This window comes from Triturus cristatus, chromosome 1_1 (assembly GCF_964204655.1).
Source record: "Triturus cristatus chromosome 1_1, aTriCri1.1, whole genome shotgun sequence".
NCBI lineage: Eukaryota > Metazoa > Chordata > Amphibia > Caudata > Salamandridae > Triturus > Triturus cristatus.
This window is the reverse complement of record NC_140579.1, coordinates 220,943,614-221,087,792: the sequence shown is the minus strand read 5'-3', so window position 1 is coordinate 221,087,792 and position 144,179 is coordinate 220,943,614. Positions and strand designations below refer to the sequence as shown.

The 144,179-nt window shown below is 49.2% G+C and overlaps 1 long non-coding RNA gene across 1 annotated transcript; it reads right to left on the bottom strand.

Annotated features, from left to right (window-relative positions):
* Positions 1–102,034: 102,034 nt before the first annotated feature.
* LOC146870017 (uncharacterized) lies at positions 102,035–102,951 on the bottom strand. Its single transcript, XR_014981721.1, has 2 exons — positions 102,874–102,951; positions 102,035–102,547 (listed from the first exon to the last, which is right to left on the bottom strand). It is a non-coding gene; the product is annotated as an uncharacterized LOC146870017 (long non-coding RNA).
* Between the last annotated feature and the right edge of the window lie 41,228 nt (positions 102,952–144,179).

The following is a 144,179-nucleotide window of genomic DNA, read 5'->3' as shown; positions in this document are numbered from 1 at the left end:
AAGACACTAGATGGCAGGTTGACTGGAAGCAAAGTGCAAGATTATGATGGTCTTTATAATTTGGTTATGTAAGAACACATATTAAGTAATTGCATTGATGAAAAGTTGCATCAGTATCTGGTAGACCTAGGTCTAATTTCTCTTCAAGAATTGGGAAAGAAGGCAGACCACTGGGTCAAGACAAGGGTAACTAGGACGTCCACTGGGGGTGACCAAAAGAAAGAGGTTACAAAACCTCCCCGGAGGAAAGACAGTGAACCTCTTAAAGATAAAAGTAAGGAGTCCCAGGTAGCCCCAAAAAAACCTGTCCAGGAGGCTGGGCCCAAAGACACCTCACAAACCAAAACTGGGTACCAAGGTAAGAAATGGGATCCCAACAAGGGAGTGTTTCACAACTGTCAAAAGGCAGGACACCACAACAAAGGACCCTAGCTGTCCTCAAAACAAAGCCCCCAGTGTAGCTCCAGGGGTTGCCAGTGTAGCTTTGGAGGGTAATACCTCAGATGAGGAAGTCCTCCTAGCCTTCAACTGGAAACTGGGCCCAAAAGGTGAGTTGCAGATTCCAGAGGGGAGCAGGCGCTTCTATCACCTACTGGTGGATGGAATCCCAGCCACTGCCCTGAGAGATACCTGTGCCAGTCACACTGTGGTCTATGACAGGTTGCTTCTCTCAAACCAGTATGTCCCAGGGGAAACAAAAAGAGTAAGGGCTGTCCCAGGGGGTGTCACTGTTAGGCCTGTGGCTGTAGTGCTCCTAGAAAAAGCTTGGTCCCTTAGATGGAGAAAGGTGGTAGTCAGTAAAGACCTCCACCTTGATTGCCTTCTTGGGAATAACCACCCCCACCCATAGGTTGGTCTAAGCCACGGTTACTCATAGTACGGCCCGCGGGCCGCCAGCGGCCCGGCAAGCCTTCCTTGGCGGCCCGCGGACCTCACAGACATCCTACCTGTGTGTAAAAAAAAAAAAAATAGTGTTAGGAAACACTGCCGGGTGCAGAAGCCCGGACTCTGAGACTCTGCTCTGTGGGGGCCTGGGGGATTATAGTGCTTGTCAAAGTGGAGATGCAGGGGCCTAAGAGGTGAAATCCAACAAAGCTTATTAGCATGTCAATGGTCTTTTAAAGACCTGTGAAGTACTCGGGTGCGGCTGTGTGTGCGCGCTGGGAAGCTGTCTCAGCCCGGGCTGAAGACTGACACACACACACAGGGTGAGATGACAGAGGGTGATGGAGGGAGGGAGAGGGAGACAGAGGGAGAGGGAGGGAACCAGAGGTTGACAGAGGTGACAGGGAGACAGAGAGGCGCAGTCTGGGGGAGACAGAGGGAGGGAGACAGTGGGAGAGGGAGGGAGGCATAGGGAGGGAGAGGAAGGGAGAGGGAGGCAGAGAGGGAGACAGAGGGAGGGAGATGGAGGGAGGGAGATGGAGGATGACAGAGGGAGGGAGGGAGAGGGAGACAGAGGGAGAGAGACAGAGGGAGGGAGACAGAGGGAGACAGAGGGAGGGAGACAGAGAGAGAGACGGAGGGAGGGAGACAGGGAGGGAGGGAGACTATGGGAGAGGGAGGCAGAGGGAGGGAGAGGAAGGGAGACAGAGAGGGAGAGGGAGGCAGAGAGGGAGACGACGGTGACAGAGGGAGGGAGGGAGAGGGAGACAGAGGGAGAGAGACAGAGGGAGAGAGACAGAGGGAGGGAGAGAGACAGGGAGAGATAGAGGGAGGGAGACAGAGAGAGAGAGATGGGGGGAGGGAGACAGGGAGGGAGGGAGACAGGGAGAGATAGAGGGAGGGAGACAGAGAGAGAGACAGCGGGAGGGACACAGACAGAGAGAGATGGAGGGAGGGAGATGGAGGGAGGGAGACAGAGGGAGGGAGACGGAGGGAGGGAGACAGAGGGAGATGGATGGAGAGGGAGGGAGAGGGAGGGAGAGGGAGGGAGAGAGACAGAGGGAGAGGGAGGGAGAGGGAGGGAGGGAGACAGGGAGGGAGACGGAGGGGGACAGAGGGAGGGAGGGAGACAGAGGGAGGGAGAGGGAGACAGGGAGAGAGAGAGAGACAGGGAGAGAGTCAGGGAGAGATAGAGGGGGGAGACAGAGAGAGAGAGAGATGGAGGGAGGGAGACAGGGAGGGAGGGAGACAGGGAGAGATAGAGGGAGGGAGACAGAGGGAGAGAGAGGGAGGGAGAGAGAGGGAGGGAGAGAGAGGGAGGGAGACAGAGGGAGGGAGTCAGAGGGAGAGAGACAGAGGGAGAGAGAGGGAGGGAGACAGAGGGAGGGAGACAGAGGGAGGGAGACAGAGGGGGAGACAGAGGGGGGGAAGAGAGGGAGACAAATAGAGAGACAGAGAGGGAGACAGAGGGAGAGCGACAGAGGGAGGGCGACAGAGGGGGAGACAGAGAGGGAGGAGGGAGACAGAGAGGGAGGAGGGAGACAGAGGGAGGAGGGAGACAGAGGGAGGAGGGAGACAGAGGGAGGAGGGAGACAGAGGGAGGGAGAGGGAGACAGAGAGAGGGAGACAGAGTGAGAGAGACAGAGGGAGACAGAGGGAGGGAGAGAGACAGGGAGAGAGACAGAGAGAGACGGAGGGAGGGAGATGGAGGGAGACAGAGGGAGGGAGGGAGATGGAGGGAGACAGAAGGAGGGAGAGGGAGGGAGGGAGACAGAGGGAGGAAGGGAGAGGGAGGGAGACAGAGGGAGGGAGATGGAGGGAGGGAGGGAGACAGAGGGAGGGAGATGGAGGGAGGGAGGGAGACAGAGGGGGACAGAGGGAGGGAGAGAGACAGGGAGAGAGACAGAGAGAGAGAGACGAAGGGAGGGAGATGGAGGGAGACAGAGGGAGGGAGGGAGGGAGATGGAGGGAGACGGAAGGAGGGAGAGGGAGGGAGGGAGACGGAGGGAGACAGAGGGAGGGAGGGAGAGAGAGGGAGAGGGAGGGAGAGGGAGGGAGGGAGACGGAGGGAGGGAGGAAGACGGAGGGAGACAGAGGGAGGGAGGTAGACGGAGGAAGAGGGAGGAAGACGGAGGGAGAGAGACAGAGGGAGAGGGAGGGAGACGGAGGGTGACAGGGAGGGAGGGAGGGAGACAGAGGGAGGGAGAGGGAGACAGGGAGGGAGAAAGAGGGAGAGAGAGGGAGGAAGACAGAGGGAGGGAGACAGAGAGAGAGAGATGGAGGGAGAGAGACGGAGGGAGAGAGACGGAGGGAGGGAGACGGAGGGAGACAGAGGGAGATGGAGGGAGAGGGAGGGAGAGGGAGGGAGAGAGACAGAGGGTGAGGGAGGGAGAGGGAGGGAGGGAGACAGGGAGGGAGACGGAGGATGACAGAGGGAGGGAGGGAGGCAGAGGGAGGGAGAGGGAGGGAGGGAGACGGAGGGAGGGAGGGAGATGGAGGGGGACAGAGGGAGGGAGGTAGACGGAGGAAGAGGGAGGAAGACGGAGGGAGAGAGACAGAGGGAGAGGGAGGGAGACGGAGGGTGACAGGGAGGGAGGGAGAGAGACAGAGGGAGGGAGAGGGAGACAGGGAGGGAAACAGAGGGAGAGAGAGGGAGGAAGACAGAGGGAGGGAGACAGAGAGAGAGAGATGGAGGGAGGGAGACGGAGGGAGACAGAGGGAGATGGAGGGAGAGGGAGGGAGAGAGACAGAGGGAGAGGGAGGGAGAGGGAGGGAGGGAGACAGGGAGGGAGACGGAGGGTGACAGAGGGAGGGAGGGAGGGAGACAGAGGGAGTGAGAGGGAGATAGGGAGGGAGAGAGACAGGGAGAGAGTCAGGGAGAGATAGAGGGGGGGAGACAGAGAGAGAGAGAGATGGAGGGAGGGAGACAGGGAGGGAGGGAGACAGGGAGAGATAGAGGAAGGGAGAGAGAGGGAGGGAGACAGAGGGAGGGAGACAGAGGGAGAGAGAGAGGGAGGGAGACAGAGGGAGGGAGACAGAGGGAGGGAGACAGAGGGGGAGACAGAGGGGGGACAGAGAGTGAGACAGATAGAGAGACAGAGAGGGAGACAGAGGGAGGGAGGTAGACGGAGGAAGATGGAGGAAGACGGAGGGAGAGAGACAGAGGGAGGGAGACGGAAGGTGACAGGGAGGGAGGGAGGGAGACAGAGGGAGGGAGAGGGAGACAGGGAGGGAGACAGAGGGAGAGAGAGGGAGGAAGACAGAGGGAGGGAGACAGAGAGAGAGAGACGGAGGGAGAGAGACGGAGGGAGAGAGACGGAGGGAGAGAGTCGGAGGGAGGGAGACGGAGGGAGACAGAGGGAGATGGAGGGAGAGGGAGGGAGAGAGACAGAGGGAGAGGGAGGGAGAGGGAGGGAGGGAGACAGGGAGGGAGACGGAGGGTGACAGAGGGAGGGAGGGAGGGAGACAGAGGGAGGGAGAGGGAGACAGGGAGGGAGAGAGACAGGGAGAGAGTCAGGGAGAGATAGAGGGGGAGACAGAGAGAGAGAGAGATGGAGGGAGGGAGACAGGGAGGGAGGGAGGGAGACAGGGAGAGATAGAGGGAGGGAGACAGAGGGAGAGAGAGGGAGGGAGAGAGAGGGATGGAGAGAGAGGAAGGGAGACAGAGGGAGAGAGACAGAGGGAGAGAGAGGGAGGGTGACAGAGGGAGGGAGACAGAGGGAGGGAGACAGAGGGGGAGACAGAGGGGGGGACAGAGAGGGAGACAGATAGAGAGACAGAGAGGGAGACAGAGGGAGAGCGACAGAGGGAGGGTGACAGAGGGGGAGACAGAGAGGGAGGAGGGAGACAGAGAGGGAGAGATGGAGGGAGGGAGACGGAGGGAGACAGAGGGAGATGGAGGGAGAGGGAGGGAGAGAGACAGAGGGAGAGGGAGGGAGAGGGAGGGAGGGAGACAGGGAGGGAGACGGAGGGTGACAGAGGGAGGGAGGGAGGGAGGGAGACAGAGGGAGTGAGAGGGAGACAGGGAGGGAGAGAGACAGGGAGAGAGTCAGGGAGAGATAGAGGGGGGGAGACAGAGAGAGAGAGATGGAGGGAGGGAGACAGGGAGGGAGGGAGACAGGGAGAGATAGAGGAAGGGAGAGAGAGGGAGGGAGACAGAGGGAGGGAGACAGAGGGAGAGAGAGGGAGGGAGACAGAGGGAGGGAGACAGAGGGAGGGAGACAGAGGGGGAGACAGAGGGGGGACAGAGAGTGAGACAGATAGAGAGACAGAGAGGGAGACAGAGGGAGGGAGGTAGACGGAGGAAGACAGAGGAAGACGGAGGGAGAGAGACAGAGGGAGGGAGACGGAGGGTGACAGGGAGGGAGGGAGGGAGACAGAGGGAGGGAGAGGGAGACAGGGAGGGAGACAGAGGGAGAGAGAGGGAGGAAGACAGAGGGAGGGAGACAGAGAGAGAGAGACGGAGGGAGAGAGACGGAGGGAGAGAGACGGTGGGAGAGAGTCGGAGGGAGGGAGACGGAGGGAGACAGAGGGAGATGGAGGGAGAGGGAGGGAGAGAGACAGAGGGAGAGGGAGGGAGAGGGAGGGAGGGAGACAGGGAGGGAGACGGAGGGTGACAGAGGGAGGGAGGGAGGGAGACAGAGGGAGGGAGAGGGAGACAGGGAGGGAGAGAGACAGGGAGAGAGTCAGGGAGAGATAGAGGGGGAGACAGAGAGAGAGAGAGATGGAGGGAGGGAGACAGGGAGAGAGGGAGGGAGACAGGGAGAGATAGAGGGAGGGAGACAGAGGGAGAGAGAGGGAGGGAGAGAGAGGGATGGAGAGAGAGGAAGGGAGACAGAGGGAGAGAGACAGAGGGAGAGAGAGGGAGGGAGACAGAGGGAGGGAGACAGAGGGAGGGAGACAGAGGGGGAGACAGAGGGGGGGACAGAGAGGGAGACAGATAGAGAGACAGAGAGGGAGACAGAGGGAGAGCGACAGAGGGAGGGTGACAGAGGGGGAGACAGAGAGGGAGGAGGGAGACAGAGAGGGAGGAGGGAGACAGAGGGAGGGAGAGGGAGACAGGGAGGGAGACAGAGGGAGAGAGATGAAGGGAGACAGAGAGAGAGAGATGGAGGGAGGGAGTCCGAGGGAGGGAGACGGAGGGAGGGAGACGGAGGGAGACAGAGGGAGATGGAGGGAGAGGGAGGGAGAGGGAGGGAGATAGACAGAGGGAGAGGGAGGGAGAGGGAGGGAGACGGAGGGTGACAGAGGGAGAGAGGGAGGGAGACAGAGGGAGGGAGACAGAGGGAGAGAGACAGAGGGAGGGAGACAGAGGGAGACAGAGGGAGGGAGAGAGACAGGGAGAGATAGAGGGAGGGAGACAGAGAGAGAGAGATGGAGGGAGGGAGACAGGGAGGGAGGGAGACAGGGAGAGATAGAGGGAGGGAGACAGAGAGAGAGACAGCGGGAGGGAGACAGACAGAGAGAGATGGAGGGAGGGAGATGGAGGGAGGGAGACGGAGGGAGGGAGACGGAGGGAGGAAGACAGAGGGAGATGGATGGAGAGGGAGGGAGAGGGAGGGAGAGAGACAGAGGGAGAGGGAGGGGAGGGAGGGAGGGAGGGAGACAGGGAGGGCGACGGAGGGTGACAGAGGGAGGGAGGGAGGGAGACAGAGGGAGGGAGACGGAGGGAGAGAGACAGGGAGCGAGTCAGGGAGAGATAGAGGGGGAGACAGAGAGAGAGAGAGATGGAGGGAGGGAGACAGGGAGGGAGGGAGACAGGGAGAGATAGAGGGAGGGAGACAGAGGGAGATAGAGGGAGGGAGAGAGAGGGAGGGATTGAGAGGGAGGGAGACAGAGGGAGGGAGACAGAGGGAGAGAGACAGAGGGAGAGAGAGGGAGAGAGACAGAGGGAGGGAGACAGAGGGAGGGAGACAGAGGGGGAGACAGAGGGGGGACAGAGAGGGAGACAAATAGAGAGACAGAGAGGGAGACAGAGGGAGAGTGACAGAGGGAGGGCGACAGAGGGGGAGACAGAGAGGGAGGAGGGAGACAGAGAGGGAGGAGGGAGAGAGAGGGAGGAGGGAGACAGAGGGAGGACGGAGACAGAGGGAGGAGGGAGACAGAGGGAGGGAGAGGGAGACAGAGAGAGGGAGACAGAGTGAGAGAGACAGAGGGAGACAGAGGGAGGGAGAGAGACAGGGAGAGAGACAGAGAGAGAGACGGAGGGAGGGAGATGGAGGGAGACAGAGGGAGGGAGGGAGATGGAGGGAGACAGAAGGAGGGAGAGAGAGGGAGGGAGACGGAGGGAGACAGAGGGAGGAAGGGAGAGGGAGGGAGACAGAGGGAGGGAGACGGAGGGAGGGAGACGGATGGGGACAGAGGGAGGGAGAGAGACAGGGAGAGAGACAGAGAGAGAGAGACGAAGGGAGGGAGATGGAGGGAGACAGAGGGAGGGAGGGAGGGAGATGGAGGGAGACGGAAGGAGGGAGAGGGAGGGAGGGAGACGGAGGGAGACAGAGGGAGGGAGGGAGAGGGAGGGAGTCCGAGGGAGGGAGACGGAGGGAGGGAGACGGAGGGAGATAGAGGGAGATGGAGGGAGAGGGAGGGAGAGGGAGGGAGAGAGACAGAGGGAGAGGGAGTGAGAGGGAGGGAGGGAGACGGAGGGTGACAGAGGGAGGGAGGGAGGGAGGGAGACAGAGGGAGGGAGACAGAGGGAGAGAGACAGAGGGAGGGAGACAGAGGGAGACAGAGGGAGGGAGAGAGACAGGGAGAGATAGAGGGAGGGAGACAGAGAGAGAAAGATGGAGGGAGGGAGACAGGGAGGGAGGGAGACAGGGAGAGATAGAGGGAGGGAGACAGAGAGAGAGACAGCGGGAGGGAGACAGACAGAGAGAGATGGAGGGAGGGAGATGGAGGGAGGGAGACGGAGGGAGGGAGACAGAGGGAGGGAGACAGAGGGAGATGGATGGAGAGGGAGGGAGAGGGAGGGAGAGAGACAGAGGGAGAGGGAGGGAGAGGGAGGGAGGGAGGGAGACAGGGAGGGCGACGGAGGGTGACAGAGGGAGGGAGGGAGGGAGACAGATGGAGGGAGAGGGAGACGGAGGGAGAGAGACAGGGAGCGAGTCAGGGAGAGATAGAGGGGGAGACAGAGAGAGAGAGAGATGGAGGGAGGGAGACAGGGAGGGAGACAGGGAGACAGGGAGAGATAGAGGGAGGGAGACAGAGGGAGATAGAGGGAGGGAGAGAGAGGGAGGGAGAGAGAGGGAGGGAGACAGAGGGAGGGAGACAGAGGGAGAGAGACAGAGGGAGAGAGAGGGAGAGAGACAGAGGGAGGGAGACAGAGGGAGGGAGACAGAGGGGGAGACAGAGGGGGGACAGAGAGGGAGACAAATAGAGAGACAGAGAGGGAGACAGAGGGAGAGCGACAGAGGGTGGGCGACAGAGGGGGAGACAGAGAGGGAGGAGGGAGACAGAGAGGGAGGAGGGAGACAGAGGGAGGAGGGAGACAGAGGGAGGACGGAGACAGAGGGAGGAGGGAGACAGAGGGAGGGAGAGGGAGACAGAGAGAGGGAGACAGAGTGAGAGAGACAGAGGGAGACAGAGGGAGGGAGAGAGACAGGGAGAGAGAGACAGAGAGAGAGACGGAGGGAGGGAGATGGAAGGAGACAGAGGGAGGGAGGGAGAGGGAGGGAGGGAGATGGAGGGAGACAGAAGGAGGGAGAGGGAGGGAGGGAGACGGAGGGAGACGGAGGGAGGAAGGGAGAGGGAGGGAGACAGAGGGAGGGAGACGGAGGGAGGGAGACGGAGGGGGACAGAGGGAGGGAGAGAGACAGGGAGAGAGACAGAGAGAGAGAGACGAAGGGAGGGAGATGGAGGGAGACAGAGGGAGGGAGGGAGGGAGATGGAGGGAGACGGAAGGAGGGAGAGGGAGGGAGGGAGACGGAGGGAGACAGAGGGAGGGAGGGAGAGGGAGGGAGAGGGAGGGAGAGGGAGGGAGGGAGACGGAGGGGGACAGAGGGAGGAAGGTAGACGGAGGAAGAGGGAGGAAGACGGAGGGAGAGAGACAGAGGGAGAGGGAGGGAGACGGAGGGTGACAGGGAGGGAGGGAGGGAGACAGAGGGAGGGAGAGGGACACAGGGAGGGAGACAGAGGGAGAGAGAGGGAGGAAGACAGAGGGAGGGAGACAGAGAGAGAGAGACGGAGGGAGAGAGACGGAGGGAGAGAGACGGAGGGAGGGAGAGGAAGGGAGACAGAGGGAGATGGAGGGAGAGGGAGGGAGAGGGAGGGAGAGAGACAGAGGGAGAGGGAGGGAGAGGGAGGGAGGGAGACAGGGTGGGAGACGGAGGGTGACAGAGGGAGGGAGGGAGGGAGGGAGATGGAGGGAGGGAGGGAGGGAGACGGAGGGGGACAGAGGGAGGGAGGTAGACGGAGGAAGAGGGAGGAAGACGGAGGGAGAGAGACAGAGGGAGAGGGAGGGAGACGGAGGGTGACAGGGAGGGAGGGAGGGAGGGAGACAGAGGGAGGGAGAGGGAGACAGGGAGGGAGACAGAGGGAGAGAGAGGGAGGAAGACAGAGGGAGGGAGACAGAGAGAGAGAGACGGAGGGAGGGAGACAGAGGGAGACAGAGGGAGATGGAGGGAGAGGGAGGGAGAGAGACAGAGGGAGAGGGAGGGAGAGGGAGGGAGGGGGAGGGAGGGAGATGGAGGGTGACAGAGGGAGGGAGGGAGACAGAGGGAGGGAGAGGGAGACAGGGAGGGAGAGGGAGACAGGGAGGGAGAGAGACAGGGAGAGAGTCAGGGAGAGATAGAGGGGGGAGACAGAGAGAGAGAGAGATGGAGGGAGGGAGACAGGGAGGGAGGGAGACAGGGAGAGATAGAGGGAGCGAGACAGAGGGAGAGAGAGGGAGGGAGAGAGAGGGAGGGAGACAGAGGGAGGGAGACAGAGGGAGAGAGACAGAGGGAGAGAGAGGGAGGGAGACAGAGGGAGGGAGACAGAGGGAGGGAGACAGAGGGGGAGACAGAGGGGGGACAGAGAGTGAGACAGATAGAGAGACAGAGAGGGAGACAGAGGGAGAGCGACAGAGGGAGGGCGACAGAGGGGGAGACAGAGAAGGAGGAGGGAGACAGAGAGGGAGGAGGGAGACAGAGGGAGGGAGAGGGAGACAGGGAGGGAGACAGAGGGAGAGAGAGGGAGGAAGACAGAGGGAGGGAGACAGAGAGAGAGATGGAGGGAGGGAGACGGAGGGAGGGAGACGCAGGGAGGGAGACGGAGGGAGACAGAGGGAGATGGAGGGAGAGGGAGGGAGAGGGAGGGAGAGAGACAGAGCGAGAGGGAGGGAGAGGGAGGGAGGGAGACAGGGAGGGAGACGGAGGGTGACAGAGGGAGGGAGGGAGGGAGACAGAGGGAGGGAGAGGGAGACAGGGAGGGAGAGAGACAGGGAGCGAGTCAGGGAGAGATAGAGGGGGGAGACAGAGAGGGAGACGGAGGGAGACAGAGGGAGGGTGAGGGAGACAGCGAGGGAGAGACAGGGAGGGAGAGAGACAGGGAGAGAGTCAGGGAGAGATAGACGGGGAGACAGAGAGAGAGAGAGATGGAGGGAGGGAGACAGGGAGGGAGGGAGACTTGGAGAGATAGAGGGAGGGAGACAGAGGGAGAGAGAGGGAGGGAGAGAGAGGGAGGGAGACAGAGGGAGGGAGACAGAGGGAGAGAGACAGAGGGAGAGAGAGGGAGGGAGACAGAGGGAGGGAGACAGAGGGGGAGACAGAGAGGGGGACAGAGAGGGAGACAGATAGAGAGACAGAGAGGGAGACAGAGGGAGAGCGACAGAGGGAGGGCGACAGAGGGGGAGACATAGATGGAGGAGGGAGACAGAGAGGGAGTAGGGAGACAGAGGGAGGAGGGAGACAGAGGGAGGAGGGAGACAGAGGGAGGAGGGAGACAGAGGGAGGGAGAGGGAGACAGAGGGAGGGAGACAGAGGGAGAGAGACAGAGGGAGACAGAGGGAGGGAGAGAGACAGGGAGAGAGACAGAGAGAGAGACAGAGGGAGGGAGGGAGATGGAGGGAGACAGAAGGAGGGAGAGGGAGGGAGACAGAGGGAGACAGAGGGAGGAAGGGAGAGGGAGGGAGAGGGAGGGAGACGGAGGGAGGGAGGGAGACAGAGGGGGACAGAGGGAGGGAGAGAGACAGAAAGAGAGACACGAAGGGAGGGAGATGGAGGGAGACAAAGGGAGGGAGGGAGGGAGATGGAGGGAGGGAGACGGAGGGAGACAGAGGGATGGAGGGAGAGGGAGGGAGAGGGAGGAAGAGGGAGGGAGGGAGACGGAGGGTGGGAGGGAGACGGAGGGGGACAGAGGGAGGGAGGTAGACGGAGGAAGAGGGAGGAAGACGGAGGGAGAGAGACAGAGGGAGAGGGAGGGAGACGGAGGGTGACAGGGAGGGAGGGAGGGAGAGGGAGACAGGGAGGGAGACAGAGGGAGAGAGAGGGAAGAAGACAGAGGGAGGGAGACAGAGAGAGAGAGACGGAGGGAGAGAGACGGAGGGAGAGAGACGGAGGGAGAGAGATGGAGGGAGGGAGACGGAGGGAGACAGAGGGAGATGGAGGGAGAGGGAGGGAGAGAGACAGAGGGAGAGGGAGGGAGAGGGAGGGAGGGAGACAGGGAGGGAGACGGAGGGTGACAGAGGGAGGGAGGGAGGGAGACAGAGGGAGGGAGAGGGAGACAGGGAGGGAGAGAGACAGGGAGAGAGTCAGGGAGAGATAGAGGGGGGAGACAGAGAGAGAGAGAGATGGAGGGAGGGAGGGAGACAGGGAGAGATAGAGGGAGGGAGACAGAGGGAGAGAGAGGGAGGGAGAGAGAGGGAGGGAGAGAGAGGAAGGGAGACAGAGGGAGAGAGACAGAGGGAGAGAGAGGGAGGGAGAGAGAGGGAGGGAGACAGAGGGAGGGAGACAGAGGGGGAGACAGAGGGGGGGACAGAGAGGGAGACAGATAGAGAGACAGAGAGGGAGACAGAGGGAGAGCGACAGAGGGAGGGTGACAGAGGGGGAGACAGAGAGGGAGGAGGGAGACAGAGAGGGAGGAGGGAGACAGAGGGAGGGAGAGGGAGACAGGGAGGGAGACAGAGGGAGAGAGATGAAGGGAGACAGAGAGAGAGAGATGGAGGGAGGGAGACCGAGGGAGGGAGACGGAGGGAGGGAGACGGAGGGAGACAGAGGGAGATGGAAGGAGAGGGAGGGAGAGGGAGGGAGAGAGACAGAGGGAGAGGGAGGGAGAGGGAGGGAGGGAGACAGGGAGGGAGACGGAGGGTGACAGAGGGAGGGAGGGAGGGAGACAGAGGGAGGGAGAGGGAGACAGGGAGGGAGAGAGACATGGAGAGAGTCAGGGAGAGATTGAGGGGGGGAGACAGAGAGAGAGAGAAATGGAGGGAGGGAGATAGGGAGGGAGGGAGACAGGGAGAGATAGAGGGAGTGAGACAGAGGGAGAGAGAGGGAGGGAGAGAGAGGGAGGGAGAGAGAGGGAGGGAGACAGAGGGAGAGAGACAGAGGGAGAGAGAGGGAGGGAGAGAGAGGGAGGGAGACAGAGGGAGGGAGACAGAGGGAGGGAGACAGAGGGGGAGACAGAGAGGGGGACAGAGAGGGAGACAGATAGAGAGACAGAGAGGGAGACAGAGGGAGAGCGACAGAGGGAGGGCGACAGAGGGGGAGACATAGATGGAGGAGGGAGACAGAGAGGGAGTAGGGAGACAGAGGGAGGAGGGAGACAGAGGGAGGAGGGAGACAGAGGGAGGAGGGAGACAGAGGGAGGGAGAGGGAGACAGAGGGAGGGAGACAGAGGGAGAGAGACAGAGGGAGACAGAGGGAGGGAGAGAGACAGGGAGAGAGACAGAGAGAGAGACAGAGGGAGGGAGGGAGATGGAGGGAGACAGAAGGAGGGAGAGGGAGGGAGACAGAGGGAGACAGAGGGAGGAAGGGAGAGGGAGGGAGAGGGAGGGAGACGGAGGGAGGGAGGGAGACAGAGGGGGACAGAGGGAGGGAGAGAGACAGAAAGAGAGACACGAAGGGAGGGAGATGGAGGGAGACAGAGGGAGGGAGGGAGGGAGATGGAGGGAGGGAGACGGAGGGAGACAGAGGGAGGGAGGGAGAGGGAGGGAGAGGGAGGAAGAGGGAGGGAGGGAGACGGAGGGTGGGAGGGAGACGGAGGGGGACAGAGGGAGGGAGGTAGACGGAGGAAGAGGGAGGAAGACGGAGGGAGAGAGACAGAGGGAGAGGGAGGGAGACGGAGGGTGACAGGGAGGGAGGGAGGGAGAGGGAGACAGGGAGGGAGACAGAGGGAGAGAGAGGGAAGAAGACAGAGGGAGGGAGACAGAGAGAGAGAGACGGAGGGAGAGAGACGGAGGGAGAGAGACGGAGGGAGAGAGATGGAGGGAGGGAGACGGAGGGAGACAGAGGGAGATGGAGGGAGAGGGAGGGAGAGAGACAGAGGGAGAGGGAGGGAGAGGGAGGGAGGGAGACAGGGAGGGAGACGGAGGGTGACAGAGGGAGGGAGGGAGGGAGACAGAGGGAGGGAGAGGGAGACAGGGAGGGAGAGAGACAGGGAGAGAGTCAGGGAGAGATAGAGGGGGGAGACAGAGAGAGAGAGAGATGGAGGGAGGGAGGGAGACAGGGAGAGATAGAGGGAGGGAGACAGAGGGAGAGAGAGGGAGGGAGAGAGAGGGAGGGAGAGAGAGGAAGGGAGACAGAGGGAGAGAGACAGAGGGAGAGAGAGGGAGGGAGAGAGAGGGAGGGAGACAGAGGGAGGGAGACAGAGGGGGAGACAGAGGGGGGGACAGAGAGGGAGACAGATAGAGAGACAGAGAGGGAGACAGAGGGAGAGCGACAGAGGGAGGGTGACAGAGGGGGAGACAGAGAGGGAGGAGGGAGACAGAGAGGGAGGAGGGAGACAGAGGGAGGGAGAGGGAGACAGGGAGGGAGACAGAGGGAGAGAGATGAAGGGAGACAGAGAGAGAGAGATGGAGGGAGGGAGACCGAGGGAGGGAGACGGAGGGAGGGAGACGGAGGGAGACAGAGGGAGATGGAAGGAGAGGGAGGGAGAGGGAGGGAGAGAGACAGAGGGAGAGGGAGGGAGAGGGAGGGAGGGAGACAGGGAGGGAGACGGAGGGTGACAGAGGGAGGGAGGGAGGGAGACAGAGGGAGGGAGGGAGAGGGAGACAGGGAGGGAGAGAGACATGGAGAGAGTCAGGGAGAGATTGAGGGGGGGAGACAGAGAGAGAGAGAAATGGAGGGAGGGAGATAGGGAGGGAGGGAGACAGGGAGAGATAGAGGGAGTGAGACAGAGGGAGAGAGAGGGAGGGAGAGAGAGGGAGGGAGAGAGAGGGAGGGAGACAGAGGGAGAGAGACAGAGGGAGAGAGAGGGAGGGAGACAGAGGGAGGGAGACAGAGGGAGGGAGACAGAGGGGCAGACAGAGGGGGGACAGAGAGGGAGGCAGATAGAGAGACAGAGAGGGAGACAGAGGGAGAGCGACAGAGGGAGGGCAACAGAGGGGGAGACAGAGAGGGAGGAGGGAGACAGAGAGGGAGGAGGGAGACAGAGGGAGGATGGAGACAGAGGGAGGAGGGAGGGAGAGGGAGGGAGAGGGAGACAGAGGGAAGGATACCGAGGGAGAGAGACAGGGAGAGAGACAGAGAGAGAGACGGAGGGAGGGAGATGGAGGGAGACAGATGGAGGGAGGGAGATGGAGGGAGACAGAAGGAGGGAGAGGGAGGGAGGGAGATGGAGGGAGACAGAGGGAGGAAGGGAGAGGGAGGGAGACGGAGGGAGGGAGACGGAGGGGGACAGAGGGAGGGAGAGAGACAGGGAGAGAGACAGAGAGACAGAGACGAAGGGAGGGAGATGGAGGGAGACAGAGGGAGGTAGGGAGGGAGATGGAGGGAGACGGAAGGAGGGAGAGGGAGGGAGGGAGACGGAGGGAGACAGAGGGAGGGAGGGAGAGGGAGGGAGAGGGAGGGAGAGGGAGGGAAGGAGACGGAGGGAGGGAGACGGAGGGGGACAGAGGGAGGGAGGTAGGCGGAGGAAGAGGGAGGAAGACGGAGGAAGACGGAGGGAGAGAGACAGAGGGAGAGGGACGGAGACAGAGGGTGACAGGTAGGGAGGGAGGGAGAGAGAGGGAGGGAGAGGGAGACAGGGAGGGAGACAGAGGGAGAGAGAGGGAGGGAGGAAGACAGAGGGAGGGAGACAGAGAGAGAGAGACGGAGGGAGAGAGATGGAGGAAGAGAGACGGAGGGAGAGAGAGGGAGGGAGACAGAGTGAGGGAGACAGAGGGAGGGAGACAGAGGGGGAGACAGAGGGGGAGACAGAGGGGGAGACAGTGGGGGAGACAGAGGGAGGGAGACAGAGGGAGGGCGACAGAGGGAGGGCGACAGAGGGGGAGACAGAGAGGGAGGAGGGAGACAGAGAGGGAGGAGGGAGGCAGAGGGAGGAGGGAGACAGAGGGAGGAGGGAGACAGAGGGAGGAGGGCGATGGAGGGAGGGAGACAGGGGGAGAGAGACAGGGGAGAGAGACAGGGAGAGAGAGACAGGGAGAGAGAGACGGGGAGAGAGAGACAGGGGGAGAGAGAGACAGGGGGAGAGAGAGAGTGAGGGAGAGGGAGGTGGAGGGAGGGTGGGGGAGAGAGGGAGAGGGAGAGGGAGGGGGAGGGAGGGGGAGGGAGAGGGGAGGGAGGGGGTAAGGGAGAGAGAGAGAGAGATTTGTGTATGCCGGGTCTGGTGGCTCAGTGGACAAAGGCGTCTGCTGCAGGGACCTGTGTTCAACCTCATGGTCACAATTATTTTTTGCTTTAGCCCCTCCCCTCCCCTCCCCCTCTGAACCCACCCCCACCGGTGCAGCCCTCGGCCACAAACCACACTGTAAATTTGGCCCCCGAGTGAAAGTTGGTGAGTACCCATGGTCTAAGCCAAAGAGAGGCACTGGTCCATTGCCAGATCTCACCCAAGAAACCTGAGGGGGGCTCAACCTGCAGTTAGTGCAGCTAAGCTCCAAAAGAAAAAGTAGAGACAGTATAGGAAAGCTGGACAACTGTTAGCCACAGTTCAAGTGGGCATGGGAGATTCTATCCCAGTAAGGGAGAACTCCAAAATTGCCACTGATGAAGTCCCCCCTAGCCAACAAAAAGGCCTGACTAGTCAGGTCACTGTCGAACGTGAGTTGGTGGCTCCTCAGCTGGCAAAACATAGGATGGAAGAAGGGTGTTCACTATCAAGTGCAGGGACCCCCTACCCTAAAACAGCAGATAGGCCCCCAGAATCCAAAGAAGCCTGTAAGTTAGCCCCTTTACCTGCCAGGGAAGAGCTAAAGGTGTGGTTCTGGGCACTGACAGCTGTTAGTAGCCTCTGCTGGGTGTTTGCCTTCATGGCGGCACTGACCTTGGCGTGATGGCCTAGCCCCCTGCCAAATAGCAAGTTAGGCCCCCTGGCCCTCTTGGTAATGGTGGGGTTGCTCAAGCTGTGGGTAACCTCTGTGGGTAAGCTGGGCTTTGCCCAAGCTAAGTTAGAATTTGCAGAGGTAGGCACCTCTGAACCCAAACTAAAAAGATGGGGTGAAGACACTAAAGAGCTAGGAAAAGAGCATTGAGAATTAGGTCCTGAGACTGTTGAGGTAGGCCAGCTCCCCAAAGAAACTGACCTGGACAGAAGGATGTAAGGCAGAGTAGGCCCTGCAACTTTCAACCCACTTCCTCTACCCTTCCTCGCCTGAAAGACTAGGAAGACTCTTTTTGCCAGACTACTGATGCCCTTTTGACTTGATGTACCCTGGGTTTCCCCAAAACTAACCCAAACCCAATTGGCATCTCTGGCCACAGGTCAGCCCTTGGTAAATGGTACCACGGGTACCCAGGGCACTGTGACCAGAGAAGGCCTCTTAGGGCTGCAGAACTTATTGTGCCACCCTTAGAGGTCCTATACCTTTACACTCACACACTGCCTTTGCAACCTGCTGGTTTTGGTGCAGATCAAAGTGAAAAGTTGACATGGCACACATCCCTGTGTGACATGCATACAACCCACTACCCTGGCATAGGTCAGTCACCCCTCTAGCTGGGTGCACTATACCAGTGGTGAGGGTACAGGTGCATGAGCCCTGTATCCCTACAGTGTCTAAGTCCATTCTTAGACATTGTAAGTGCAGTGCTGTCATTAATAGTATATGGTGCTGAGAGTGTCATTGCGAACTCCCCAGCACAATAATGGCTACACTGAATTCTCGGCACATTAAAGTGTGGGATTTAATGAAAAATGCACACAGAGGGCATCTCAGAGATGCCCCCCAAAAACTAACCTACCACTAGTGTCCAGGCTGAGTGGCTGCATTCAGCTGCCACCACAAGACATGTTTCTAGACCACTGGGTCGAGAACCTGCTGCTCTTGGGGACCTGAAACAATGCACCTCCTGGGATGAGGTGCCAAGCCTCCTTCCCCAGGATGGGCTGGGTTCACGAAGGGGAAGATTCAAAGGCTTGCTGCCTTTGTGAGATTCCCCACGCCACTTGATGCTTTTAGCAACTGGTCCCCACTGGTTCTGACACCCACTTTGGGCAGTAGAATAGGCGGGAAAACCAAGTGAGGAAGGGTGGTGTGCCCACCTTTGCCAACCCCACCCCTCAGATGAGGGAGGTGAGGAAGCACAACTCTCATTCCCCACCATCTTGCAGATGGGGGACTCAGCCAACCCCAGTGAGGCATATGCCCACCTCCCACTGGAGGGTAGCATAATAGGGGGTGTACCCACCCCAAGGAAGGGACCCATTGGTCCCCACCTTGAACCTGCTCCAGCGAAATCCCGGTGTGTGCCGCAGCCAGCAACCTCAAGAACCCCGAGGACCTGTCCTGCCTTTCAAGCCAAAGACTTTGTCTCCAGTGAGCACCGGATTTGCTCACCTACAGACTCAGGCCCCAGCCAAAACCACGAGTCTGCATCGCTCTGCACCAGACGCCAACAGCCCGAGTTCGAGTGGCCCAATACCACGAGGAAGTCTCCACGGCCATTGTGACCTGAGATCTGGTGATCTCTGACCTGCCTCGAATCTCCAAGCGAAGACTGCAGTCCCTTTCTGGAGGATCCCTGCCACCTGAGCTGGTAAGGAAAACCAACGCCTAAAGACACCCATGCACCGGACGTCCCACGGCCTTGGGTGGCCCAACCGATGGTGTCCCAGCATCCCCAAGCATCCCAAATTACCTCTCCAACCAGTGATCACCTCCAGAAGATCTTCGGCCCAAAGCCTGCAGTCCTTGTTGCAACCGGAGAATCCTCATTGAAAACAACGGGGCATCCGACACCAAAACATCACCCTGCACCCAGCCGCCCCTGCGGGTGTACTTCGGGTGCTAACTCGGATCCCCCTTTTCCCTGAGCCTAACACCAGCAGCTTTGCTCCCACAACCTTGTGGCCTGCTCGTGAGCAGCCACCAACCGGAGGTCTCCTATCCCCATTGGATAACATTGTGCCTCAGCACTCTGCACCTGGCTGCCCTAGTGCTGCTGAGGGTGTTCTGAGAGTGCCTCCTTGACCCTGGGGGAACACTGATTCTAACCCCAGACTACCAACTCCCACAAACCAGTACTTACCTGCAAACCGTTAACTTCATTTTTCTCTATAGGTGTATATTGACTGTTTTTCCTTGAAAATTGTTCTAAGTGTGGAGTTGGCACGTATGGAACATTTTAAAAATGCATGTGTTCTAAAAGTGAATTTTCTTACTTTTTATCTAAGATGTCTCAGTGTGATATCTATATATATATTCACTGAAAAAACCATAGGTTTCACACACGTTATAGTTAGGAATTAGCATTTAAAAAACCTTGCAAATTCACTGAAAAAACCATAGGTTTCAGACATGTTATAGTTAGCGGAAATTTTACTGATAAAAAACCAATGAAATTCCCCCGTTATAGTTAGTGCAGGCAACTATAACTCACGCGACCGCAATCCTCTGCTGATGCTAATACTGTATTTAGACACTTATTTGCCCATGTCTTCTTCCATAAATTTTTAGCTATACATATATTACAAATATTTTTTTTTCATAAAGACACATATGTCATCAGCAGAAGATTGCGGTCGCGTGAGTTATAGTTGCCTGCACTAACTATAACGGGGGAATTTCATTGGTTTTTTATCAGTAAAATTTCCGCTAACTATAACATGTCTGAAACCTATGGTTTTTTCAGTGAATTTGCAAGGTTTTTTAAATGCTAATTCCTAACTATAACGTGTGTGAAACCTATGGTTTTTTCAGTGAATTTGTACGGTTTTTTAAATGCTAAGTTACTTTACGCCATTCGTGGCGTGCACGCCCACTTAACGCAGTTCGTTCCGTGCGCGCACGGTGCGCTTCGCGCACCGTGCGCGCACAGTGAGCACGCGGTGCGCTTCGCGCACCGCTCGCCCACTTTACGCAGTTAGTGCCGTACACGCAAGGTGGGCACGCAGTGCGCTACGCGCACCGCGTGCCCACATTACGCACCGTGCGCACATGGAGGACATATTATGCGCTTCCTTGTGATAGGTAATCTGTTAAATTTAATTTGTAAGTGATGACAATAATATGCCATGCACAGAGAGTGGTTTTTTTTTTTTATTAAAATGTTTAGCGTAAGCGCACCGTACGCGTACGGTAAGCGTAATCGGTGAAATTTTCAAAAAATAAAAATTTACCGTTTTTGGCCTTGGGGGATCTTTGAGGACTCAACTAACATGGCTATGTGCATGGGCGCTGTCTAAACAGCCCCTTTATATGTTTTTTGCCTTTGTTTACAGCCCCCCCCTCAGCGTGCGAGAGAGAAAATGGCGGCCGCCGCTTCCTGGTTTCGACCGATTCGAATGTTTACTTAGATGTAACAGCCATTCAGAATCGCGCTCGCGCACGCCACCGTACGCGTACGGTAAGCTTACGGTAAGCGTACCGTAAGCTGGCTCAGATATATATATTGATTTAAAGGCTATTTTCTCAGAATCTACTGAACAGATTTACACCAAACCTACAAAAGGCACTTCCCTGACCTGAGGACTACCTCTCTGCCAAATTTCTAGTAATTCTGTTCAGCCGTTCGGGCTGTAGCCCTGTCTAAAGGTCCTATGGAAAAATGCATGGGAAAAACGCGTTTTGGGACCCCCCTTTTATCTCAGCCCCCGCTTGACGAATCCCCCCGAGACTTTCAGGGTAGGAGCAGAGCGTAGCGCCCCACCTATTTTGAGAAATTCGCGAGGATTCGTCGACCGGCGCCAAAGTTATTCAAAATAGAATGTTGCGGATTTCCTATGGAAACAGGGTCCTAACTATAACTACCTACTGGCGACCGCCAGTAGGTAATATATGAGGTGGCCAAGTCCCCTATGTAACTTGGACTCGAGCGTGCACTGCTGTGTTTGAAATACCTCAAAATAATCTAAGAGTAACAATTCATTTCAAATTCTTTTAAAAAGTTTTTACTTTTCCATTTTTAAACATTTTATAACAAAACAATTCAAATTATTCAACATAGTACATAAACATAAATGTATTTTACATGCATTGATACAATCAATTGAGGCTGTAAGCAAATTCAGAAGAACAGCGCCCAATGCATTTCGGGACAAACTGTCCGTTCGTCAGGGGCAAACCTGTTAATTGAAAGGGAAACTCATCAGCTGATGAGCAAAAAAATTATGATCTGTAATGTAAGAACTCAATGTCAAGAGAATGTGATTATGTGATGCTACAAGCCTATTAGCATGCATCATGCCACCATTGCACCCAAGTGATGCCCCCTACGTGACAATCATCGAGATGACACTTACATCCATCCGGAAGAAAGACCAAGCATTCTAGATAACCCTTCAGATGACCTGTAAACACAATAACACAGCACTATATCCTATTGCGTATTCACTCATTCATTGGAATATTTTAATTGTTTGGATGACTACATACCTTCCCAATCTGAGTGAAAACCTTCAGGATAACCTGTACCAATAGTCACGTGCTATCTAGGCATATCACACTGATTAGCAAAAGTAATCTAAAAAGTAACATGCATAGTAATCTGAACAGTAATTTAGAAACATTGACTTACCTGTAATTCAATCAACTGCATTTGAACCTGCATTAAATTCTAAAACATTGCATACAATTTTGCAAAGCATTTATTTCACTTACCTGAACCAGGCTTAGCTTGGATCTAAAAATAAAATAACTAAATAATATTTTTTGTACAAACAAATTGGTCTGAGTTCAGTCTTTGAGTGTGTGACATAATTTGCTGCCTAAGTGTGTACAATAAATGCTTAACACTACTGATTAATCCTTACTGCTCGCCCACGCTATAACAAATGGAGAGAAAGGTGCTATCCACTTTTACCTCTGCCGACCTTTGGGGTTACACTGGACTCTGAACACTATACCCCATTTTGCTATAGTATATACAGAGCAAGCTTCCTACAACCTTACCCTCTACAAGGTCCTTGTCCAAGTGGTAGATCTGTACACCCAAGTACTTGGGCATGTCAACACGCCATTCCAGACAATACCACAGCAGGGTCCTCCTGTTATCCTCAGGAACCGGACACATGGCGTACAGGCAAGACTTAGACCAATTTACTCTTAGGCCTGACACGATTCTAAATTCCTCCAGTGTGTCCTTCAGGGTTGGAAGTGTGACAGTGGCATCACACAGATACATAAGGACATTGTCTGCTTATAAAGAGATGATATGGTGTTCAATATATGTTCTAGGAGACTCCAAAGCTGCACTTGCAAGTGCAGGCAATAGGCCAGGGGCTCCATTGCCAGAGTACAAATCAACAGGGACAGGGGACAACCCTCCCTGGTGCCTCTATGTATGTTAAAGCTGTCAGATATCAACTGTCCCATCTTGACTCTTGCTGTTGGGTTCTTATAGAGGGTGTGAATCTAACTAAGGTGGCCTGGCCCAATGCCCATTTCCTCTAGCGTTGCCAGTAGGTAATCTCACCCCAGTATGTCAAATGCCTTTTCTGTGTCAAGCGAAACCGGCAACTGTTCACTCATCTCATTCGAGTCAGCTTTCATCAGATGAAGTAGTCGTGGTATGTTGAGGATGGTATTGCATTCAGGAATAAAGCCACATTGATCTATGTGCTCTATGGTGTTAGCCACAGGGAGCAGCCTATTGGCCAGGGCCTTTTCAACTATCTTATAGTCTACAGTTAAGAGGGAGATCAGCTAATATGAGGGTACTTCAGGGGATTCCGGCCTGGTTTTCACACCTCTATCAGGGCCTCATGGACCAAGTCTTGAAGCTGACCCTTCTTAATTAAAAACTTCCAAGAGATTCTGGGAAATGTGTGCATTGAAAGTGGCATAATATTCTATTGTGAGTCCATCCGTAGCCAGAGTTTTATTTCAGGCAAATTGGGTGATAGCCACCCATATAACATCCATTTGAAGGGACTCATCCACTTCGGCACATTGGAGCGGAATCAATCAGGGTAATGGTAGCCCATGAAGAATCCCCTTGAACCTGTCAACGGGGAGGGGGGCTGTGTATGTCTGCATACAGGGAGCAATAGTACTCTGCAAAAGCAGCATTAATGGCCACTTGCATTGTAACCACTGTATCACCTCCCAACTTGATTGCTCCTATCCATAACCTGCCATGCCAATAACCTGCCTGAGCGATCCCTCTCTGCAATGAGAAGGGCAAGGCAGTGCCTATAGTCATGTTTCCCTGACTGCGCCACTAGATCCGTGTGACTCTTTCTTAGCTGCTTGTGTCGTTCAGTCCCGTCAGCCCACAATGACACCTCAGTCTCAAGTAGTCTCAACTCCTGCTCCATGTCAAGAAGCTCCCCGTGCAGGGCCTTATGAACCCCCCCATGTAGTAGCAATTCATTGCCATCTGATGACCACCTTCTGGGCATTCCACTCCAGTGCCTGGAGAGGGTGGTGCCTGTGTTAAGTTCAAAATATTGGGTAATATGTATTGATAGGGCTTCCCTAAAGGGAGGGTTCTGAAGGGCCTCGGTCTATAACCTCAAGGTCTGTAATGTCATCAGCAGTGGGCAGTGATCTGAGAGGCTTCGCGCCAAGAACTCCGTCATAATTATCTGCGTGCCCAATGGTTCATTGCAGAGAAAAAGATCAAGCTTGGTTTGGAGGTCATGGACCCGGCAATAAAACAAGAAGTCACTGGTGTCTGAATGGTGCGAGTGCCACATATCGAACCCGCTCTTGTTAACCATCCAGTCCCGAAAGTATTGTGACACCCTGACACACATAGCGTCGTTCAGTGGAGGGGTGGAGCAGTCCCGGACAACATACAGAACACAATTAAAGTCTCTGCCAGCTATGCTGTGATTGTGTGAGTTCCAGAAAAGAGCTCGGGTGAAGAGACTTTAAAAAAGCAGCATGATTACTGCTGGGGCATAAACAACCACCAGCATGAGGGGGGCACAGTCCAAGTGTCCTTACACCATCATGCACCTACCCCTCAGTGTCAACTCTGTGTATGTCTTTCACAAATGGGACCCCCAGGGCAATCCATATCATGACCCCCTTGCATACGTCAGTGTCTTAGTGCCATACACTTGTCCCCTCCAATTTGCATGTACTTTTTGTAACTCTGCCTGTGTCAAATGCATCTCTTGCAAAAAAGCTATGTGTTTACAGTGGCGCTTAAGATATGTATGAACTCAGTGCCTCTTTGTGGTTGTGGCCATGTACTTCCCGTTCCACATCAGCAATTTATAGTGTCGGGTAGTGTGGCTCGTAGGTGTGTCCATTGGGTATGGTAGTAAGTAGTGCTGCATCGTATTCCATGATTCCCATTTCCCACAACTCCAGTGTTCGGGTTCCAACAAAAGCCCTATTGGTTGGACAAACCAACTCTGTTGTCCTCAGCATTGCTGTGGCTCAGTCAGAGCTACCACTTCAGTGTACCCAAGCTAGAAGCCTCTTCATTCACCTTTTGCTTTCTTGAACTCAAGTGGCCTTCTTCCGTGCCTCCTGGATGTCCTGGTGTGGCCTAGACTCTGCCCCCTCTGCTTTCAGGTACTCTTCGTCTCGAACTAACTTCTGAGTTCCAACAGACTCTTTTGTCCTTCTGTGGTAAGACTGCAACCGCGACGTACCCGCTGATCAGTATAGAGTGTATGGTCAAGTATTCCTTCTTACCTGACCATTGTGGGGGTTCCTCAACTCTCACTAGGGGTGGTTCCTTGGGTCCCTGACTCTTCTACGTCTCTTGGGTCCGGTCTCACCTTAGGTCGTGGTTCACTTCCCATTAATTTGATATATGGTTTGTCTCCCTTCGGGGGCCCTCTGTGTGTTGGTGCCAACTGCTATTCTATGTCCAAAGTATTGTGTGCATTGTGAAATTCTCTGGGTGGGAGATAGTGTAACATGTTAGTGAATGATTTAATAAATATCTATTTTTATAAGTACACGGTGTGGTTCTTTTTCATTTAGCCTATACTAAACTGTTAGATACTAGTGAGCCAGGCTGCGTTGCACTCCTCTTAGATTAAGCCTGAAGGCTGCTCTCCACACCTACCACTTAGAGAGCTTTATATGGTTACCTCAACCCGTAAAATCACCATAAGGGTCACCCAGGTTAGTGCAGGGTGCTACACTTACTGACCCGGCTTCTCACAACTTTAGTTGGTCAATGGCTAAAGAGTAACTCTTGAAAAGTAGGGGATACGATATATTACAGCCCATGCAAAAGCCGTAATATTTGGTATGCCCATACTAACATATGTTACAAAATTCAAGGAAGGGTGCTAGTTGGCAGAAAAATACTGTACTCACCAGGCCAACATAAAACCCATGCCCAATTGAATCCTGGTAAGTTATAACCCTAAAAACCTAGGGGATAACAAATATTATAGTCAGTATGGGCCATTATATCTAGTATCCCCAAAGGAACCGGATGTCAAAGTTTGTTGAATGAAAACAAAAATATGAAAAGAGATTGCAATCTGTATCACCCAAAAGGCAACTCCAGTTGGTCAATAGCTAAAAGGTAACCCTTGAATAGTAGGGGATACGAGATACTACAGCAAAGTATGAGCTTTAATATGCTGTATCCCCATAGCAACAGGTAGTTAGAAAACTCAAGGAAGGGTGCCAGTTGCCGGAAAAAAACTGTGCTCACCCAGCCAACATAAAACCATGTCAAAATGAATCCTGATAAGTTCTAACCAGAGAAACATAGGGGATACCAAATCCTATAGTCCGTATAGGTCATTATAGTTGGTATCCCCAAAGGAAACTAATGTGAAGATTGTGGAATGAAATCAAAAATGCGAAAAGATGCTGTAATTGGCTATCAAATATAAGGCAATCTCAGTTATTCAATAGCTAAAGGGTAACCCATAAAAAGTAGGGCATACAAATATTACAGCCTTGCATAAGCCGTAATATTCAGTATCCCCATAGTAAGAGATGTTGGAAAACTCAAAGAAAAATGCCAGTTGGCAGAAAAATACTGTACTCACACAGCCAACATAAGACCATGTCAAAATGAATCTTGATATGTTCTAACCAAAGAAACATAGGGGATACCAAATACTGTAGTCTGGATAGGCCATCATATTTGGTATCAGCAAAGGAGACAAATTTGAAAGATTGTGAAATGAATTCAAAATTGCGAAAAGCAAATGCAATCTGGTATCAAATAAAAGGCAACTCCAGTTGGTCAAAGGCTAAAAGGTAACCCTTGATAAGTATGGGGATACAAGATAATACAGCAATGCATATGCCATAATCTGTATATCCCAGAAGTAAAAGGTGTTGGAAAACCCAAAGAAGGGTGTCAGTTGTCAGAACAATACTGTGCTCACTCAACCAACATCAGGCCATATCAAATTGAATCCTGGTAAGTCCGAACCTGAGAAATATAAGGGATGTCAAATATCATAGCCAGTATGGACCATTATATTTGGTATCCTCCAACATAAACAGATGAGAAAGATTGTGGAATGAAATCAAAATTGCAAAAAGAGATGGCAATCTTGTATCAAATAAAAGGCAACTCCAGTTGCTTAATGACTAAAAGCTAAGTAGGGGATACAAGATATTACAGGAATGCATGAGCTGTAATATCAGTATTCCCATAGTAAAAGGTGTTGGAAAACTCAAGGAAGGGTGCCAGTTGGAAGAACGATACTGTGCTCACACATCCAACATCAGATTATGTCAAATTGAATCCTGGTGACTTCTAACTCCAGAAACACAGGGAATACAAAATATTATAGGTGGTAGAGGACATTAAATATGGTATTCCCTAAGGCTACCGGATGTAAAATCTTGTGCAATGATTTAAAAATGTTAAAACATACTGTAGTCTGCTATCAAATAAAAGGCAAATTCAACTGGTCCATGGCTAAAGGCTAACCCATGAAACGTAGGGGATACAAGATATTACACCAGTACGTGAACCATAATATTTGGTATCCCCAGTAAACTATGTTGGAAAAGGAAGAGTGATAGTTGACAGAAAAATACTGTCCTCACCCAAGCCAAAATAAAACCCATGCCCAATTGAATCCTGGTAAGTTATAACCCTAGAAACCTAGGGGATACCAAATATTATAGGCCATATAGGCAATTATATTTGGTATCCCCTAAGGTTACCGGATGCAGAATCTTGTGGAATGATCTACAAAATGTGAAAAGATGCTGTAGTCTGCTATCAAACAATAGGCAAATTCAACTGGTCAATGGCTAAAGGGTAAGCCATGACACATAAGTGATGTGAGATATTACAGCAATGTGTGAGCCATAATATTTGGTAACCCCATACTTAATGATTTTGGAAAGCAAAAGGAAGGGTGCAATTTGGTATAGAAATACTGTGCTCTCCCATCCAACATAAGGCGATGTCAAATTGAATCCTTGTAACTTCTAACCTGAGAAACACGGAGGATACCAAATATTGCAGCCGGTAAAGGCGATAATATAAGATATCCTCCAAAGGAACCGAATGTAAAATCTTGTGCAATGATTTAAAAAATTTGAAAAGATACTGTAGTCGGTAATCGAATAAAAAGGCAACTTCAACTGATCAATGGCTAAAGGGCAACCTGTGAAACGTAGGGGATACAAGAAATTACAGCAAAGCATGAGCCATAATATTTGGTGTCCCTATAGTAAACGATGCTGGAAAGCAAAAGGAAGGGTGCTTTTTGGGATAGAAACACTGTGCTCACCCATCCAACATAAGACCATGTCAAATTAAACCCTGGTAAGTTCCAATCCAAGTAATACATGCGATACCAAATATTATAGGCCGTATAGGCTATAATATTTGGTATCCCCTAAGGGTACCAGATGCAGAATCTTGTGGAATGATATCCAAAATGGGAAACAACACTGTAGTCTGCTATCAAACAAAAGACAATTTCAACTAGTCAATGGGTAAAGGGTAACCCATGAAACATAGTGGATACGAGATATTACAGCAATGCGTGAGCCACAATATTTGGTATCCCCATTGTAAATGATGTTTGAAAGCAAACAGAACGGTGCTATTTGGTATAGAAATACTGTGCTCCCGCATCTAACATAAGGCGAAGTCAAACTGAATCCTGGTAACTTCTAACCCGAGAAACACTGGGGATACCAAATATTATACGCCGTATAGGCTATTATAGTTGATATCCCCTAAGAGTACTGATGCAAAATCTTGTGGAATGATGTATAAAATATGAAAAGATACTGTAGTCTGCTATCAAACAAAAGGCAATTTCAACTATTCAATGGCTCATGGGTAACCCATGAAAAATAGGGGAAACAAGATATTATGGCAATGTGTGAGCCATATTATTTGGTATCCCCTTAGTAAATGATGTTGGAAAGCAAACGGAACGGTGCTATTTGGTATAGAAATACTGTGCTCCTGCATCTAACATAAGGCGAAGTCAAACTGAATCCTGGTAACTTCTAACCCGAGAAACACTGGGGATACCAAATATTATACGCCGTATAGGCTATTATAGTTGATATCCCCTAAGAGTACTGATGCAAAATCTTGTGGAATGATGTATAAAATATGAAAAGATACTGCAGTCTGCTATCAAACAAAAGGCAATTTCAACTATTCAATGGCTCATGGTTAACCCATGAAAAATAGGGGAAACGAGATATTATGGCAATGTGTGAGCCATATTATTTGGTATCCCCTTAGTAAATGATGTTGGAAAGCAAAAGGAAGGGTGGTATTTGGTATGCAAGTAATGTGCTCCTCCATCCAACATAATGCAATGTCAAATTGAATCCTGGTAACTTCTAACCCGAGAAACACCGGGGATACCAAATATTATAGGCTGTATAAGCTATTTAATTTGGTATCCCCTGAGGGTACAGATGCAAAATCTTTTGGAATGATGTACAAATGTAAAAAGATACTGTAGTCTGCTATCACATAAAAGGCAAATTCAATTGGTCAATGGCTAAAGGGTAACCCATGAAACATAGGGGTTACGATATACTACAACAATGGGTGAGCCATAATATCCCCATAGAAAATTATGTTGGAAAGCAAAAGGAAGGGTGCTATTTGGTATAGGAATACTGTGCTCCCCCATCCAACATAAGGCGAAGTCAAATTGAATCCTGGTAACTTCTAACCCGGGAAACACTGGGGATACCAAATATTATAGGCCGTATAGGCTATTATAGTTGGTATCCCCTAAGGGTACGAATGAAAAATCTTGTGGAATGATGTACAAAATGTGAAAACATACTGTAGTCTGCTATCAAACAGAAGGGAATTTCAACCTTTCAATGGCTCAAAAGGTAACCCATGAAACATAGGGGATACGAGATAGTACAACAATGCATGAGCCATAATATTTGGTATCCCCATAGTAAATGATGTTGGAAAGCAAAAGGAAGGGTGCTGTTTGGTATAGAAATACTGTGCTCATCCATCCAACATAAGTCAATGTCAAATTGAATCCTGGTAACTTCTAACCCGAGAAACACTGGGGCTACCAAATCTTATAGGCTGTATAGGCTATTAAATTTGGTATCCCCTGAGGGTACGGATGCAAAATCTTGTGGAATGATGTACAAATGTAAAAAGATACTGTAGTCTGCTATCACATAAAAGGCGAATTCAATTGGCCAATGGCTAAAGGGTAACCCACGAAACATAGGGGATAGGAGATATTATGTCAATGCATGAGCCATAATATTTGGTATTCCCACAGTAAATGATGTTGGAAAGCAAAAGAAGGGTGGTATTTGGTATACAAATACTGTGCTCCTCCATCCAACATAAGGCGATGTCAAATTGAATCCTGGTAACTTCTAACCCGAGAAACGTTGGGGATACCAAATATTATAGGCCGTATATGCCATTATAATTGGTATCCCCCTAAGGGTACCGGTGACAAAAATCTTGTGGAATGATGTACAAAATGTGAAAAGATACTGTAGTCTTCTATCAAATGAAAGACAATGTCAACTTTTCAATGGCTCAAGGGTAACCCATGAAACATAGGGGATACGAGATATTATAGCAATGAGTGAGCCATAATATTTGGTATCCCCATATTAAATGATGTTGGAAAGCAAAAGGAAGGGTGATTTTTGGTATAGAAATACTGTGCTCCCCCATGCAACATATGGTGATATCATATTGAATCCTGGTAATTTCTAACCCGCGAAACACTGGGGATACCAAATATTGATAGCCTGTAAAGGCCATTATATTTGGTATCCCCTAAGGGAACCGGATGTAAAATCTTGTGAAATGATGTAAAAATGTGAGAAGGTATTGTAGTCTGTTATCAAACGAAAGGCAACTTCAACTGGTCAATGGCTAAAGGGTAACCCATGAAACATCGGGGATACAAGATATTACAGCAATACGTGGGTCATACTATTTGGTATCCTTATAGTAAACGATGTTTTAAAGCACAAAAAAAAGGATGCTCCTTGGCATAGCTGACCCATCCAACATAAGACTATATCAAATTAAACCCTGGTAATTTCCAACTTGAGAAGCACAGGGGATACTTAATATTATAGCCCATATAGGCTATTATATTTGGTATCCCCTAAGCGCACTGGATGTAACTTCCTATGGAATGATGTACAAAATGTGAAAATATACTGTAATCTGCTATCAAATAAAAGGCAACTTCTAGTGGTCAATGTCTAATGGATAACCCATGGAACGTAGGGGATACTAGATATTACAGCAATGCGTGAGCCTAAATATTTGGTATCCCCATAGTAAATTATGTTGTAAAGCAAAAGGAAGGGTGCTTATTGGCAAACGAATGCTGTGCTAAGCCATCCAACATTAGACCACATCAAATTGAATCTTTGTAAGTTCTTACCCGAGAAACACAAGGGATACCAATTTTATAGGCGGTAGAGTCCATTATATATGGTACCAGATATTACAGCAATGCAGAAGCTGTAATATGTGGTATCCCCATAGTACAATATTATGGAAAACAGAGGGAAGGGTGTCATTTGGGAGGAAAATACTTTGTTCAATCATACAACAGAATGTCATGTCCAATTGAATCTTGGTAAGGTCTATCCCGAGAAACATAGGGGATGCCAAATATTATAGCCCTTATGAGACATTACATTTGGTATCCTCCAAAGGAACTAGATGTAAAAGCTTGCGCAATGAAATCAAAAATGTGAAAAGATTTAGCTGTCTGCTAGCAAATAAAAGGCAACTTAAGTTGATATGTGGCTAAAAGGTTACGCTTGAAAAGTTGGGGATTTTAGATATTACAGCACTACAGAAAGCGTAATATGTGGTATCCCCACAGTAAAATATTATGGAAAACACAAGGAAGGGTGCTATTTGGCAGGAAAATACTTTGTCCACAGAATGCCATGTCAAATTGAATCCTGCTAAGCTCTAACCCAAGAAATATAAGAGATACCAAATATTATAGCCCAAACAAGGCGTTATATTTGGTATCCCCGAAAGGAACCAGATGTGAAAGCTTGTGGAAGGGTGCTATTTGGCAGGAATATACTGTGTTCATCTAGCCCAAAGTATGCCATGTCAAATTGAATCCTGGTAAGCTCTAACCCGAGAAACATAGGGAACACCAAATATTACAGCCCTTGTAAAGCATATTTAATATCCCCAGAAGGACCCGGATGTGAAAGCTTGTGGAATGAAATCACAAATATGAAATGATACTGCAGTCTGCTATCAAATAAAAGGCAACTTGGGTTGAAAAGTAGGGGAAATCAGATTTTACAGAAATGCATGAGCTGTAATATGTGGTATCACTTTAGGAAAAGATGTTGGAAAACTCAAGCAAGGATTCTATCTGGTATCAAAAGTAATGTGTTCGTAGAGCCAACATAAGGCCATGTCAAATTGTATCCTGGCAAGTTCAATCTTCAGAAAAATAGGTGCTACCAAATATTATAGGCTGTAAAGGCCATTATATTTGGTACACTCCTAAGGAACCAGATGTGAAAGCTGTGAAATTATATCAAAAATACAAAACAAGACTGTAGGCATCTAACAAATAAAAGGCCATTTAAACTGGCCAGTGGCTAAAAGGAAACCTTTGAAAAGTGGGGCCATATATATTAATGGTTGAGCAATTTTGTTTGCTACCCCCATACAAAAAGATATTGGAAAATACAAAGATTGGTACACATGGTTAGAAAAAAATATTGTGTTCACTTAACCAATATGGAAATGTCTCGTTACTTACCCATTTCAAATGTTTTCTAAATGTGAAATACAAAATGCTATAGAGCAAAGGGAGAATGTGCTGTACCCGGTAGCTCCCAAGATTGGATGCTAGTCACTAACCAGACCAAATAGAGGGAGTATCCACCACCTAAAACCAAATAACATATTGAGGCTAAGAATATTTTTTAGCTTTCAGTTTTTTTTTAATTTGCAATGTTTCCCCTTGAATTTGGCATGCCTTTCACTTTGCACCTGAAGCAACAGCCTAGTACACCTATAAAGTCTGACCGTAACTTTTATGTGTTAAATTGAAGCTTGCGCTGCAGGTATTTGAATGTCTGGATTCTCTTTCGGTTGTTGACCATTACACTGTTCATTGACACACAGCACTTTTAGTGTTCCCAAGCCAGTCAGTGTTCTCTTTTAAACTATAAGAGCGCTTTGCATGCTGCACTTTTTCAGCCATACTGTCAATCTTAAAAGAGAAACTAAAAGTCCCAGAATGCTCACTGTAGACTAAAAAGTGAAGATTTAAATCTCTCATAATAAAGAGAGACTTGACACTGGGGCTGCACCAGAAACAAATATCATTTGGTTATGTTTACTATTCTGAAATAGCCAAGTGTTGGCACATGAAAAGGTATTTATGTAAAATGCCCTATATTCATTTGTAACAATTATGCTTCCTTTTAATAATCATTGTAGGAAATGACCATATTTTGTGTGGCGTCCCTCAAGATTTTTCCCATATCTGCTTTGCTGGCTTTACAACTCTGTGCAATTTACCCCTGCTAGTAGAGTGCCTGTGCCCCCTCTTGGATATGGCTAATTTGGTTTATTCCTCATTGGAATATTTAACTTGCTTGGATGTCCCTACTATATGATGTAAAAAGTGAACACATGGTCTGGAAATGTAATGGCACTAGAGGACTGCAGTGCCTATAGTGCCATCAACTACAGCGGCAGGGCAAACAGGACTTCAGGCCTACCCTGTGCATTTCTGACTGCTGCACTGTAAAAATCTACTGTGCATTCATTCAACAAAACGTTTTTGTTAGGTAAAATCATTTCTTTTAAATATCGAAAAGTCACTCCTGTGTAGGTCGTATAGCCCACAAGGCAGTGTGCATGGTCTATGAAAGTAGAACAGTAGAAATATACAGTTAACATACCCTAATGGTGACTAGCACCCAAAAGCTATTTTTACTGTGAGAAGGCTCTTGCTATCCCAAAGGGAAATACTGGAGATTGTAAAAATAAATGTTGGTATCTCCAGTTAGGGTCCAGCTACAATATGATGAAACAACTATTTTCTATTAGTTATTAAAATCCCAACTCAATGGTGTGAAGTTTTTTTTTTAATATTAGGGAAAGGTATATTTTAGAAAGTAACATTTTCCCTGCTTGAAGCTGCTCAGGCTAATTTGCATTCTCTCATAAGAAGTGGCACAGCCAGGAATAAGCTGTGATGAATGGTATAAAAAATGATCATAGGGCAGGTACAATGGCTTGGGAATCAGGAGTTGTTTTTCTCTTCCCCTTGCAGAAAGACCAGTGGGGCTGGCCCAGGAACTTAATTACTTCGAAGGGGTGTCCCCTGTAACAGGCAAATGTTTGGTAACACCTGGAGAGGTCCGGGCTTATGTCCTTCTGTTGGAAAGTGGGTTATTGGTAGGGTCAAATGTACGTCTGCCACTGGCAATAAGACCACTAACACATGCAGGACTCAGCATAGGTCTTTGAAAATTATTCCTATGCTCAACCCTTGGTAACGTGGCTGCGAGCAGACAGGCTTAACTTTAAAGACAGGTATGTAAAGCATTTAAAAACACCAATTCAGTAAATAATTAAGACACAACACATAATCAAAATCCAACACCAATTTATACAAATAGGACATATTTTTTTCTTTAAAATGACACCATAATGACAAAAGTCCAATGTAGGGAACTGGAGATATGAATTTTCAAAGATTTAATAAAGTATAGCGCTTAGAAGATTATAGCACCATATTGTGATACCTGCTCGCGATAGACCGAGGCAAAGTCAAAGTTTCAGGACGGGCGCGATGGAGCCCTGAGCGGCTACAGCTCACGACAGGTCCCGATCTCAGTTTCTACCTTCACACTTGGAAACGTTTGTGGAGCTTTTCTTCCAGAGGGCCCTCAAAGCTCCCAGCCAGTCCAGATCCGGTGAGGGTTTTCCGGCTTGCCTTTCGCCGAGCTCTCGGTCAACTTCCCTGGAGCGGACTTGGAACATTTTCCTTTAACGCTTCAGCGGGGCAACCCAGGAATCCAGGCCGACACGCGATGGAAGGTAGGCGGGTTGGCTCTCGCGGTTGCTCCCGGTCACCATTTCTACAAGTGGACTTAGAAACTTTTCTGGAGCTTTTTCTCGCTGGGTCTCTCGATGCTCCTCATGTAGCCGGATCCGGTGATGGTTTGCCAGCTTCAGTATTCTTCTAGTCCTGGTGAAACTCTGGAAGTTGGACCTATGGAGCTCAATTTTAATTCTACTTACACTCACAACTGGAGCTGTGTTCAATGCTCCTTGCACTGGCTATCACGGTGTAGGTCACCGTTCTAGTTGTTATCTGAACGCGCCTGAGCCCCCCCACGTGATCTCGCGCACTCGGACTCATTAGGAGACGATGACGCGACTGCGCAGCGGACGCGCGAAGCGGGTGCGCCGCGGGCGCGCCTAAGGCAAGCCCGTCTGTGCTCGTCCGTGCCTGGCCGGGACCAGGGGCCAAGACCCCTGCCGGTTTTACTGGCGTTAACCTTGCCTATTCACGTGACCAACTGATGGGTCTCATAACCGAACTTAATCATAATTGTAAAAACTCTATTTGATGTGAACATTCTCCCCTACAATGTACTTGCTGTGGCTTTGGAATTAGTTTCCCTTTAGGTAGGCCTGAACCCTTAGGGGAGGAAAAGGAACTTAAAATGTTCCTTCTTAATTGTCGCTCCCTCTCTAAACACGCTGTGGAGATTCACATTCTACCGGAAGATGAAAAACCGGATATTTTATTTCTCACAGAGACCTGGCTAGATAAAGATATGGACTATGCCATCACTCAAACTCTTCCACCTCACTACATGATACAGAGGCAAGATTTTAACATACACTTTGATAAGGCACAACATCCTCAAATAGGAGAGCTTATTGAGGAGTCAGTGGCCTTTCAGTTTATTCAAAAAGTCCCTGGACCTACACATAATAAAAACCACTTACTAGGCCCTATTTTTTCTAATATCCAATCCTTGATCGCTTCTCAACCCATTCCTCTACCCTGGTCCAACCATTTCCTGCTCCCTTTTTCATGGGTCAGGCAGGAAATAAATCCTTTAGTTAAGAATACAAAGAAGCTCATTCGGACCTGGTCCACTCTACCGTGGAATATGTGGGAAAATGAACTGGAAACCACTAAGACCCACATTTCATCCTAGCCCTATAATTGCCAATGACTCCTTTAATAGCTGGCTAGAGTCCTCGTTAGATATCATTCTTCCTAAAAAGGAGATACAGATGAAAACTGGTTCTAAGAAAAATCCCTGGTACTCTCCGGAGCTCCGGAAGCTTAAACAAGAGTGTAAAGTACTCGAAAGGAAATGGAGAAAAGATTTTTCATCCATCAATAGAGTCAAATATAGGGAAGCTATTAGACGCTACAAAGCAGAGATAAAATCCACACAAGGCAATTATTACCAGGAGAAAATAACATCTGCAGTGAATTCTCCGTGTGAAATTTTCTTGATTGCCAAATCACTTTTGACATCTATTGCTCCTTTATTGATCATAGACAATGTTCAATCTTGGTGTAATCAGCTAGCAGAATTTTTCTCAGCAAAAATTCAAACCATCTATAAATCCTTCCCTACGGAAAGAGATATGCAGCTGTTTCATCAAATTGATCCGATCCAGGAGCAAGCTTCATTGGAAGAATTTCCTCTCCTTGACGAGGCCTCCTTAGCCGAAATTCTAACTCACCTCAAATCTGGCTCTCCCTCTGACCCAGCTCCACCCACTGTTCTTTTTAAGATTAGGATGACCATCTCCTCAGTTTTGGTTGACCTGATCAATGCTTCTTTCCTTACAGGCATTGTACCTCCTCTGTGGAAGAGGGCTATGGTCAAGGCTTTGTTGAAGAAGCCTATTCTGGACCTGGTAGACTGGGCGAACTATCGACCTATATCCCTGCTCCCTGGTATCAGTAAAATTGCCGAGAAACATGTAAACTCTGTTTTGTCAAGTTTTCTCGAAAATAATGATCTGCTGCATCCCTCTCAAACAGGTTTTAGATCGCAACAGGGCACTGAGACCGCCCTTCTGTCGGTTGTGGATGAATCTAGGAAGATTTTAGACAACGGCTGCAATTATCTCATTAGATCTCAGCGCAGCCTTCGATACCGTCAACCACTCGCTCCTGATCAGAAGACTGCGAGGTATTGGGGTTGGGGGTGCTGCATTGAAGTGGTTGCGGTCTTTTCTGGAAGACCGAGTTTTCTCTGTCTTTGAGGAAGGCTACACCTCTGATCCAGTACCCCTCACCTGCGGAGTCCCTCAGGGCTTTGCATTAAGCCCCACTCTGTTCAACGTCTACCTGAGTTCGCTGGCACATACTGTCACCCCATTTGGGGTGCAGATTGTCACCTACGCAAATGACACTCAGTTAGCCGTTTCCTTGAATAAAAATGACAACTCAGGAGGGGCTCTTACGTTCTGTTTGGAAAAAGTAGCCAGTTGGATGGATGCCTCCTATCTGAAGCTAAATGGAGCTAAAACAGAAATTATGCTTCTTAGTAAGGTAAACCCTCTGAATATAGACTGTTGGTGGCCTATCAGCCTTGGACCCCCCCACTTCAAAAAAGTCCATAAAAAGTCTAGGAGTCGTCTTAGATGCCAACCTAGACTTTAAGGAACAGGCGTGGAAAGTCGCAGGCACCTGCTACGGCCTTCTGCGGATGATCAGGAAAATTCTCCCCATTCTTCCTTTCCTGGCCAGAAGACTGTAAGTACAAGCACTTATCCTGTCAAGGTTGGACTATGCAAATGCTATATGTCTTGGAGCTCCGATGTCCACCACTAAAGTACAACAGACTGTGCAAAATTGTGCAGCACGGCTTCTATTGAATGTCCCGAAATGTATCTCAGCCAAATCTGCCTTATCCTCCTTGCATTGGCTCCCCATCCAGGAAAGGATTCAATTTAAGGCCATGTGCATCGCACATAAATCATTGACAGGAAAAGGATCTCGGCTGATTCAGGCTATGGTTCACCCTTATCAGCCTAAAAGAGCTTTAAGATCAGAGGGCAAACATCTGCTAATAGTTCCAGAAGTGAAACGAACCAGATGTGGAGGCCGTATGTTCTCATTCTGTGTTGCCAAACTCTGAAATAAGGTCCCTCTCCATGTTCGTTCTCAACCTAACCACTGTCACTTTCGTAAACAGCTAAAAACCTTTCTTTTCCCGTGATATGTTATGAGTTGGATCTAGTGTTTTCTTAGCGCGGGGATGTCTTCGGGTACAAATGCTTCTTCATTCATTCTAGCGGGACGAACCTGGATGGGTTGGCCGGCTGGCGGTTGAAGGCAGGCGGCCTGGCTGGCCAGGTTGAGTCGGTCCCTCTATGGAGATTTTTTTCAAAGTTGCTACAAAGTTCTCCAAACTTCTTGAACTTCTTCCTGAAGTTCCTCAAGGGGCCCCAAAGTGTCTCAAACTCACTCCAAGGGTCTGGAAGCTCCAAGAAGGTCATTGAGAGTTGAGGACTTTAGTTCCCACAATCTACTAGTACAAAACCCTTACAAATCCACTGGTAGTTCTTAAATGTGTAGATTTAGTTGGTGATGTTCCAGATGAGCTCTTTTAACCTGTAGCTTTCAGAGGTCCACTCGTTAGTTCTTTTTCAGCAAGATAATCCACAGGGCTGTAGTTTCAGATGGTGCAGTCTTCAGAGGTCAGGCCTTAAAAATCTTTGCACAGCAAAATTTGTCAACAGGGCACTTCTTGCTTCAGTAAGTTTCAAGCAGCAGATCTGGAGGGCTCTGCCCTTCTCAGATACTTATTCCAAGTTCTCTGGGTCAAGCAGGAGGTCCCTTCTGACCAATGGGAGCAGGGTAACTCCTCCAAGATATGACCACATCCTGTCGAGTGTGGCATTATATTGTCCCAGAGTGCATTAAATCTTCCAACTCCATAATGACTGATTTTCCAGCAAGGAGGTTAGAGCTGGATCAACACAACCCTATGATGGCTAATTTACTTAGACTCTTCCCCCTGCATCTGCTCATACATTCCTTAATCCTACCATCTGCCTAAGGTAGAAAGTTCAGAGTTGTAAATGACACTGTTCTCTGCTCTCCTCTTTGAAGAACATAATTTACGACTCCTCCCCCTGGCCTGGCATTCCTATGGAACAATACACTACCCTGCCAGCAGAGCTGGTTAACCCCAGGGGCTCTTTATCACCTCTACAAGGCAGCCTGAGTAATCCACTTAACTCTAAACAATCAGGGCAGACCACTGGAAGGCTGAATTTGGACTTACAAACAAGAAAGCCTTATAATGTCTTTCATGTACACTTTAGGAGAAATTCAACAATATGATATTGTTGGATTTATTAATACCATTCTGGGAAGTCTCTGAATGGCATTTCTAGCCCTCTCCTATCAAGAGTTATTAATCAATAACTTCCTACCATGTTAACCTATGTAACAGGGGATTTGCAATGGGAAAAATGACTTGGGCCATTTTTCCAGCACCAGAACTTGCAAAAACATATTTTATAAGTACTTGTCTTATATCTACAGGAACCCCAACCCATGTGCAACTAGGGGAGACTTTAGGGATTCTGAATCTGTAGAAATATTGCAGAACCTCCCTCCACAGTGCTCCTAACATCAAAGTCGAATTTGAGCAGCACTTTACCACAATGTGGGGAGTGAAATATGAAATTTCACTTAACCCACGGTATATAAAACTCATTTTATAAGGGTGTACCTTATAAATATCTGACCCCCCCCCACCCTGGGACACCTAGGGGAGACCCTGGGGGTTCCCGATATGCCAAAACATTGTAGGTTATCCATTTTTAAGTGCCCCAAACCCCAAAGTCGAATTTGGGCACAATTTACATTTTAAAAGCAGTCCTGGCACCCAGAACTGCTTTTAAACTGACCTCAGGCTTCAGCAGTGCATATATGCAAGTGAGCTGCTGGCCTCTAAACTGCCATGCCTTAGGCTACTAGGGACTTCTAGGTAGTTTCAATCCCCCTGCCCTAGTATATGCTATCTGCCTATAGGGTTGGTCATGCCAATCACAGGGGTACCCCACCATACCATTGTGTACCCTAGTGTATGCAGGTGTTTAACTATATTCTAATGTGTCTCTTTCAACATAGCACCGGCCCTGTGCCTGGTTAGTCAGAGCCCAGGGTCAGTCAGAGTCAGTTGCCACCAGTACTATTCAGCAAAAAGTTGGGGGGGTGCTCAGGGCACAGGATGACTTTGTAACACCTTCTTATTATGCTGGCCCCAAATGCTACCTCCGGAACTGGTGTAGGGTGACCTCAGAGAAGGAGAGTGTTGATTTCCCTGGTCATACATCTGGGAGGGCAGTGCACACAGGCTCTGCATAAAGAGAAAAGGATTTCTCCATCTTGTATTTTGAGAGTGAGGGTTCACTGTGGGATTGTTTACAGAAGGGCAAACAGGAACAGTTTCAAAAGCGGGTAGGGTTACCCCTAGGAACTTTTACCCATTCGCTTTGGGCGCCATTAGGAGCAATACACTAGTTGGTACCAAGCATTATTATGTAACCTCAAGACACCCTTTTTAATCACACTTTATGGACCTGTGCAAGAAGAGAAGAGGACTGGACCTGATTTCTGTAACTAGAGCAGAGCCTTGAAGGATTGGACTTGCTTCCCCTTGTAACCGGGACAAAAAAGTAGACGCCTATTGACCTGTCAAGCTATAGGGCCACAACAAGCTGCAAGAGGACTTTTCCATGAAGTGCCCAGCTGACCAATAACAACTGGACCTGACTTGGAACCTGCTGATGGCCTCTCCTAGAGTAAGACTTAACTCCCAACTGTTGTTTCTCAGGTCCTGGAAACCTGAGCAGTGTCTAACTGCACATGTCATACCACCTCTGAAAAAGTATGGACCTACAAATTTTAGATTTCCAGTTCTCATGAGGACCAGAACACACAAACCCATTCTATCCACCCACGGCATAGCCACACTGGTTTGAAGAAAGTGGTTTCTCTCACTTGGAGCTTCGCCACAGCAGCAAATCAGTGGGCCCTGATCGATAAGGTACCCGGCCTCATGGAACTCACCGTCGTATACAGCCTGGCGACTTGACCCACTGAAGGATTTTGACTTCAATTTCAGAGACTGATTCCCAAGGAAAAACTCTACTGTGGCCATTGACTGTCAATGGTGTGTAATCCTTTTCAGTGCTATTATCACTTTAATCTTATCTTTAAAATTCATATCTGTTGTATCCCTTAATAGATTAGTCTTGTTTTGGTGTCATTTTGCTTATTACATTTTACTCTTTTTATAATTCGGTTAGGTATTTTAATTGCTTGGTGTTTTTTACTTTATTACTGTTCTGACAGTGGATAAATAAGTCACACATTGCCCTAAATTGAGCCTGTCTTATCTACACCATTCCTGTCAGCGGGTGGAGCTTAGGTTAATTAGAAACTTTGAAGGTCCACGCTGTCTCGAGTTGTGATTATTTCTTGAGATGTATAGTTGTGCACCCCAAATATGAATCCAATTTCTTGCAATCATAGAAGAAATGCATATTTTTAAAAGACTGATTTGTGTGCTTCTTGTTTTAGGTGTAAATGTCAAAAGGAAAAAAAAATACATAGTTGTATTGCTTTTAAGGTTGATCCTAGAGAACGCACATGTGCTGTCTGGAAGACCTGTTATATTGATAAAGGAGTTTGTTCCTGCCTGCTGCTTACCATTGGTTTAGTCCAGTGTCGCTCTTCTTTGTTGCCTCCTCAGTGGTTCATGCAGCGATACCTCACTTCAGTTTTTCGCAAAGGAATACCACCTAAATAAAGTTTCTTTCCGCTTGCATTCTTCATCTGTTGTTGGGGAGAACTACTTTTTCTTATTGTTGCAGCACGGCACTGTGCAACAAATGTAAAGCCCAGCTCGTATGTACAGCCGCCCACCCCTGCATTTCTCTCATTCCCAGCCCACAACCCCACATTTCTCTCATCAGTCAATGGTGAGAATAAAATAGTGGAGGCTAGCCTGGATGCTGTGAACCTACATGCATGAAGTCTGCCCTCTGTGTGACAGTGCCTCTGCTAAAAGCCGTCTCGCTTCTTTCGCTAGTACTTGTTTTGTGTTGCTGCCTCTGTATTAGGTTTGCGAGCCCTCAACCATGATTACGCAGTTTGCGATCCCTTAACCAAGCTGGCGCAACCTAAGCTGATTACCTTCAGCGTTGATAGTACCTTAACTAATAAGGTGCCCTTAGGGTGCTGCGCTGGTCAAAATAATCCAGTTTTTGCCTTCCTTCTGCCTCAGGTGCTGGCTGAGCTGCTGGAGGCCCTGGAAGGCAGCAACAAGTCCATGGGTTCCATGCTGCTGCAGCAGCAGCAGGTGAAACTGGGCCTGGCGAAGCTGGAGCAGGCAACGCGCACGGCCTTGGAGCTCCATTTGTTAAGGTAGGGCAGGGGTGGTGGGTTGTCCGGGCAGGTACAGCATCACAAGTTCGGCAGGAGTGCTTTTTAATACAATACATTCTTAACACCTGAAACTGATATCTGCATCTTTGCAAGGCATACAAAATGTTTCTGGATCGTGCATTGGGTATAGTTATACTTCTGATTTGTGAGGCTAGACTATTGTTTTTTCAGAGCGCAGGGCAGCCTTATTTCTTCTTCGTAGTGCTTCAGTGAATGTATGGGTCAGGTGTTTGGTGAGAGAATAAGGACTTTCACCGAGCCCATCAACTAAAGCAGTACATTAAACATTCTGGGGCCGTACTACAGATGAGTACGCCATCGCTAATTGTCGCTGTGCGCCAGAGTATGTCTGTGCTTATGTGCATTTGTGTGTGTGCGCCAATACAATCTGAGCTAATGCTTATAAACACAGAGTTCAAAGTCTTCACCAACATCACGGCGCATTGCAGACTGATCCTCTGAAATGCCATTGGGCGCATAATCTGGCGCACAGTACAATTAGCGCTGGCGCAGTCATCTGTAATACGGCCCCAGAATATGATATATTTTGTTTGGTCTTCCAATCGAATAAGCAACAGAGATACTGGGAAGCTGCTGCTGTGAAGGCTCACTCGGAAATGTTGCAGTCCTCAGAACAAAAAGACGGTAATGCTGCCCCTACTGTGCCAGCCATGCCATCCCTTCCTTGCCCTCACATGGTTACAATTTGCAAGGCTCCGGAAACAGGAAGCATGCCTTTTGAATGCATGACATGCACCAGAGAGTTTACAAATAGGCCTAGATTTGGCAGTCTCAATGCCACAGAGTGGCATAATTGTGTTCATCAACAGGGCATTGTCAACATGTCCTTGCAACGTGCAGAACACCACATGCAAGTGCTATAAATGGGACCAGTCATCAGACTTTTCCTTCATCAGTCATAATTAGTAACTGTATCTTGTAAGGTTTGATGGAACACAGCATTTAAGATTTGAGTGGGTTAAACCGTCGACCAAGTGTAATACTGTGTTGGAAGATTGCAGATTAGGCAGGCATCCAAGCAGCTGACAATGAAGCATAGTTTCGGGGTAAGGGCACAAAACCACCACCAACTTCTGAATTGTAAATGGGATTTTATGTTTATTGAGATCTGGGCCACCATGTAGCCTGATATATCATCCAGTCTTGACCAAAGGTCCAATAAAGTACAAAACTTTCTTTTTTATAAATATTTTCTCTATGTATCCATATTTTTCTTTCCATAGACCCATCTGTAACTTTCCTACCCATGCATCACCTACCATCTTTTCTTCCAACTGATCACCCAGACATCCATGCATGTACTCATACAGCTATCCATCCATTCAAGCATTCATACAAATAGCTATCATTCCACCAACCCATCCATCCTAACTGCACCTCTGCTTCTTAAATGCTCACATTATCTGGATGGTAGCCACATAATTCCACTACACAATAGATACACTGACTCTACTCTATAACACATTAATATTTACATTTACAATACCAATAGCTTTAACTCTCGTTTTCTAACTGATCACTCCACTGGAAACAAAAACAAGCATTTGCAATGCAATAGGTCTCGTATTTGAAATAGTTTAAGCTATCAGCATTGTAAATGTCAATGCCTTTTATTTATCTGTTTTGTAATTAACACATAAAAGAAAACATTGTCATTTACAATGCTAATAGCTCAAACTCCTGTAAATATGAGACCTATTTCCTTGCAAAGAAGCAGCCTCCATTGTCCCGGGCTGCTTGGAAAGTGGAAGTGCCCATGGCGCAGTGAATGTTGCAGGAAAGCCTGTTCTGCCTGCAGTAGGAGAAACTCATTTGAAAACCAGCATTAGATTGTGCTGTGCAGCATGAGGCATAAATGTGCACCAGGTTCCATGCGTGAAAACCAGCCATGTGGGAAACAAGCATTAAAGTGTGCTGTGCAGCGTGAGACACAAGTGTGCACAAGGACCTTTGCCTTAAAAACAGCATTATGGAAAACCAGCATTAGAGTGTGCTGTGCCGCATGAGACACGAGCGAGCACCAGGGTCCATGTATGAAAACTATCATTAGTGTGTCCTTTGCAGAGTGAGGCATGAGCGGGCACCAGGATCAGTGTGCGAAAACCAGCCGTGTGGGAAACCAGCATTAGAGTGTGCTGTGCAGTGTGAGGCATGAGGGTGCACCAGGATCCGTGCACGAAAACCAGCTGTGTGGGAAACTAGCATTAGAATTTGCTGTGCAGCACGAGACCTAAGCGTTCACCAGGACCCGTGCATTAAAACCTGCTCTGTGAAAAATCAGCATTAGTGTGTGCTGTGCCTCGTGAGACACAAGCGTGCACCAGGATCTGTGCGCGAAAGCCAGCCATGTGGGAAACCAGCATTAGAATGTGATGTGATGCGTGAGACACAAGTGTGCACCAGGATCCGTGTATGAAAACCAGCATCAAAATGTGTGCAGTGCTACGTGAGACACGAGCATGCACCAGGATAAGTGCATGAAAAATACCCCTGTGGAAAACCAGCATTAGTGTGTACTGTGCAGCATGAGACATGAGCATGCACCAGAATCTGCGAATAAAAACCAGACAAGTGGAAAAGTAGCATTAGAGTGTGCTGTGCAGCATGCGACACAAGCGCCCACCAGGATTTGTGTAGGAAAACCTGCCCTGCTATGTGGAAAACCAGCATTAGTGTGTGCTATGCAGTGAGTGACATGAGCGTGAACCAGAATTCCTGTACAAAAACCTGCCACGTAGGAAGCTGGCACCAGAATGTATGACGTGAGCCACCAGCGTGTACCAGGATCCGTGTATGAACAAAGGCAGTAAGGGAACTAGTCCCAGAATGTATGCTGTGTAGCCTGAGACACGAGCGTGCACCAGTATCTTCGTACGAAAACCAGCAATGTAAGAAACAAACATCAGAATGTGTGCCACCAGTGTGCACCAGGAACCATGTATGACAAGCCTTTGCAATGCAATAGGTTTCACATTTGCCAGAGTTTAAGCTATTGGCATTGTAAATGACAATGACTTTTATTTATCTGTTTTGCTAATTAACACATAAATAAAAGGCATAGTCATATACAATGCCAATAATTCAAACTCTTGTAAATGCGAGACCTATACAAAGAAGCGGCCGCCATTATCCCTGGCTGCTCGGAAAGTGAAACCACGCATGGCGCATTGAATGTTGCAGGAAAGCATGTTGTGCCTGCAGTAGGAGAAACTCATTAAAGAAAATAGTGCTTACAGATTAAAAAAGACGTACCGTGTAACAACTGAAGTAAAAGGGCCAGTCCTCATGGGAGGTTACAAATGAAGACAAGGCGGTACTAAGGAGGGACTTACAAGCCTATTAACGAATCAGAAGCCAGCATTTACAAAGCACAATGACAAACCAATGGCAAATATGGGAGGAGAGTGGGCAGGGCTTCTATTCCATGCTCCAATACATCATGCCACAAAGTAGCGCATGCGCTGCCCAGGCTCGACCTAAAAAATAAGTAAAAAACATTGCAATTTACAACGCCAATAGCTCTAACTATCACAAAAGTATGAGACCGATTGAGTTGCCAATGCTTATTTAATTAGCATGGACACAAAAAGATAGGGCAGCTGGTAAAATGCCAAGTATGTTGTAGGAGTCAAACTAAACATGTACTGTTATTCAACTTATTGTGCAACTTATATGTTTGTTATTAACACCTTGTAACATATTCATTATATGAAATCAAAACACTTTCCCCATTTTAATACTTTCTTTTTTATTGCCTTTTTATTTACCTTTACCCTTTAATCTTTCGCTCGTTTTGATGTTATTTTTCCCGTTATTTGAACCCCTGCCGTTGTTTCTATTCTCTTCCCCTCATGTTATTTCGTTACGATTCGATATGGTTCAGCAATAGTTTCTATGCTTTCACAATATTTATTAACTTAATTGCTATTTCCATTACGATTCATTATCTCCATTTATTTCTGTCTGTCTCTCTTCGTGCAAAGGTTTCAAGTGATTTATCGCCAGAGCCGAGTTTGGCATCCTGTTGAATCGTGTATCCCCTAACTCAGCCCGAGCAGTGATCAGCTGCTTCTGTCTGAACCTGCCTGGGCTGAGTTTCGTTTCCGAAAAGTCCCGAAGTGCAGGGGATGCACGATACCGTGGGGATACCAGATATTACACAACACCGGCAACCACACAACTTTTTTTGACCAGAAGTTTAATTCGACTTTGGATTTATGAACAAAGCTTTCATTTTTTCTCAAATCAGTAAAGCACAGTTCATAAATTTAATATATTACCAGGCCCTTATCTTGGAGCACATTTTAATTTGAATAACTGAAATGGACAACCTTTCTCTGCCACTACAGAGTTTGTGTTTTCATAACAATCAAGAATGGTGGTAATTGAACACAATTAAGGTATCTAGTATTTGGCAATAGTAACACTTGTGTAGTCATAACGGATTTATGTAATGATATTTCAGAAATTCCTAGCATTGTAAATTATTATCATGAATAACGTGTGTTTTTTAACAAACGTTGTTCAAAGTGGATTCACTAAAACAGACAACTGCCGAGCCATGAGGGCTTGAGATTTCGTGTCTCACCAGATTAACATCATGGGAATAAATACACCTATAATGCATTAAAGAGAGGTTTGATATTATGTTCAGTTTTTATTCGGGCTGTAAAACAGACTCCAGATTGTGTGAGTGCCATACAAAAACAAGAAAAGTCAGATATGATCAAACATAGAACTATGAAAAGAAACTTTTAGCTAATTTACTGTAATGTCGGTTGTATCTTTTCCCTATGTTTAGGGAACACGTTCATTTTTTAAGTGACATTTTAAAACAAAAGGGAGATATGGACTGCTGGTATACTTAAAAGGGTTGTTTCTAATGTTTTGAGCATATTTGCTTACAGTGCTAATAGATCAATTGGAGAGAACTGTCAATTGTTGACATATGTGTCGCTCCTTCAGACTATTAACAAGTTTACCCACCAACACCTTTCCAAGTTCATGCAATGAAAGCATAAGGCGGGTAGCAAGTCTAAGCATAGCCAGGAAATGAGAGAGATTACCTTTTGTCATGATGAACAGTTTCATCCTTCTCTGGCTGCCTCCTCTTTGGAACACACACCTGGGCCATCATACCCTCACAACTTTATCAGCCACTTTCCCCCAGGTAGACAGTAAGGTGACCAACCGTCCGTAAATTTCACAAACCGTCCATAATTTGGACCTCACGTCCGTTGTCCGTGAAGATCCCTTTTACGGACGCCTTTTGTCCGTAAATATGGCCATTACAGGGGGCAGCACTCCTCGCCTGCCAGAAGCCTCAGCTCCCTGATGGGGCCGCCTCGCACTCCTCCGAGCACAAGAGCAGCCGCACACCGCCCATTGTCATTCTGTATGAAGCCTGATGATTGCCACATACAGAATGACAATGGGCCAGTCTGGGCTGCAAAGCATGTGGTGGGCCTCTCTCTAGGGCAGGGCATTCTGTCAGACAGGAGAAATGTGCAAAAACGAAAATGCTGCTACACGAGAATCCAGTTCAAGAAAAGAAGCTGGAGAAAGAAGTTAAAAAGAAGGAGCTAGAGTTCTTTCACAGTCTCGTCATTTTAGAACTGATGCATTTTTAATATTATACTCAAGGAAGCCATGATTGCTGCTTTTTTATTTTATGCAACTAACAACCATTGACAAAGCCAATAGTTCAGGCGTGTTGCAGATGTAACGTTACTTGTTGTGTTATATATCTGGATACAATAACAGAAGAGGCAAAATACCAGTCGGGCGGTACAATATACTAAGCACAGATTTTTAGCTTAGGTGTTTTAAGCCACGCGTTAATGACATCGAACACCCCCTTTGGAGAGACCCTCCCGTTTTTTCATCCCACTTAAAGCCCTGGAAACAACACCATGTCACAGTCATCTCATGGCCTGGCACTGTGCATCATGCGTGACTCATGACTTCCACTTTTTCAGATTGCCTATGTGCAGGGGCATAGTGAACCCTACCCCCAACCCTTGCTTTAGGAGCTACAGCAAGGGTGAAATTCTTGTTGGGCCTCTTCTGTCTGCAACTCTGCAGACAAAGGCTCAGCTCATAATTAATATGAAAAGGTGGGCGAGTGTGTAAGTGAAGGGATGGGTGGATGGCTGGATAGATTAGTGAAAGGGTGAATGGATGAATGAAAGGGTAAATGGATGGATAATGAGAGGAAGGATGGATGGATGAGTGAGTGGAAGGATGGATGAGAGAAAAGGTAAATACATGGATGTATGGGTGGAAGCGTGGAAGGGTAGATTGATGGGTAAAAGGGTGGATGGATGTGTGAAAGGATGGCTGGATTGATGAATTGGTAAGTGAAAGGGTGAATGGATGGACGGATGAGTGAAAGGGTGGATGTAAGGATGGATGAGTGAGTAAAAGGGAGGGTAGATGGACAAAAGGATGGATAGATGAGTGAAGGAGTGAAAGGGTGGATGGATGAGAGAAAGGATGGATGATTGATAGGGTCATTGGATGGATTCCTGAGTGGATGAGTAGATGGATGGGTGGAAGGAAGGATGGCTAAGTGAAAGGGTCGATGGAGAGAGAGAAAGGGAGGATGGATGGCTGAAAGGCTGAATGGGTGGAAGGATGAGTGACTGGGTGGATGGATGAGTAAGTGAAAGGATGGCTGGATGGGTCAAAGGCTGGAAGAGAGATAGGGTCAATGGATGGATTCATGAGTGGATGAGTAGATGGATGGGTGGAAGGAAGGATGGCTAAGTAAAAGGGTCGATGGAGAGAGAAAGGGAGGCTGGATCGATGACTGAAAGGGTAAATGGGTGGAAGGATGAGTGACTGGGTGGATAGATGAGTAAGTGATAGGATGACTGGATGGGTGAAAGGCTAAAAGGCTGGATGAATGGGTGGGTGGGAGAGTGGATGGATGAGTGTACCGATGGATAGGGTGGAAGGCAGGATGGATGGATGAGTGAAAGGGTGGATGGAAGGATGAGTGAAATGATGGATGGAAGGATACAGAATGGATAGGTTTGCAAATGGTTGAATATGTTTAGATATGGATGGGCTTAATTATATACTATTGCTCGACCTCCTCTGAGGTGTCTGTAAAATGTACCTTTCGTCCCGAAGTTTTGTCCTGAATTTTGACCGCCTGTCCTGAATTTTCACCCTTTGTCCTGAATTTTTACACTTACCATCCTGAATTTGCACCCATGCCATTTTGTCACCCCAGTAGCCAGCCACCTGCCTTTCTGCACCAATTGAAACCTTTTCATAGGATCCATAACCTCTCATTTATTTCTAGGTTCCACCCCTCTCAACGCTGAATTGAATGTAAAAAAGAAATACAACTACTATGGTTCAAAAGATCTCTTTGGCATTAATACCTTAAACTGTATTATTGGACTGCCCAGGCTGTTTTCGTGCTCTACTAGGATCTTTCTCAGCCACTTTCACATTTGATTGCTGGGTCTGATCGAATGAAACTTAGCACAATTCACAGGTGCCTTTTTACCAAGACACCTTATCTCGAAGAAGGCACTGACACTGTTGCAGGCACAAATAACACTCGGCACAAAAAGTGCAGCCTGTTGAGAATATCCCAATTCTACTCACCTTAAGCTCCCCTGATTGAAAATCCAGTACTGCCTCTAACACTTGAGAAGGTAGTGAAAGATTCATTGGGTAAACACCAATTGTCGGAGATGGGACACTTACGATAACAGACTATGTGTTGCTGGAATGTTTTAAGAGTGGGGGCTCAACCAGTGCCTTTGAGGAGTTGATGAGTTGATATACTATAGGCTTAAAGATGCGGTGAGTGCTTGATACTCCGTATTCCCACAGGAACCGAAGAAGGATGCTCCACTCACGAAGCTCTGTAATCTAGAACTGCATAGGGGCTGAGTTTCAAATTTATCTAAGCTACAGATTGAGATTCGTGCGACTGAACACATATCGGCAGTGTTTATGTAAGCATATGGAGTGTGATAACCCGAATTGTGGACTGGAGTTTTACTCGATGACCTGTTGTTGCCTTATTGCAATATGTTGTAGACATACCTAAAAAAACTAAGAGCCTGACCAAGTTACAGTTACTGCTTGTCGAAAAGGGAGACAGCCTTGCACTGGGTGGAAGAATATTACCCACAGGGGATAAGTGGAATTGTACTTTGTTCTGCAACCCCTGATGTCGAGGATATGGTTACCACTGTGTATGTACTTTGCTAGACAGTGAGATTATGTCCTCTACCGCCTACTATAAGAAATAAAGATATGCTCAGTGAGAATATCGTGCTAACACAGCCTTAGGGTTGACTAGCTTAAAATGGTGAATTAATGGTTATGTACATCACAGCTTAATAGCTGCATTTAATTATGACTGCTGACTCTTCTCAACGGGAACTGTGAATCAACAAGCATGCAAATACCAATGTGAATTATGCTTTTCCTGCTGGTGGTGTGTACATCGACTGCAAAATAATAAATAAAAACATATTTAAAAATATGTTTAGATGCCACATCATGAAAGTGCTTAAAGTGACAAAGGGAAATATCAGGTGAGTACGTATTACGTTGTTTCAAATGATGTTGTCAGCAGTACACCACTGTCAACAGTGCCCGGGTGTGTGATGTATTCATTTTCACTCCACAAAACAACAAACCATGTGGGATATATTTCCCTAATGATGCTTGTAGCTCTCCTCCTTTCAGTTCACCCCAGGTCCCAGAAATTGCAACAGCCACTTCAATCGGGGTACCGAATATTAACTTTCAAAATTTGGAAAACCACCCTCTCCCTCATGCAGTGGCCTGATTGCCTTCCCTAATGCAAATCTGTTTCTCCCTCGCCCCCATCTTAAACCAGACAATAAGTGTTCAAGTCTTTAAAGGAGGCCATATGGCGCGCAACAGGTATGCAGCAAAGTGCTAAAGAAATCAGGATAATTTTTTGCTATCACTATTCAACCCAAAGGTCGAAATTAGGATTTTTAAGGCCTTCATTCCCGTGATATACCTCTCGTTCAAATATCAAAAAGTCTCCGCTTCAGTATTATTGCCAGCAGAAGTTGACATCGGCTTCAGAGGACACAGAGAAGATTTATTCAGATTGAGTCGGAATCCACCCAGGTACTCGAACTTTGTTAGATTGGACATTATATCTGGCAGTATGCCAATGGAATCTTTCAGATAAAACAGCTCATCATCAGCATACAGGGATATCGCATTGTTGGAAATCTGCCCTTTCTGCAGGGTTACACCAAATGTTAAGCCTTTTTTGATAAACCTGATTTTTTGCTGGCTACACAAATCTCTTCATTTCACCCTTGCTATCCAGTGGCAAAGTGCTTGTGCTCTTTCTTTCAACAAGATAAAATTGGCAGATCCCGGATTGGCATATTTGACATACATATATGGGCCAAATATATGGTACCCACAGGGTACCCAGGGCCTGTAAGTTAAATGCAACCGCAGGCTGCAGTTATCATTATGCCACCCACTGCAAAAACACAGCAAACATGACTGCAAGCCTGCCACCACCAGCCTGGCTGTGCAGGTTTAAACTGCAAATTCAATCTGTCAAAATAACCCCTTTTCACAAGCCTAATACTCATAAACATTAATGTCACCCCCAAGTAAGCCCTACTTGCAGGGTGCATGGAATTTGACAGTCGGACAGGTAAAAGTTTAATTTTAAACATGTCCCAACAGTGAAAAGGCCGAAAAGGATATAGGGCCTGGCTAAGCTTTTCCTTAGGAAAGCTTTGGTAGACAATATTATGTTTAATAAATGTTATCTGCACTCAGGAAACAGAAATACTTCTATGATTTTATGAGTTAAATTTCAATTTAATGGTAAAATCAAATGTTGTCTATTAGAGAAAAAAATACTTCATAAAAAATTACCTTTTGCCTCCCAAAACTTTTAAAACCATTCACTGCCTTTCAACTGTCACGTGGCAGCTTATGCAACCCTTTACCTCAGTAGTTCTTACCTCCGTAATAACTGCTCCTATGAGCAAATAATAGGTTCACATGGGTAATCTCTACCCATTCAGATTATGAGTAGAGGATGTTAAAATATGCAGGGAAGGCTAGGCGGTTCCTTTTTCACATCAAAGTGTAAGGTCCTGCTTGAATTTCACATCCTGCTCGACAGGTCTGCTGAGGTTTTTCATAAGACATTTGGGGGGTACTACAAAGAGGCCTTCACAGAACAACGTTAGCAGACACTTGGACAGGGCCCTTCTGTTGTCTTCGCAGCCAGTAAGACCCTGATTCCAGTGTCACAGCATGTTTGACAAGCCTACACAATTTACACATAATGTTTGGGGCACACTTCAAAGGAAAGAAGCAGAAGGCCACAAGAAGTTGTGTGTATTCCGTCTGGTTACTGAAAGCTCAGGTTTGTTAGACCAGATTTCTGTGCTGATGTCACTGTGGGTACAGGGGTCTGCATCAAACTGGATTTTGCTATTTGATGTGGGAGCACACTGTGAATATCATAGTTACACTCCCCACACATGCACCCAGCCATCAGAGCCCAAACTTAATGTGGCTAAAGACTTTGGCCATCATGAAAATGCCCAAAAGTGGGAAGGATTAGCCCAGGGAAACTTTACTCTATTGGTTAGGACATCTACAGCGATAATTCAAACCCATAACTCATGCCAGGCATGTGTGTGGGACATCCAGCCACCCACTTCAGAAAACTCCTGGACCCGAGAAAGATCAGAAGAGGACTGAACCTGCTGCCTGCAACCTGAGAAGAACCCAGGAGGGTTGGACCTCCTCCCCTTTTTGTACCCAGGACAAAGAAGTGTCATAAGGCTGACCTCCTGTTGAAGCAAGAAGTACACAAAAGGCTACGAGAGGCCTTTTCCTGCACCTGCCCAGCTGACTAGTGGCAACTGGCCCCTGCTGTGGCCTCTGCCTGTCAAGTGTACTCCTGTGGTGGATAGGGACTTAAAGGACTATGGTCAGAAGGTAAAATCTTTGGCAGAGTACACAGTACCCATCGATTGCCCCCTCCATCCCTTCTATCTTTTTGAGTTTGAGTTCAGTCTTAGTGAGAGGTGTTTTTTGGAGTGCTATGTGCATTTTCCTGTGCTTCAGAAATGTATGTAGCCTTTACTTTTTAATTGGAGTGCCCATTGATCTAATACTCCATGTGATAAATTCTATTTATGTTTCATATTCAAATAAGATGGGCAGTGAAGCTAGGGGCTGCACCAATCCCCTCAGATTATTATTCTGAGGCCTGGGTTAAGAAGCCCTGCTTCCTATTAATGGAGTGACGCAGGGTATATTCTTTATTACAGAGGCACGTTATCATTGCTGTCCTATCCAACCCCCCTCCTTTACCTTCACAAATCAGCCTTGGTCAGGTAAATGTTGTTCTCTCGTCTCTGGCTGAGGTAGACCCCTCACCTCTGCCAAAATAACTAACAGTAACTTTCATAACATCAATCTCTGAAAAGTCTATTTGGAATTAAAACATCCAGGGTACCTAGGGCATTGTAGTCATTCTGATTTGCTACTCCTAAGGGCACCCTTGATCTTCACGTTAGCACTTCTGTCTAAGTGGCCTTTCTACCAAGAAAAAGGAAGGGAGATAACCAGCATATATATTTTTGATCATCATTCAGTCTTCTCCAGAACCCCCACAAAACAGATATTACTGCTTCTCGGCCACCCTTCAGTGTCTTAAACATTTTCTTGTAGGTCTTTCACTGTCTGTGATACACTGCCCAACAGGGGCTTTGAGCCAGCTCTTTAAATCCATTGGTTGGGTATATTTTTTGTTTCTTCGTGCTCTATAGCATACAGCTTGGGCCATTGGATCAGCACCTGAAGCCACCAGCCAACTTTGCTGTGAGTTCTATTATTCTGCTCTTTTACAAGAACATCCACATACAAAGTAGTTCCCTACAGTGCCAGGGACTTATTTGGCAACATGTGCTTTTGAGAACTAAGTAAACAATGTGGACGTACCCAGAAGCGGAGTAGAGAAATATCGGACTCACTGTAGGTACATGCAGTGCCAAAAAACCAATAGGTTTTTATAAAAGACCTATTGGTTTTTTGGCACTGCAAGTACCTACAGTGAGTCCGATATTTCTCTACTCAGCTTCTTGGTACGTCCACATTGTTCACTGATTCTACTTGGGGATAGGGACGTCCCTCATCTCTTCCTCGCTCTCCCCCCATTACTGTTTGATACTGTTGAGAACTAAACCTTTTTTTTTCTCTGAGCTTACCGCTGCCAAGGCATGTTGGTCACCAGTCCAGCAACCACCACCTTTACTCGATGCTGCACCTCGAGGGAACTCTGCAAAAACCTTGTCTGACATCAGCAGTGGCTTTGTTGTTTTTTTGCACCCCGTTGCCCACCAGCACATGTAACTGATAAAACCAGCTCCTCTGCAGCTCTTGCTTCAGCACCAAGAACAGCCAGGACAAGACTGCACCCGGGTTTCTCGAGCCAGGCAAAAGCAAACCGACTGTTGTGGCTTGATCCTGGGACCCGTATCACATTTACCCTCCTTGGGTTCTGCGCAACTCGACCTGCAAGTGACTGGTAGTCACTTTTTCCCATTGACCGCAATGATAACGTTTTGCTTCTAAAATCCATAACTCCAGTTATACTTATCCAATTGACTTCGTTTTGGTGTCTAAATGTATATAAACATCTGCTTTATTGTTATAAATTGGTATTGAATTTCTTTTGAGTCGTGTCAACTACTTATCGTCCAGTAAAGCCTGACTGCTCTTTGCCACTCTACCAGGACTAAGCTAAGGACTTATTATTCTGAATACAAGGACCATCTTTGAAGTATTGCAAGTATTGCATGGTGAAGCCTAACCAGCATCACTGCATAATACTCCACCTTCTAACAGCAGGGCACAGTGTATTTAAAAGAGTTAAACATGTACTTTTAAGTTTTGCATGTCCTGCTGGTGAAAACCTCCTACGTTTGTTTTTCACTAATGAAAGGTGTACCTCTTCCACAGGATAACATTGGAGTTGCCCAATTGCATTTAATAAGCTGTAACTTCCAAATGGGAACAGGTAACCAGTTCATGGTTGGTGTCTGTGGAACTGAAATGAAAAATCCTCCTTTATGGTGGAGTTGGATTTTAAATTACAGTTTTGAAAGTGCAACTTTTAGAAAGTTTCCTATTTCCTGCCTTAGCCATTTAATACCAGTAGCCTGTCCCTGGGTCACATGACTGGGTGTAGCTTACAATTGGGCTTTGTGTATTCCTGATAGAAAGCGAGGCACAACAGACAGCTTAGGTGTGCCTGGATGGGCCATCACTGGCAGGATGGGATGGCAGAAGTGGACACAGCCCTACTCACACCAGAATAGACTGTGTCCTGCCTCCACACAAAGCGCTGCATACCCCCTGTAGTTAGTCTGGAGCCAGGGCAAGGAAGGCAGGACACCTAAGCACTTCAAAAAGGAAACCTCTAGAATCTCCCCCCACTTCAAAGAAAGGCCCAGGTATAAATATTGGACCTCGGCCCCCAACTTTTCAGTACACTTCTGGACCTGTGGATACACTGCCGGGAAGGAGGACTGAAGTTCTGCAGAAAGGACATCAATTCTGTTGGACTCCTGCTCTGAAGGACTGCTGCCCTGCTGTTGTGACCTGCTGCCCTCTTGCCTAGGTAAGAAGTACTAGACTAGCACCTGTTGAACCCAGGACCCCAGAGGGCCTCCAAGGGCTTGTTGACTGGCCTCCTGACTAGATGCTCAGCGACAGAAGGCTCCCAACAACCCTGAACCCAATGCGTGAATGTCATCTGTAAGTCCTACCCTGCCAAGTGGTGCCACTCCAGTCCTGGACCCTTGGAGGTGGGTCTGAAGGTGTTATGCCAGGTCATCTGTGGGCCCAGCATAACAGACACATCGCCTCTGCTGTAAGCAGCCCGCATTTGAACCACCACTGAGCGAAGCTTCCCCAACGCAGGCCGTGCATCATAAATCTCTAGTCAACGGCAGCCTCGACGATGAAGCAGGTTTTCGCATCACAGCCTCACAGCTCAAGGGAACCAAGGCATTGGCTTGACTGTGCAACGCATCCCCTAGGCCAGACTTCACATCGCAAGCCCTCATTAATAAGATCCTTGATGATGGTGTAGGACTTCGCATCAACTTTGCAGCTCTTAGGAAACAACGCATCACATCAGCTTTGCAACGCATCCCTGACGCGGGACCTCGCAACGCTCTGCAACCGGAATTTAAGGTACTCTTGTTGAGTGGGCCTAACTAGGTCCCTGTCACCAGCCCATTCTCCAACGTGGACAGCCTGAACTTGTGACTTTATTCCAGTACGGAGCTACCAGATATCCACAGTTGGAGCTTGGTGTTTTCTGGTGCTATTTTCACTGAAATCTTTCAATTGGCATATCTTTGGTTCTATGGATTGGAGTTTTGTCGTTTTGGACTGGTTTTATTTAATAAAGTTTAATCTATTTTCCTAAATCTGGTGTGAAATGCTTTTGTGGTGTTTTCACTGTGTTACTGTTTGAACTGTATGCAGAATTCGGCTGTTATAGTTAGTAGAGCTAACTATAACTCGCGCCCCCGCAATGCACTGCTGATGACGTCACATATTACATCACTCATGACATGCTCAGTGACATCACTGATAACATCACTAATGACATCTCAATTGTCATCAGTGCATCAAAGCAGTGTTTGCTATGACAGGGCGGGAGCCATGCTCCCGCCCTGCTTAGCAAACAGCAATGTCCCAGGGGTGGGCACCCCGGGACATTGCAGGAGCCGGCCCTGGGGGGGAGTGGTGGTCCCCAGGGCCATCTAGTGCTCCAGGAGGGAGGCCGCGCGGCCCCCCCTCCCAAGTGTTTAAGGCCCTGGGGAGGTGGTGGTCCCAAGGGCCAGAGGGTCCATAACGGACCCCCGCATTGAATAAACAGTGCCCTGGGGAGGTGGTGGTCAGAGGCAGTATGGTGGGGCTCAAGCTTCCACACACATTATTTATTTTAGCCCCGAAAGGGGCAGTACCCGGGGCTTGGGGGGCCCGTGAGGCCCCTCGATCGTATTTTAATAAAGCCCCGGTGAGGTGGCGGTCGCTGGTGCTGCCGGGGGGCCTCGTGCCCCCACGCATAAATTATAAAGCCCCGGGGAGGTGGCGATCCCCGGGGCTGCGGGGGCCCCTGCTTCAGAATTCAGGATTGCCACTGGGACCTGGCCCAAATGGGGGCTTTACAAAATGGAGCGCTTCGTTTTTTTTCTCCATTTTCGACGGGGTTCGCGCATCCAGCGCGACCCGGGCGAAAATGTCAACAACAAAAATTATGCTTTTTTTGGGCCCTGAGCAGGCCGGGGGTGGGGGGGGTCAGGGTGTTCCTACCCTGCCCCCTTTTTTTGTTTTTTAATATTTGTCACCTTTTTCCCTCTCCCTCAGTCTGAAGCACAAGATGGCTGCCAACACTTCCTGGTTTGAAGTGGTGGCAGTCAATCAGAGGCAAGCTCGTGCTCGGGAGGGCTCAGCCAATCAGATCTCGCAATTCTCAAATATCGATATCTGTAAAACTTTAAATATCTCAAAAACTACTGAACGGAATTACACCATTTATTTAAAAAAATTGCTTTCTGGACCAAGAGCTATCACTCTGCCAAATATGGTCTAATTCCATTCAGCAGTTCAGGCTGTAGCCATGTTTAAAGTTTCCTAAGGAAATTACCATGGAGAAAACACGTTTTGGGACACCCCTTTTTTCTCTGCCCCCCCTTAACGAGTCACCCCGAAACTTTCAAGACAGGAGCTGACCTGAGTGAACAATTAGTTTTGAAAATTTCATGAAGATTCGTCATCCGACGCCAAAGTTTTTGGCAAATCAAAAAACTCTTTTCCTATGAAAACTAGTCTCTAACTATAACTACCTACTGGCGACCGTGACACAGACCCCCTCCTCTCTTCATCTATTTGGCCAAATTGTGACCATCCTGCAGCCGTGCCTGGGCTTTTTCGTGGACGGAATCCTTCTGGTCATTGCCCCCTGCCTTCAACAAAGAAATGCTAGCCACTTTGGTCGATCAGTTGGGAATACAGCGCGAGACAGAGGACTCGTGTGGCATTTTACAGCCTGTCGGTGAGCGGGGACACTATTGTTGTTTGTGGCAGGTTGAGGAGGTATTTAGAGTTGGATCGACAGCCTGCATGGTCTTCCGCTGTCCTTCCTTCTGCAAATTAGAACAAGTAAAAGTAAATTAACATGTCCATAGACGCGCTACGTGAGCATGAGGCAGCTGTTAATGCGCTGTTCGAAAACTTGCCTGACATTCATAACCCAGCCGGGACAACTGGTTCATACAGAGAAACCAGCAACCATGACTACAAAACTTTACTCAAACAACTGGAGAAACACATGAAGACTGAGCTAACCAAATGGTGGGAAGGCAAATCGTTACCAAAGTATAATGATATGGGGCGGGTTCCGCGAAGGCTGAGGATCATGCTGGCACCTAGCTTTGAAAATCCCAATCCCCTCATGCTTAAAAAGTGGGCCGAGAGCAACCTGGACGCATCAATGAGATTAATAATCTTACTCAGCAAATATGCGGAAATCGACTGCATGACAACTATGAAAGAAATTGATCGTATTAACACAGTTTAGACCTGGCCATATGCAGATCAGTCTTGACCCTGTGCCTCATTGGAACAGTCCAGCCCGAACTGCCAAACCAGGTCCTCCCTGGACCGGAAACAAGCATCCTAGGACCGGTTTCGGGGTTTCACCCCTCTTCAGCCAGGATAGCTTGATTCCAGTGGCACAGTGAGCCCAGGACCCACGTTTGGGCAGACCTGGCGCACTTCGGTCAAGAAAGCAAAAGACACACAATTGATGGACAGAATGCAAAACAAATCAAAACATTCACCCCCAGTCAAGAGATCTGGGTTAAATCCATAATTCTTTTGCTCACCATGCCACCCCAGTTTAGACCTGGCCATATGCAAATCAGTCTTGACCCTGTGCCTCATGGGAACAGTCCAGTCCGAACTGCCAAGCCAGGTCCTCCCTAGACCGGAAACAAGCATCCTAGGACCGGTTTCGGGGTTTCACCCCTCTTCAGCCAGGATAGCTTGATTCCAGTGGCACAGTGAGCCCAGGAGCCACGTCCTGGGCACAGGGTCAAGATTGATTTGCATATGACTGGGTCCAAACTGGGGTGGTGTAGTGGGCAAAAGAATGATGTATTTAACCCAGATCTTTTGACTGGGGAAGAATGTTTGCATTGTCAGCATTCCGTCCGTCATTTGTTTACTGTAATACGTTTGTTCTTCTTGGCTGACTTACACAACGGGATTGCTTGGAAATATATATATGTATATATATATATATATATATATATATATATATATATATATATATATTTTTTTTTTGCTCCTCCACGCTCGAGTAACTGCCGCCACACACCAGACCAGAGGGTGCGTCGTCTACCGCGGGCTACCCCAGCAAAGCCCGCATCATATTACCCAGTCCTCTGCAAGAATTCAAAGGATGACGATGCCGTGTCCAGGCTCAGAAAAGCTTATTGTTCAATCAAACCGGCTATATATATATATATATGTATATATATATATAATGGCGGCATTGGTGTTGGGCACTAAATAAACGCTGGCACGAATTTACTTTGGGTTTGCTTTGTCTTTTCCAAGGATTGGTTACCTGTAGGCGATTTGCTTCATATATATATATATATATATATATATATATATATATATATATATACATATACATGTATATATATATATATATATATATATATATATATATATATATATATATATATATATATATATGTAATGACCCTGAAGATTTCAGATATATAATGGATTACAATGTGTCCAATTATGAGACATGGAAGTTGCTGAAGCAGAACTGGACACTCCTTAGAATGGACAAAAATCTTAAGGAGCACTTGCCTGAATATCAGAGTGTAACACACAAAGAAACACCATCTTTAGTGGACTCGTTGACTAGAAGTTACATGGTTTCAGACAACCCTGGAAAGTCCGGGATTGCGAATTGGCTTTCCAGCAGGAAGAGAGGGTTTTGAAAATGTCTTCAGTGCAAAGCTTATACTTATGGTCAAAATACACCCACAAAACGATACATGGAATGGGACCGCTCTTCATCAGGAATAAAATCACCAAACACATTCAACAAAGGAACCCCGGCTCTAAAGTGTCACCTCGGTTCAAAAACTATGGAACTCTTTACCCCCAACATAAGATCCACGGGTAACCGTCTTATCTTCAGAGTACTACTCAAGAATTGTCTCTTCCCCACATAACCACCATACGCAAACAGAAATATACAGCATATCCCTCTGTATATACGCATTTATTTGTACTATAGATGTGTACCTATATATGTGTATTGCTTTTAATAAACATGTAGAATCATTTTATTTTTAATAAATATACAGATATTCATTAGTTCTGCATAAAAAATTTACATATAACCGATAATTACATTATTCTGTTTTTAACATGCATATAAGTGACTGCATAAATAAGTAAATCTTTTATCGCAACTATTTATCTACAATTGCTTCACTACTGAATTGCACAAATATATATATATATATTACCTACTGGCGGTCGCCAGTAGGTAGTTATAGTTAGGACCACGTTTCCATAGGAAAACCTCAACATTCTATTTTGAATAACTTTGGCGCCGGTCGACGAATCCTCGCGAATTTCTCAAAATAGGTGGGGCGCTACGCTCCGCTCCTACCCTGAAAGTCTCGGGGGGATTCGTCAAGCGGGGGCTGAGATAAAAGGGGGGTCCCAAAACGCGTTTTTCCCATGCATTTTTCCATAGGACCTTTAGAACGAGCTACAGCCCGAACGGCTGAACAGAATTACTAGAAATTTGGCAGAGAGGTAGTCCCTAGGTCAAGGAAGTGCCTTTTGTAGGTTTGGTGTAAATCTGTTCAGTAGATTCTGAGAAAATAGCCTTTAAATCAATATATATATCTGAGCCCGCTTACGGTACGCTTACGGTACGCTTACCGTACGCTTACCGTAAGCTTACGGTGGCGTGCGCGAGCGCGATTCTGATTGGCTCTTAGATCTTAGTAAACATTCGAATCGGCCGAAACCAGGAAGCGGCGTCCGCCATTTTGTCTCTCGCACTGAGTGTTGTTTATCAAACATGATGGCCAAAAACATGTTACGGGGCTGTTTTGACAACTCCCTCCCACATAGTCATGTTGAGGGAGTCCCCAAACATCCCCCAAGAGCAAAAACGGTTTTATTTTTTTTTCGGCAATTTCGCGGGGTACGCTTACCGTACGCTTACCGTACGCTTACCGTAAGCTTACCGTACGCTTACGGTAAAAAAATAAAAATAAAAAAAACACTATCCACACTTACCCCACCCCCTGTGCTTTTGGTGGCCGCAGGCCACCAAATGTGCAGGGCTTATTAATAGAGAAAAAAAACGTAATTTTGGCAACATGAAATTATAAAATCGAAATAAAAAAAACACTATCCACATTGACCTCACCCCCTGTGCTTTTGGTGGCCGAAGTCCACCAAATGTACAGGGCTTATTAAAGTTGATAAAAACCGTGCACGGAACGAACTGCGTTAAGTGGGCGCGCACGCCACAAATGGCGTAAAGTAACTTAGCATTTAAAAAACCGTACAAATTCACTGAAAAAACCATAGGTTTCACACACGTTATAGTTAGGAAATAGCATTTAAAAAACCTTGCTAATTCACTGAAAAAACCATAGGTTTCACACATGTTATAGTTAGCTGGACATTTTACTGATAAAAAACCAATGAAATTCCCCCGTTATAGTTACTGTAGGCAACTATAACTCACGCGACCGTAATCCTCTGCTGATGACATATGTGTCTTTATGAAAAAAAAATATTTGTAATATATGTATAGCTAAAATTTAATGGAAGAAGATATGGGCAAATAAGTGTCTAAATACAGTAGTAGCATCAGCAGAGGATTACGGTCGCGTGAGTTATAGTTGCCTACAGTAACTATAACGGGGGAATTTCATTGGTTTTTTATCAGTAAAATGTCCAGCTAACTATAACATGTGTGAAACCTATGGTTTTTTCAGTGAATATATATATATACACACACACACACATATTATCTACTGGCGGTCGCCAGTAGATAGTTATAGTTAGGACCGTGTTTCTATAGGAAATCTGAAAATTCTATTTTGAATAACTTTGGCGCCGGTTGACGAATCCTCGCGAAATTTTCAAAACTAATGGGGCGCTCCGCTCAGCTCCTACCCTGAAAGTCTCGGGGGGATTCGTCAAGCGGGGGCCGAGAAAAAAGGGGGGTCCCAAAACACGTTTTCCCCATGCATTTTCCCATAGGACCTTTAGTCGAAGGTACAGCCCGAACGGCTGAACAGAATTACTTGAAATTTGGCAGAGAGGTAGTCCTCAGGTCAGGGATGTGCCTTTTGCATATATGGAGTCAATCTGTTCAGTAGTTCCTGAGAAAATTGCAGTTAAAAGCACATACATATCTATAGCCGCGCACCGTGCGCGCACCGTGCGTGCACCGTGCGAGCACCCTAACGTGCGCGAGCGTAATTCTGATTGGTGGTTACATGCTAGTCAACGTTCGAATCGGTCGAAATCGGGAAGTGTCGGCCGCCATTTTGGTTGTTTTCAATGCAAGAGTGAAAAAGGAAGGTGGCGAACGTGAAAAGGGGGCAGGGTAGAGAGTTCCTGACCCCCTAGCCTTTGTAAGGGGGTCCCTGAAGGACCCTGAAGGCAGAAAATGTAAAAAAAAAAAAAAAAAATTAAATCGTTGGGGAAAAACCAAAAATTAAAATAGTTTATTGTAAAATAAATATATAAAAAAATAATAATACATACATAACTTAGCATTTAAAAAACCGTACAAATTCACTGAAAAAACCATAGGTTTCACACACGTTATAGTTAGGAATTAGCATTTAAAAAACCTTGCAAATTCACTTAAAAAACCATAGGTTTCACACATGTTATTGTTAGGTGGATATTTCACTCGTAAAAAACCGATGAAATTCCCCCGTTATAGTTACTTCAGATAACTATAACTCGCGCGCCCGCAATCCTGTGCTCATGACGTCACATATTACATCACTCATGACATGGTCAGTGGCATCACCCTTGACATCACTGATGACATCCTCCTTGTGATAGAGTGGCGGTCGCGCGAGTTATAGTTATCTGAAGTAACTATAATGGGGGAATTTCATTGGTTTTTTTACGAGTGAAATATCCACCTAACTATAACATGTGTGAAACCTATGGTTTTTTAAGTGAATATATATATACACACACACATACATATACATACAATTCATTTTAAGTACAACAGCACTTGAAAGCTGGATTTTATTTAATGCATCTTTAATCTACATATACTACCTTTCTTTAAGCATCTATTTACCTTCCATGTACTTATAGATCTAAATATTTATTACTTTTCTTCTAATTCAGCATATCCAATGCACTACCCTATTTCTCACCCTATACCTCCACTCCCTAATTCATCTCAAGTCCCATACCACTACTATGATCCCCAAAATAACCCTTTCTAGACTCTTCCCTACTCCACCTAGTCTTACATCATCTTCTACCTATTTTTACTATTCCTATCCCCAAAACAAGCCATTCTAAGCCCTTCCCTCTGACTCTTCTACCTCCCTTTTACTCATCCCAAGCCTCCTCCTACTGCTATGAGCTCCAAAACAAAACAAAAAACAAAAAGATTACTAAACCTTCCCTCTTCTATCCCTCCACTATCCTTCCCTATCGAAATAACTGACAAACATATCCACCACTCAAATTACTTTCATATTTCACTACACTAATTCACCACTAATCCTTTATGGGTTCCAGAGTAGCGCGCTATTCGCCGAAAAAGCGCTTCTGCGCCTCATAAATGCAATTACAATACAATATAAATGAATTTGTAACTCTGCAAGGAAATGTCAACAAGGTGAAGGAATGGATACCTTGTGAAACGACGTTTGTAATGTGCGTTCTCAAGTGTACATGTAGGGAAAAGTCCGTGTGAAGCACTGAGAATAGACTGAAGCTTCACATTCTGAAACATCTACGTGCAATTAAAAACAAAGACTTCTCGTATACCTTGGCCAAACACATTTGGGAAGTGCATGGAGGCAATGTCTAACATGAAATTCTACGGCATACAAAATGTTGCAAAAAATCCCTGAGGTGGCAGTAGAGAAATGGATTTACAGAGAGCCGATTCCAGATGTATAATTCTGGTGGGAACAGACCACCAATGGGGTCTGAATTTGAATGATGAGCTTCATGTTCATTTATAATTGTGCTTCCAGCATGGAATTCATGAACAATAAAAGCAATTCACGAAAGGGATAGAATGTGATCTCAAAACATGTACTGAAAGCAGCAGTGAAGATGGTGCTGCTGCCTCAAATTCTCTACCTCTTCCACACTTTTCCGCTGACGCCCCCTACTGGAGTTTTACGTGCCATGCAGAGGGACATAGAGCGCTTTATTTGGCAGGACCAAAGAGCTCGGATGCGTTGCGACCTCACATACAGGGACCCGGCAGACGGAGGACTGGGGGCTCCTGATCTGTTGGCCTACTGGCAGGCGGCTCAGATGAGAGCACTAGTGGGGTGGTCACGTCCCGAAACCGAGAAACACTGGCTATTTCTGGACAGATCTCATGCAGCCAGGCCACCCTGGGGGGTCGGCCTTGCAACTTGTACTTATCAGAGGTAACTCTTCCCATCATGTTCGCCTGGGATAGAACTGCGACCACTAGGGGGCTCACGACTTTCCCATCTCCCATTACGCCCATTGTACAGAACCCAGATTTCTCACCTGGCCTAGACTATGGGGAATTCCATCACTAGACGACAGAAGCTACCCGCTCCATAGGACATTTCTTTGACCTTTCCGGACCACGCCCTTTCATAGAATTCCGTACAGACCACAGGTTTACCGAAACGGAGCGCTACCGGTATCTACAGATACGACACTGGGTACTACAGCGGGAGGTGAGGGAGGGGGCGGAGAGACTGCTCACACCGTTTGAGCAATGGTTAATTACAAGACATAGCGACGCACGTTTGACATCAGATCTGTAGAAATTCACTCAAAATTCCTCAGAGACCGGGATATCCCCTGGCCAATTGCGTTGGGAGGGGGAGCTGGGTAGGGAACTCTCACCGAAAGAATGGAAGGATATCTACTACCGGGCCCGCCGCACGGCCCGCAATGTTACATCTATTGAAACTGCTACTAAACTGGCCACCTATGGTATTTGACTCCCGTAAGGCTCCACAGGGGTAACCCTTAACGTAGCCCGTTGGGCTGCAGGGCTTGCGGCATGCCGGGCACTCTTACCCACTTACTTTGGGATTGCCCTAGCCTGGGGACATATTGGCCGCAAATCCTAGATGAGATCGACTCCCACTGACAGACAGATCCCGAGATTCCTAGAGTACTTGCTCCTTGGCCTCCCCAATGCCATCATCTTCCCACTTACTTCTAGGAGAGGCGAACAAATAGCCCTAACCCTAGGTGCGGCAGTTCAGAATGTCCTAACACATTGGGGTTCCACTACGGTTCCTACACGACTAGAATGGCTTCACAAACTATGGTCCATTCTGGGGATGGAGAAGATCTCCCTCTGTTTATCCAACCCCGGGGCTTCATTTCATGAACTTTGGACTCCCCTTTTGGCGCTTTTGACATCCGAATTTACAGAGCTTGCCTGTCCCAAATATCTTAGACTGTTAAGACTGACGGACCCCCCACCAACGTCTACCCCTGCCGCATCTGCTACTTAGTCGATTTTGGAGGTCTGTCTACTCGACCGATACACTTCCTTTGTACCAAGCTAGCCTTTTGTTTGAGAAGGAGGAGGAAGGTGGGGGTTTTTGTCTTATCATTTGTTGTTGTTTCTGCCTGAACTATACGGTAGTGACATGCCGGGTTGGAACCCGATGATTGTGGAGCACAATGGCTCATTTGTTCCTTTTGTGGATAAAACCAATAAAAGAAATTTAAACCAAAAAACATGTACTGTAAATTAATATCACCTGCACCTTTTAATAATTTACGTGGCTTGCACAATGACAAAGAAGATGTCTGATACATGGATTAAAAATGCATTTGCACTTTATAATGTAATATTAGGATTTTACATTTACCAAAAGGTTATGTCAGATTAGAAGGAACCTCGATTTGAGTCAACTATGTGATGCATCTGCAGGTGAACAACCTTTACAACGCAACTATTACAACGCACTACACTTACAACGAAATTTTTACAACGCAACATCCACTACAACGCATTCCATTACATAGCATGACACTACAACGCATGTTTAAAAACTACCTTTACAACGCATTCCATTACATCGCATACTACCTTTACAACGCATACCATTACAACACAATCCAACACTTACCCTACTGTTGCACCCCCTGGAGTTAGAATAGTAATTTTTACCCCTATACTATCCAATACTTACCTTAAATGCAATTTAATATTATGCGTTGTAATGGTATGCGCTGTAAAGGTAGTATGCGATGTAATGGAATGCGTTGTAAAGGTAGTTTTTAAACATGCGTTGTAGTGTCATGCTATGTAATGGAATGCGTTGTAGTGGATGTTGCGTTGTAAAAAATGCGTTGTAAGTGCATGCGTTGTAAAAGTGTGCGTTGTAACGACATACATCCGCATCTGCAATTTACAAGGACTTGCAGGTTTTGCACAATGACTGAGACAACACCTGATGAATAGGGTTGAGGATGTTTACAATTGAGTATTGTTTGCGGAATTAACTGCAGAGTAATACTACACATTTACTTTACAATCATAGCATTTGCACTTTAAAAGAATTTGGAGTACTACTTATTTACACAATGATACTTTTATTTGCACTTTAAGAAAACTGGAATACTAATTGTTGGCCCGATTATATTTCAGTACTAGTAATTGACAAATAGATATACCTGTTTAGAGTATGTTACATCTACATCATTTGCACTTTAGTTTAACTTGGAGTACTTGCATCTATTGCACAATAACAATGATGAATTCTGATGAATTGGTTGAAAATATTTACATTGCACTTTGAAAAAACTAGAAACATGGTTGTAAGCAACAGGATCTGCACTTGCACTTCAGACAATCTTAATGAACTATTTATGCAACTTATATAGTGTTAGAAATGGGATTACTAGCTGGCTAAGGTGGGCGCCAAAGCCAGGCAGAAACCACCACTCTAGTCAGGGCAAGGAAGTTACACGCCAAAGATAACCCCTGCTCACCCCCTTGGTAGCTTGGCACGAGCAGTCAGGCTTATCCCGGAGGCAATGTGTAAAGCGTTTGCGCGCTCACCCAGCGACAGCACCCTAGATCCACCACAAAAGAAACTCCACACAAGGTTATATATAAAAAAATAGCCTTTGTATTATAATAAACACATTAGATGATATCACATAATTTACACTGTGCCAACTGGCACTGGGCAGAATTTTACAGGGGAGAACATATACCAACTGTAAAAACAAATTATAACTGGAGAGCACAACCAGTATCTACTGGAGCAATAATGACCTCAGCATGACCACAATAGAATCAGGTATAAAACCTAGCCTGTATATATCACAGGGGCCTAAACACATTATGCAATCTCTCACAAGTCTAATGCATTAGACCCTACCTCCTAAGTATAATTACACTAGGGGCGTACACCACACAGGGAAGTATAATCTCCCTAACATAAACCTAAACAGGTAACCAACCTCCTATGCAGAAATCATATCTAGAGGTATAAAACACAGGGTGCGCAAAACATACGACACACGGTACATTTCCTAACACCCAAAGCATTAAACCACCTCCTATGCAGAAGTCATATTTTTAGAAATGGAAATAAGCATAAAGGCAGTGCACAGTACGCAAACGTACACATGTAGAAATAACCATGTACCCTAGATGAGGGCACAACACAGAAAACTGTCCCCAGGCCAACTTGGCCTCTCAGGGGCTCAAACGCCCTTCGTCCAAAATGTCAGGGCTAGGCTGCGCAGGTAGCCAATGAAGAATGCGCAAAGGCACCGCCTAAACGTGGCAGCTGCCCACTACTTGCTGGGTCGCTGTGGATAGAAATACAGGCTAGGCACTCAGTGGCCCGTTAAACAAATGTGTCCCCTTCGTGGGAGCCATGGGGCTCTGGAAAACAATTAGCCACACGTTGGAGGCATCTGGCTCTGGAGATAAACATGCCGTAGGGAGCACACAGGCTCCTGAAATAACTATGCACAAAACTGGGGGTATGAACTTCTTATGCCCTCACCGGAGGCATAAACACATTAGGCAGGAAATCATAGCAGTCACATAGAATAGCCTATTAGGCAGACATTATAATCAGCAGCATCGCACCCAAATAAACACTGCACACCAGGGCACGAAGCATAACATGTGATGCCTAAACCTCAACCAGCAGTGATGCACATCCTAACTTCACGTAGGACAGCCTATATGGCAAAACTTGTCCAGTATAACGGGCAAGGGGTCCCATCAGCAACTGTTCACCATGGCACACCTGCCACGCGGTTCCTGTCCCCCACGTCGGTGTCTCTAAGCGGGGGCCCTATCCTGGGCTCGACCCACAATGCTAACAGAGCACCAGGCAGTTCCGGGCTCTGAACTTGAATGCCCCAGATCAGATAGGCAAGCAGCTGCCCGCGACTCTGCGGTGCAGCTGCGCAAATGCCGGGAATACTGTGTGGACACCCCTGTCCTTAGGGCAACCGCATGGGGGTGCGGGCACCGCCAATGTGCCCCATCGCACCCCCCAACCCCAGAAGTTCAACTCCGAGCCCCACTCACCGGGCTCTCTGGACTCCTTCCTTGGGGAGGCTTCGTCCGGTCCAGGCGGTAGGCAACCAGCAACGAGGGAGCTCCCACTGCTTGGGGGACTCCTCTCACCTTCTCTTCACCCGGGACTTCACGACGCGCGGGGCTTCCCTTTCACCACCGGAGGCCCCGCCTGGACGGCTGCTTCCATAACACTCTGCCGTGCGGGGCTCTCCTCTTCACACGGGAGCCCCTGGCACGGCAACCTCACTTTCTCAGGTCACCATGCGCCACGCGGGGCTCTCCCTCTCCTCACGGGAGCCCCGCTCCAGCCGGCGCTGACTTCCGGGACCAACTCAGGCCCCGCCCACGTCTCTACTGAGGTTGCCTGACTTCCTGTTGGCCGCTCCGACGCGGCCGGAGATTTGGAACTCAGGCTGCGGCGGTGATTTCTTAGAAAGCGATGCGGGGTAGGCACCCGTTCTGAGGATGCCGATACTTGCGGGTTGGGCACCCGCCAATAATAAAACAAAGGTGCAGCAAAGCGGGGTAGGCACCCGCTATGAAGGACGCACAAATGGGGGGTGGGCACCCGCCAATAATAAAAAAAGGTGTGGCAAAGCGGGGTCAATCAATCAATCAATCAATCGCCGCTGCGCCTCTCACCAGGCCGGGTCACCCCTTGCTCCTCCTGCCGCCTCCTGCCTGCCAGCCTTGCTGCCTTTTTCCGACGCAGACGCCACCCTGGCCCCCCGAGCGGCCCAGCCTCAGCAGAGCCGCCCGCTCGCCAGTTTCCCGCCACAGCTCGCCACAGGCCCCGCGCACCACCGGCCCATTGGCCGAGCCGCTCCCGCCGCCCAGCTGACCCGCCCTCTCGTCCCCTTCTTAAAGGGACAGCAAGGAGTGCTCGGGAGTGACCGCTGCGCCTCTCACCAGGCCGGGTCACCCCCTTGCTCCTCCTGCCACCTCCTGCTCCTGCCTGCCAACCTTGCCGCCTTTTTCCGACGCAGACGCCCCCCTGGCCCCGCGAGCGGCCCAGCCTCAGCAGAGCCGCCCGCTCGCCAGTTTCCCGCCGCAGCTCGCCACGGGCCCCGCCCACCACAGGCCCATTGGCTGAGCCGCTCCCGCCGCCCAGCTGACCCGCCCTCTCGTCCCCTTCTTAAGGGGACAGCAAGGAGTGCTCGGGAGTGACCGCTGCGCCTCTCACCAGGCCGGGTCACCCCCTTGCTCCTCCTGCCGCCTCCTGCTCCTGCCTGCCAGCCTTGCCGCCTTTTTCCAATGCAGACGCCCCCTGGCCCCCCGAGCAGCCCAGCCTCAGCAGAGCCGCCCACTCGCCAGTTTCCCGCCGCAGCTCGCCACAGGCCCCGCCCACCACAGGCCCATTGGCCGAGCCGCTCCCGCCGCCCAGCTGACCCGCCCTCTCGTCCCCTTCTTAAGGGGACAGCAAGGAATGCTCGGGAGTGACCGCTGCACCTCTCAACAGGCCGGGTCACCCCCTTGCTCCTCCTGCCGCCTCCTGCTCCTGCCTGCCAGCCTTGCCGCCTTTTTCCGACGCAGATGCCCCCCTGGCCCCCCAAGCGGCCCAGCCTCAGCAGAGCCACCCGCTCGCCAGTTTCCCGCCGCAGCTCGCCACAGGCCCCGCCCACCACCGGCCCATTGGCCGAGCCGCTCCCGACGCCCAGCTGACCCGCCCTCTCGTCCCCTTCTTAAGGGGACAGCAAGGAGTGCTCAGGAGTGACCGCTGCGCCTCTCACCAGGCCGGGTCACCCCCTTGCTCCTCCTACCGCCTCCTGCTCCTGCCTGCCAGCCTTGCCGCCTTTTTCCTGGCCCCCCGAGCGGCCCAGCCTCAGCAGAGCCGCCCGCTCGGCAGTTTCCCGCCGCAGCTCGCCATAGGCCCCGCCCACCACCGGCCCATTGGCCGAGCTGCTCCCGCCGCCCAGCTGACCCGCCCTCTCGTCCCCCTTCTTATGACGCCCCCAGAGCGACCGCGCAGCGGATGTGCGCAGCGGGTGCGCCGACTGAGCGCCGAAGGTGCGCCAAAGGTAAGCCTGTCTGCGCCCGTCCGCGCTTGGCCCGCGCCCAGCGCCAGGACCCCTGGCCCCCGCAGACCCCAGCCCACCCGCCGGACGTACGACGCTGCCACCCTCAATGCCCTCAGCGCCGGCCGAATCCCAGGATGCTACCGAGCCACCCCGAAACGCACCCACGGACCCTTCTGCTGCAACGCCTGCAAGTTCACCTGCATCCGGACCAGCACTACTCCAGAGTCCAGACCCAACCAAGACCAAGACGAGCAACAGCAGCAGCCACCTGAAATGCATCCTGCTCAACACCCGCTCCGTCCACAGACACGCCATCGAGCTCTGGAACCTGCTCGACACAACCTCACCAGACATCGCCTTCCTCACGGAAACCTGGATGAACGCCTCTTCAGCGCCCGACATCGCCATCGCCATCCCAGACGGCTACAAGATCATCCGAAGGGACCGCATCAACCAGACCGGAGGAGGCATCGCCATCATCCACAGGAACACCATCCGCATCACGACCAACACCGACGACACCCTCGCACCCGCCGAGCACCTGCACTTCCAGGTCCACATCAACCCCACGACCACCCTCAGAGGCACCCTCATCTACAGACCCCCGGGACCACGCACACAATTCAGCGAAGACATCGCCGACTTCATCAGCCCGCACGCCCTCCTCTCCGCTGACTACATCCTCCTCGGGGACCTCAACTTTCACCTGGAGAACAACAACGACCGCAACACCACCACCCTGATGGACAACCTCGCAAACCTGGGACTCAAGCAGATGGTCACCACCCCCACCCACTACGCCGGACACACACTCGACCCCGTCTTCTCATCCAGCAAGGACATCGCCTTCAGCCACGCCACCGGACTCCACTGGACGGACCACAGCTGCGTCCACTTCAGCTTCAGAAGGACCACGATCCACCACCACCAGCAACAGGTTGCACGCAGATGCTGGAACAAGATCACAGCCGACCAGCTCGCGACCTCCCTGAGCATGAACCCTCCCACCAGGGCAACGAACCCAAGCCAGGCGGCCACCAACCTCGCGAAGTGGATCAGCAACTGCGCAGATGACCTCGCCCCTCTGAAGACCCTGCCTAGCAGACCCGGTAGCAAGAAAGCCCCATGGTTCACCGACGAACTCAAGAGCTCCAAGAAGAACTGCCGAGCCCTCGAGAGAACATGGCGCAGAGACCCAACACCGGACAACATGACTGCCCTTAAGCTCGCCACCCGAAAACACCACCAACTCATCCACGCCACCAAGAAAACCGCATTCAAGGAACGACTGGACAACAACGCACACAACAGCAAGGAACTCTTCAACATCGTTAAAGAGCTCTCCAACCCCAACGCCGGAAACAACGACATCACCCCTTCGCAAGACCTCTGCAACTCCCTCGCCTCCTACTTCCACAACAAGATTGCGGACATACACAACAGCTTCAGCACTCAACCGACGCACGCCACGACCGAACCACCGCCCCCCACCACCACCCTCCGCGCCTGGACCCCGATCAGCACCGAAGACACCGTCCGCACGATGAACTCCATCCACTCCGGATCTCCTACCGACCCCTGCCCTCACCACGTCTTCAACAAGGCCGACGCTGTCATCGCACCCCACCTGCGGGACATCATCAACACCTCCTTTGACACTGCTACCTTCCCGGAGAGCTGGAAGCACGCCGAACTCAGCGCTCTACTAAAGAAGCCATCAGCCGACCCCACCGACCTCAAGAACTACCGCCCCATCTCGCTGCTCCCGTTTCCTGCAAAAGTCATCGAGAAGACCGTCAACAAGCAGCTGGCCGCCTTCCTCGAGACGAACGGTTCCCTCGACCTCAAGCAGTCTGGCTTCCGGGCCAACCAGAGCAACGAGACCGCTCTGATCGCAGCCACCGATGACATCCGAGCACTGCTTGACAACGGAGAAACAGCAGCCCTCATCCTCGTAGACCTCTCCGCGGCCTTCGACACTGTCTGCCACCGTACACTAGTGCAGCGACTCAGCAACGTCGGAATCCAGGAGAAGGCACTGGAGTGGATCATCTCCTTCCTCGCCGGAAGGACACAGAGAGTCCGCCTCCCCCCGTTCAGATCTGAAGCCACAGAAGTCATCTGCGGCATTCCTCAAGGCTCCTCGCTCAGTCCAACCCTCTTCAACGTCTACATGAGCCCCCTCGCAGACATCGCACGCCAGCACAACCTCAACATCATCTCCTACGCCGACGACACCCAGCTGATTCTCTCCCTCACCAACGACCCCGCCACCGCCAGAGCCAACCTTCACGAAGGGATGAAAGAGGTAGCCGAATGGATGAAGAACAGCCGCCTGAAACTGAACTCGGACAAGACGGAAGTCCTCATCCTGGGATCCTCACCCTCCGCCTGGGACGACTCCTGGTGGCCCCCCGCCCTAGGCAGCGCACCCAAACCAACAGACCACGCACGCAACCTGGGCTTCATCCTGGACTCCTCCCTCTCCATGACCAGACAAGTCAACGCCGTCTCCTCGTCGTGCTTCAACATCCTGCGCATGCTACGTAAGATCTTCCGGTGGATCCCCACCGAGACCAGGATGACGGTCACCTAGGCCCTCGTCACCAGCCGTCTGGACTACGGCAACTCCCTCTACGCCGGAACCACCGCCAAACTCCAGAAGAGACTCCAGCGGATCCAGAATGCCTCAGCACGACTCATCCTGGACATCCCCCGTTGCAGCCACATCTCCGTACACCTGAGAGACCTGCACTGGCTCCCGGTCAACAAGAGAATCACCTTCCGACTCCTCACCCACGCACACAAAGCCCTACACAACCAAGGCCCAGGATACCTCAACAGCCGCCTCAACTTCTACGCTCCCAAACGCCAGCTTCGATCGACCGGCCACGCCCTCGCCGCCATCCCCCACATCCGAAGAGCCACCACAGGGGGACGGTCCTTCTCCTACCTCGCCGCCAAGACATGGAACTCCCTCCCGACCCACCTCCGCCTGACCCAGGACCACCTCGCCTTCAGGAAGCAACTCAAGACCTGGCTGTTCGAGCAGTAGCGGACCCCCCTACCCCAGCCCCTTGAGACCCTCTGGGTGAGTAGTGCGCTATATAAATGCTTTGATTGATTGATTGATTGATGTCTGGGCATACCCTTCCCACTCGGGGTGACAAATGCGAAAACAACAGTTGATGGACAGAATGAAGAACAATGTCATACATTTACCCCAGTACAGAGATCTGGGCCTAAATTCATAGTTTTTTGCTCACCATGCCGTTCGGTTTGAACACAGCCACATGCAAATCAGTCTTGACCCTGTGCCTCATGGGTACAGTCCAGCCCGAACTGCCATGCCAGGTCATCCCTGGACTGGAAACAAGCATCCTAGGACCGGTTTCAGGGTTTCACCCCTCTTCAGCCAGGATAGCTTGATTCCAGTGGCATGGAGAGCATGGGACCCACGTCTGGGCATACCCTTCCCACTCAGGGTGACAAAGGCAAAAACAACAGTTGATGGACAGAATGCAGAACAATGTCATACATTCACCCCAGTACAGAGATCTGGGCATAAATCAGTCGTTTTTTTGCTCACCATGCCGTTCCAGTTTGAACACAGCCATATGCAAATCAGTCTTGACCCTGTGCCTCATGGGTACAGTCCAGCCCGAACTGCTAAGTCAGGTCCTCCCTGGACTGGAAACAAGCATCCTAGGATCGGTTTCAGGGTTTCACCCCTCTTCAGCCAGGATAGCTTGATTCCAGTGAAATGGAGAGCATGGGACCCACGTCTGGGCATACCCTTCCCACTCGGGGTGACAAATGCAAAAACAACAGTTGATGGACAGAATACAGAACAATGTTATACATTCACCCCAGTACAGAGATCTGGGCCTCAACCCATCGTTTTTTTGCTCACCATGCCGTTCCAGTTTGAACCCAGCCATATGCAAATCAGTCTTGACCCTGTGCCTCATGCGTACAGTCAAGCCCGAACTGCCAAGCCAGGTCCTCCCTGGACTGGAAACAAGCATCCTATGACAGGTTTCAGGGCTTCACCCCTCTTCAGCCAGGATAGCTTGATTCCAGTGGCATGGAGAGCATGGGACCCACGTCTGGGCATACCCTTCCCACTCAGGGTGACAAAAGCAAAAACAACAGTTGATGGACAGAATGCAGAACAATGTCATACATTCACCCCAGTACAGAGATCTGGGCATAAATCCATGTTTTTTTTGCTCACCATGCCGTTCCAGTTTGAACACAGCCATATGCAAATCAGTCTTGACCCTGTGCCTCATGGGTACAGTCCAGCCCGAACTGCCAAGCTGGGTCCTCCCTGAACTGGAAACAAGCATACTAGGAACGGTTTCAGGGTTTCACTTCTCTCAGCCAGGATACATTGATTCCAGTGGCATGGAGAGCATGGGACCCATGTCTGGGCATACCCTTCCCACTCGGGGTGACAAATGCAAAAACAACAGTTGATGGACAGAATACAGAACAATGTCATACATTCACCCCAGTACAGAGATCTGGGCCTATATACATCTTTTTTTTGCTCACCATGCCGTTCCAGTTTGAACCCAGCCATATGCAAATCAGTCTTGACCCTGTGCCTCATGGGTACAGTCCAGCCCAAACTACTGGAAACAAGTATCCTAGGACCGGTTTCAGGGTTTCACCCCTCTTCAGCCAGGATAGCTTGATTCCAGTGGCATGGAGAGCATGGGACCCATGTCTGGGCATACCCTTACCACTCGGGGTGACAAATGCAAAAACAACAATTGATAGACAGAATGCAGAACAATGTCATGCATTCACCCCAGTAGAGAGATATGGGCCTAAATCCATCGTTTTTTTGCTCACAATACCGTTCCAGTTTGAAAACAGCCATATGCAAATCAGTCTTGACCCTGTGCCTCATGGGTACAGTCCAGCCCGAACTGCCAAGGCAGGTCCTCCCTGCACTGGAAACAAGCATCCTAGGACCGGTTTCAGGGCTTTACCCCTCTTCAGCCAGGATAGCTTGATTCCAGTGGCATGGAGAGCATGGGACCCATGTCTGGGCATACCCTTCCCACTCGGGGGGACAAATGCAAAAACAACAATTGAGAGACAGAATGCAGAACAATGTCATGCATTCACCCTAGTAGAGAGATCTGGGCCTAAGTCCATCGTTTTTTTGCTCACAATGCCGTTCCAGTTTGAAAACAGCCATATGCAAATCAGTCTTGACCCTGTGCCTCATGGGTACAGTCCAGCCCGAACTGCCAAGCAAGGTCCTCCCTGGACTGGAAACAAGCATAATAGGACCGGTTTCAGGGTTTCACCCCTCTTCAGCAAGGATAGCTTGATTCCAGTGGCATGGAGAGCATGGGACACATGTCTGGGCATACCCTTCCCATTCGGGGTGACATATGCAAAAACAACAGTTGATAGACAGAATGCAGAACAATGTCATGCATTCACCCCAGTAGAGAGATCAAGGCCTAAATCCATTGTTTTTTTGCTCACAATGCCGTTCCAGTTTGAAAACAGCCATATGCAAATCAGTCTTGACCCTGTGCCTCATGGGTACAGTCCAGCCCGAACTGCCAAGCCAGGTCCTCCCTGCACCGGAAACAAGCATCCTAGGACCGGTTTCAGGGTTTCACCCCTCTTCAGCCAGGATAGCTTGATTCCAGTGGCATGGACAGCATGGGACCCACGTCTGGGCATACCCTTCCCACTCGGGGTGACAAATGCAAAAACAACAGTTGATGGACAGCATGCAGAACAATGTCATACATTCACCCCAGTACAAGGATCTGGGCCTAAATCCATCGTTTTTTTGCTCACCATGCTGTTCCAGTTTGAACCCAGCCATATGCAAATCAGTCTTAACCCTGTGCCTCATGGGTACAGTCCAGCCCGAACTGCCAATCAAGGTCCTCCCTGGACTGGAAACAAGCATAATAGGACCGGTTTCAGGGTTTCACTCCTTTTCAGCCAGGATAGCTTGATTCCAGTGGCATGGAGAGCATGGGACACATGTCTGGGCATACCCTTCCCACTCGGGGTGACAAATGCAAAAACAACAGTTGATAGAGAGAATGCAGAACAATGTCATTCATTCACCCCAGTAGAGAGATCTGGGCCTAAATCCATCGTTTTTTTGCTCACAATGCCGTTCCAGTTTGAACCCAGTCATATGCAAATCAGTCTTGACCCTGTGCCTCATGGGTACAGCCCTGCCCGAACTGCCAAGCCAGGTCCTCCCTGGACTGGAAACAAGCATCCTAGGACCGGGTTCAGGGTTTCACCCCTCTCAGCCAGGATAGCTTGATTCCAGTGGCATGGAGAGCATGGGACCCACGTCTGGGCATACCCTTCCCACTCGAGGTCACAAATGCAAAAACAACAGTTGATGCACAGAATGCATAACGATGTCATACATTCACCCCAGTACAGAGATCTGGGCCTAAATCCATCGTTTTTTTGCTCACAATGCCGTTCCAGTTTGAAAAAAGCCATATGCAAATCAGTCTTGACCCTGTGCCTCATGGGTACAGTCCAGCCCGAACTGCCAAGCAAGGTCCTCCCTGGACTGGAAACAAGCATAATAGGACCGATTTCAGGGTTTCACCCCTCTTCAGCCAGGATAGCTTGATTCCAGTGGCATGGAGAGCATGGGACACATGTCTGGGCATACCCTTCCCACTCGGGGTGACATATGCAAAAACAACAATTGATAGACAGAATGCAGAACAATGTCATGCATTCACCCCAGTAGAGAGATCTGGGCCTAAATCCATCGTTTTTTTGCTCACAATGCCGTTCCAGTTTGAAAACAGCCATATGCAAATCAGTCTTGACCCTGTGCCTCATGGGTACAGTCCAGCCCGAACTGCCAAGCCAGGTCCTCCCTGCACCGGAAACAAGCATCCTAGGACCGGTTTCAGGGTTTCACCCCTCTTCAGCCAGGATAGCTTGATTCCAGGTGCATGGATAGCATGGGACCCACGTCTGGGCATACCCTTCCCACTCGGGGTGACAAATGCAAAAACAACAGTTGATGGACAGCATGCAGAACAATGTCATACATTCACCCCAGTACAAGGATTTGGGCCTAAATCCATCGTTTTTTTGCTCACCATGCTGTTCCAGTTTGAACCCAGCCATATGCAAATCAGTCTTAACCCTGTGCCTCATGGGTACAGTCCAGCCCGAACTGCCAAGCAAGGTCCTCCCTGGACTGGAAACAAGCATAATAGGACCGGTTTCAGGGTTTCACTCCTCTTCAGCCAGGATAGCTTGATTCCAGTGGCATGGAGAGCATGGGACACATGTCTGGGCATACCCTTCCCACTCGGGGTCACAAATGCAAAAACAACAGTTGATGGACAGAATACAGAACAATGTCATACATTCACCCCAGTACAGAGATCTGGGCCTAAATACATCGTTTTTTGCTCACCATGCCGTTCCAGTTTGAGCCCAGCCATATGCAAATCAGTCTTGACCCTGTGCCTCATGGGTACAGTCCAGCCCAAACTACTGGAAACAAGTATCCTAGGACCGGTTTTAGGGTTTCACCCCTCTTCAGCCAGGATAGCTTGATTCCAGTGGCATGGAGAGCATGGACAAATGAAAAACAACAGTTGATAGACAGAATGCAGAACAATGTCATGCATTCACCCCAGTAGAGAGATCTGGGACTAAATCCATCGTTTTTTTGCTCACAGTGCCGTTCCAGTTTGAACCCAGCCATATGCAAATCAGTCTTGACCCTGTGCCTCATGGGTACAGTCCAGCCCGAACTGCCAAGCCAGGTCCTCCCTGCACTGGAAACAAGCATCCAAGGACCGGTTTCAGGGTTTTACCCCTCTTCAGCCAGGATAGCTTGATTCCAGTGGCATGGAGAGCATGGGACCCATGTCTGGGCATACCCTTTCCACTCGGGGAGACAAATGCAAAAACAACAATTGATAGACAGAATGCAGAAAAATGTCGTGCATTCACCCCAATAGAGAGATCTGGGCCTAAATCTATCATTTTCTTGCTCACAATGCCGTTCCAGTTTGAACCCAGCCATATGCAAATCAGTCTTGACCGTGTGCCTCATGGGTACAGTCAAGACCAAACTGCCAAGCCAGGTCCTCCCTGCACTGGAAACAAGCATTCTAGGACCGGTTTCAGGGTTTCACCCCTCTTCAGCCAGGATAGCTTGATTCCAGTGGCATGGAGAGCATGGGACCCACGTCTGGGCATACCCTTCCCACTCGGGGTGACAAATGCCAAAACAACAGTTGATGCACTGAATGTAGAATAATGTCATACATTCACCCCAGTACAGAGATCTGGTCCTAAATCCATCGTGTTTTTTGCTCACCATGCCGTTCCAGTTTGAACTCAGCCATATGCAAATCAGTCTTAACCCTGTGCCTCATGGGTACAGTCCAGCCCGAACTGCCAAGCCAGGTCCTCCCTGGACTGGAAACAAGCATCCTAGGACAGGGTTCAGGGTTTCACTTCTCTCAGCCAGGATACCTTGATTCCAGTTGCATGGAGAGCATGGGACCCATGTCTGGGCATACCCTTCCCACTCGGGGTGACAAATGCGAAAACAACAGTTGATGGACAGAATGAAGAACAATATCATACATTCACCCCAGTACAGAGATCTGTGCCTAAATCCATCGTTTTTTTGCTCACCATTCCGTTCCAGATTGAACCCAGCCACATGCAAATCAGTCTTGACCCTGTGCCTCATGGGTACAGTCCAGCCCGAACTGCCAAGCCAGGTCCTCCCTGGACTGGGAACAAGCATCCTATGACAGGTTTCAGGGTTTCACCCCTCTTCAGCCAGGATAGCTTGATTCCAGTGGCATGGAGAGCATGGGACCCACGTCTGGGCATACCCTTCCCACTCAGGGTGACAAAGGCAAAAACAACAGTTGATGGACAGAATGCAGAACAATGTCATAAATTCACCCCAGTACAGAGATCTGGGCATAAATCCATCGTTTTTTTGCTCACCATGCCGTTCCAGTTTGAACACAGCCATATGCAAATCAGTCTTGACCCTGTGCCTCATGGGTACAGTCCAGCCCGAACTGCGAAGTCAGGTCCTCCCTGGACTGGAAACAAGCATCCTAGGATCGGTTTCAGGGTTTCACCCCTCTTCCACCAGGATAGCTTGATTCCAGTGACATGGAGAGCATGGGACCCACGTCTGGGCATACCCTTCCCACTCGGGGTGACAAATGCAAAAACAACAGTTGATGGACAGAATGCAGTACAATGTCATACATTCACCCCAGTACAGAGATCTGGGCCTCAACCCATCGTTTTTTTGCTCACCATGCCGTTCCAGTTTCAACCCAGCCATATGCAAATCAGTCTTGACCCTGTTCCTCATGCGTACAGTCCAGCCCGAACTGCCAAACCAGGTCCTCCCTGGACTGGAAACAAGCATCCTAGGACCGGTTTCAGGGTTTCACCCCTCTTCAGCCAGGATAGCTTGATTCCAGTGACATGGGGAGCATGGGACCCATGTCTGGTCATACCCTTCCCACTCGGGGTGACACATGCAAAAACAACAGTAGATAGACAGAATGCAGAACAATGTCATACATTCAACCCATTACAGAGATATGGGCCTATATACATCTTTTTTTTGCTCACCCTGCCGTTCCAGTTTGAACCCAGCCATATGCAAATCAGTCTTGACCCTGTGCCTCATGGGTACAGTCCAGCCCAAACTACTGGAAACAAGTAGTGGCATGGAGAGCATGGGACCCATGTCTGGGCATACCCTTTCCACTCGGGGAGACAAATGCAAAAACAACAATTGATAGACAGAATGCAGAACAATGTCATGCATTCACCCCAATAGAGAGATCTGGGCCTAAATCCATCGTTTTCTTGCTCACAATGCCGTTCCAGTTTGAACCCAGCCATATGCAAATCAGTCTTGACCGTGTGCCTCATGGGTACAGTCAAGACCAAACTGCCAAGCCAGGTCCTCCCTGCACTGGAAAGGACTGGTTTTAGGGTTTCACCCCTCTTCAGCCAGGATAGCTTGATTCCAGTGGCATGGAGAGCATGGGACCCACGTCTGGGCATACCCTTCCCACTCGGGGTGACAAATGCCACAACAACAGTTGATGCACTGAATGTAGAATAATGTCATACATTCACCCCAGTACAGAGATCTGGTCCTAAATCCATCGTGTTTTTTGCTCACCATGCCGTTCCAGTTTGAACCCAGCCATATGAAAATCAGTCTTATCCCTGTGCCTCATGGGTACAGTCCAGCCCGAACTGCCAAGCCAGGTCCTCCCTGGACTGGAAACAAGCATCCTAGGACAGGGTTCAGGGTTTTACTTCTCTCAGCCAGGATACCTTGATTCCAGTTGCATGGCGAGCATGGGACCCATGTCTGGGCATACCCTTCCCACTCGGGGTGACAAATGCGAAAACAACAGTTGATGGACAGAATGAAGAACAATATCATACATTCACCCCAGTACAGAGATCTGTGCCTAAATCCATCGTTTTTTTGCTCACCATTCCGTTCCAGATTGAACCCAGCCATGTGCAAATCAGTCTTGACCCTGTGCCTCATGGGTACAGTCCAGCCCGAACTGCCATGCCAGGTCATCCCTGGACTGGAAACAAGCTTCCTAGGACCGGTTTCAGGGTTTCACCCCTCTTCAGCCAGGATAGCTTGATTCCAGTGACATGGAGAGCATGGGACCCACGTCTGGGCATATCCTTCCCACTCGGGTGACAAATGCAAAAACAACAGTTGATGGACAGAATGCAGAACAATGTCATACATTCACCCCAGTACAGAGATCAGGGCCTAAATCCATCATTTTCTTGCTCACAATGCCGTTCCAGTTTGAACCCAGCCATATGCAAATCAGTCTTGACCGTGTGCCTCATGGGTACAGTCAAGACCAAACTGCCAAGCCAGGTCCTCTCTGCACTGGAAAGGACTGGTTTTAGGGTTTCACCCCTCTTCAGCCAGGATAGCTTGATTCCAGTGGCATGGAGAGCATGGGACCCACGTCTGGGCATACCCTTCCCACTCGGGGTGACAAATGCCACAACAACAGTTGATGCACTGAATGTAGAATAATGTCATACATTCACCCCAGTACAGAGATCTGGTCCTAAATCCATCGTGTTTTTTGCTCACCATGCCGTTCCAGTTTGAACCCAGCCATATGCAAATCAGTCTTAACCCTGTGCCTCATGGGTACAGTCCAGCCCGAACTGCCAAGCCAGGTCCTCCCTGGACTGGAAACAAGCATCCTAGGACAGGGTTCAGGGTTTTACTTCTCTCAGCCAGGATACCTTGATTCCAGTTGCATGGCGAGCATAGGACCCATGTCTGGGCATACCCTTCCCACTCGGGGTGACAAATGCGAAAACAATAGTTGATGGACAGAATGAAGAACAATATCATACATTCACCCCAGTACAGAGATCTGTGCCTAAATCCATCGTTTTTTTGCTCACCATTCCGTTCCAGATTGAACCCAGCCATATGCAAATCAGTCTTGACCCTGTGCCTCATGGGTACAGTCCAGCCCGAACTGCCATGCCAGGTCATCCCTGGACTGGAAACAAGCATCCTAGGACCGGTTTCAGGGTTTCACCCCTCTTCAGCCAGGATAGCTTGATTCCAGTGACATGGAGAGCATGGGACCCACGTCTGGGCATATCCTTCCCACTCGGGTGACAAATGCAAAAACAACAGTTGATGGACAGAATGCAGAACAATGTCATACATTCACCCCAGTACAGAGATCTGGGCCTAAATCCATCATTTTCTTGCTCACAATGCCGTTCCAGTTTGAACCCAGCCATATGCAAATCAGTCTTGACCGTGTGCCTCATGGGTACAGTCAAGACCAAACTGCCAAGCCAGGTCCTCCCTGCACTGGAAACAAGCATTCTAGGACCGGTTTCAGGGTTTTACCCCTCTTCAGCCAGGATAGCTTGATTCCAGTGGCATGGAGAGCATGGACAAATGAAAAACAACAGTTGATAGACAGAATGCAGAACAATGTCATGCATTCACCCCAGTAGAGAGATCTGGGACTAAATCCATCGTTTTTTTGCTCACAGTGCCGTTCCAGTTTGAACAAAGCCATATGCAAATCAGTCTTGACCCTGTGCCTCATGGGTACAGTCCAGCCCGAACTGCCAAGCCAGGTCCTCCCTGCACTGGAAACAAGCATCCAAGGACCGGTTTCAGGGTTTTACCCCTCTTCAGCCAGGATAGCTTGATTCCAGTGGCATGGAGAGCATGGGACCCATGTCTGGGCATACCCTTTCCACTCGGGGAGACAAATGCAAAAACAACAATTGATAGACAGAATGCAGAAAAATGTCGTGCATTCACCCCAATAGAGAGATCTGGGCCTAAATCTATCATTTTCTTGCTCACAATGCCGTTCCAGTTTGAACCCAGCCATATGCAAATCAGTCTTGACCGTGTGCCTCATGGGTACAGTCAAGACCAAACTGCCAAGCCAGGTCCTCCCTGCACTGGAAACAAGCATTCTAGGAACGGTTTCAGGGTTTCACCCCTCTTCAGCCAGGATAGCTTGATTCCAGTGGCATGGAGAGCATGGGACCCACGTCTGGGCATACCCTTCCCACTCGGGGTGACAAATGCCAAAACAACAGTTGATGCACTGAATGTAGAATAATGTCATACATTCACCCCAGTACAGAGATCTGGTCCTAAATCCATCGTGTTTTTTGCTCACCATGCCGTTCCAGTTTGAACCCAGCCATATGCAAATCAGTCTTAACCCTGTGCCTCATGGGTACAGTCCAGCCCGAACTGCCAAGCCAGGTCCTCCCTGGACTGGAAACAAGCATCCTAGGACAGGGTTCAGGGTTTCACTTCTCTCAGCCAGGATACCTTGATTCCAGTTGCATGGAGAGCATGGGACCCATGTCTGGGCATACCCTTCCCACTCGGGGTGACAAATGCGAAAACAACAGTTGATGGACAGAATGAAGAACAATATCATACATTCACCCCAGTACAGAGATCTGTGCCTAAATCCATCGTTTTTTTGCTCACCATTCCGTTCCAGATTGAACCCAGCCACATGCAAATCAGTCTTGACCCTGTGCCTCATGGGTACAGTCCAGTCCGAACTGCCAAGCCAGGTCCTCCCTGGACTGGGAACAAGCATCCTATGACAGGTTTCAGGGTTTCACCCTTCTTCAGCCAGGATAGCTTGATTCCAGTGGCATGGAGAGCATGGGACCCACGTCTGGGCATACCCTTCCCACTCAGGGTGACAAAGGCAAAAACAACAGTTGATGGACAGAATGCAGAACAATGTCATAAATTCACCCCAGTACAGAGATCTGGGCATAAATCCATCGTTTTTTTGCTCACCATGCCGTTCCAGTTTGAACACAGCCATATGCAAATCAGTCTTGACCCTGTGCCTCATGGGTACAGTCCAGCCCGAACTGCGAAGTCAGGTCCTCCCTGGACTGGAAACAAGCATCCTAGGATCGGTTTCAGGGTTTCACCCCTCTTCCGCCAGGATAGCTTGATTCCAGTGACATGGAGAGCATGGGACCCACGTCTGGGCATACCCTTCCCACTCGGGGTGACAAATGCAAAAACAACAGTTGATGGACAGAATGCAGTACAATGTCATACATTCACCCCAGTACAGAGATCTGGGCCTCAACCCATCGTTTTTTTGCTCACCATGCCGTTCCAGTTTCAACCCAGCCATATGCAAATCAGTCTTGACCCTGTTCCTCATGCGTACAGTCCAGCCCGAACTGCCAAACCAGGTCCTCCCTGGACTGGAAACAAGCATCCTAGGACCGGTTTCAGGGTTTCACCCCTCTTCAGCCAGGATAGCTTGATTCCAGTGACATGGAGAGCATGGGACCCATGTCTGGGCATACCCTTCCCACTCGGGGTGACACATGCAAAAACAACAGTAGATAGACAGAATGCAGAACAATGTCATACATTCAACCCATTACAGAGATCTGGGCCTATATACATCTTTTTTTTGCTCACCCTGCCGTTCCAGTTTGAACCCAGCCATATGCAAATCAGTCTTGACCCTGTGCCTCATGGGTACAGTCCAGCCCGAACTGCCAAGCAAGGTCCTCCCTGGACTGGAAACAAGCATAATAGGACCGGTTTCAGGGTTTCACTCCTTTTCAGCCAGGATAGCTTGATTCCAGTGGCATGGAGAGCATGGGACACATGTCTGGGCATACCCTTCCCACTCGGGGTGACAAATGCAAAAACAACAGTTGATAGACAGAATGCAGAACAATGTCATTCATTCACCCCAGTAGAGAGATCTGGGCCTAAATCCATCGTTTTTTTGCTCACAATGCCGTTCCAGTTTGAACCCAGTCATATGCAAATCAGTCTTGACCCTGTGCCTCATGGGTACAGCCCTGCCCGAACTGCCAAGCCAGGTCCTCCCTGGACTGGAAACAAGCATCCTAGGACCGGGTTCAGGGTTTCACCCCTCTCAGCCAGGATAGCTTGATTCCAGTGGCATGGAGAGCATGGGACCCACGTCTGGGCATACCCTTCCCACTCGAGGTCACAAATGCAAAAACAACAGTTGATGCACAGAATGCATAACGATGTCATACATTCACCCCAGTACAGAGATCTGGGCCTAAATCCATCGTTTTTTTGCTCACAATGCCGTTCCAGTTTGAAAAAAGCCATATGCAAATCAGTCTTGACCCTGTGCCTCATGGGTACAGTCCAGCCCGAACTGCCAAGCAAGGTCCTCCCTGGACTGGAAACAAGCATAATAGGACCGATTTCAGGGTTTCACCCCTCTTCAGCCAGGATAGCTTGATTCCAGTGGCATGGAGAGCATGGGACACATGTCTGGGCATACCCTTCCCACTCGGGGTGACATATGCAAAAACAACAATTGATAGACAGAATGCAGAACAATGTCATGCATTCACCCCAGTAGAGAGATCTGGGCCTAAATCCATCGTTTTTTTGCTCACAATGCCGTTCCAGTTTGAAAACAGCCATATGCAAATCAGTCTTGACCCTGTGCCTCATGGGTACAGTCCAGCCCGAACTGCCAAGCCAGGTCCTCCCTGCACCGGAAACAAGCATCCTAGGACCGGTTTCAGGGTTTCACCCCTCTTCAGCCAGGATAGCTTGATTCCAGGTGCATGGATAGCATGGGACCCACGTCTGGGCATACCCTTCCCACTCGGGGTGACAAATGCAAAAACAACAGTTGATGGACAGCATGCAGAACAATGTCATACATTCACCCCAGTACAAGGATTTGGGCCTAAATCCATCGTTTTTTTGCTCACCATGCTGTTCCAGTTTGAACCCAGCCATATGCAAATCAGTCTTAACCCTGTGCCTCATGGGTACAGTCCAGCCCGAACTGCCAAGCAAGGTCCTCCCTGGACTGGAAACAAGCATAATAGGACCGGTTTCAGGGTTTCACTCCTCTTCAGCCAGGATAGCTTGATTCCAGTGGCATGGAGAGCATGGGACACATGTCTGGGCATACCCTTCCCACTCGGGGTCACAAATGCAAAAACAACAGTTGATGGACAGAATACAGAACAATGTCATACATTCACCCCAGTACAGAGATCTGGGCCTAAATAGATCGTTTTTTGCTCACCATGCCGTTCCAGTTTGAGCCCAGCCATATGCAAATCAGTCTTGACCCTGTGCCTCATGGGTACAGTCCAGCCCAAACTACTGGAAACAAGTATCCTAGGACCGGTTTTAGGGTTTCACCCCTCTTCAGCCAGGATAGCTTGATTCCAGTGGCATGGAGAGCATGGACAAATGAAAAACAACAGTTGATAGACAGAATGCAGAACAATGTCATGCATTCACCCCAGTAGAGAGATCTGGGACTAAATCCATCGTTTTTTTGCTCACTTTGCCGTTCCAGTTTGAACCCAGCCATATGCAAATCAGTCTTGACCCTGTGCCTCATGGGTACAGTCCAGCCCGAACTGCCAAGCCAGGTCCTCCCTGCACTGGAAACAAGCATCCAAGGACCGGTTTCAGGGTTTTACCCCTCTTCAGCCAGGATAGCTTGATTCCAGTGGCATGGAGAGCATGGGACCCATGTCTGGGCATACCCTTTCCACTCGGGGAGACAAATGCAAAAACAAAAATTGATAGACAGAATGCAGAAAAATGTCGTGCATTCACCCTAATAGAGAGATCTGGGCCTAAATCTATCATTTTCTTGCTCACAATGCCGTTCCAGTTTGAACCCAGCCATATGCAAATCAGTCTTGACCGTGTGCCTCATGGGTACAGTCAAGACCAAACTGCCAAGCCAGGTCCTCCCTGCACTGGAAACAAGCATTCTAGGACCGGTTTCAGGGTTTCACCCCTCTTCAGCCAGGATAGCTTGATTCCAGTGGCATGGAGAGCATGGGACCCACGTCTGGGCATACCCTTCCCACTCGGGGTGACAAATGCCAAAACAACAGTTGATGCACTGAATGTAGAATAATGTCATACATTCACCCCAGTACAGAGATCTGGTCCTAAATCCATCGTGTTTTTTGCTCACCATGCCGTTCCAGTTTGAACCCAGCCATATGCAAATCAGTCTTAACCCTGTGCCTCATGGGTACAGTCCAGCCCGAACTGCCAAGCCAGGTCCTCCCTGGACTGGAAACAAGCATCCTAGGACAGGGTTCAGGGTTTCACTTCTCTCAGCCAGGATACCTTGATTCCAGTTGCATGGAGAGCATGGGACCCATGTCTGGGCATACCCTTACCACTCGGGGTGACAAATACGAAAACAACAGTTGATGGACAGAATGAAGAACAATATCATACATTCACCCCAGTACAGAGATCTGTGCCTAAATCCATCGTTTTTTTGCTCACCATTCCGTTCCAGATTGAACCCAGCCACATGCAAATCAGTCTTGACCCTGTGCCTCATGGGTACAGTCCAGCCCGAACTGCCAAGCCAGGTCCTCCCTGGACTGGGAACAAGCATCCTATGACAGGTTTCAGGGTTTCACCCCTCTTCAGCCAGGATAGCTTGATTCCAGTGGCATGGAGAGCATGGGACCCACGTCTGGGCATACCCTTCCCACTCAGGGTGACAAAGGCAAAAACAACAGTTGATGGACAGAATGCAGAACAATGTCATAAATTCACCCCAGTACAGAGATCTGGGCATAAATCCATCGTTTTTTTGCTCACCATGCCGTTCCAGTTTGAACACAGCCATATGCAAATCAGTCTTGACCCTGTGCCTCATGGGTACAGTCCAGCCCGAACTGCGAAGTCAGGTCCTCCCTGGACTGGAAACAAGCATCCTAGGATCGGTTTCAGGGTTTCACCCCTCTTCCACCAGGATAGCTTGATTCCAGTGACATGGAGAGCATGGGACCCACGTCTGGGCATACCCTTCCCACTCGGGGTGACAAATGCAAAAACAACAGTTGATGGACAGAATGCAGTACAATGTCATACATTCACCCCAGTACAGAGATCTGGGCCTCAACCCATCGTTTTTTTGCTCACCATGCCGTTCCAGTTTCAACCCAGCCATATGCAAATCAGTCTTGACCCTGTTCCTCATGCGTACAGTCCAGCCCGAACTGCCAAACCAGGTCCTCCCTGGACTGGAAACAAGCATCCTAGGACCGGTTTCAGGGTTTCACCCCTCTTCAGCCAGGATAGCTTGATTCCAGTGACATGGAGAGCATGGGACCCATGTCTGGTCATACCCTTCCCACTCGGGGTGACACATGCAAAAACAACAGTAGATAGACAGAATGCAGAACAATGTCATACATTCAACCCATTACAGAGATCTGGGCCTATATACATCTTTTTTTTGCTCACCCTGCCGTTCCAGTTTGAACCCAGCCATATGCAAATCAGTCTTGACCCTGTGCCTCATGGGTACAGTCCAGCCCAAACTACTGGAAACAAGTAGTGGCATGGAGAGCATGGGACCCATGTCTGGGCATACCCTTTCCACTCGGGGAGACAAATGCAAAAACAACAATTGATAGACAGAATGCAGAACAATGTCATGCATTCACCCCAATAGAGAGATCTGGGCCTAAATCCATCGTTTTCTTGCTCACAATGCCGTTCCAGTTTGAACCCAGCCATATGCAAATCAGTCTTGACCGTGTGCCTCATGGGTACAGTCAAGACCAAACTGCCAAGCCAGGTCCTCCCTGCACTGGAAAGGACTGGTTTTAGGGTTTCACCCCTCTTCAGCCAGGATAGCTTGATTCCAGTGGCATGGAGAGCATGGGACCCACGTCTGGGCATACCCTTCCCACTCGGGGTGACAAATGCCACAACAACAGTTGATGCACTGAATGTAGAATAATGTCATACATTCACCCCAGTACAGAGATCTGGTCCTAAATCCATCGTGTTTTTTGCTCACCATGCCGTTCCAGTTTGAACCCAGCCATATGAAAATCAGTCTTATCCCTGTGCCTCATGGGTACAGTCCAGCCCGAACTGCCAAGCCAGGTCCTCCCTGGACTGGAAACAAGCATCCTAGGACAGGGTTCAGGGTTTTACTTCTCTCAGCCAGGATACCTTGATTCCAGTTGCATGGCGAGCATGGGACCCATGTCTGGGCATACCCTTCCCACTCGGGGTGACAAATGCGAAAACAACAGTTGATGGACAGAATGAAGAACAATATCATACATTCACCCCAGTACAGAGATCTGTGCCTAAATCCATCGTTTTTTTGCTCACCATTCCGTTCCAGATTGAACCCAGCCATATGCAAATCAGTCTTGACCCTGTGCCTCATGGGTACAGTCCAGCCCGAACTGCCATGCCAGGTCATCCCTGGACTGGAAACAAGCATCCTAGGACCGGTTTCAGGGTTTCACCCCTCTTCAGCCAGGATAGCTTGATTCCAGTGACATGGAGAGCATGGGACCCACGTCTGGGCATATCCTTCCCACTCGGGTGACAAATGCAAAAACAACAGTTGATGGACAGAATGCAGAACAATGTCATACATTCACCCCAGTACAGAGATCTGGGCCTAAATCCATCATTTTCTTGCTCACAATGCCGTTCCAGTTTGAACCCAGCCATATGCAAATCAGTCTTGACCGTGTGCCTCATGGGTACAGTCAAGACCAAACTGCCAAGCCAGGTCCTCCCTGCACTGGAAAGGACTGGTTTTAGGGTTTCACCCCTCTTCAGCCAGGATAGCTTGATTCCAGTGGCATGGAGAGCATGGGACCCACGTCTGGGCATACCCTTCCCACTCGGGGTGACAAATGCCACAACAACAGTTGATGCACTGAATGTAGAATAATGTCATACATTCACCCCAGTACAGAGATCTGGTCCTAAATCCATCGTGTTTTTTGCTCACCATGCCGTTCCAGTTTGAACCCAGCCATATGCAAATCAGTCTTAACCCTGTGCCTCATGGGTACAGTCCAGCCCGAACTGCCAAGCCAGGTCCTCCCTGGACTGGAAACAAGCATCCTAGGACAGGGTTCAGGGTTTTACTTCTCTCAGCCAGGATACCTTGATTCCAGTTGCATGGCGAGCATGGGACCCATGTCTGGGCATACCCTTCCCACTCGGGGTGACAAATGCGAAAACAATAGTTGATGGACAGAATGAAGAACAATATCATACATTCACCCCAGTACAGAGATCTGTGCCTAAATCCATCGTTTTTTTGCTCACCATTCCGTTCCAGATTGAACCCAGCCATATGCAAATCAGTCTTGACCCTGTGCCTCATGGGTACAGTCCAGCCCGAACTGCCATGCCAGGTCATCCCTGGACTGGAAACAAGCATCCTAGGACCGGTTTCAGGGTTTCACCCCTCTTCAGCCAGGATAGCTTAATTCCAGTGACATGGAGAGCATGGGACCCACGTCTGGGCATATCCTTCCCACTCGGGTGACAAATGCAAAAACAACAGTTGATGGACAGAATGCAGAACAATGTCATACATTCACCCCAGTACAGAGATCTGGGCCTAAATCCATCATTTTCTTGCTCACAATGCCGTTCCAGTTTGAACCCAGCCATATGCAAATCAGTCTTGACCGTGTGCCTCATGGGTACAGTCAAGACCAAACTGCCAAGCCAGGTCCTCCCTGCACTGGAAACAAGCATTCTAGGACCGGTTTCAGGGTTTTACCCCTCTTCGGCCAGGATAGCTTGATTCCAGTGGCATGGAGAGCATGGACAAATGAAAAACAACAGTTGATCGACAGAATGCAGAACAATGTCATGCATTCACCCCAGTAGAGAGATCTGGGACTAAATCCATCGTTTTTTTGCTCACAGTGCCGTTCCAGTTTGAACCCAGCCATATGCAAATCAGTCTTGACCCTGTGCCTCATGGGTACAGTCCAGCCCGAACTGCCCAGCCAGGTCCTCCCTGCACTGGAAACAAGCATCCAAGGACCGGTTTCAGGGTTTTACCCCTCTTCAGCCAGGATAGCTTGATTCCAGTGGCATGGAGAGCATGGGACCCATGTCTGGGCATACCCTTTCCACTCGGGGAGACAAATGCAAAAACAACAATTGATAGACAGAATGCAGAAAAATGTCGTGCATTCACCCCAATAGAGAGATCTGGGCCTAAATCTATCATTTTCTTGCTCACAATGCCGTTCCAGTTTGAACCCAGCCATATGCAAATCAGTCTTGACCGTGTGCCTCATGGGTACAGTCAAGACCAAACTGCCAAGCCAGGTCCTCCCTGCACTGGAAACAAGCATTCTAGGACCGGTTTCAGGGTTTCACCCCTCTTCAGCCAGGATAGCTTGATTCCAGTGGCATGGAGAGCATGGGACCCACGTCTGGGCATACCCTTCCCACTCGGGGTGACAAATGCCAAAACAACAGTTGATGCACTGAATGTAGAATAATGTCATACATTCACCCCAGTACAGAGATCTGGTCCTAAATCCATCGTGTTTTTTGCTCACCATGCCTTTCCAGTTTGAACCCAGCCATATGCAAATCAGTCTTAACCCTGTGCCTCATGGGTACAGTCCAGCCCGAACTGCCAAGCCAGGTCCTCCCTGGACTGGAAACAAGCATCCTAGGACAGGGTTCAGGGTTTCACTTCTCTCAGCCAGGATACCTTGATTCCAGTTGCATGGAGAGCATGGGACCCATGTCTGGGCATACCCTTCCCACTCGGGGTGACAAATGCGAAAACAACAGTTGATGGACAGAATGAAGAACAATATCATACATTCACCCCAGTACAGAGATCTGTGCCTAAATCCATCGTTTTTTTGCTCACCATTCCGTTCCAGATTGAACCCAGCCACATGCAAATCAGTCTTGACCCTGTGCCTCATGGGTACAGTCCAGCCCGAACTGCCAAGCCAGGTCCTCCCTGGACTGGGAACAAGCATCCTATGACAGGTTTCAGGGTTTCACCCCTCTTCAGCCAGGATAGCTTGATTCCAGTGGCATGGAGAGCATGGGACCCACGTCTGGGCATACCCTTCCCACTCAGGGTGACAAAGGCAAAAACAACAGTTGATGGACAGAATGCAGAACAATGTCATAAATTCACCCCAGTACAGAGATCTGGGCATAAATCCATCGTTTTTTTGCTCACCATGCCGTTCCAGTTTGAACACAGCCATATGCAAATCAGTCTTGACCCTGTGCCTCATGGGTACAGTCCAGCCCGAACTGCGAAGTCAGGTCATCCCTGGACTGGAAACAAGCATCCTAGGATCGGTTTCAGGGTTTCACCCCTCTTCCGCCAGGATAGCTTGATTCCAGTGACATGGAGAGCATGGGACTCACGTCTGGGCATACCCTTCCCACTCGGGGTGACAAATGCAAAAACAACAGTTGATGGACAGAATGCAGTACAATGTCATACATTCACCCCAGTACAGAGATCTGGGCCTCAACCCATCGTTTTTTTGCTCACCATGCCGTTCCAGTTTCAACCCAGCCATATGCAAATCAGTCTTGACCCTGTTCCTCATGCGTACAGTCCAGCCCGAACTGCCAAACCAGGTCCTCCCTGGACTGGAAACAAGCATCCTAGGACCGGTTTCAGGGTTTCACCCCTCTTCAGCCAGGATAGCTTGATTCCAGTGACATGGAGAGCATGGGACCCATGTCTGGGCATACCCTTCCCACTCGGGGTGACACATGCAAAAACAACAGTAGATAGACAGAATGCAGAACAATGTCATACATTCAACCCATTACAGAGATCTGGGCCTATATACATCTTTTTTTTGCTCACCCTGCCGTTCCAGTTTGAACCCAGCCATATGCAAATCAGTCTTGACCCTGTGCCTCATGGGTACAGTCCAGCCCAAACTACTGGAAACAAGTAGTGGCATGGAGAGCATGGGACCCATGTCTGGGCATACCCTTTCCACTCGGGGAGACAAATGCAAAAACAACAATTGATAGACAGAATGCAGAACAATGTCATGCATTCACCCCAATAGAGAGATCTGGGCCTAAATCCATCGTTTTCTTGCTCACAATGCCGTTCCAGTTTGAACCCAGCCATATGCAAATCAGTCTTGACCGTGTGCCTCATGGGTACAGTCAAGACCAAACTGCCAAGCCAGGTCCTCCCTTTACTGGAAAGGACTGGTTTTAGGGTTTCACCCCTCTTCAGCCAGGATAGCTTGATTCCAGTGGCATGGAGAGCATGGGACCCACGTCTGGGCATACCCTTCCCACTCGGGGTGACAAATGCCACAACAACAGTTGATGCACTGAATGTAGAATAATGTCATACATTCACCCCAGTACAGAGATCTGGTCCTAAATCCATCGTGTTTTTTGCTCACCATGCCGTTCCAGTTTGAACCCAGCCATATGCAAATCACTCTTAACCCTGTGCCTCATGGGTACAGTCCAGCCCGAACTGCCAAGCCAGGTCCTCCCTGGACTGGAAACAAGCATCCTAGGACAGGGTTCAGGGTTTTACTTCTCTCAGCCAGGATACCTTGATTCCAGTTGCATGGCGAGCATGGGACCCATGTCTGGGCATACCCTTCCCACTCGGGGTGACAAATGCGAAAACAACAGTTGATGGACAGAATGAAGAACAATATCATACATTCACCCCAGTACAGAGATCTGTGCCTAAATCCATCGTTTTTTTGCTCACCATTCCGTTCCAGATTGAACCCAGCCATATGCAAATCAGTCTTGACCCTGTGCCTCATGGGTACAGTCCAGCCCGAACTGCCATGCCAGGTCATCCCTGGACTGGAAACAAGCATCCTAGGACCGGTTTCAGGGTTTCACCCCTCTTCAGCCAGGATAGCTTGATTCCAGTGACATGGAGAGCATGGGACCCACGTCTGGGCATATCCTTCCCACTCGGGTGACAAATGCAAAAACAACAGTTGATGGACAGAATGCAGAACAATGTCATACATTCACCCCAGTACAGAGATCTGGGCCTAAATCCATCATTTTCTTGCTCACAATGCCGTTCCAGTTTGAACCCAGCCATATGCAAATCAGTCTTGACCGTGTGCCTCATGGGTACAGTCAAGACCAAACTGCCAAGCCAGGTGCTCCCTGCACTGGAAACAAGCATTCTAGGACCGGTTTCAGGGTTTCACCCCTCTTTAGCCAGGATAGCTTGATTCAAGTGGCATGGAGAGCATGGGACCCACGTCTGGGCATACCCTTCCCACTCGGGGTGACAAATGCCAAAACAACAGTTGATGCACTGAATGTAGAATAATGTCATACATTCACCCCAGTACAGAGATCTGGTCCTAAATCCATCGTGTTTTTTGCTCACCATGCCGTTCCAGTTTGAACCCAGCCATATGCAAATCAGTCTTAACCCTGTGCCTCATGGGTACAGTCCAGCCCGAACTGCCAAGCCAGGTCCTCCCTGGACTGGAAACAAGCATCCTAGGACAGGGTTCAGGGTTTCACTTCTCTCAGCCAGGATACCTTGATTCCAGTTGCATGGAGAGCATGGGACCCATGTCTGGGCATACCCTTCCCACTCGGGGTGACAAATGCGAAAACAACAGTTGATGGACAGAATGAAGAACAATATCATACATTCACCCCAGTACAGAGATCTGTGCCTAAATCCATCGTTTTTTTGCTCACCATTCCGTTCCAGATTGAACCCAGCCACATGCAAATCAGTCTTGACCCTGTGCCTCATGGGTACAGTCCAGCCCGAACTGCCAAGCCAGGTCCTCCCTGGACTGGGAACAAGCATCCTATGACAGGTTTCAGGGTTTCACCCCTCTTCAGCCAGGATAGCTTGATTCCAGTGGCATGGAGAGCATGGGACCCAAGTCTGGGCATACCCTTCCCACTCAGGGTGACAAAGGCAAAAACAACAGTTGATGGACAGAATGCAGAACAATGTCATAAATTCACCCCAGTACAGAGATCTGGGCATAAATCCATCGTTTTTTTGCTCACCATACCGTTCCAGTTTGAACACAGCCATATGCAAATCAGTCTTGACCCTGTGCCTCATGGGTACAGTCCAGCCCGAACTGCGAAGTCAGGTCCTCCCTGGACTGGAAACAAGCATCCTAGGATCGGTTTCAGGGTTTCACCCCTCTTCCGCCAGGATAGCTTGATTCCAGTGACATGGAGAGCATGGGACCCACGTCTGGGCATACCCTTCCCACTCGGGGTGACAAATGCAAAAACAACAGTTGATGGACAGAATGCAGTACAATGTCATACATTCACCCTAGTACAGAGATCTGGGCCTCAACCCATCGTTTTTTTGCTCACCATGCCGTTCCAGTTTCAACCCAGCCATATGCAAATCAGTCTTGACCCTGTTCCTCATGCGTACAGTCCAGCCCGAACTGCCAAACCAGGTCCTCCCTGGACTGGAAACAAGCATCCTAGGACCGGTTTCAGGGTTTCACCCCTCTTCAGCCAGGATAGCTTGATTCCAGTGTCATGGAGAGCATGGGACCCATGTCTGGGCATACCCTTCCCACTCGGGGTGACACATGCAAAAACAACAGTAGATAGACAGAATGCAGAACAATGTCATACATTCAACCCAGTACAGAGATCTGGACCTAAATCCATCTTTTTTTTCCTCACCATGCCGATCCAGTTTGAACCCAGCCATATGCAAATCAGTCTTGACCCTGTGCCTCATGGGTACAGTCCAGCCCGAACTGCAAAGCTGGGTCCTCCCTGGACTGGAAACAAGCATACTAGGAACGGTTTCAGGGTTTCACCCCTCTTCAGCCAGGATAGCATCGTTCCAGTGGCATGGAGAGCATGGGACCCACGTCTGGGCATACCCTTCCCGCTCGGGTGACAAATGCAAAAACAACAGTTGATGGACAGAATACAGAACAATGTCATACATTCACCCCAGTACAGAGATCTGGGCCTATATACATCTTTTTTTTGCTCACCCTGCCGTTCCAGTTTGAACCCAGCCATATGCAAATCAGTCTTGACCCTGTGCCTCATGGGTACAGTCCAGCCCAAACTACTGGAAACAAGTAGTGGCATGGAGAGCATGGGACCCATGTCTGGGCATACCCTTTCCACTCGGGGAGACAAATGCAAAAAACACAATTGATAGACAGAATGCAGAACAATGTCATGCATTCATCCCAATAGAGAGATCTGGGCCTAAATCCATCGTTTTCTTGCTCACAATGCCGTTCCAGTTTGAACCCAGTCATATGCAAATCAGTCTTGACCGTGTGCCTCATGGGTACAGTCAAGACCAAACTGCCAAGCCAGGTCCTCCCTGCACTGGAAAGGACCGGTTTCAGGGTTTCACCCCTCTTCAGCCAGGATAGCTTGATTCTAGTGGCATGGAGAGCATGGGACCCACGTCTGGGCATACCCTTCCCACTCGGGGTGACAAATGCCAAAACAACAGTTGATGCACTGAATGTAGAATAATGTCATACATTCACCCCAGTACAGAGATCTGGTCCTAAATCCATCGTGTTTTTTGCTCACCATGCCGTTCCAGTTTGAACCCAGCCATATGCAAATCAGTCTTAACCCTGTGCCTCATGGGTACAGTCCAGCCCGAACTGCCAAGCCAGGTCCTCCCTGGACTGGAAACAAGCATCCTAGGACAGGGTTCAGGGTTTCACTTCTCTCAGCCAGGATACCTTGATTCCAGTTGCATGGAGAGCATGGGACCCATGTCTGGGCATACCCCTCCCACTCGGGGTGACAAATGCGAAAACAACAGTTGATGGACAGAATGAAGAACAATATCATACATTCACCCCAGTACAGAGATCTGTGCATAAATCCATCGTTTTTTTGCTCACCATTCCGTTCCAGATTGAACCCAGCCATATGCAAATCAGTCTTGACCCGGTGCCTCATGGGTACAGTCCAGCCCGAACTGCCATGCCAGGTCATCCCTGGACTGGAAACAAGCATCCTAGGACCGGTTTCAGGGTTTCACCCCTCTTCAGCCAGGATAGCTTGATTCCAGTGACATGGAGAGCATGGGACCCACGTCTGGGCATATCCTTCCCACTCGGGTGACAAATGCAAAAACAACAGTTGATGGACAGAATGCAGAACAATGTCATACATTCACCCCAGTACAGAGATCTGGGCCTAAATCCATAGTTTTTTGCTCACCATGCCGTTCCAGTTTGACCCCAGCCATATGCAAATCAGTCTTGACCCTGTGCCTCATGGGTACAGTCCAGCCCGAACTGCCAAGCCAGGTCCTCCCTGGACGGGAAACAAGCATCCTATGACAGGTTTCAGGGTTTCACCCCTCTTCAGCCAGGATAGCTTGATTCCAGTGGCATGGAGAGCATGGGACCCACGTCTGGGCATACCCTTCCCACTCAGGGTGACAAAGGCAAAAACAACAGTTGATGGACAGAATGCAGAACAATTTCATAAATTCACCCCAGTACAGAGATCTGGGCATAAATCCATCGTTTTTTTGCTCACCATGCCGTTCCAGTTTGAACACAGCCATATGCAAATCAGTCTTGACCCTGTGCCTCATGGGTACAGTTCAGCTCGAACTGCAAAGTCAGGTCCTCCCTGGACTGGAAACAAGCTTCCTAGGATCGGTTTCAGGGTTTCACCCCTCTTCCGCCAGGATAGCTTGATTCCACTGACATGGAGAGCATGGGACCCACGTCTGGGCATACCCTTCCCACTCGGGGTGACAAATGCAAAAACAACAGTTGATGGACAGAATGCAGAACAATGTCATACATTCACCCCAGTACAGAGATCTGGGCCTCAACCCATCGTTTTTTTGCTCACCATGCCGTTCCAGTTTCAACCCAGCCATATGCAAATCAGTCTTGACCCTGTTCCTCATACGTACAGTCCAGCCCGAACTCCCAAGCCAGGTCCACCCTGGACTGGAAACAAGCATCCTAGGACCGGTTTCAGTGTTTCACCCCTCTTCAGCCAGGATAGCTTGATTCCAGTGACATGGAGAGCATGGGACCCATGTTTGGGCATACCCTTCCCACTCGGGGTGACAGATGCAAAAACAACAGTAGATAGACAGAATGCAGAACAATGTCATACATTCAACCCAGTACAGAGATCTGGGCCTAAATCCATCTTTTTTTCCTCACCATGCCGATCCAGTTTGAACCCAGCCATATGCAAATCAGTCTTGACCCTGTGCCTCATGGGTACAGTCCAGCCCGAACTGCCAAGCTGGGTCCTCCCTGGACTGGAAACAAGCATACTAGGAACGGTTTCAGGGTTTCACCCCTCTTCAGCCAGGATAGCATGATTCCAGTGGCATGGAGAGCATGGGACCCACGTCTGGGCATTCCCTTCCCGCTCGGGGTGACAAATGCAAAAACAACAGTTGATGGACAGAATACAGAACAATGTCATACATTCACCCCAGTACAGAGATCTGGGCCTATATACATCTTTTTTTTGCTCACCCTGCCGTTCCAGTTTGAACCCAGCCATATGCAAATCAGTCTTGACCCTGTGCCTCATGGGTACAGTCCAGCCCAAACTACTGGAAACAAGTATCCTAGGACCGGTTTCAGGGTTTCTCCCCTCTTCAGCCAGGATAGCTTGATTCCAGTGGCATGGAGAGCATGGGACCCATGTCTGGGCATACCCTTCCCACTCGGGGTGATAAATGCAAAAACAACAATTGATAGACAGAATGCAGAACAATGTCATACATTCACCCCAGTACAGAGATCTGGGCCTAAATCCATCGTTTTTTTGCTCACCATGCCGTTCCAGTTTGCAACCAGCCATATGCAAATCAGTCTTGACCCTGTGCCTCATGGGTACAGTCCAGCCCGGACTGCCAAGCCAGGTCCTCCCTGGATTGGAAACAAGTATCCTAGGACCGGTATCAGGGTTTCACCCCTCTTCAGCCAGAATAGGTTGATTCCAGTGGCACGGAGAGCATGGGACCCACGTCTGGGCATACCCTTCCCACACGGGTTGACAAAGGCAAAAACAAAAGTTGATGGACAGAATGCAGAACAATATCATACATTTACCCCATTATAGAGATCTGGGCCTAAATCCATCGTTTTTTTGCTCACCATGCCGTTCCAGTTTGAAAACAGCCATATGCAAATCAGTCTTGACCCTGTGCCTCATGGGTACAGTCCAGCCCGAACTGCCAAGCCAGGTCCTCCCTGCACCGGAAACAAGCATCCTAGGACCGGGTTCATGGTTTCACCCCTCTCAGCCAGGATAGCTTGATTCCAGTGGCATGGAGAGCATGGGACCCACGTCTGGGCATACCCTTCCCACCCGAGGTCACAAATGCAAAAACAACAGTTGATGGACAGAATGCAGAACAGTGTCATACATTCACCCCAGTACAGAGATCTGGGCCTAAATCCATCGTTTTTTTGCTCAGCATGCCGTTCCAGTTTGCACCCAGCCATATGCAAATCAGTCTTGACCCTGTGCCTCATGGGTACAGTCCAGCCCGAACTGCCAAGCCAGGTCCTCCCTGGATTGGAAACAAGTATCCTAGGACCGGTATCAGGGTTTCACCCCTCTTCAGCCAGAATAGGTTGATTCCAGTGGCACGGAGAGCATGGGACCCACGTCTGGGCATACCCTTCCCACACGGGTTGACAAAGGCAAAAACAAAAGTTGATGGACAGAATGCAGAACAATATCATACATTTACCCCATTACAGAGATCTGGGCCTAAATCCATCGTTTTTTTGCTCACCATGCCGTTCCAGTTTGAACCCAGCCATATGCAAATTAGTCTTGACCCTGTGCCTCATGGGTACAGTCCAGCCCGAACTGCCAAGCCAGGTCCTCCCTGCACTGGAAACAAGCATCCTAGGACCGGTTTCAGGGTTTTACCCCTCTTCAGCTAGGATAGCTTGATTCCAGTGGCATGGAGAGCATGGGACACATGTCTGGGCATACCCTTCCCACTCGGGGTGACAAATGCAAAAACAACAGTTGATAGACAGAATGCAGAACAATGTCATGCATTCACCCCAGTACAAGGATCTGGGCCTAAATCCATCGTTGTTTTGCTCACCATGCCGTTCCAGTTTGAACTCAGCCATATGCAAATCACTCTTGACCCTGTGCCTCATGGTTACAGTCCAGCCCGAACTGCCAAGCCAGATCCTCCCTGGACTGGAAAGAAGCATCCTAGGACCGGGTTCAGGGTTTCACCCCTCTCAGCCAGGATAGCTTGATTCCAGTGGCATGGAGAGCATGGGACCCACGTCTGGGCATACCCTTCCCACTCGAGGTCACAAATGCAAAAACAACAGTTGATGGACAGAATGCATAACAATGTCATACATTCACCCCAGTACAGAGATCTGGGCCTGAATCCATCGTTTTTTTGCTCACCATGCCGCTCCAGTTTGAACCCAGCCATATGCAAATCAGTCTTGACCCTGTGCCTCATGGGTACAGTCCAGCCCGAACTGCCAAGCTGGGTCCTCCCTGGACTGGAAACAAGCATACTACGAACAGTTTCAGGTTTTCACTCCTCTTCAGCCAGGATAGCTTGATTCCAGTGGCATGGAGAGCATGGGACGCACGTCTGGGCATACCCTTCCCACTCGGGGTGACAAATGCAAAAACAACAGTTGATAGACAGCATGCAGAACAATGTCATACATTCACCCCAGTACAGAGATCTGGGCCTAAATCCATTGTTTTTTTGCTCACCATGCCGTTCCAGTTTGAACCCAGCCATATGCAAATCAGTATTAACCCTGTGCCTCATGGGTACAGTCCAGCCCGAACTGCCAAGCCAGGTCCTCCCTGGACTGGAAACAAGCATCCTAGGACCGGGTTCAGGGTTTCACCCCTCTCAGCCAGGATAGCTTGATTCCAGTGGCACGGAGAGCATGGGACCCACGTCTGGGCATACCCTTCCCACTCGGGGTGACAAATGCAAAAACTACAGTTGATGCACTGAATGTAGAACAATATCATACATTCACCCCAGTACAGAGATCTGTGCCTAAATCCATCGTTTTTTTGCTCACCATACCGTTCCAGATTGAACCCAGCCACATGCAAATCAGTCTTGACCCTGTGCCTCATGGGTACAGTCCAGCCCGAACTGCCATGCCAGGTTATCCCTGGAATGGAAACAAGCATCCTAGGACCGGTTTCAGGGTTTCACCCCTCTTCAGCCAGGATAGCTTGATTCCAGTGACATGGAGAGCATGGGACCCATGTCTGGGCATACCCTTGCCACTCGGGGTGACACATGCAAAAACAACAGTAGATAGACAGAATGCAGAACAAAGTCATACATTCACCCCAGTACAGAGATCTGGGCCTCAACCCATCGTTTTTTTGCTCACCATGCCGTTCCAGTTTCAACCCAGCCATATGCAAATCAGTCTTGACCCTGTTCCTCATACGTACAGTCCAGCCCGAACTGCCAAGCCAGGTCCACCCTGGACTGGAAACAAGCATCCTAGGACCGGTTTCAGGGTTTCACCCCTCTTCAGCCAGGATAGCTTGATTCCAGTGACATGGAGAGCATGGGACCCATGTTTGGGCATACCCTTCCCACTCGGGGTGACAAATGCAAAAACAACAGTTGATAGACAGAATGCAGAACAATGTCATACATTCAACCCAGTACAGAGATCTGGGCCTAAATCCATCTTTTTTTTCCTCACCATGCCGATCCAGTTTGAACCCAGCCATATGCAAATCAGTCTTGACCCTGTGCCTCATGGGTACAGTCCAGCCCGAACTGCCAAGCTGGGTCCTCCCTGGACTGGAAACAAGCATACTAGGAACGGTTTCAGGGTTTCACCCCTCTTCAGCCAGGATAGCATGATTCCAGTGGCATGGAGAGCATGGGACCCACGTCTGGGCATTCCCTTCCCGCTCGGGGTGACAAATGCAAAAACAACAGTTGATGGACAGAATACAGAACAATGTCATACATTCACCCCAGTACAGAGATCTGGGCCTATATACATCTTTTTTTTGCTCACCCTGCCGTTCCAGTTTGAACCCAGCCATATGCAAATCAGTCTTGACCCTGTGCCTCATGGGTACAGTCCAGCCCGAACTACTGGAAACAAGTATCCTAGGACCGGTTTCAGGGTTTCAGCCCTCTTCAGCCAGGATAGCTTGATTCCTGTGGCATGGAGAGCATGGGACCCATTCAAAACAAACAAAGGAGAACTCTACCCTATATATCAAAAAGGTACACAGTATCCAAAAATATTTAAAGATGCCAGCTAGAGACACAAGAAGAAAAGAAAAAAGCGAAAAAAGAACCAGTGATGATATATAAACATTTATTTCATTACTTTAAATGTATGTTACGGATAAATATAATACAATCACGGTTATTTAATAAAAAAATACAGGGAAACAAAACAGATCCAGATACAAAATAGCAAATATCAAAATACATAGACAGGTTCCCACTAAAAGGAAGCAAATTCAACTCATATACACCTTCAATCACACCCAATCACACACATACATCAAGATATAAATAAATGTGCCATAAATGCAACAACTGAATAAGTGGAAAAAAGAACCACGGGCCCAGCCCTCAGGGAGGTCTCCAAATAGATGATCAAGAACACAAGCAAGTACAGAAATTATAGATGGAGTATAAATTTCAAAGGGAGACGATGACTCTGAATATTAAATCCAGGCTTGACAATCAAGGGGGCGGGGCTCCTGGGAAAAACGCCGACGCGCGTTTCGGTGAAACCGCTCCGAAGAGCGGGGAACCACCTTCTTCAGGGCGAACAACACAACCACACAGATCAAGGACGGGACCTGGGATAGGAACAAAAATGACAATGTATATACATAGAAAGAATAGAAACATTCAAAATAAAAAACCTTCAAAACCTGTGGTTTTTCACACACAAAGATGTCCCTACTGCATCAATGAATTAATATATACAATATAACTGTTAACATCAGGAGATTAAGCGTGCGCACTAAAGACAGAGAATGGAAAAGGTGAAAAAATTTTTTTTTAAAACATTGAAACCTAGGAGAATAACACAAATATATATACAAATAAACAGAGAAAAAACGCAACAGAGCATCCTCGGACCGATGCGTGAATAGACATATGATTAACACAAACAAGATACCTGAATTGATAGACGTGACAAAAATCCAGGAAGCGACTTTTTCAAAATAGATGATGATTGGGAAAGATTTCACCAAATAACAGGCTGGGCCAACAAATAAGTAAAAACAAGAGAAAGAGGAAAGAAAAAATTAGGCATAAGCATGATATAATGACATATTAACCACCTGGTAATAGGTGTATGCTGAATATATTTACCAGAAAGAAAGACAAATCCGGGAGAGTATGGTAGTGTCAGATAGTTCACTATCCCGAAATTTAGAAAAAAATCGATGCGAGTAAGAAGTGCTGCAGCAAGAAGCCTGGTAATTTTCACTACGCCGCTACTATAGAACAAATAAATAAAAGGAAAAAAGAGGAAAGACAGGTTATAAAGTCATTAAAGAAAACACAGCTTCAAAAGGTCAATTCAAACCAAACTCACCTAAGTTCCAAAGACACAAAGATATTGCACGGAGTCAACCCAATTACACGATGGATGCGTGAAAATGGTAGCAAGCAGCCGAGAGTCAATAATAAGCCTAAAAAGTAAGTAAATAGATACAGATCAGAATCAAGACAAAGAGAACCCTCATGTAACGCGTAATCGGCAAAGGGGAGAGATACCACAGTCATCAACAAGCCCTCGTATCGATACTTATACATAAGGGGCTTCGAGATGTTATCTGAGCATCTCGATGTTAACAGTGCGCGAAACCCAACGCAAAGGGGAGAGATTCCGCAGTCATCAACAAGCCCTCTTATCGATATTTATACATAAGGGGCTCCGAGATGTTATCTGAGCAGCTCAATGCTAACAGTGCGCGAAACCCAACGCAATATGCGGACGGCAAAGAAACACTAACGATTATGAAAAAGCCGTCGGAATAGTAGTTATAACATACTATCAACACAGGGACACCCCCATCATAAGAACGAACCACAGAGTCCCTGGATTCCAGGCGCCACGGGAGAGCAGCATGGAAAGGTTCACAAAAATACCTCAGTTAGTCGATCAGCGTTACGAGTAGATATAGCAACGTCTCTGACACGGCGTCCGGAACAAAACAGTCACGTACGAGTAAGGAACCGGAAAAGGTCAAACCATTTAAACTATCCAATTAGTGACGCATCTGAAGGAGGTGTGCTCAGTATGTCAATGGCCTCAACTTTTAAAGAGGTAGAAGTCACGTAAATCAAACGATGTAAAGATGCAAAGAGGAAATGGTCAAACGATTCAAACTGACCAATCAGTAACGTGTCAGAGGGAGATGTACTTCGAGGGACTGAGGCCTCAGCTATTAAAGGTGAAGGAATCACATAATTCAAAAAATTAAAAAAGTTGCAAAATCTCAAATGAGAACATATAAACAAAACGCGACCTATTAAGAGAAAGTAATGACAACACACAAAAAGTTAATATAAACCGGAAACAGACTAAAACAAAGATTAATCAATGGACAACAAAGAAAAAACACCAAGATATACGGATAGAGCGACATATTGCACATGTCAATTTCAGAGTGAACAGTAATCGATCAAAAGGCCAGATATGATTACAGAAGCGCATTCTCCCAAGGGAGGGACTCGTTAAGTCCCCTATCTTTAGTGTTAAGGATAAAAATCCAAAAAACTTCACGCTTTTTGCGGATGCTGTCCGGATCATATCCTTTATGGGGACGTATTCTTTCGAGGACAGACCAACGTAGGTCGCTTTCAGAATGTTTTTTCTCCATCCAATGTGTCACAATGGGTGCAGTGCGTTTGAAGCATCTTATGTTAGATTTGTGTTCCCCTATTCGGACCCGAACCTCTCTGGAGGTTTCACCCACATAGGAGAGGAGACAAGGACACTGGATCACATATATGCAGTTAGATGTTCTGCAGTTGGTCATCTCCTTCAGGTCAGCGGTATAGCCATTAATGCATATAGAAGTGCCAATGATGGCATTAATGCAGGCATGGCAGGAGCCACATTTGTGGTTACCTTTAACAGGTGATGGACCATCAATGGATTTTTGTATCCAGGTGTTTCGGTCTGAGTCTTTAGCCCTGACTAACAGGTTTCTGAGGTTCTTGTTTTTGCGAAATGCAAAAATCGGTCTCGGAATAGGGGTAGTATGTTCACCCAAATTTAAAAGATGCCATTCTGAGTTAATGGCCTGCCTGACTTTGTTATTGAATGGGGAGTGTTTGGTAACACAGACGAGTTTATCGACCGTGCTTTGCGACTTAGGCTCAAACATAACATCGCGATTATAAAAACGCGCCCTTTTGGAGGCATTCCTCACCATTCTAGGTGGGTAGCCTCTACTGATGAATTTGAGCTTCATTGTTTCAGCATGGATAAGGTAATCTTTGACGGTAGTACAATTTCTGCGCAGGCGCAGAAATTGACTAAACGGAATCCCGTCCTTTTGACTCCTAGGATGAAAGCTTTCAAAGTGGAGCAAGGTGTTTCTTGCTGTGGGCTTCGTATACAGCGATACAGTGAGCTTACAGTCCTGATGTTCAATCCAGATGTCGAGGAACTCAAGCTTGATAGTGCTGACATGGGCTGTGAACCTGATGTTATGGTCCGCAGCATTCAGCCATTCAATAAAGTCGTTCAGACATGATTGGTCACCCGTCCAAATGAAGAAAACATCATCGATATAACGCGACCAATGCCTCACGTTCTCGAAAAAAGGGGCTACTTCATTAAAGATGTTTTTCCTCTCGTAGTCACCCATATACAGGCATGCAACACTGGGTGCACAGGCAGCGCCCATGCTAACTCCCTGGACCTGTTGGTAGAGTTGCCCGTCAAACTCAAAAAAGTTTTCTTCCAGGACAATCTCAAGGCAACGCGTCAAAAAAAGGCCGTTGACCAAGGAAGGATCGGTGGCAATGATTTTACTAACCACTTCGCATGCCTCCCTTTGAGGAATATTAGAGTAAAGGGATTCGACGTCCAGAGTGACAAGAAAATCTCGCTCTGGGTCGTAGTCAATTCCCAGGAGCCCCGCCCCCTTGATTGTCAAGCCTGGATTTAATATTCAGAGTCATCGTCTCCCTTTGAAATTTATACTCCATCTATAATTTCTGTACTTGCTTGTGTTCTTGATCATCTATTTGGAGACCTCCCTGAGGGCTGGGCCCGTGGTTCTTTTTTCCACTTATTCAGTTGTTGCATTTATGGCACATTTATTTATATCTTGATGTATGTGTGTGATTGGGTGTGATTGAAGGTGTATATGAGTTGAATTTGCTTCCTTTTAGTGGGAACCTGTCTATGTATTTTGATATTTGCTATTTTGTATCTGGATCTGTTTTGTTTCCCTGTATTTTTTTATTAAATAACCGTGATTGTATTATATTTATCCGTAACATACATTTAAAGTAATGAAATAAATGTTTATATATCATCACTGGTTCTTTTTTCGCTTTTTTCTTTTCTTCTTGTGTCTCTAGCTGGCATCTTTAAATATTTTTGGATACTGTGTACCTTTTTGATATATAGGGTAGAGTTCTCCTTTGTTTGTTTTGAATTTATTTCCCCATCGTCTCTACCTCTATTTTTGCCTATTTGGGGGCCCCTCTTTGTCGATGAGCATGGGACCCATGTCTGGGCATACCCTTCCCACTCGGGGTGATAAATGCAAAAACAACAATTGATAGACAGAATGCAGAACAATGTCATGCATTCACCCCAGTATAGAGAACTGGGCCTAAATCCATCGTTTTTTTGCTCACAATGCTGTTTCAGTTTGAAAACAGCCATATTCAAATCAGTCTTGACCCTCTGCCTCATGGGTACAGTCCAGCCCGAACTGCCAAGCCAGGTCCTCCCTGGATTGGAAACAAGTATCCTAGGACCGGTATCAGGGTTTCACCCCTCTTCAGCCAGAATAGGTTGATTCCAGTGGCACGGAGAGCATGGGACCCACGTCTGGGCATACCCTTCCCACACGGGTTGAGAAAGGCAATAACAAAAGTTGATGGACAGAATGCAGAACAATATCATACATTTACCCCATTACAGAGATCTGGGCCTAAATCCATCGTTTTTTTGCTCACCATGCCGTTCCAGTTTGAACCCAGCCATATGCAAATTAGTCTTGACCCTGTGCCTCATGGGTACAGTCCAGCCCGAACTGCCAAGCCAGGTCCTCCCTGCACTGGAAACAAGCATCCTAAGACCGGTTTCAGGGTTTTACCCCTCTTCAGCCAGGATAGCTTGATTCCAGTGGCATGGAGAGCATGGGACACATGTCTGGGCATACCCTTCCCACTCGGGGTGACAAATGCAAAAACAACAGTTGATAGACAGAATGCAGAACAATGTCATGCATTCACCCCAGTACAAGGATCTGGGCCTAAATCCATCGTTGTTTTGCTCACCATGCCGTTCCAGTTTGAACTCAGCCATATGCAAATCAGTCTTGACCCTGTGCCTCATGGGTACAGTCCAGCCCGAACTGCCAAGCCAGATCCTCCCTGGACTGGAAAGAAGCATCCTAGGACCGGGTTCAGGGTTTCACCCCTCTCAGCCAGGATAGCTTGATTCCAGTGGCATGGAGAGCATGGGACCCACGTCTGGGCATACCCTTCCCACTCAAGGTCACAAATGCAAAAACAACAGTTGATGGACAGAATGCATAACAATGTCATACATTCACCCCAGTACAGAGATCTGGGCTTGAATCCATCGTTTTTTTGCTCACCATGCCGCTCCAGTTTGAACCCAGCCATATGCAAATCAGTCTTGACCCTGTGCCTCATGGGTACAGTCCAGCCCGAACTGCCAAGCTGGGTCCTCCCTGGACTGGAAACAAGCATACTACGAACAGTTTCAGGTTTTCACTCCTCTTCAGCCAGGATAGCTTGATTCCAGTGGCATGGAGAGCATGGGACGCACGTCTGGGCATACCCTTCCCACTCGGGGTGACAAATGCAAAAACAACAGTTGATAGACAGCATGCAGAACAATGTCATACATTCACCCCAGTACAGAGATCTGGGCCTAAATCCATTGTTTTTTTGCTCACCATGCCGTTCCAGTTTGAACCCAGCCATATGCAAATCAGTATTAACCCTGTGCCTCATGGGTACAGTCCAGCCCGAACTGCCAAGCCAGGTCCTCCCTGGACTGGAAACAAGCATCCTAGGACCGGGTTCAGGGTTTCACCCCTCTCAGCCAGGATAGCTTGATTCCAGTGGCACGGAGAGCATGGGACCCACGTCTGGGCATACCCTTCCCACTCGGGGTGACAAATGCAAAAACTACAGTTGATGCACTGAATGTAGAACAATATCATACATTCACCCCAGTACAGAGATCTGTGCCTAAATCCATCGTTTTTTTGCTCACCATACCGTTCCAGATTGAACCCAGCCACATGCAAATCAGTCTTGACCCTGTGCCTCATGGGTACAGTCCAGCCCGAACTGCCATGCCAGGTTATCCCTGGACTGGAAACAAGCATCCTAGGACCGGTTTCAGGGTTTCACCCCTCTTCAGCCAGGATAGCTTGATTCCAGTGACATGGAGAGCATGGGACCCATGTCTGGGCATACCCTTCCCACTCGGGGTGACACATGCAAAAACAACAGTAGATGCAGAACAATGTCATGCATTCACCCCAGTATAGAGAACTGGGCCTAAATCCATCGTTTTTTTGCTCACAATGCTGTTTCAGTTTGAAAACAGCCATATGCAAATCAGTCTTGACCCTGTGCCTCATGGGTACAGTCCAGCCCGAACTGCCAAGCCAGGTCCTCCCTGGATTGGAAACAAGTATCCTAGGACCGGTATCAGGGTTTCACCCCTCTTCAGCCAGAATAGGTTGATTCCAGTGGCACGGAGAGCATGGGACCCACGTTTGGGCATACCCTTCCCACACGGGTTGACAAAGGCAATAACAAAAGTTGATGGACAGAATGCAGAACAATTTCATACATTTACCCCATTACAGAGATCTGGGCCTAAATCCATCGTTTTTTTGCTCACCATGCCGTTCCAGTTTGAACCCAGCCACATGCAAATCAGTCTTGACCCTGTGCCTCATGGGTACAGTCCAGCCCGAACTGCCATGCCAGGTTATCCCTGGACTGGAAACATGCATCCTAGGACCGGTTTCAGGGTTTCAATGCAAAAACTACAGTTGATGCACTGAATGTAGAACAATATCATACATTCACCCCAGTACAGAGATCTGTGCCTAAATCCATCGTTGTTTTGCTCACCATGCCGTTCCAGTTTGAACTCAGCCATATGCAAATCAGTCTTGACCCTGTGCCTCATGGGTACAGTCCAGCCCGAACTGCCAAGCCAGATCCTCCCTGGACTGGAAAGAAGCATCCTAGGACCGGGTTCAGGGTTTCACCCCTCTCAGCCAGGATAGCTTGATTCCAGTGGCATGGAGAGCATGGGACCCACGTCTGGGCATACCCTTCCCACTCAAGGTCACAAATGCAAAAACAACAGTTGATGGACAGAATGCATAACAATGTCATACATTCACCCCAGTACAGAGATCTGGGCCTGAATCCATCGTTTTTTTGCTCACCATGCCGCTCCAGTTTGAACCCAGCCATATGCAAATCAGTCTTGACCCTGTGCCTCATGGGTACAGTCCAGCCCGAACTGCCAAGCTGGGTCCTCCCTGGACTGGAAACAAGCATACTACGAACAGTTTCAGGTTTTCACTCCTCTTCAGCCAGGATAGCTTGATTCCAGTGGCATGGAGAGCATGGGACGCACGTCTGGGCATACCCTTCCCACTCGGGGTGACAAATGCAAAAACAACAGTTGATATACAGCATGCAGAACAATGTCATACATTCACCCCAGTACAGAGATCTGGGCCTAAATCCATTGTTTTTTTGCTCACCATGCCGTTCCAGTTTGAACCCAGCCATATGCAAATCAGTATTAACCCTGTGCCTCATGGGTACAGTCCAGCCCGAACTGCCAAGCCAGGTCCTCCCTGGACTGGAAACAAGCATCCTAGGACCGGGTTCAGGGTTTCACCCCTCTCAGCCAGGATAGCTTGATTCCAGTGGCACGGAGAGCATGGGACCCACGTCTGGGCATACCCTTCCCACTCGGGGTGACAAATGCAAAAACTACAGTTGATGCACTGAATGTAGAACAATATCATACATTCACCCCAGTACAGAGATCTGTGCCTAAATCCATCATTTTTTTGCTCACCATACCGTTCCAGATTGAACCCAGCCACATGCAAATCAGTCTTGACCCTGTGCCTCATGGGTACAGTCCAGCCCGAACTGCCATGCCAGGTTATCCCTGGACTGGAAACAAGCATCCTAGGACCGGTTTCAGGGTTTCACCCCTCTTCAGCCAGGATAGCTTGATTCCAGTGACATGGAGAGCATGGGACCCATGTCTGGGCATACCCTTCCCACTCGGGGTGACACATGCAAAAACAACAGTAGATAGACAGAATGCAGAACAATGTCATACATTCACCCCAGTACAGAGATCTGGGCCTCAACCCATCGTTTTTTTGCTCACCATGCCGTTCCAGTTTCAACCCAGCCATATGCAAATCTGTCTTGACCCTGTTCCTCATACGTACAGTCCAGCCCGAACTGCCAAGCCAGGTCCACCCTGGACTGGAAACAAGCATCCTAGGACCGGTTTCAGGGTTTCACCCCTCTTCAGCCAGGATAGCTTGATTCCAGTGACATGGAGAGCATGGGACCCATGTTTGGGCATACCCTTCCCACTCGGGGTGACAAATGCAAAAACAACAGTAGATAGACAGAATGCAGAACAATGTCATACATTCAACCCAGTACAGAGATCTGGGCCTAAATCCATCTTTTTTTTCCTCACCATGCCGATCCAGTTTGAACCCAGCCATATGCAAATCAGTCTTGACCCTGTGCCTCATGGGTACAGTCCAGCCCGAACTGCCAAGCTGGGTCCTCCCTGGACTGGAAACAAGCATACTAGGAACTGTTTCAGGGTTTCACCCCTCTTCAGCCAGGATAGCATGATTCCAGTGGCACAGAGAGCATGGGACCCACGTCTGGGCATTCCCTTCCCGCTCGGGGTGACAAATGCAAAAACAACAGTTGATGGACAGAATACAGAACAATGTCATACATTCACCCCAGTACAGAGATCTGGGCCTATATACATCTTTTTTTTGCTCACCCTGCCGTTCCAGTTTGAACCCAGCCATATGCAAATCAGTCTTGACCCTGTGCCTCATGGGTACAGTCCAGCCCAAACTACTGGAAACAAGTATCCTAGGACCGGTTTCAGGGTTTCAGCCCTCTTCAGCCAGGATAGCTTGATTCCAGTGGCATGGAGAGCATGGGACCCATGTCTGGGCATACCCTTCCCACTCGGGGTGATAAATGCAAAAACAACAATTGATAGACAGAATGCAGAACAATGTCATGCATTCACCCCAGTATAGAGAACTGGGCCTAAATCCATCGTTTTTTTGCTCACAATGCTGTTTCAGTTTGAAAACAGCCATATGCAAATCAGTCTTGACCCTGTGCCTCATGGGTACAGTCCAGCCCGAACTGCCAAGCCAGGTCCTCCCTGGATTGGAAACAAGTATCCTAGGTAGGCCTGGGCGAAGCACTACGCTACGCTCGCGTAGTTTGCGAAGTTCGCGCTACTTCGCGCTACGCGAACTGCACGTAGCACAGTGCGAACACGCGTAGCGTAGTGTTGCGTAGTGCTGCGGTGATTTTTTGCTTGCTCGCGGTCCTCAACGTCAAGTTGGCGACCGCGAGCAAGCAAAATGACATCCTGGCGAGACTTTTTCCTTGTTCGCGATCGCGAGCATGGAAAATAAACCTCCCGGCGAGATTCCCAACGCGAGAAGGTCAGGTTTCTCATTGCGAGGGGTCGCGTATGCTCGCGACCGCTCGCGATGAGAAACTACCAGTTCGCGTTGAGAAAGCTGCAGCTCGAGTAAAAATCTACTCGAGCAGCAGAAAACTACAGCTCGCACTGTGCAAGATGCCATTTTCAATGATTGCACAGTGCCGATTGCTTGTCCGCACTGGGCAATCATTGAAAACAACATCTTGCACAGTGCGAACATGTTACTTCGCAGTTCGCGAAGTGCTACGCGTAGCTCGCGTAGTGCGAACTTCACTTTGCGTAGCTTCGCGAAGTGCTACTTCGCGAACTACGCCCACCCTTAATCCTAGGACCGGTATCAGGGTTTCACCCCTCTTCAGCCAGAATAGGTTGATTCCAGTGGCACGGAGAGCATGGGACCCACGTCTGGGCATACCCTTCCCACACGGGGTGACAAATGCCAAAACAACAGTTGATGCACTGAATGTAGAATAATGTCATACATTCACCCCAGTACAGAGATCTGGTCCTAAATCCATCGTGTTTTTTGCTCACCATGCCGTTCCAGTTTGAACCCAGCCATATGCAAATCAGTCTTAACCCTGTGCCTCATGGGTACAGTCCAGCCCGAACTGCCAAGCCAGGTCCTCCCTGGACTGGAAACAAGCATCCTAGGACAGGGTTCAGGGTTTTACTTCTCTCAGCCAGGATACCTTGATTCCAGTTGCATGGCGAGCATGGGACCCATGTCTGGGCATACCCTTCCCACTCGGGGTGACAAATGCGAAAACAATAGTTGATGGACAGAATGAAGAACAATATCATACATTCACCCCAGTACAGAGATCTGTGCCTAAATCCATCGTTTTTTTGCTCACCATTCCGTTCCAGATTGAACCCAGCCATATGCAAATCAGTCTTGACCCTGTGCCTCATGGGTACAGTCCAGCCCGAACTGCCATGCCAGGTCATCCCTGGACTGGAAACAAGCATCCTAGGACCGGTTTCAGGGTTTCACCCCTCTTCAGCCAGGATAGCTTAATTCCAGTGACATGGAGAGCATGGGACCCACGTCTGGGCATATCCTTCCCACTCGGGTGACAAATGCAAAAACAACAGTTGATGGACAGAATGCAGAACAATGTCATACATTCACCCCAGTACAGAGATCTGGGCCTAAATCCATCATTTTCTTGCTCACAATGCCGTTCCAGTTTGAACCCAGCCATATGCAAATCAGTCTTGACCGTGTGCCTCATGGGTACAGTCAAGACCAAACTGCCAAGCCAGGTCCTCCCTGCACTGGAAACAAGCATTCTAGGACCGGTTTCAGGGTTTTACCCCTCTTCAGCCAGGATAGCTTGATTCCAGTGGCATGGAGAGCATGGACAAATGAAAAACAACAGTTGATCGACAGAATGCAGAACAATGTCATGCATTCGGCCCAGTAGAGAGATCTGGGACTAAATCCATCGTTTTTTTGCTCACAGTGCCGTTCCAGTTTGAACCCAGCCATATGCAAATCAGTCTTGACCCTGTGCCTCATGGGTACAGTCCAGCCCGAACTGCCCAGCCAGGTCCTCCCTGCACTGGAAACAAGCATCCAAGGACCGGTTTCAGGGTTTTACCCCTCTTCAGCCAGGATAGCTTGATTCCAGTGGCATGGAGAGCATGGGACCCATGTCTGGGCATACCCTTTCCACTCGGGGAGACAAATGCAAAAACAACAATTGATAGACAGAATGCAGAAAAATGTCGTGCATTCACCCCAATAGAGAGATCTGGGCCTAAATCTATCATTTTCTTGCTCACAATGCCGTTCCAGTTTGAACCCAGCCATATGCAAATCAGTCTTGACCGTGTGCCTCATGGGTACAGTCAAGACCAAACTGCCAAGCCAGGTCCTCCCTGCACTGGAAACAAGCATTCTAGGACCGGTTTCAGGGTTTCACCCCTCTTCAGCCAGGATAGCTTGATTCCAGTGGCATGGAGAGCATGGGACCCACGTCTGGGCATACCCTTCCCACTCGGGGTGACAAATGCCAAAACAACAGTTGATGCACTGAATGTAGAATAATGTCATACATTCACCCCAGTACAGAGATCTGGTCCTAAATCCATCGTGTTTTTTGCTCACCATGCCTTTCCAGTTTGAACCCAGCCATATGCAAATCAGTCTTAACCCTGTGCCTCATGGGTACAGTCCAGCCCGAACTGCCAAGCCAGGTCCTCCCTGGACTGGAAACAAGCATCCTAGGACAGGGTTCAGGGTTTCACTTCTCTCAGCCAGGATACCTTGATTCCAGTTGCATGGAGAGCATGGGACCCATGTCTGGGCATACCCTTCCCACTCGGGGTGACACATGCAAAAACAACAGTAGATAGACAGAATGCAGAACAATGTCATACATTCAACCCATTACAGAGATCTGGGCCTATATACATCTTTTTCTTGCTCACAATGCCGTTCCAGTTTGAACCCAGCCATATGCAAATCAGTCTTGACCGTGTGCCTCATGGGTACAGTCAAGACCAAACTGCCAAGCCAGGTCCTCCCTTTACTGGAAAGGACTGGTTTTAGGGTTTCACCCCTCTTCAGCCAGGATAGCTTGATTCCAGTGGCATGGAGAGCATGGGACCCACGTCTGGGCATACCCTTCCCACTCGGGGTGACAAATGCCACAACAACAGTTGATGCACTGAATGTAGAATAATGTCATACATTCACCCCAGTACAGAGATCTGGTCCTAAATCCATCGTGTTTTTTGCTCACCATGCCGTTCCAGTTTGAACCCAGCCATATGCAAATCACTCTTAACCCTGTGCCTCATGGGTACAGTCCAGCCCGAACTGCCAAGCCAGGTCCTCCCTGGACTGGAAACAAGCATCCTAGGACAGGGTTCAGGGTTTTACTTCTCTCAGCCAGGATACCTTGATTCCAGTTGCATGGCGAGCATGGGACCCATGTCTGGGCATACCCTTCCCACTCGGGGTGACAAATGCGAAAACAACAGTTGATGGACAGAATGAAGAACAATATCATACATTCACCCCAGTACAGAGATCTGTGCCTAAATCCATCGTTTTTTTGCTCACCATTCCGTTCCAGATTGAACCCAGCCATATGCAAATCAGTCTTGACCCTGTGCCTCATGGGTACAGTCCAGCCCGAACTGCCATGCCAGGTCATCCCTGGACTGGAAACAAGCATCCTAGGACCGGTTTCAGGGTTTCACCCCTCTTCAGCCAGGATAGCTTGATTCCAGTGACATGGAGAGCATGGGACCCACGTCTGGGCATATCCTTCCCACTCGGGTGACAAATGCAAAAACAACAGTTGATGGACAGAATGCAGAACAATGTCATACATTCACCCCAGTACAGAGATCTGGGCCTAAATCCATCATTTTCTTGCTCACAATGCCGTTCCAGTTTGAACCCAGCCATATGCAAATCAGTCTTGACCGTGTGCCTCATGGGTACAGTCAAGACCAAACTGCCAAGCCAGGTGCTCCCTGCACTGGAAACAAGCATTCTAGGACCGGTTTCAGGGTTTCACCCCTCTTTAGCCAGGATAGCTTGATTCAAGTGGCATGGAGAGCATGGGACCCACGTCTGGGCATACCCTTCCCACTCGGGGTGACAAATGCCAAAACAACAGTTGATGCACTGAATGTAGAATAATGTCATACATTAACCCCAGTACAGAGATCTGGTCCTAAATCCATCGTGTTTTTTGCTCACCATGCCGTTCCAGTTTGAACCCAGCCATATGCAAATCAGTCTTAACCCTGTACCTCATGGGTACAGTCCAGCCCGAACTGCCAAGCCAGGTCCTCCCTGGACTGGAAACAAGCATCCTAGGACAGGGTTCAGGGTTTCACTTCTCTCAGCCAGGATACCTTGATTCCAGTTGCATGGAGAGCATGGGACCCATGTCTGGGCATACCCTTCCCACTCGGGGTGACAAATGCGAAAACAACAGTTGATGGACAGAATGAAGAACAATATCATACATTCACCCCAGTACAGAGATCTGTGCCTAAATCCATCGTTTTTTTGCTCACCATTCCGTTCCAGATTGAACCCAGCCACATGCAAATCAGTCTTGACCCTGTGCCTCATGGGTACAGTCCAGCCCGAACTGCCAAGCCAGGTCCTCCCTGGACTGGGAACAAGCATCCTATGACAGGTTTCAGGGTTTCACCCCTCTTCAGCCAGGATAGCTTGATTCCAGTGGCATGGAGAGCATGGGACCCAAGTCTGGGCATACCCTTCCCACTCAGGGTGACAAAGGCAAAAACAACAGTTGATGGACAGAATGCAGAACAATGTCATAAATTCACCCCAGTACAGAGATCTGGGCATAAATCCATCGTTTTTTTGCTCACCATACCGTTCCAGTTTGAACACAGCCATATGCAAATCAGTCTTGACCCTGTGCCTCATGGGTACAGTCCAGCCCGAACTGCGAAGTCAGGTCCTCCCTGGACTGGAAACAAGCATCCTAGGATCGGTTTCAGGGTTTCACCCCTCTTCCGCCAGGATAGCTTGATTCCAGTGACATGGAGAGCATGGGACCCACGTCTGGGCATACCCTTCCCACTCGGGGTGACAAATGCAAAAACAACAGTTGATGGACAGAATGCAGTACAATGTCATACATTCACCCCAGTACAGAGATCTGGGCCTCAACCCATCGTTTTTTTGCTCACCATGCCGTTCCAGTTTCAACCCAGCCATATGCAAATCAGTCTTGACCCTGTTCCTCATGCGTACAGTCCAGCCCGAACTGCCAAACCAGGTCCTCCCTGGACTGGAAACAAGCATCCTAGGACCGGTTTCAGGGTTTCACCCCTCTTCAGCCAGGATAGCTTGATTCCAGTGTCATGGAGAGCATGGGACCCATGTCTGGGCATACCCTTCCCACTCGGGGTGACACATGCAAAAACAACAGTAGATAGACAGAATGCAGAACAATGTCATACATTCAACCCAGTACAGAGATCTGGACCTAAATCCATCTTTTTTTTCCTCACCATGCCGATCCAGTTTGAACCCAGCCATATGCAAATCAGTCTTGACCCTGTGCCTCATGGGTACAGTCCAGCCCGAACTGCCAAGCTGGGTCCTCCCTGGACTGGAAACAAGCATACTAGGAACGGTTTCAGGGTTTCACCCCTCTTCAGCCAGGATAGCATCATTCCAGTGGCATGGAGAGCATGGGACCCACGTCTGGGCATACCCTTCCCGCTCGGGTGACAAATGCAAAAACAACAGTTGATGGACAGAATACAGAACAATGTCATACATTCACCCCAGTACAGAGATCTGGGCCTATATACATCTTTTTTTTGCTCACCCTGCCGTTCCAGTTTGAACCCAGCCATATGCAAATCAGTCTTGACCCTGTGCCTCATGGGTACAGTCCAGCCCAAACTACTGGAAACAAGTAGTGGCATGGAGAGCATGGGACCCATGTCTGGGCATACCCTTTCCACTCGGGGAGACAAATGCAAAAAACACAATTGATAGACAGAATGCAGAACAATGTCATGCATTCATCCCAATAGAGAGATCTGGGCCTAAATCCATCGTTTTCTTGCTCACAATGCCGTTCCAGTTTGAACCCAGCCATATGCAAATCAGTCTTGACCGTGTGCCTCATGGGTACAGTCAAGACCAAACTGCCAAGCCAGGTCCTCCCTGCACTGGAAAGGACCGGTTTCAGGGTTTCACCCCTCTTCAGCCAGGATAGCTTGATTCTAGTGGCATGGAGAGCATGGGACCCACGTCTGGGCATACCCTTCCCACTCGGGGTGACAAATGCCAAAACAACAGTTGATGCACTGAATGTAGAATAATGTCATACATTCACCCCAGTACAGAGATCTGGTCCTAAATCCATCGTGTTTTTTGCTCACCATGCCGTTCCAGTTTGAACCCAGCCATATGCAAATCAGTCTTAACCCTGTGCCTCATGGGTACAGTCCAGCCCGAACTGCCAAGCCAGGTCCTCCCTGGACTGGAAACAAGCATCCTAGGACAGGGTTCAGGGTTTCACTTCTCTCAGCCAGGATACCTTGATTCCAGTTGCATGGAGAGCATGGGACCCATGTCTGGGCATACCCCTCCCACTCGGGGTGACAAATGCGAAAACAACAGTTGATGGACAGAATGAAGAACAATATCATACATTCACCCCAGTACAGAGATCTGTGCATAAATCCATCGTTTTTTTGCTCACCATTCCGTTCCAGATTGAACCCAGCCATATGCAAATCAGTCTTGACCCGGTGCCTCATGGGTACAGTCCAGCCCGAACTGCCATGCCAGGTCATCCCTGGACTGGAAACAAGCATCCTAGGACCGGTTTCAGGGTTTCACCCCTCTTCAGCCAGGATAGCTTGATTCCAGTGACATGGAGAGCATGGGACCCACGTCTGGGCATATCCTTCCCACTCGGGTGACAAATGCAAAAACAACAGTTGATGGACAGAATGCAGAACAATGTCATACATTCACCCCAGTACAGAGATTTGGGCCTAAATCCATAGTTTTTTGCTCACCATGCCGTTCCAGTTTGACCCCAGCCATATGCAAATCAGTCTTGACCCTGTGCCTCATGGGTACAGTCCAGCCCGAACTGCCAAGCCAGGTCCTCCCTGGACGGGAAACAAGCATCCTATGACAGGTTTCAGGGTTTCACCCCTCTTCAGCCAGGATAGCTTGATTCCAGTGGCATGGAGAGCATGGGACCCACGTCTGGGCATACCCTTCCCACTCAGGGTGACAAAGGCAAAAACAACAGTTGATGGACAGAATGCAGAACAATTTCATAAATTCACCCCAGTACAGAGATCTGGGCATAAATCCATCGTTTTTTTGCTCACCATGCCGTTCCAGTTTGAACACAGCCATATGCAAATCAGTCTTGACCCTGTGCCTCATGGGTACAGTTCAGCTCGAACTGCAAAGTCAGGTCCTCCCTGGACTGGAAACAAGCTTCCTAGGATCGGTTTCAGGGTTTCACCCCTCTTCCGCCAGGATAGCTTGATTCCACTGACATGGAGAGCATGGGACCCACGTCTGGGCATACCCTTCCCACTCGGGGTGACAAATGCAAAAACAACAGTTGATGGACAGAATGCAGAACAATGTCATACATTCACCCCAGTACAGAGATCTGGGCCTCAACCCATCGTTTTTTTGCTCACCATGCCGTTCCAGTTTCAACCCAGCCATATGCAAATCAGTCTTGACCCTGTTCCTCATACGTACAGTCCAGCCCGAACTGCCAAGCCAGGTCCACCCTGGACTGGAAACAAGCATCCTAGGACCGGTTTCAGTGTTTCACCCCTCTTCAGCCAGGATAGCTTGATTCCAGTGACATGGAGAGCATGGGACCCATGTTTGGGCATACCCTTCCCACTCGGGGTGACAGATGCAAAAACAACAGTAGATAGACAGAATGCAGAACAATGTCATACATTCAACCCAGTACAGAGATCTGGGCCTAAATCCATCTTTTTTTCCTCACCATGCCGATCCAGTTTGAACCCAGCCATATGCAAATCAGTCTTGACCCTGTGCCTCATGGGTACAGTCCAGCCCGAACTGCCAAGCTGGGTCCTCCCTGGACTGGAAACAAGCATACTAGGAACGGTTTCAGGATTTCACCCCTCTTCAGCCAGGATAGCATGATTCCAGTGGCATGGAGAGCATGGGACCCACGTCTGGGCATTCCCTTCCCGCTCGGGGTGACAAATGCAAAAACAACAGTTGATGGACAGAATACAGAACAATGTCATACATTCACCCCAGTACAGAGATCTGGGCCTATATACATCTTTTTTTTGCTCACCCTGCCGTTCCAGTTTGAACCCAGCATATGCAAATCAGTCTTGACCCTGTGCCTCATGGGTACAGTCCAGCCCAAACTACTGGAAACAAGTATCCTAGGACCGGTTTCAGGGTTTCTCCCCTCTTCAGCCAGGATAGCTTGATTCCAGTGGCATGGAGAGCATGGGACCCATGTCTGGGCATACCCTTCCCACTCGGGGTGATAAATGCAAAAACAACAATTGATAGACAGAATGCAGAACAATGTCATACATTCACCCCAGTACAGAGATCTGGGCCTAAATCCATCGTTTTTTTGCTCACCATGCCGTTCCAGTTTGCAACCAGCCATATGCAAATCAGTCTTGACCCTGTGCCTCATGGGTACAGTCCAGCCCGGACTGCCAAGCCAGGTCCTCCCTGGATTGGAAACAAGTATCCTAGGACCGGTATCAGGGTTTCACCCCTCTTCAGCCAGAATAGGTTGATTCCAGTGGCACGGAGAGCATGGGACCCACGTCTGGGCATACCCTTCCCACACGGGTTGACAAAGGCAAAAACAAAAGTTGATGGACAGAATGCAGAACAATATCATACATTTACCCCATTATAGAGATCTGGGCCTAAATCCATCGTTTTTTTGCTCACCATGCCGTTCCAGTTTGAAAACAGCCATATGCAAATCAGTCTTGACCCTGTGCCTCATGGGTACAGTCCAGCCCGAACTGCCAAGCCAGGTCCTCCCTGCACCGGAAACAAGCATCCTAGGACCGGGTTCATGGTTTCACCCCTCTCAGCCAGGATAGCTTGATTCCAGTGGCATGGAGAGCATGGGACCCACGTCTGGGCATACCCTTCCCACCCGAGGTCACAAATGCAAAAACAACAGTTGATGGACAGAATGCAGAACAGTGTCATACATTCACCCCAGTACAGAGATCTGGGCCTAAATCCATCGTTTTTTTGCTCAGCATGCCGTTCCAGTTTGCACCCAGCCATATGCAAATCAGTCTTGACCCTGTGCCTCATGGGTACAGTCCAGCCCGAACTGCCAAGCCAGGTCCTCCCTGGATTGGAAACAAGTATCCTAGGACCGGTATCAGGGTTTCACCCCTCTTCAGCCAGAATAGGTTGATTCCAGTGGCACGGAGAGCATGGGACCCACGTCTGGGCATACCCTTCCCACACGGGTTGACAAAGGCAAAAACAAAAGTTGATTGACAGAATGCAGAACAATATCATACATTTACCCCATTACAGAGATCTGGGCCTAAATCCATCGTTTTTTTGCTCACCATGCCGTTCCAGTTTGAACCCAGCCATATGCAAATTAGTCTTGACCCTGTGCCTCATGGGTACAGTCCAGCCCGAACTGCCAAGCCAGGTCCTCCCTGCACTGGAAACAAGCATCCTAGGACCGGTTTCAGGGTTTTACCCCTCTTCAGCTAGGATAGCTTGATTCCAGTGGCATGGAGAGCATGGGACACATGTCTGGGCATACCCTTCCCACTCGGGGTGACAAATGCAAAAACAACAGTTGATAGACAGAATGCAGAACAATGTCATGCATTCACCCCAGTACAAGGATCTGGGCCTAAATCCATCGTTGTTTTGCTCACCATGCCGTTCCAGTTTGAACTCAGCCATATGCAAATCACTCTTGACCCTGTGCCTCATGGGTACAGTCCAGCCCGAACTGCCAAGCCAGATCCTCCCTGGACTGGAAAGAAGCATCCTAGGACCGGGTTCAGGGTTTCACCCCTCTCAGCCAGGATAGCTTGATTCCAGTGGCATGGAGAGCATGGGACCCACGTCTGGGCATACCCTTCCCACTCGAGGTCACAAATGCAAAAACAACAGTTGATGGACAGAATGCATAACAATGTCATACATTCACCCCAGTACAGAGATCTGGGCCTGAATCCATCGTTTTTTTGCTCACCATGCCGCTCCAGTTTGAACCCAGCCATATGCAAATCAGTCTTGACCCTGTGCCTCATGGGTACAGTCCAGCCCGAACTGCCAAGCTGGGTCCTCCCTGGACTGGAAACAAGCATACTACGAACAGTTTCAGGTTTTCACTCCTCTTCAGCCAGGATAGCTTGATTCCAGTGGCATGGAGAGCATGGGACGCACGTCTGGGCATACCCTTCCCACTCGGGGTGACAAATGCAAAAACAACAGTTGATAGACAGCATGCAGAACAATGTCATACATTCACCCCAGTACAGAGATCTGGGCCTAAATCCATTGTTTTTTTGCTCACCATGCCGTTCCAGTTTGAACCCAGCCATATGCAAATCAGTATTAACCCTGTGCCTCATGGGTACAGTCCAGCCCGAACTGCCAAGCCAGGTCCTCCCTGGACTGGAAACAAGCATCCTAGGACCGGGTTCAGGGTTTCACCCCTCTCAGCCAGGATAGCTTGATTCCAGTGGCACGGAGAGCATGGGACCCACGTCTGGGCATACCCTTCCCACTCGGGGTGACAAATGCAAAAACTACAGTTGATGCACTGAATGTAGAACAATATCATACATTCACCCCAGTACAGAGATCTGTGCCTAAATCCATCGTTTTTTTGCTCACCATACCGTTCCAGATTGAACCCAGCCACATGCAAATCAGTCTTGACCCTGTGCCTCATGGGTACAGTCCAGCCCGAACTGCCATGCCAGGTTATCCCTGGAATGGAAACAAGCATCCTAGGACCGGTTTCAGGGTTTCACCCCTCTTCAGCCAGGATAGCTTGATTCCAGTGACATGGAGAGCATGGGACCCATGTCTGGGCATACCCTTGCCACTCGGGGTGACACATGCAAAAACAACAGTAGATAGACAGAATGCAGAACAAAGTCATACATTCACCCCAGTACAGAGATCTGGGCCTCAACCCATCGTTTTTTTGCTCACCATGCCGTTCCAGTTTCAACCCAGCCATATGCAAATCAGTCTTGACCCTGTTCCTCATACGTACAGTCCAGCCCGAACTGCCAAGCCAGGTCCACCCTGGACTGGAAACAAGCATCCTAGGACCGGTTTCAGGGTTTCACCCCTCTTCAGCCAGGATAGCTTGATTCCAGTGACATGGAGAGCATGGGACCCATGTTTGGGCATACCCTTCCCACTCGGGGTGACAAATGCAAAAACAACAGTTGATAGACAGAATGCAGAACAATGTCATACATTCATCCCAGTACAGAGATCTGGGCCTAAATCCATCTTTTTTTTCCTCACCATGCCGATCCAGTTTGAACCCAGCCATATGCAAATCAGTCTTGACCCTGTGCCTCATGGGTACAGTCCAGCCCGAACTGCCAAGCTGGGTCCTCCCTGGACTGGAAACAAGCATACTAGGAACGGTTTCAGGGTTTCACCCCTCTTCAGCCAGGATAGCATGATTCCAGTGGCATGGAGAGCATGGGACCCACGTCTGGGCATTCCCTTCCCGCTCGGGGTGACAAATGCAAAAACAACAGTTGATGGACAGAATACAGAACAATGTCATACATTCACCCCAGTACAGAGATCTGGGCCTATATACATCTTTTTTTTGCTCACCCTGCCGTTCCAGTTTGAACCCAGCCGTATGCAAATCAGTCTTGACCCTGTGCCTCATGGGTACAGTCCAGCCCGAACTACTGGAAACAAGTATCCTAGGACCGGTTTCAGGGTTTCAGCCCTCTTCAGCCAGGATAGCTTGATTCCTGTGGCATGGAGAGCATGGGACCCATGTCTGGGCATACCCTTCCCACTCGGGGTGAAAAATGCAAAAACAACAATTGATAGACAGAATGCAGAACAATGTCATGCATTCACCCCAGTATAGAGAACTGGGCCTAAATCCATCGTTTTTTTGCTCACAATGCTGTTTCAGTTTGAAAACAGCCATATTCAAATCAGTCTTGACCCTGTGCCTCATGGGTACAGTCCAGCCCGAACTGCCAAGCCAGGTCCTCCCTGGATTGGAAACAAGTATCCTAGGACCGGTATCAGGGTTTCACCCCTCTTCAGCCAGAATAGGTTGATTCCAGTGGCACGGAGAGCATGGGACCTACGTCTGGGCATACCCTTCCCACACGGGTTGAGAAAGGCAATAACAAAAGTTGATGGACAGAATGCAGAACAATATCATACATTTACCCCATTACAGAGATCTGGGCCTAAATCCATCGTTTTTTTGCTCACCATGCCGTTCCAGTTTGAACCCAGCCATATGCAAATTAGTCTTGACCCTGTGCCTCATGGGTACAGTCCAGCCCGAACTGCCAAGCCAGGTCCTCCCTGCACTGGAAACAAGCATCCTAAGACCGGTTTCAGGGTTTTACCCCTCTTCAGCCAGGATAGCTTGATTCCAGTGGCATGGAGAGCATGGGACACATGTCTGGGCATACCCTTCCCACTCGGGGTGACAAATGCAAAAACAACAGTTGATAGACAGAATGCAGAACAATGTCATGCATTCACCCCAGTACAAGGATCTGGGCCTAAATCCATCGTTGTTTTGCTCACCATGCCGTTCCAGTTTGAACTCAGCCATATGCAAATCAGTCTTGACCCTGTGCCTCATGGGTACAGTCCAGCCCGAACTGCCAAGCCAGATCCTCCCTGGACTGGAAAGAAGCATCCTAGGACCGGGTTCAGGGTTTCACCCCTCTCAGCCAGGATAGCTTGATTCCAGTGGCATGGAGAGCATGGGACCCACGTCTGGGCATACCCTTCCCACTCAAGGTCACAAATGCAAAAACAACAGTTGATGGACAGAATGCATAACAATGTCATACATTCACCCCAGTACAGAGATCTGGGCTTGAATCCATCGTTTTTTTGCTCACCATGCCGCTCCAGTTTGAACCCAGCCATATGCAAATCAGTCTTGACCCTGTGCCTCATGGGTACAGTCCAGCCCGAACTGCCAAGCTGGGTCCTCCCTGGACTGGAAACAAGCATACTACGAACAGTTTCAGGTTTTCACTCCTCTTCAGCCAGGATAGCTTGATTCCAGTGGCATGGAGAGCATGGGACGCACGTCTGGGCATACCCTTCCCACTCGGGGTGACAAATGCAAAAACAACAGTTGATAGACAGCATGCAGAACAATGTCATACATTCACCCCAGTACAGAGATCTGGGCCTAAATCCATTGTTTTTTTGCTCACCATGCCGTTCCAGTTTGAACCCAGCCATATGCAAATCAGTATTAACCCTGTGCCTCATGGGTACAGTCCAGCCCGAACTGCCAAGCCAGGTCCTCCCTGGACTGGAAATAAGCATCCTAGGACCGGGTTCAGGGTTTCACCCCTCTCAGCCAGGATAGCTTGATTCCAGTGGCACGGAGAGCATGGGACCCACGTCTGGGCATACCCTTCCCACTCGGGGTGACAAATGCAAAAACTACAGTTGATGCACTGAATGTAGAACAATATCATACATTCACCCCAGTACAGAGATCTGTGCCTAAATCCATCGTTTTTTTGCTCACCATACCGTTCCAGATTGAACCCAGCCACATGCAAATCAGTCTTGACCCTGTGCCTCATGGGTACAGTCCAGCCCGAACTGCCATGCCAGGTTATCCCTGGACTGGAAACAAGCATCCTAGGACCGGTTTCAGGGTTTCACCCCTCTTCAGCCAGGATAGCTTGATTCCAGTGACATGGAGAGCATGGGACCCATGTCTGGGCATACCCTTCCCACTCGGGGTGACACATGCAAAAACAACAGTAGATGCAGAACAATGTCATGCATTCACCCCAGTATAGAGAACTGGGCCTAAATCCATCGTTTTTTTGCTCACAATGCTGTTTCAGTTTGAAAACAGCCATATGCAAATCAGTCTTGACCCTGTGCCTCATGGGTACAGTCCAGCCCGAACTGCCAAGCCAGGTCCTCCCTGGATTGGAAACAAGTATCCTAGGACCGGTATCAGGGTTTCACCCCTCTTCAGCCAGAATAGGTTGATTCCAGTGGCACGGAGAGCATGAGACCCACGTCTGGGCATACCCTTCCCACACGGGTTGACAAAGGCAATAACAAAAGTTGATGGACAGAATGCAGAACAATTTCATACATTTACCCCATTACAGAGATCTGGGCCTAAATCCATCGTTTTTTTGCTCACCATGCCGTTCCAGTTTGAACCCAGCCACATGCAAATCAGTCTTGACCCTGTGCCTCATGGGTACAGTCCAGCCCGAACTGCCATGCCAGGTTATCCCTGGACTGGAAACATGCATCCTAGGACCGGTTTCAGGGTTTCAATGCAAAAACTACAGTTGATGCACTGAATGTAGAACAATATCATACATTCACCCCAGTACAGAGATCTGTGCCTAAATCCATCGTTGTTTTGCTCACCATGCCGTTCCAGTTTGAACTCAGCCATATGCAAATCAGTCTTGACCCTGTGCCTCATGGGTACAGTCCAGCCCGAACTGCCAAGCCAGATCCTCCCTGGACTGGAAAGAAGCATCCTAGGACCGGGTTCAGGGTTTCACCCCTCTCAGCCAGGATAGCTTGATTCCAGTGGCATGGAGAGCATGGGACCCACGTCTGGGCATACCCTTCCCACTCAAGGTCACAAATGCAAAAACAACAGTTGATGGACAGAATGCATAACAATGTCATACATTCACCCCAGTACAGAGATCTGGGCCTGAATCCATCGTTTTTTTGCTCACCATGCCGCTCCAGTTTGAACCCAGCCATATGCAAATCAGTCTTGACCCTGTGCCTCATGGGTACAGTCCAGCCCGAACTGCCAAGCTGGGTCCTCCCTGGACTGGAAACAAGCATACTACGAACAGTTTCAGGTTTTCACTCCTCTTCAGCCAGGATAGCTTGATTCCAGTGGCATGGAGAGCATGGGACGCACGTCTGGGCATACCCTTCCCACTCGGGGTGACAAATGCAAAAACAACAGTTGATATACAGCATGCAGAACAATGTCATACATTCACCCCAGTACAGAGATCTGGGCCTAAATCCATTGTTTTTTTGCTCACCATGCCGTTCCAGTTTGAACCCAGCCATATGCAAATCAGTATTAACCTTGTGCCTCATGGGTACAGTCCAGCCCGAACTGCCAAGCCAGGTCCTCCCTGGACTGGAAACAAGCATCCTAGGACCGGGTTCAGGGTTTCACCCCTCTCAGCCAGGATAGCTTGATTCCAGTGGCACGGAGAGCATGGGACCCACGTCTGGGCATACCCTTCCCACTCGGGGTGACAAATGCAAAAACTACAGTTGATGCACTGAATGTAGAACAATATCATACATTCACCCCAGTACAGAGATCTGTGCCTAAATCCATCATTTTTTTGCTCACCATACCGTTCCAGATTGAACCCAGCCACATGCAAATCAGTCTTGACCCTGTGCCTCATGGGTACAGTCCAGCCCGAACTGCCATGCCAGGTTATCCCTGGACTGGAAACAAGCATCCTAGGACCGGTTTCAGGGTTTCACCCCTCTTCAGCCAGGATAGCTTGATTCCAGTGACATGGAGAGCATGGGACCCATGTCTGGGCATACCCTTCCCACTCGGGGTGACACATGCAAAAACAACAGTAGATAGACAGAATGCAGAACAATGTCATACATTCACCCCAGTACAGAGATCTGGGCCTCAACCCACCGTTTTTTTGCTCACCATGCCGTTCCAGTTTCAACCCAGCCATATGCAAATCTGTCTTGACCCTGTTCCTCATACGTACAGTCCAGCCCGAACTGCCAAGCCAGGTCCACCCTGGACTGGAAACAAGCATCCTAGGACCGGTTTCAGGGTTTCACCCCTCTTCAGCCAGGATAGCTTGATTCCAGTGACATGGAGAGCATGGGACCCATGTTTGGGCATACCCTTCCCACTCGGGGTGACAAATGCAAAAACAACAGTAGATAGACAGAATGCAGAACAATGTCATACATTCAACCCAGTACAGAGATCTGGGCCTAAATCCATATTTTTTTTCCTCACCATGCCGATCCAGTTTGAACCCAGCCATATGCAAATCAGTCTTGACCCTGTGCCTCATGGGTACAGTCCAGCCCGAACTGCCAAGCTGGGTCCTCCCTGGACTGGAAACAAGCATACTAGGAACTGTTTCAGGGTTTCACCCCTCTTCAGCCAGGATAGCATGATTCCAGTGGCACAGAGAGCATGGGACCCACGTCTGGGCATTCCCTTCCCGCTCGGGGTGACAAATGCAAAAACAACAGTTGATGGACAGAATACAGAACAATGTCATACATTCACCCCAGTACAGAGATCTGGGCCTATATACATCTTTTTTTTGCTCACCCTGCCGTTCCAGTTTGAACCCAGCCATATGCAAATCAGTCTTGACCCTGTGCCTCATGGGTACAGTCCAGCCCAAACTACTGGAAACAAGTATCCTAGGACCGGTTTCAGGGTTTCAGCCCTCTTCAGCCAGGATAGCTTGATTCCAGTGGCATGGAGAGCATGGGACCCATGTCTGGGCATACCCTTCCCACTCGGGGTGATAAATGCAAAAACAACAATTGATAGACAGAATGCAGAACAATGTCATGCATTCACCCCAGTATAGAGAACTGGGCCTAAATCCATCGTTTTTTTGCTCACAATGCTGTTTCAGTTTGAAAACAGCCATATGCAAATCAGTCTTGACCCTGTGCCTCATGGGTACAGTCCAGCCCGAACTGCCAAGCCAGGTCCTCCCTGGATTGGAAACAAGTATCCTAGGTAGGCCTGGGCGAAGCACTACGCTACGCTCGCGTAGTTTGCGAAGTTCGCGCTACTTCGCGCTACGCGAACTGCACGTAGCACAGTGCGAACACGCGTAGCGTAGTGTTGCGTAGTGCTGCGGTGATTTTTTGCTTGCTCGCGGTCCTCAACGTCAAGTTGGCGACCGCGAGCAAGCAAAATGACATCCTGGCGAGACTTTTTCCTTGTTCGCGATCGCGAGCATGGAAAATAAACCTCCCGGCGAGATTCCCAACGCGAGAAGGTCAGGTTTCTCATTGCGAGGGGTCGCGTATGCTCGCGACCGCTCGCGATGAGAAACTACCAGTTCGCGTTGAGAAAGCTGCAGCTCGAGTAAAAATCTACTCGAGCAGCAGAAAACTACAGCTCGCACTGTGCAAGATGCCATTTTCAATGATTGCACAGTGCCGATTGCTTGTCCGCACTGGGCAATCATTGAAAACAACATCTTGCACAGTGCGAACATGTTACTTCGCAGTTCGCGAAGTGCTACGCGTAGCTCGCGTAGTGCGAACTTCACTTTGCGTAGCTTCGCGAAGTGCTACTTCGCGAACTACGCCCACCCTTAATCCTAGGACCGGTATCAGGGTTTCACCCCTCTTCAGCCAGAATAGGTTGATTCCAGTGGCACGGAGAGCATGGGACCCACGTCTGGGCATACCCTTCCCACACGGGTTGACAAAGGCAAAAACAAAAGTTGATGGACAGAATGCAGAACAATATCATACATTTACCCCATTACAGAGATCTGGGCCTAAATCCATCGTTTTTTTGCTTACCATGCCGTTCCAGTTTGAACCCAGCCATATGCAAATTAGTCTTGACCCTGTGCCTCATGGGTACAGTCCAGCCCGAACTGCCAAGCCAGGTCCTCCCTGCACTGGAAACAAGCATCCTAAGACCGGTTTCAGGGTTTTACCCCTCTTCAGCCAGGATAGCTTGATTCCAGTGGCACGGAGAGCATGGGACACATGTCTGGGCATACCCTTCCCACTCGGGGTGACAAATGCAAAAACAACAGTTGATAGACAGAATGCAGAACAATGTCATGCATTCACCCCAGTACAAGGATCTGGGCCTAAATCCATCGTTGTTTTGCTCACCATGCCGTTCCAGTTTGAACTCAGCCATATGCAAATCAGTCTTGACCCTGTGCCTCATGGGTACAGTCCAGCCCGAACTGCCAAGCCAGATCCTCCCTGGACTGGAAAGAAGCATCCTAGGACCGGGTTCAGGGTTTCACCCCTCTCAGCCAGGATAGCTTGATTCCAGTGGCATGGAGAGCATGGGACCCACGTCTGGGCATACCCTTCCCACTCGAGGTCACAAATGCAAAAACAACAGTTGATGGACAGAATGCATAACAATGTCATACATTCACCCCAGTACAGAGATCTGGGCCTGAATCCATCGTTTTTTTGCTCACCATGCCGCTCCAGTTTGAACCCAGCCATATGCAAATCAGTCTTGACCCTGTGCCTCATGGGTACAGTCCAGCCCGAACTGCCAAGCTGGGTCCTCCCTGGACTGGAAACAAGCATACTACAAACGGTTTCAGGTTTTCACTCCTCTTCAGCCAGGATAGCTTGATTCCAGTGGCATGGAGAGCATGGGACGCACGTCTGGGCATACCCTTCCCACTTGGGGTGACAAATGCAAAAACAACAGTTGATAGACAGCATGCAGAACAATGTCATACATTCACCCCAGTACAGAGATCTGGGCCTAAATCCATTGTTTTTTTGCTCACCATGCCGTTCCAGTTTGAACCCAGCCATATGCAAATCAGTATTAACCCTGTGCCTCATGGGTACAGTCCAGCCCGAACTGCCTAGCCAGGTCCTCCCTGGACTGGAAACAAGCATCCTAGGACCGGGTTCAGGGTTTCACCCCTCTCAGCCAGGATAGCTTGATTCCAGTGGCACGGAGAGCATGGGACCCACGTCTGGGCATACCCTTCCCACTCGGGGTGACAAATGCAAAAACTACAGTTGATGCACTGAATGTAGAAAAATGTCATACATTCACCCCAGTACAGAGATCTGCTCCTAAATCCATCATGTTTTTTGCTCACCATGCCGTTCCAGTTTGAACCCAGCCATATGCACATCAGTCTTAACCCTGTGCCTCATGGGTACAGTCCAGCCCGAACTGCCAAGCCAGGTCCTCCCTGGACTGGAAACAAGCATCCTAGGACAGTGTTCATGGTTTCACTTCTCTCAGCCAGGATACCTTGATTCCAGTGGCATGGAGAGCATGGGACCCATGTCTGGGCATACCCTTCCCACTCTGGGTGACAAATGCGAAAACAACAGTTGATGGCCAGAATGAAGAACAATATCATACATTCACCCCAGTACAGAGATCTGTGCCTAAATCCATTGTTTTTTTGCTCACCATACCGTTCCAGATTGAACCCAGCCACATGCAAATCAGTCTTGACCCTGTGCCTCATGGGTACAGTCCAGCCCGAACTGCCATGCCAGGTTATCCCTGGACTGGAAACAAGCATCCTAGGACCGGTTTCAGGGTTTCACCCCTCTTCAGCCAGGATAGCTTGATTCCAGTGACATGGAGAACATGGGACCCACGTCTGGGCATATCCTTCCCACTCGGGTGACAAATGCAAAAACAAGTTGATGGACAGAATGCAGAACAATGTCATACATTCACCCCAGTACAGAGATCTGGGCCTAAATCCATAGTTTTTTGCTCACCATGCCGTTCCAGTTTGACCCCAGCCATATGCAAATCAGTCTTGACCCTGTGCCTCAATGGTACAGTCCAGCCCGAACTGCCAAGTCAGTTCCTCTCTGGACTGGAAACAAGCATCCTAGGATCGGTTTCAGGGTTTCACCCCTCTTCAGCCAGGATAGCTTGATTCCAGTGACATGGAGAGCATGGGACCCACGTCTGGGCATACCCTTCCCACTCGGGGTGACAAATGCAAAAACAACAGTTGATGGACAGAATGCAGAACAATGTCAGACATTCACCCCAGTACAGAGATCTGGGCCTCAACAAATCGTTTTTTTGCTCACCATGCTGTTCCAGTTTGAACCCAGCCATATGCAAATCAGTCTTGACCCTGTGCCTCATGCGTACAGTCCAGCCCGAACTGCCAAGCCAGGTCCTCCCTGGACTGGAAACAAGCATCCTAGGACAGGGTTCAGGGTTTCGCTTCTCTCAGCCAGTATACCTTGATTCCAGTGGCATGGAGAGCATGGGACCCATGTCTGGGCATACCCTTCCCACTCGGGGTGACAAATACGAAAACAACAGTTGATGGACAGAATGCAGAACAATGTCATACATTCACCCCAGTACAGAGATCTGGGCCTAAATCCATTGTTTTTTTGCTCACCATGCCGTTCCAGTTTGAACCCAGCCATATGCAAATCAGTATTAACCCTGTGCCTCATGGGTACAGTCCAGCCCGAACTGCCAAGCCAGGTCCTCCCTGCACTGGAAGCAAGCATCCAAGGACCGGTTTCAGGGTTTCACCCCTCTTCAGCCAGGATAGCTTGATTCCAGTGGCATGGAGAGCATAGGACCCATGTCTGGGCATACCCTTCCCACTCGGGGAGACAAATGCAAAAACAACAATTGATAGACAGAATGCAGAGCAATGTCATGCATTCACCCCAATAGAGAGATATGGGCCTAAATCCATAGTTTTCTTGCTCACTATGCCGTTCCAGTTTGAACCCAGCCATATGCAAATCAGTCTTGACCGTGTGCCTCATGGGTACAGTCCAGCCCGAACTGCCAAGCCAGGTCCTCCCTGCACTGGAAACAAGCATCCTAGGACCGGTTTCAGGGTTTCACCCCTCTTCAGCCAGGATAGCTTGATTCCAGTGGCATGGAGAGCATGGGACCCACGTCTGGGCATACCCTTCCCACTCCGGGTGACAAATGCCAAAACAACAGTTGATGCACTGAATGTAGAATAATGTCATACATTCACCCCAGTACAGAGATCTGGTCCTAAATCCATCGTGTTTTTTGCTCACCATGCCGTTCCAGTTTGAACCCAGCCATATGCAAATCAGTCTTAACCCTGTGCCTCATGGGTACAGTCCAGCCCGACCTGCCAAGCCAGGTCCTCCCTGGACTGGAAACAAGCATCCTAGTACAGGGTTCAGGGTTTCACTTCTCTCAGCCAGGATACCTTGATTCCAGTGGCATGGAGAGCATGGGACCCATGTCTGGGCATACCCTTCCCACTCGGGGTGACAAATGCGAAAACAACAGTTGATGGACAGAATGAAGAACAATATCATACATTCACCCCAGTACAGAGATCTGTGCCTAAATCCATCGTTTTTTTGCTCACCATACCGTTCCAGATTGAACCCAGCCATATGCAAATCAGTCTTGACCCTGTGCCTCATGGGTACAGTCCAGTCCAAACTACTGGAAACAAGTATCCTAGGACCGGTTTCAGGGTTTCACCCCTCTTCAGCCAGGATAGCTTGATTCCAGGGGCATGGAGAGCATGGGACCCATGTCTGGGCATACCCTTCCCACTCGGGGTGACAAATGCAAAAACAGCTATTGATAGACAGAATGCAGAACAATGTCATGCATTCACCCCAGTAGAGAGATCTGGGCCTAAATCCATCGTTTTTTTGCTCACAATGCCGTTCCAGTTTGAAAACAGCCATATGGAAATCAGTCTTGACCCTGTGCCTCATGGGTACAGTCCAGCCCGAACTGCCAAGCCAGGTCCTCCTTGCACCGGAAACAAGCATCCTAGGACCGGTTTCAGGGTTTCACCCCTCTTCAGCCAGGATAGCTTGATTCCAGTGGCATGGAGAGCATGGGACGCACGTCTGGGCATACCCTTCCCACTCGGGGTGACAAATGCAAAAACAACAGTTGATGGACAGCATAGAGAACAATGTCATACATTCACCCCAGTACAAGGATCTGGGCCTAAATCCATAGTTTTTTTGCTCACCATGCCGTTCCACTTTGAACCCAGCCATATGCAAATCAGTCTTAACCCTGTGCCTCATGGGTACAGTCCAGCCCGAACTGCCAAGCAAGGTCCTCCCTGGACTGGAAACAAGCATAATAGGACCGGTTTCAGGGTTTCACCCCTCTTCAGCCAGGATAGCTTGATTCCAGTGGCATGGAGAGCATGGGACACATGTCTGGGCATACCCTTCCCACTCGGGGTGACAAATGCAAAAACAACAGTTGATAGACAGAATGCAGAACAATGTCATGCATTCACCCCAGTAGAGAGATCTGGGCCTAAATCCATCGTTTTTTTGCTCACAATGCCGTTCCAGTTTGAACCCAGTCATATGCAAATCAGTCTTGAACCTGTGCCTCATGGGTACAGTCCAGCCCGAACTGCCAAGCCAAGTCCACACTGGACTTGAAACAAGCATCCTAGGACTGGGTTCAGGGTTTCACCCCTCTCAGCCAGGATAGCTTGATTCCAGTGGCATGGAGAGCATGGGACCCACTTCTGGGCATACCCTTCCCACTCGAGGTCACAAATGCAAAAACAACAGTTGATGGACAGAATGCAGAACAGTGTCATACATTCACCCCAGTACAGAGATCTGGGCCTAAATCCATCGTTTTTTTGCTCACCATGCCGTTCCAGTTTGCATCGAGCCATATGCAAATCAGTCTTGACCCTGTGCCTCATGGGTACAGTCCAGCCCGAACTGCCAAGCCAGGTCCTCCTTGCACCGGAAACAAGCATCCTAGGACCGGTATCAGGGTTTCACCCCTCTTCAGCCAGGATAGGTTGATTCCAGTGGCACAGAGAGCATGAGACCCACGTCTGGGCATACCCTTCCCACTCGGGTTGACAAAGGCAAAAACAACAGTTGATGGACAGAATGCAGAACAATATCATACATTCACCCCATTACAGAGATCTGGGCCTAAATCCATCGTTTTTTTGCTCACCATGCCGTTCCAGTTTGAACCCAGCCATATGCAAATCAGTCTTGACCCTGTGCCTCATGGGTACAGTCCAACCTGCACTACCAAGCCAGGTCCTCCCTGCACTGGAAACAAGCATCCTAGGACCGGTTTCAGGGTTTTACCCCTCTTCAGCCAGGATAGCTTGATTCCAGTGGCATGGAGAGCATGGGACCCATGTCTGGGCATACCCTTTCCACTCGGGGTGACAAATGCAAAAACAACAATTGATAGACAGAATGCAGAACAATGTCATGCATTCACCCCAGTACAAGGATCTGGGCCTAAATCCATCGTTGTTTTGCTCACCATGCCATTCCACTTTGAACCCAGCCATATGCAAATCAGTTTTAACCCTGTGCCTCATGGGTACAGTCCAGCCCGAACTGTCAAGCAAGGTCCTCTCTGGACTGGAAACAAGCATAATAGGACCAGTTTCAGGGTTTCACCCCTCTTCAGCCAGGATAGCTTGATTCCAGTGGCATGGAGAGCATGAGACACATGTCTGGGCATACCCTTCCCACTCGGGTGACAAATGCAAAAACAACAGTTGATAGACAGAATGCAGAACAATGTCATGCATTCACCCCAGTACAGAGATCTGGGCCTGAATCCATCATTGTTTTGCTCACCATGCCGCTCCAGTTTGAACCCAGCCATATGCAAATCAGTCTTGACCCTGTGCCTCATGGGTACAGTCCAGCCCGAACTGCCAAGACAGATCCTCCCTGGACTGGAAAGAAGCATCCTAGGACCGGGTGCAGGGTTTCACCCCTCTCAGCCAGGATAGCTTGATTCCAGTGGCATGGAGAGCATGGGACCCACGTCTCGGCATACCCTTCCCACTCGAGGTCACAAATGCAAAAACAACAGTTGATGGACAGAATGCATAACAATGTCATACATTCACCCCAGTACAGAGATCTGGGCCTGAATCCATCATTGTTTTGCTCACCATGCCGCTCCATTGTGAACCCAGCCATATGCAAATCAGTCTTGACCCTGTGCCTCATGGGTACAGTCCAGCCCGAACTGCCAAGCCAGGTCCTCCCTGGACTGGAAACAAGCATCTTATGACAGGTTTCAGGGTTTCACCCCTCTTCAGCCAGGATAGCTTGATTCCAGTGGCATGGAGAGCATGGGACCCACGTCTGGGCATACCCTTCCCACTCAGGGTGACAAAGGCAAAAACAACAGTTGATGGACAGAATGCAGAACAATGTCATGAATTCACCCCAGTACAGAGATCTGGGCATAAATCCATCGTTTTTTGCTCACCATGCCGTTCCAGTTTGACCCCAGCCATATGCAAATCAGTCTTGACCCTGTGCCTCATGGGTACAGTCCAGCCCGAACTGCCAAGCCAGGTCCTCCCTGGACTGGAAACAAGCATATTACGAACGGTATCAGGTTTTCACTCCTCTTCAGCCAGGATAGCTTGATTCCAGTGGCATGGAGAGCATGGGACCCACATCTGGGCATACCTTTCCCACTCGGGGTGACAAATGCAAAAACAACAGTTGATGGACAGAATACAGAACAATGTCATACATTCACCCCAGTACAGAGATGTGGGCCTAAATACATTGTTTTTTGCTCACCATGCCGTTCCAGTTTGAGCCCAGCCATATGCAAATCAGTCTTGACCCTGTGCCTCATGGGTACAGTCCAGCCCAAACTACTGGAAACAAGTATCCTAGGACCAGTTTCAGGGTTTCACCCCTCTTCAGCCAGGATAGCTTGATTTCAGTGGCATGGAGAGCATGGACAAATGCAAAAACAACAGTTGATAGACAGAATGCAGAACAATGTCATGCATTCACCCCAGTACAGAGATCTGGGCCTAAATCCATCGTTTTTTTTGCTCACCATGCCGTTCCAGTTTGAACCCAGCCATATGCAAATCAGTCTTGACCCTGTGCCTCATGGGTACAGTCCAGCCCGAACTGCCAAGCCAGGTCCTCCCTGCACTGGAAACAAGCAACCTAGGACCAGTTTCAGGGTTTCACCCCTCTTCAGCCAGGATAGCTTGATTCCAGTGGCATGGAGAGCATGGGACGCACGTCTGGGCATACCCTTCCCACTCGGGGTGACAAATGCAAAAACAACAGTTGATAGACAGCATGCAGAACAATGTCATACATTCACCCCAGTACAGAGATCTGGGCCTAAATCCATTGTTTTTTTGCTCACCATGCCGTTCCAGTTTGAACCCAGCCATATGCAAATCAGTATTAACCCTGTGCCTCATGGGTACAGTCCAGCCCGAACTGCCAAGCCAGGTCCTCCCTGGACTGGAAACAAGCATCCTAGGACTGGGTTCAGGGTTTCACCCCTCTCAGCCAGGATAGCTTGATTCCAGTGGCACGGAGAGCATGGGACCCACGTCTGGGCATACCCTTCCCACTCGGGGTGACAAATGCAAAAACTACAGTTGATGCACTGAATGTAGAATAATGTCATACATTCACCCCAGTACAGAGATCTGCTCCTAAATCCATCATGTTTTTTGCTCACCATGCCGTTCCAGTTTGAACCCAGCCATATGCACATCAGTCTTAACCCTGTGCCTCATGGGTACAGTCCAGCCCGAACTGCCAAGCCAGGTCCTTCCTGGACTGGAAACAAGCATCCTAGGACAGGGTTCAGGGTTTCACTTCTCTCAGCCAGGATACCTTGATTCCAGTAGCATGGAGAGCATGGGACCCATGTCTGGGCATACCCTTCCCACTCGGGGTGACAAATGCGAAAACAACAGTTGATGGCCAGAATGAAGAACAATATCATACATTCAACCCAGTGCAGAGATCTGTGCCTAAATCCATCGTTTTTTTGCTCACCATGCCGCTCCAGTTTGAACCCAGCCATATGCAAATCAGTCTTGACCCTGTGCCTCATGGGTACAGTCCAGCCCGAACTGCCAAGCCAGGTCCTCCCTGGACTGGAAACAAGCATACTACGAACGGTATCAGGTTTTCACTCCTCTTCAGCCAGGATAGCTTGATTCCAGTGGCATGGAGAGCATGGGACCCACGTCTGGGCATACCCTTCCCACTCGGGGTGACAAATGCAAAAACAACAGTTGATGGACAGAATACAGAACAATGTCATACATTCACCCCAGTACAGAGATCTGGGCCTAAATACATTGTTTTTTGCTCACCATGCCGTTCCAGTTTGAGCCCAGCCATATGCAAATCAGTCTTGACCCTGTGCCTCATGGGTACAGTCCAGCCCAAACTACTGGAAACAAGTATCCTAGGACCAGTTTCAGGGTTTCACCCCTCTTCAGCCAGGATAGCTTGATTTCAGTGGCATGGAGAGCATGGACAAATGCAAAAACAACAGTTGATAGACAGAATGCAGAACAATGTCATGCATTCACCCCAGTACAAAGATCTGGGCCTAAATCCATCGTTTTTTTGCTCACCATGCCGTTCCAGTTTGAACCCAGCCATATGCAAATCAGTCTTGACCCTGTGCCTCATGGGTACAGTCCAGCCCGAACTGCCAAGCCAGGTCCTCCTTGCACAGGAAACAAGCAACCTAGGACCAGTTTCAGGGTTTCACCCCTCTTCAGCCAGGATAGCTTGATTCCAGTGGCATGGAGAGCATGGGACGCACATCTGGGCATACCCTTCCCACTCGGGGTGACAAATGCAAAAACAACAGTTGATAGACAGCATGCAGAACAATGTCATACATTCACCCCAGTACAGAGATCTGGGCCTAAATCCATTGTTTTTTTGCTCACCATGCCGTTCCAGTTTGAACCCAGCCATATGCAAATCAGTATTAACCCTGTGCCTCATGGGTACAGTCCAGCCGGAACTGCCAAGCCAGGTCCTCCCTGGACTGGAAACAAGCATCCTAGGACCGGGTTCAGGGTTTCACCCCTCTCAGCCAGGATAGCTTGATTCCAGTGGCACGGAGAGCATGGGACCCACGTCTGGGCATACCCTTCCCACTCGGGGTGACAAATGCAAAAACTACAGTTGATGCACTGAATGTAGAACAATATCATACATTCACCCCAGTACAGAGATATGTGCCTAAATCCATCGTTTTTTTGCTCACCATACCGTTCCAGATTGAACCCAGCCACATGCAAATCAGTCTTGACCCTGTGCCTCATGGGTACAGTCCAGCCCGAACTGCCATGCCAGGTTATCCCTGGAATGGAAACAAGCATCCTAGGACCGGTTTCAGGGTTTCACCCCTCTTCAGCCAGGATAGCTTGATTCCAGTGACATGGAGAGCATGGGACCCATGTCTGGGCATACCCTTGCCTCTCGGGGTGACACATGCAAAAACAACAGTAGATAGACAGAATGCAGAACAAAGTCATACATTCACCCCAGTACAGAGATCTGGGCCTCAACCCATCGTTTTTTTGCTCACCATGCCGTTCCAGTTTCAACCCAGCCATATGCAAATCAGTCTTGACCCTGTTCCTCATACGTACAGTCCAGCCCGAACTGCCAAGCCAGGTCCACCCTGGACTGGAAACAAGCATCCTAGGACCGGTTTCAGGGTTTCACCCCTCTTCAGCCAGAATAGCTTGATTCCAGTGACATGGAGAGCATGGGACCCATGTTTGGGCATACCCTTCCCACTCGGGGTGACAAATGCAAAAACAACAGTAGATAGACAGAATGCAGAACAATGTCATACATTCAACCCAGTACAGAGATCTGGGCCTAAATCCATCTTTTTTTTCCTCACCATGCCGATCCAGTTTGAACCCAGCCATATGCAAATCAGTCTTGACCCTGTGCCTCATGGGTACAGTCCAGCCCGAACTGCCAAGCTGGGTCCTCCCTGGACTGGAAACAAGCATACTAGGAACGGTTTCAGGGTTTCACCCCTCTTCAGCCAGGATAGCATGATTCCAGTGGCATGGAGAGCATGGGACCCACGTCTGGGCATTCCCTTCCCGCTCGGGGTGACAAATGCAAAAACAACAGTTGATGGACAGAATACAGAACAATGTCATACATTCACCCCAGTACAGAGATCTGGGCCTATATACATCTTTTTTTTGCTCACCCTGCCGTTCCAGTTTGAACCCAGCCATATGCAAATCAGTCTTGACCCTGTGCCTCATGGGTACAGTCCAGCCCGAACTACTGGAAACAAGTATCCTAGGACCGGTTTCAGGGTTTCAGCCCTCTTCAGCCAGGATAGCTTGATTCCTGTGGCATGGAGAGCATGGGACCCATGTCTGGGCATACCCTTCCCACTCGGGGTGATAAATGCAAAAACAACAATTGATAGACAGAATGCAGAACAATGTCATGCATTCACCCCAGTATAGAGAACTGGGCCTAAATCCATCGTTTTTTTGCTCACAATGCTGTTTCAGTTTGAAAACAGCCATATTCAAATCAGTCTTGACCCTGTGCCTCATGGGTACAGTCCAGCCCGAACTGCCAAGCCAGGTCCTCCCTGGATTGGAAACAAGTATCCTAGGACCGGTATCAGGGTTTCACCCCTCTTCAGCCAGAATAGGTTGATTCCAGTGGCACGGAGAGCATGGGACCCACGTCTGGGCATACCCTTCCCACACGGGTTGAGAAAGGCAATAACAAAAGTTGATGGACAGAATGCAGAACAATATCATACATTTACCCCATTACAGAGATCTGGGCCTAAATCCATCGTTTTTTTGCTCACCATGCCGTTCCAGTTTGAACCCAGCCATATGCAAATTAGTCTTGACCCTGTGCCTCATGGGTACAGTCCAGCCCGAACTGCCAAGCCAGGTCCTCCCTGCACTGGAAACAAGCATCCTAAGACCGGTTTCAGGGTTTTACCCCTCTTCAGCCAGGATAGCTTGATTCCAGTGGCATGGAGAGCATCGGACACATGTCTGGGCATACCCTTCCCACTCGGGGTGACAAATGCAAAAACAACAGTTGATAGACAGAATGCAGAACAATGTCATGCATTCACCCCAGTACAAGGATCTGGGCCTAAATCCATCGTTGTTTTGCTCACCATGCCGTTCCAGTTTGAACTCAGCCATATGCAAATCAGTCTTGACCCTGTGCCTCATGGGTACAGTCCAGCCCGAACTGCCAAGCCAGATCCTCCCTGGACTGGAAAGAAGCATCCTAGGACCGGGTTCAGGGTTTCACCCCTCTCAGCCAGGATAGCTTGATTCCAGTGGCATGGAGAGCATGGGACCCACGTCTGGGCATACCCTTCCCACTCAAGGTCACAAATGCAAAAACAACAGTTGATGGACAGAATGCATAACAATGTCATACATTCACCCCAGTACAGAGATCTGGGCTTGAATCCATCGTTTTTTTGCTCACCATGCCGCTCCAGTTTGAACCCAGCCATATGCAAATCAGTCTTGACCCTGTGCCTCATGGGTACAGTCCAGCCCGAACTGCCAAGGTGGGTCCTCCCTGGACTGGAAACAAGCATACTACAAACAGTTTCAGGTTTTCACTCCTCTTCAGCCAGGATAGCTTGATTCCAGTGGCATGGAGAGCATGGGACGCACGTCTGGGCATACCCTTCCCACTCGGGGTGACAAATGCAAAAACAACAGTTGATAGACAGCATGCAGAACAATGTCATACATTCACCCCAGTACAGAGATCTGGGCCTAAATCCATTGTTTTTTTGCTCACCATGCCGTTCCAGTTTGAACCCAGCCATATGCAAATCAGTATTAACCCTGTGCCTCATGGGTACAGTCCAGCCCGAACTGCCAAGCCAGGTCCTCCCTGGACTGGAAACAAGCATCCTAGGACCGGGTTCAGGGTTTCACCCCTCTCAGCCAGGATAGCTTGATTCCAGTGGCACGGAGAGCATGGGACCCACGTCTGGGCATACCCTTCCCACTCGGGGTGACAAATGCAAAAACTACAGTTGATGCACTGAATGTAGAACAATATCATACATTCACCCCAGTACAGAGATCTGTGCCTAAATCCATCGTTTTTTTGCTCACCATACCGTTCCAGATTGAACCCAGCCACATGCAAATCAGTCTTGACCCTGTGCCTCATGGGTACAGTCCAGCCCGAACTGCCATGCCAGGTTATCCCTGGACTGGAAACAAGCATCCTAGGACCGGTTTCAGGGTTTCACCCCTCTTCAGCCAGGATAGCTTGATTCCAGTGACATGGAGAGCATGGGACCCATGTCTGGGCATACCCTTCCCACTCGGGGTGACACATGCAAAAACAACAGTAGATGCAGAACAATGTCATGCATTCACCCCAGTATAGAGAACTGGGCCTAAATCCATCGTTTTTTTGCTCACAATGCTGTTTCAGTTTGAAAACAGCCATATGCAAATCAGTCTTGACCCTGTGCCTCATGGGTACAGTCCAGCCCGAACTGCCAAGCCAGGTCCTCCCTGGATTGGAAACAAGTATCCTAGGACCGGTATCAGGGTTTCACCCCTCTTCAGCCAGAATAGGTTGATTCCAGTGGCACGGAGAGCATGGGACCCACGTCTGGGCATACCCTTCCCACACGGGTTGACAAAGGCAATAACAAAAGTTGATGGACAGAATGCAGAACAATTTCATACATTTACCCCATTACAGAGATCTGGGCCTAAATCCATCGTTTTTTTGCTCACCATGCCGTTCCAGTTTGAACCCAGCCACATGCAAATCAGTCTTGACCCTGTGCCTCATGGGTACAGTCCAGCCCGAACTGCCATGCCAGGTTATCCCTGGACTGGAAACATGCATCCTAGGACCGGTTTCAGGGTTTCAATGCAAAAACTACAGTTGATGCACTGAATGTAGAACAATATCATACATTCACCCCAGTACAGAGATCTGTGCCTAAATCCATCGTTGTTTTGCTCACCATGCCGTTCCAGTTTGAACTCAGCCATATGCAAATCAGTCTTGACCCTGTGCCTCATGGGTACAGTCCAGCCCGAACTGCCAAGCCAGATCCTCCCTGGACTGGAAAGAAGCATCCTAGGACCGGGTTCAGGGTTTCACCCCTCTCAGCCAGGATAGCTTGATTCCAGTGGCATGGAGAGCATGGGACCCACGTCTGGGCATACCCTTCCCACTCAAGGTCACAAATGCAAAAACAACAGTTGATGGACAGAATGCATAACAATGTCATACATTCACCCCAGTACAGAGATCTGGGCCTGAATCCATCGTTTTTTTGCTCACCATGCCGCTCCAGTTTGAACCCAGCCATATGCAAATCAGTCTTGACCCTGTGCCTCATGGGTACAGTCCAGCCCGAACTGCCAAGCTGGGTCCTCCCTGGACTGGAAACAAGCATACTACGAACAGTTTCAGGTTTTCACTCCTCTTCAGCCAGGATAGCTTGATTCCAGTGGCATGGAGAGCATGGGACGCACGTCTGGGCATACCCTTCCCACTCGGGGTGACAAATGCAAAAACAACAGTTGATAGACAGCATGCAGAACAATGTCATACATTCACCCCAGTACAGAGATCTGGGCCTAAATCCATTGTTTTTTTGCTCACCATGCCGTTCCAGTTTGAACCCAGCCATATGCAAATCAGTATTAACCCTGTGCCTCATGGGTACAGTCCAGCCCGAACTGCCAAGCCAGGTCCTCCCTGGACTGGAAACAAGCATCCTAGGACCGGGTTCAGGGTTTCACCCCTCTCAGCCAGGATAGCTTGATTCCAGTGGCACGGAGAGCATGGGACCCACGTCTGGGCATACCCTTCCCACTCGGGGTGACAAATGCAAAAACTACAGTTGATGCACTGAATGTAGAACAATATCATACATTCACCCCAGTACAGAGATCTGTGCCTAAATCCATCGTTTTTTTGCTCACCATACCGTTCCAGATTGAACCCAGCCACATGCAAATCAGTCTTGACCCTGTGCCTCATGGGTACAGTCCAGCCCGAACTGCCATGCCAGGTTATCCCTGGAATGGAAACAAGCATCCTAGGACCGGTTTCAGGGTTTCACCCCTCTTCAGCCAGGATAGCTTGATTCCAGTGACATGGAGAGCATGGGACCCATGTCTGGGCATACCCTTGCCACTCGGGGTGACACATGCAAAAACAACAGTAGATAGACAGAATGCAGAACAAAGTCATACATTCACCCCAGTACAGAGATCTGGGCCTCAACCCATCGTTTTTTTGCTCACCATGCCGTTCCAGTTTCAACCCAGCCATATGCAAATCAGTCTTGACCCTGTTCCTCATACGTACAGTCCAGCCCGAACTGCCAAGCCAGGTCCACCCTGGACTGGAAACAAGCATCCTAGGACCGGTTTCAGGGTTTCACCCCTCTTCAGCCAGGATAGCTTGATTCCAGTGACATGGAGAGCATGGGACCCATGTTTGGGCATACCCTTCCCACTCGGGGTGACAAATGCAAAAACAACAGTAGATAGACAGAATGCAGAACAATGTCATACATTCAACCCAGTACAGAGATCTGGGCCTAAATCCATCTTTTTTTTCCTCACCATGCCGATCCAGTTTGAACCCAGCCATATGCAAATCAGTCTTGACCCTGTGCCTCATGGGTACAGTCCAGCCCGAACTGCCAAGCTGGGTCCTCCCTGGACTGGAAACAAGCATACTAGGAACGGTTTCAGGGTTTCACCCCTCTTCAGCCAGGATAGCATGATTCCAGTGGCATGGAGAGCATGGGACCCACGTCTGGGCATTCCCTTCCCGCTCGGGGTGACAAATGCAAAAACAACAGTTGATGGACAGAATACAGAACAATGTCATACATTCACCCCAGTACAGAGATCTGGGCCTATATACATCTTTTTTTTGCTCACCCTGCCGTTCCAGTTTGAACCCAGCCATATGCAAATCAGTCTTGACCCTGTGCCTCATGGGTACAGTCCAGCCCGAACTACTGGAAACAAGTATCCTAAGACCGGTTTCAGGGTTTCAGCCCTCTTCAGCCAGGATAGCTTGATTCCTGTGGCATGGAGAGCATGGG